The following is a 144,179-nucleotide window of genomic DNA, read 5'->3' on the forward strand; positions in this document are numbered from 1 at the left end:
ATGATCACTTATTTGAATAAGCAATCATACCCAATGAAATTCTGTATTTCTGAGTATTTTTATAGTCATTTTGTTCTTGTGTGAATTTTAATGCTATCTCTATGTTAATCCTAATATTTTGAAATCATATAAAATATAAGAAAAAATGTAGTGTTATATATTTCCTCCTAATTTCAGATTCCTGGTCAAAATTACTGAATATCTTGAATGTAATTTATTGCAAAGTTCAAGTAATGTGTAAATGTGACTAGGATATTGTGTTTTTCACAACTAAGAAATGTTATGTGGAAATAAATATTTATCCTAATTAATTTCCTTGCACATTTTAAATTGTGATGCAAAGTGTCTTGTCTTTTTTCTCCTTAGTGTTAATCAGTAAATCAATGTAGAACATTTTGACTGAACATATTTGAATTTAAACACCCCTGCTAAGAAAATTTGGTGTTGTAGACATTTCAAGAGTATTCAGACAATTTGGACTTTATGAAAAGAATATTATGGAAACTATAGTAGGATATATCTCTTCATTTTTCCAGAAAGCAGTGACTTGGGTGCAAATGGCATTGCTCCCAAGACTAGTAAAATCTTCCAAGGTCATTAGTAGGATTTTCCATAAGTAGAACTCCTTAGACTTCTGTTTTCAGCCCCACCCCACCCCCCACCCACCATGGGAAAAGCATTTCCTAAAATTTCTCTCCTCCCTTTTTGTTACTATGGGTCACATGGGACCATTATTCTTTTGTAGCCATCTGGCAGTATGTTGTGGAGGTATTACATTCAGAACTCTAATGTACAGGTTAGTATTTTTCTTTTGACTCGTAAGTTTACTTTATAATTCCTACCATTTAACAGCCTTTGATATTGGGAAGTTTTTTCCTAAATTTAATCTGAATATCTCCTTCGTATAGTTTAAATCCACAGCTTAATAGAAACCCTCCACTGACAATTCACAAGCCACTTGTATTTCAACACTATCCCTGGATCTTTCAGGATTTTTCTTGGCTCTTAAAAGTGTGGCTCATTCTTTCTTTTTTTTTTTTTTTCTATCTGCAGCACTCTACCTCTATTCTTTTTTAACTTTAGCTGTTCACTCCTGGTCATTTGACTATTTTACGATTATGTCAAGATTGCAACCCAAATGTAATAATAAGTATCTTGTATATTCATTCATTGAAATGAAATGAGATTTACAAGCACTTGAAAATTTGATGAGAGTAATTTGGATATGATGGTTCTCTAAATATCTATTTGGAAAGGCTACTTGCAATCAGTTCCCTTGAAGAAGCCCCATATTCAAGGATTACTGGTAATACTTGATTTTCCAGATCTCCTGGGGTGTTTTCCTCAGAAAGCTGCAGTTTACTGATACAACCGTCACTCCGCTTCAGTTCTTTTGGTGTATGGGCCACTACTTTTCAAGCTGGAACGTTGAAAATAGAACTGTGGTCCTTGCTTTTAAGGTCCTTGCTTCTGAGGCTAAGTAGACACATAGCTGTAACACAATGTGATTTGTCCTGAGTTGGCTGTATAATGAAAGCAGGGCGGAGTTTGAGGAAAATGTTATAGAAGAGGTAGCCTGTGAATTAGGATGGAAATGGGGAAGGAAACCTACTCCAAGAGCTGCAAAGATTCTCAAACACATGCCAGTATTGAAATAAAAAAGTAAAGATATATGGTGTAACCGGAGCCTGACATATTTGATGTATGGCATGTTTGGCACCAAGGAAACAGCCCAGTGTGGTGGAGTGTTAGGAGAGCAGTGAAGACCTGTAAGAAAAGGTAGAAATACAAGCTGATCACAGTATAAATGATGTTAAATTCTATATTAAGATATTTGAACTTTATCCATTAAAAGTTTTGAGTAATGGAGAGGCATGAATTTTTGGAAAGAGTAGTCTAGCAGCACAGTGGAGTATATAGTGGGGAAAAAGTGGAATCATTTCCTTGGGGATCCTGTACCAGGATGACTCTGAGGCTCAAACCAAACTCTCTGTGAGTGGTCTATAAACTTTAATTGTGATTGAAACCAAATAGGCTTAAGCATGCTCCTTAGGTACTTAAGTAACTCCAGACACAATAGCTTTATTATAAATCATTTCGTGTAGAACAAGATGGATAGATAGATGATAGATAGATATAGGTATATATAGGTATATAAATGATACGTTTTGGGTTGTATTTGAAAAAAAAATGTTCTGAAAAGCATGGTATCAACAGTAATCCTGAGACTATTAAAGAAATCTAAGTGTAGTATAAAATTCAGCCAATGGCAGCACATATGAATCCAGAAACCACCTTCCCCTACCCAACTTTTCACCCTATTCATCTCATCGTTCTTACCATAGACTTAGCTTTATGTCTAGGTACTCTTGCCTTCTGCTGTGTGTAGTGATAGATTTCTGCCATGTGACTTATTTCTTCCATTTGTTTATATGCTTCTTAAAGATAGAAATAGTGTTGTTTTTTTTTTTTAAGATTTTATTTATTTATTTGAGAGAGAGAGAATGAGAGACAGAGAGCACGAGAGGGAAGGGGATCAGAGGGAGAAGCAGACCCCCGCCGAGCAGGGAGCCCGATGCGGGACTCGATCCCGGGACTCCAGGATCATGACCTGAGCTGAAGGCAGTCGCTTAACCAACTGAGCCACCCAGGCGCCCTAGAAATAGTGTTTTATCCCTTCTTTGTAATTCTCCAGAGCCTAGGGCTCGGCTCTTTATCCAGCTGGGAGAGGCTGTGGACAGAACCTTAAGTAAAGTATATAACAAGATCCTGCTGTTCAGGTTATTAAGAATGATGAAAGATCCAAAAAGGATTCTCACTGGCATGTCAGCATGGAAAGAGAAGCAGATGTTTATTGAGCACCTTCATGTGCCCATCATCTGGAGGTAGATGCAGACACCTAAGGTTGGGACCTGAGCATACTATGGAGTCATCAATGGAGTCATCAAACCAGGATAAAAAGCTAAAGCTGTGAATAGGGGGAGGGAAAGGGAGAGAGGAAGGTACCGAGCATGGATACGATGCCGGCAGAGTATATACACAAATCTTCACAGCAATGGCACAATTCTGTGAAGTAGGTGCTTTTGTACTTCTTTCAAATTAAGAAACTGAGGCTCAAAGAGGCTAAGTAACGTTCTTTAAAATGTTTCTTACTATGAGTGGTGATGCTGATTCTAACCCACGTCCCCTTATCTAGGGTGCAGTGCACTGAGTCTCCAACAGGAGGTGAAGTGTGACTGGCTTCCTCCTTAACAGGCTCCTCATTCTGGGTCACGCAACCAGAATCAAGTTACGATGAATAATATTTCTTCCCAGGATGTTACATTTTCTTTGTGACTCATATTTCTGTGATCAAGATTGGAAACCCGACTTAGCCAAGGAAATACTTTGCTCACAAGTCACAAGTATCCTGACTTTGGATAGGAGAGACTTCATGAAATAATCAGGGTTTTGGTCATTTGATGGGTCACTCTTCTCACCAAATACGTGTTTTAAATAATCTGACAAACTTGGTACATATTGTTCAGATGAAAGATTATGAACTTAACTGAGTTGGTTGAAATTTAAAGTCTGTAACACCAGAAAAGATACTCCTCTTGCTTTAGCAGTAAGGAAATGACCTTTTTATTAATTCAAATTTTCAAGTACAAATGTTAATATTGTCACAGAAAGGTGACATACAGAAAGATGATAAGTTTCTACTGAGCACCTTCTGATGGGCTCTGAGCTTTTCTGATGGGCAGTGACGTTATGCTTTATTACTCATGTTCAATTCTCATTCTCAATCACCTGGATCCCTCAGTCATCCTGAATACACACGTCAGATCATTCAGGATGTACGTAAGAAGGTTCTTGGACACTGCTGGAAGAACTGTCGCAAAATTGGCAGAACAAAATTCTTTTACTCTATGAAAAAAGCCATCCTGGTATTTTGGTATGTTTTTCATTTAGAACTTACTGAATCTTAAGTATTGTACAAATCTAGTTTTATAAATTGGAATTCTCACATCAACTTAAGAGCAAAATGCCATGTAGTAGAACTGATAGCTTCGGTGACCACCTTGTGAATAAGAACGAAAAGACCCAGAATGACACACAGCCTGATGTGATCATTGATCTTTATGGTGGTGGCTTTGAGTCATTAAGGATGCACTGAATTATGTTCTATGCCTTCTATTTAAGGAAACATGGAGGTATGGAATTATTTTTAGCAAGATTTCCAACAAAAATGTTCAAAAATAATTTTTAAAGTGATTTTCTAAAAACCTTGAGCAAAACTTAAACTCTGTATCCACAGAAGAGATGTGAACATCGTTCCTTTGGCGTGTGCTCACCCCAGGCACGGCGCGCCCCACAGGTTGTGTCTGATAGGAATCTTAGCGTCCCTGTGCTTGCTGAGGCTGCAGCTGTCAATGGCAGGCAAGTCTGCACATCTTAGTGCCAGGATTAGTCCCTGTGTGTTTCCAGCTTAGCCTCAGACTAAGTTTCTCTCAAAGTTGTTAAATGTCTTTACCTTCCTTTTCCAATCAGCCAATTACAAACTCTTATTGGAGAGTAAAATGTGTCCTGTGAGGGTTGAATGAAATCTACTTTAACTTCAATCACATCATTACCATTTGTAACCCTCATTATGTGAAAAATATGTGCTAGGATTTTTTTTACCACCTCTGGGCTCCAGAGAAAATAACATGTTTAGAAACTAAAGGAACAGTGAATTGCATGGTTTTGATATTGTACAACTATTGTACAATACAGATATTATGCGATGGTCTTAATATCTGTGTAGTATCTGATGTGCAATATCCACTATTGTACAATGGTCGTACTGATATCTGTGAAATATCTGCTATTGGGCAATATCTGCTATTGTTAACATCTGATATTGCCAAATGGTTTTAATATCTGTACAGCATCTGATATTGCACACTATCTGGTTCCAATTAAAATAAAAGAAGAATTTCTATTTAATTTGCTCTTATGACTATTAATTCGGTCCAGGTTGTGAACATATGATCTATGACTACTTTCCTGGATATAGAACTCTGCAAAGATCGGTCCAGTTACTTACAATGACTGAACTCTATTAAGAAATAGAATTATGGGGGCGCCTGGGTGGCTCAGTCGTTAAGCGTCTGCCTTCGGCTCAGGTCATGATCCCAGGGTCCTGGGATCGAGCCCCGCATCGGGCTCCCTGCTCCGCGGGAAGCCTGCTTCTCCCTCTCCCACTCCCCCTGCTTGTGCTCTCTCTCTCTCGCTGTGTCTCTCTCTGTCAAATAAATAAATAAAATCTTTAAAAAAAAAAAAAGAAAAGAAATAGAATTATGACAAGAGCCCTACAGGTTTGCAGGTCAATTTATAGCTCTAATGGATGAGTGGGATTTGGGATGTAAGGTGAAGCTACTCAGTGGCATGCTCCCAAAGTACAATCGAAGCTGAATTTCACAACCCTCTGTCCATTCCTATGCATGACTCACCAGTCTTATGTTGTAATTGATAGTTTTTTTCCATTTTTCCTATTTTTAGATTTTTATGCTGGAGCTCACTCTGAGATAACTTTTTCCAATAAATGGTCTGAAGCTAAGTTCGAGTTCATAAAATCAATTTTTAAAAAAATTAGGCCATTTTGCCAACGATTGAAAAAAAAAATCCTGTTTCCTCAATTATCTGCTAGACTAAACTCAGCATCTGAAATCTATGCTTCCATTAATATAGATATGCCAGCCAAAAATAGTCAAACACTTAAGTAACTGACTTTTTTTCTTAACTTACACTGAGATGATATTGTTGATGTTATTTGTTCTTATAACATGAGCCTCATCACAGTTTCCTGGAATAAAATTATAAATTATGTATTACATCAAAAATAAAAACTATTTGGGTCTTTCAAAAGCTATATATGTGTGTGATAGCAAATTGTGTATGTATTACATAAAAACCCTACGAACTGCTTAATTTAACACATTTTTATGTATCTTTTTTTTTTTTTTTTTTTTTACAAAAGCTGAACTCTCTCCATGTTTACAAGGCAGTCTGGGATAACAAGCAAAATAAACAAGAGCCTTTCTGGATAAGCGTGTCCATATGCCAATGTGGTTTAGGTCTCATTCAAGACACAAAACGCGCTACCTCTGAAAAAATGCGGGAACGTTTATTAAATGACCAGGAGAAATTCCACAGTATGTAGAATGGGAATAACAATACATAACTTTGTAGCTTATTTTCGATTTTTAAAGACAAGTCCAAGGACATTAAAATATCCTTTGCATTAAGATGCTCCATGAAATGAACTAAGAAAAACTGATGCAGGGACAAATTCAAGTTCGAATTTGTGATACAAATATTTCCGTCTTTTAGCAGGGCGAGCTGATGTGTTCACATCTCCGTTCCAAGCTGCCCCTTGCCCTGGGAGACACCAGTAGTTTTAAGGCACGTTTACAGCGCCTCCCCACTGCCGTGGGTTTGTAGGACCTACAGCCAGGAGCTCGCACCTGGGGGCCTCGCACTGTTGGCAGATTCCCTCTCTTTTCTTTGGAGTCTGTTCAACTGCTGTGGTTTTACTCAGAAGTCAGTGCTTTGCAGAGATGATTTCCTGAGACTGTTTGAATAGCCTTTCTCAGAAAACCGTGCCAGTCTGCCTGTGAGCAGCTGTTCTCTAAGAGAAGATGCCCGGTCAGGTCATCGTGCTCAGACGTGGGTTCCCAGCCGGGCCTACTAGCTTCCTTCCCTGCCCTCCCCTTTCCCTTCTTACCCCTGCCTCAGTGACGTCACTGCCCGCATCGTGCCATCCCTTTAAAGAAGAGAACGAGATTTGGACTGGTCCAGTTAGAAAAGAATATAATGCTTCCCTGGGAACCTATGCAGAGCTCCCATAAAAACAATTCATATTTGTTGTTTCAGCAACGGATGTGGAAATGATTTTCAATAATAAACAAAACCAGACGGAATAATTCAAACTTCAGTAAGGTAATAATCTGTTGCGAAGACAGAAGTCCCTACTTAGGGTTACAGACGTGAAATTTGGGAACAAAGGTAACCTTGAATTTCTTGATTTGAGTGTACTTTTTAAGATCATCATCTGAACAGTGCAGTTTTGAGAGAGAACAAAAATGGCTTTTAGTAAGGTCGGGCATGCTGTTTGAGGCGCTAGGGTAAAGAGAAGCACTGTTTTATGAAGTGGCTCATGTGGGTATATATATGCTGGTGCGCTGTGCTGCTGGCGATTCCGTGGTCCTCGTCTGTATACCACTGCAGGGAAAGACAAAGGTCAGAAGTAGGAAGTCAGCTGTCTTCTTTTTTAAAAAAATAATTCAAATAAGCTCTCATGAGCATACATAGAATTAAAACATTGTTTTAGGGGGGATATATATATATTCTAATGAAACTATCCAAATCCACTTTCAGATTTGACTCAAAGGACACTTAGAACCACATCATGCACAGGAGAGAATGTTTATCCCATTAAGTACCCTAGTTTTAATTAAGTGTTATCAAGTGTCAGATTTCTCCGACTCTCTGGAAGAGAAACTGTATTAAAATAAAATTTTTAAAAGCACTTTTTCCTAATATATGTTACCAAGGAACTAGAAAAATCTATTCCAATATTTCATATATATGTTTAACATGAGGTCAAAAGGCAAATGTATTATTTGCAAACACTTTGATTTTTCACTAGAATTTTCTATCTGTATGCCTGACATTTATGAAAGAGTTGATGACCTGAGGCAAAAATTTATCAACGCATCCCACATTAAACAAGTGGGAAATCACTACCAGGCAAACATATGTTATGGAGACATAAACTTTTAAAAAATTGCCTAATTGAAGTACCATATCTTTTCTTTGAGTAGTAGAAAAAGAAACCTCAAGCTCTTTTAAGAATCTGACCCCAAAAGACATATACCAGGTTTTTTGTTTTTTGGGTTTTTTTTGGTATCAAATAACTGCCCCACTCTGATTCAGTGGGCATCATTTGAACTGATCACAGAGCAAAGTGAGTGTGTGTGTGTGTGTGTGTGGAGAGTGAGGAAAAGTAGGTTTTCTAGCTAATAGAGGCAAGAAAGCATTTTATACAAAAATATTTAGTGCAACACACACATGGGCATACATATAAAAATACAAACATACATTTATATGTGTTATATATACACACACACAAAAACCATCTTTTTTTCTTTTTTCTTCTTGAACTGAAAAGATCTAGAGCAGAAAATGAATCTGACTTACTACCTAGAAACAGCCTACCGTATAGGCAACAACAGCTCTAGCCATTTCCAACTCTATAAAACAAGCCTAATTGTTTATTGCCTGTGGTCGTTCAACAAAAGATAACGTTGCATTTGCAAAAACTGAAGCATGCCGATTATTAATGACCCACTGTTGTTAGGATGGCTAGTAATACATACTAGACAGAAATGGATTTTCATATTGGAGCTGAGCTATTATCATGCTGGTTTCACTTTAGAATTACTCTACCACACATTTACTGAGTAAGTGATTACTTTTGAATCCAAATAGGGAGAGACTGAACGACCACATGGGTAGGAGAGCACTGTTTTGACTCTCCCAAGATATGCAATATTGTGCTTCTCAACCCCCAAGTCTCTAATAGTTTTGAACATTACTCTGTCTATGGCCTAAGGCTATCACTTCCAACTTCTCATTGAACAAATAAAAACCATTTTAGTTCTGTCCCTGTCTCCCGGGACTGTTGGAGGAGAAGGAGCCAGGAGAGGGGGAAACCAAGACCCCACCAGCAAGTTCTCCCCTTTTGCACCAAGTTTTGCTATACCATTGCTTGGAAATCCACTCCAGCATCCACCAGGGCTTTGGAGATCTGAGCTGACTGCTGAAAGTGAACGTTATCTGCAAGGAGAGAAAGGAAACACAAAGTAACTAATAGCTGCTCCTTTTCTGAGAGGAAGAGTGGGAAAGGCACAAGAAGAAAGGGACTATTTGAAGTTCTAGGCCTTAGCATCCCATTTAGCCCAAGACAAGTGAGTTGTGGAAAGCAACACTGTTTTATTGAAGTAAATGTAACAGTCTTGCCCCTCATGCTTTTGTTTTGTCAGTAGTGAAATTGCAAACCTGTCTGTGATACTAAAAAGTCTAATTAACTGAAACTCACCATCTGCTGTTCCATGAATAAGGAGGTACTCAACTTGTTTAAAATTTTCAGCTCTGCTCATGACTGTTGAATTCTGGAATTGGGAAAAAGAATGTCATTATTCAAAAAAAGATCTGCCATAAACTGATTTTTCACTTCAGTTTACAAAATAAAATGTTTTCAGCTGGGGCCCCCTTTGATACAAAATATAGCAAACCGATATTTAAGCAAATGCTGTCTCCATGCATGGCAGAATGCACAGCATGCCCTGTGCCTGGGAGACAGGACTGGAAAGGGAGGATGCCACATCTTCCTTGCACATGCAGGCGGAGGGCACCTGCCACCAGGGCTGCACGCAAAGCCCCTTGAGTCCCAGATCCCAGATTGGCTGTGTCCTATGCATTAGCACAGGGCAGAGTCTCATATTAGCAATGTATGTTCCATGGGCTTATGCTGTAGTTCAGCCAAAAAGTGTATTGCCATGGCAACCGTGTGTCACATGGTGCCATACATGCTACATTTCAAAGAGCTTGTACATAGCATTTGCAACTAAACATACTCTGCAATATGTCATATGAACTTTGGTCCACATTGCTAGGCAATGAATGAGAAGCAAGTATTACCTCTTTTGGAACAGATGTTTAAAACCTAGGCAAATGTAACATATGGGAGGGGAAAGGGGTGCAAAAGATCAAGCATGGCCTTAGAAAATCAGTGGGTTGTTGTTGTCTGCCTCATTCTGTATCAGGGAAAATCCTGCTCTTGGATCAAGCCATTCCCAAATCAGCCAGAGAAACGGGGCAAAAAAATGGGGAGGTAAGCTTTTTGAAGACCGACCTCAGTGAGGCAGGACTTCTAGAATGGGGATAGGGCCTTGGATGAGAAATCCTTTGAAAGCACAGAACTGGCCATCTGATCTTGATTTGGGGATGTTTACAAAGTTGGGATGAAGGCAAAAGTGTCACAGAGGCATCATAGTGCCTTTGGGAAGGGGCGAGCTGGACTCCGCTTCTCTTGTCTCCTTATGGGTTGGGGAGAGGGAGGGCCAGTGGTTTCCCTATAGGTTTAAAAATCATCCAGCTATTCCTTCAGCACCTTGGTAAATCAAAGTCAACTTTATGAGTGCCAAGTTTATGTATTTTACAGATTTCTTTGTAGCTAACACCAGCTCCGTATTTTTTTTTTTTAAAGATTTTATTTATTTATTTGACCAAGACAGAGATAGCGAGAGCAGGAACACAAGCAGCGGGAGGGGGAGAGGGAGAAGCAGGCTTCCCCCCGAGGAGGGAGCCCGATGTGGGACTCGATCCCAGGACCCTGGGATCATGACCTGAGCTGAAGGCAGACGCTTAACGACTGAGCCACCCAGGCGCCCCACCAGCTCCGTATTTTTTGATGGGAACCCTGATGGTCTGTCAGGAAGGGGATAGGGCTAAGGTGTTGGATTTGGATTCTAGCCCCAGCTTCGACATCAGTGAGCTGTGTGCCTGGAGACATGCTGCACTCTGAGTCTCGTCTTCTGTAAAATGGGCATATTTGTAGGAAGCACTGCTCTATTTAATCCTGCCAACATTCCTCTGAGATAGGTCTACAGTGATCCTGCTTTCTCCATGGAGACCCCAAGACTCAGAAATAAGCAACTCGCACTAGGTTCCATCTGTATGAAGTGTCGGAGCTGGACACAAAGTCTGACGGCCGAACCTCTTTTTCTTCCTATGCTGCCCGAGGCCACTAAAATTCCAAGTTGCTCATGATGTGGTCTTCCCGCAAAGGAACAGTGAGAAATAAGTTAACTGTCCCGGAATTTGTACCGCGCAAGCACCCTGGGTATCCCTCCGGCCACGGGCTTCCCGTGCCTTCTCAGACTGAACTAATCAAAAGAGAGCCGGTCTGCCGGGCCCTGTGAGATTTGGAAGGCATGTTTTCTGACCGTGCAGCTGCCACAGAGCCCAATGTAGCAGCAGAACCCTGAGCAATCGCTGCTCTCCGGAGAGGAAAGGGTCAAAATCAGTCTCCCTAAAGGAGGGTAGGATTCAGAGCTTGAGCTGCCAGACGCTGGGGCTCCCACACCGCTGCGAACATCCATAATGTGAGCCGCAGGCCCCAGCGCTCCCTGTTAGCGCACCGCCCCCCCCCCCCTCCTTGCGGCCAGAAAGCTCACAGCCTTGCCCAGCCACTGCCACTCGCTCGGCCTCGGTCCTCCCCACACCGAACCTAGTGCTCTGCTCCCCCAACACACGCAACTGCCGCACCGGAGACCTGACCCACGCAGGCAGTTCTGTCACTTCGCCTCACCTCCAGAAGCCCCACGGGCCTTCCTGGCTTGGCAGCTTGAACAGCAAAAGCTGCTCCTACAACCTCCACGAGCCATAAAACTGAGAAATGTCATTGAAACATAGAGTAATAGTTAGGAGACATATAAATACGCAGGACAGTTAGCAAGGAATGTGATAACTACTGGAGTTTGGACCAAAACAGTTTCTGGCTGCCTTTTTTTTTTCTTAAATGGAGTGAATACAGGCTGAAAGAAGACAATTTTTATAAACAAGTAAAACCCTGAGCCTAAGATAAATGTTGTGATGTACACACTGTAGCTGTGATGAACTAGACATGGTGAGAAATGCAACATACTGAGAAAAAGACGAAAACTGTGATAAAAGTGTCATGATGCAAATTGTTTTACATTAACAATATTACACTACAAAGAAAGAAAGACAAATACTTTAATGCAGCACGAGAAAAATAAAACAAAAGCCTCCCCTGCAACGGTGAGCTAGGTGTGCCCTTTCCATGCACGCTTCCCCCTGCTCCCTGGGAGAAGTCTCCAGAGGGGCCTCCCGGCTCGAGGTGGACCGGCAGGCCGGCAGCCTGGAGGCACACACCCGCTCTCAGGCTCTCAGGCGGCAGAGAGCATTCCCCCCCCCCCCAGCCCCCAAAGATGCAGCCGTGGCACCCTGCCTCTGGCACCACCCATCATTCCCTACTGGACCAAGAATCCTGGCTTCTCCATCAAGAGAGACCCTTGGCGGTCCACCGTGCAGAAGGCCACCCCCCGAAGCCAGAGAAAGAGATGCACGCATTAACTGAAGATGTTGGTTAATAATCGGAAATAATACCATCGTGCTATTTTAACCCACTAAAATAGGATAATCCCCATTTGCCTATCGATGGAAACAGAAATAGAAAAGGAAATGGATGACTAAGTTAGAAGCCGAATAGTCTATCACCAGCTACTAAAAAGGAAGCTCAGAGTGATAAATGGGCAAGGATGCAATGGTGTGCAGTTGGCACCCTCCCGAGGCTAGAAACTTCCGGAGAGCCCCGCTGTCAGCAACAGTCTGGCAAAACGAAGTGGGAAGGATTGGTCCAGTGGCAGTGCCGATTCCACAGCATCTCTGTGAGGAGCTTTTCCTTCAAGCCCTAAGAAGAACCATCTGTAGCTGCTTGTTGGATCATGCTGGTTCCTCAGTTACCTTCCAGCAAATAAATCTTTGTATTTTTGAAATAAAGAGAGAGCTGATAAGAGCGGGGAAGTACTGTAAGAAACAGAAGTTCTAACAATTTTTAAGCCACCCCTTGTGCCATCGAGGAACCATAAGGACAACTGGCTTCCTGAGGACGATGATGGCGGCAGGTGCCATGTTTCGAAAGCTTCCCTCAGGGCAGGCACAGGTGTCCCATTTAAGCCTTTTGGTAACCCTGTGAGGTAGGCTTGATGATCCCCATTATCCAGATGAGGGAACTGAGGTCCAGAGAGCTTAACGAACCTCTCCGAGCTCACGCTGCTAGGAAATGGTGGAAACCAAATTTGAGTAGAGGTCTAACTCCAAAGTCCGTTCCCCTTAACCTTATGACCTAGTGTCCCTTCACATCCCAGCCAACCACTAACTCATCACCATTTCCAGGCTTTTGTGGAGAGGGCAAATGGCCACTGGTCTAATGGACAACCCAGCACATCAGCGATCTATTACGGGGGCACTGATTTCCTCTTTGCATTGTCCTGCTTGCAACCCAAAGCTCGTAAATAGCATTAAGTAATGCTATGCGGGGAAGCACCATTAATGCTACAGAAAACAGAGGCCAGAGAACATTTTTAAGAAAAAATTATTTCGACCCACTATATCGGATGCTTTACTTGTTTACATCTATCAAACAACTGTATCCGTGAGATGCCAAAGAAGAGAGCCCGTCAACCCGACAGGGGGCTCTACCTCAGTCCTCACCAAGCAACACTGGCTTCTTTAAAGATCACACAGCAGTCAACATTTTATCAGCACTCAACAAACAAGTTAAGGTTTGGCTTAAATCTGAAGGTCTCTCTCCCTTTGGCATATTCTGGGATAATAGAACAAATGTCAAATCAGTACAAGATGGCATATTTACAAAATTGCACCCTGTTTTGCATAACCTAACGATGCAGCAGTTCTTAAGGATTGAACATTTCAAATCTGCTAGCAGAAGACTGCCAAATCTATGACTGTTTCCTACACTTGCCAAAAGCCTATCAAATTTTGAGCAAAATGCAAAATAAATCTCCTCTACAAGTTAAATCAGTCCCTTCTGTGTGTTCCAGGCTGGCCTCTTCCCTTGGCAACAAGGCTCAGGACTTGGGCCCCATTTCTCTTGCCCTTGATCTTCTGCTTCTCTGCGGATTCATAAATTCATTCCAACCCCAGTCTCTGTCCTGCCTTCTAGGCCACCATTTGGCCTGCTCTTCCCACAGCCCTGCTTCCATGTTATCCGTCGGTTCATCCAACCTGCTTCACAAATCCCCTGAAAACCAGCTGTACCTGCTACTCATATGTGGTTGTGCTCTGCCTCGTTCCTCTCTGCAACCCACGGAGAGTGTCTCTGCTCTCCCTCTTTATCTCCTAAGTCTTTCTTTATTGGCTTCACGCAAGTGCCCCTCCCTCGCCTACCCCTCAGCATCTACATGTTATGTAACATTTTTGTGCCTCAGTTTCAGTGTCAATAAAATGAAGATAATTAGAACACTTATCTCAGAGAATCTGAGGGAGAACTGAACCTAATAAACCATCTAAAGAGCTTAGGATGTGTCTGCCCATAGAAGCAAGCACTTAACGAATAAATGAAAAAAATGAATGAAGTAAATGAAACTGGATTCTCCGCCCCCTCAGTTGAGAGGAGCTGGGGGTGTGGGGAGGGGGGAGGTGAAACCCCAATTTCTTGGCCACTTCTCTTCCCTGCCCTACATGCTCTGAAGGTACAAAATCCCTGGGGCCTGTCACAATTAGGGAACCACTTCTCTTTCCATACATAGGGGGCACTCTGTCATATTTGAGTTCATGCTCTATTACCTACTCTCCTTTATTTCTCTTTGATAATTTTGTGTTCACGTCTTTGCTCACCAACAAGGTAATAAACTTTTGAACAATTAAAATACCAGGCACTTTGCATGGGTGAGTGAAAGTTCACCATTATGTTAATTTTTTAAATAGGTTTAACTAAAAGACCTGTGATTGACCATATGAAAGACCACTTGTCAATGTTAGTGAGCAACACACTCCTCAAGGTGTGGTTGCAGTTGCTATTTGCTTTTTGCTATTGGGGTGAGGGTTTTCTCATTGCCTATCTGATTCCTTTGCTCAAATCTGCCGCCATTTTGGTCTGCTGTGGACTGAGACTCACTGCAAAAAAGATGTTTCCATACTGCCTTTTAGAGTGCTCCTGCCTTGCCACTTGGCAGCAGGTGGGTGACTATCTACAAAGAGTCCCATGGGATCACTGCTCATGTACCTGCATTGGGTCTGAGCCTTAGTCCAGGGTCTGCTAATCTATACGGCGGCTTTGTAAGAATAGGAAAAGGCATTCCTTCTGGTTGGATGCAGCCCCAGAGGTTCATGTCTTGGTGAATGAAGCGTGGACTAGTTTTCAGCAGTGCACAAGCTGAACAACTATACATGGCATCCCTACCTGTTCCATTTGTGTGTACGTATGGTTTCTGGAATTTCCTTTCCTAAATCATAAGTAGGGCCTTTATTTCATAAAATGTGCTTCTCTTGGTGATGTGGGTTTCTCGAAATTCTTCCAAATCTGGATCATCAATGACCTAATAACGAATCTTTTTTCTCATGCATTTTTTTAAATTAAAGATTGTCTTCTCTTATAAAGGCTATAATCCTGGCTACTCTATTGATGATTCATTAGCTGCAAATGTAGACAAAGATCAGGGCCTTGCTTATTCCATGCTTTGGTCCTTCGTGACCCGGATGTCCTGCAGAGAGTCAGTGGGCCAGATGAAATGGGAATCGTTTTCAAAATATTTCCTTCTGACCCACAGATAGGCACCGGGTACTGAAAGCCTCTAAGGAATCGTCTTCTTTGTCTTTTCCAAAAGGGTGGGAGGAGGGAGGGAGGGAGAGAAGGAGAGAGAGAAATAAAAACAACCTGGGAAAGAAAAGTAAAAGATGGGGTCCAGAGGGGCAGCTGGGGCCTCGAGGAAAATAGAATCTTTGAATGTATTCTTGCCAGAGACAAAAGCACAGGCTTATTTAAAAAACAAAGGAGGGCAGCTTTATTCTAAAGCCTGCTGTGCACCAAATATAGGCACTGAGATTCAGCTCTCCACACTCTGAGGAAGCAACTTACCAGGGTGGAAACAATTCAGTGAGCGGGTCGCCTCCCTTTCCCTACACACCTTAACTCTCGCCCGCCCAAATCATTCCTCCGAGTAACACATTGGGAACCTTTAGCTCCCTGGTACTGGCAGTTTTAATGTGTCCATTGCCAGCACTGAATTTTGTGCCAAGAAAACTCGACTCCTGGCGTGGAAGGATTAAACAGTCCTCGGGTACCATCTGTGCAGTGAAGTGCAAGAGTGACTTGGTGCACCCAGTGTGCGCCTGTTGCCGTTGGCAGGGCGAAGTGACTTCTATTTACATGACTACCTCCTGCGGAGAACACCTAAGGGGAGAGACGGACATGGCCACCTCAGGGCTGGTTGGGATGGGGAAGCGGGGGATCGATGTGGGAATGACGAGCCGCTGGGAGAATCTGGAAAAAGATGCAGGATGAAAGGGTAGATTAGAACGAATCATCCTATAAAGGGGAGGGCCGGCTGAAGAGGAAAGACCCTGTTGGCTGTCGGCTGACGTTCACGGAGAGCAGTAGGGCAGGTGCCGTGGACTTCCCTAGGTGTCGGGGTTTGGACTTGACCCTGTGCCTCTAGGTTCAAGGACTTTTCAGAATGGGATTTTAAAAATGAACTTTTGACTTAACATCCCCCGGGTTCTAGAGTCAGGGTTGGGGTCCTGGACTGTAAGTACATCTCTGTTTCAGGAGTTTTAGTACTTGGAATATTTGAGAAAGCCCTTCAGCAACTCGGCAAATACGGCATGCCACCGGAGGGATGGCTTTCAAAGGTCAGCATCCTGGTCAGGTTAGGGACAAGAAAATTCCAGATGTAAAATGAGCGAAGTGATGGAGACAGGCAATTTTTACAACAGTGTTTCCCTTCAAAAATTCTTAAATCAGGAAAGGTTTTAAGGTTTATACTTCATACTGGGTCATCTAAAGAATATAGTGTTGAGTAGAGATGTGAACAGTTAATAATATTGCAGGGAAGAAATGGGTGTACAAAATAACCATGAGTTCAAGATAGAGAAACTGAAGATTAAGAGATATACAAGAAAATGTCATGAGAGTCCAAAGGGGATGCTAGCCTGCCGGGAGAGCAGTACAAATTTCCTACTAAGTGGTGATATAGGGGAAATGACATTCCAAGCAAAAGGCACGGAAGACAAGGGCATAAAAGGGAAAGGCCCAGAAATATTCAGAGAACAGTGGCTATTACAAGCGAACTGGACCATTGTAAGAAGGATGTTAAACACCTGGTTAAAGAATGAGGGCTGGACTCAGTTGAGTCACACGAAAGATCCGTGAAAGTGTTGTATGTGGGGCTGTGGGGATTCATCTCATGCCCCGTTGTGGTAAAGACAGGAGCAGAGAAAGACAAGCCAAGGGGACACCAACCGGCTTATTATTAGAAAAGCAGATAGTCACGTGACAGCAGCAATGTCACGACTGACGAAGAAGGGAAAGGATGTTTAAGGCAGCTTATTGGATGTGGAGGAGAAAGAATGGGAAGAACTGAGTCCCCAGAGTCTTATGGGGGACAACTGGCAGAAATGGGGACAACCTGATTACAGGACTGCTTGGTAGTGGAAGATGATCAGTGCATCTCCCTGGACAGGCTGTCGCTTTTCCATCTTGGCTGGAAAACACACACGCAGGCGCCGACTTAGCCACATACTTCTCCCTGCGCCCCGTCCACCTAAGCCTTCCTAAATAAAGCTGACATAAAACGGAACTGTGTATCCTTACGTTGCAAAACTAGAAACTTTATTTGAGTTTCACTGGGTTTTGATCACATGGCTTCAGAATCTATAGGAATGGTGGCATCTTATAAAAATGTACACATACTGCTCGGAGCGATGCATTCTTATGAAGCCCATGGAGTGAGAGTTGCGGCCCCGATGAGAAAGTGTGTTAACTTATTCTTGGTTTTGTGTTCCTTGCTTTTTGATTCATTGTCCTGAAAAGCGTTTTGAATTTCCTCTGCAAAATGTAACCATGAGATGACTGACCTTGTCATCGGCAAGTTTTGGGGTTTTCGGCAAACAGGGCAGATCGACTCAGGAAAGTTCTGGAAGGGCCCGAGGGCTACAAAGGTCTCTAGGGGTGAGGCTAGCACTCCCGGCTACCTCAGTGGGGCACCAGAGAGAGTGCCCTGGCCCGGCCGCACTAGGACACGTGGCTGCCAATGGTGGTGGCTTCCAGGCCGTATTCCAGAAGCTGTGGACTGTCTGAGAGCAACCCTCCACATGTCCCCCCAGCAGCCAACCCTGCTGGAGGCTATGCAGTCAGTGTGGCTGCCAGGGCTCTTCAGGGCACTGCCCAACCGCACTCTTCACCTGCTTTACTCCAATCTTGTTTGGGCAAACTGTACCTAGCTGGCTGCGAATAGGAAAGTTATAGGCTTGTACATACATCTTCATTATAATACCAGAGGCATTTTAATATACAGCTCAAGGTTTAGAGAGTCTTCTGGGCTTTAAAGGAATATGTCGAATTTGACATGTTTTCTAAATGAAATTTTTATAATTAAAGTAATTATCTGGTGTTGCTTTGTATTTCCAAATGAATGCATATTGTGACCTATGTAGCATACGATAAAGACTGTAATTAATGCAGAATATAGTAGGGGAAGCTAGTGGAGTACCTCTAAACCACCTGTGGTATTTCTTTTTAACAAGAATTTTGTTGGAAATAAAAAATATATATTTTCTAGAATAGATACACGTAAAAATGTTCTTAAACAACTTATAAATAGGTTATAAAATGGATCTAGTTTCTCATCGCTTACCCTGTAATGGTCAAGGTTGTCTTCTGGAGTTGGGAGACCCATGTAACGTTCTGTATACACTGAGTCTGCGACGAAAAAAACATTTAAAAATAGTTAATTCATACAATAAACTTTTCTTTTTCTTATTGGGTTACTTTATGTGCTTTCATATGTCGTAACTTGTGCGTGGGTCTGTAGCATCCCCCTCAGGAGTGTCTCTTCGAGACCATTTTTGTTTGGCTTGTTAATGTAGCCAGACACCTGCTCAGACTCACGCCTTTCCATACTCAGCTGGAACCAGTGAGGGTAGAGGGAGATCAAACTAGATGATCTAAACCCAGTCAATAACCCATCTACAGAGGGCGCCTGGGTGGCTCAGTTGGTTAAGCATCTGCCTTTGGCTCAGGTCGTGATCCTGGGATCCTGGGATCAAGCCCCACATCTGGCTCCCTGCTCAGCAGAGAGTCCGCTTCTCCCTCCACCTCTGCTCTGCCCCTCCCCCGTCCCCTCCCCTTCCCCCCGTCCCCCCCCTCCCCTTCCCGTTCCCTCCCCCTCTCCTCTTCCCCCTCTTCCCCTCTCCTGTGCTTGTGCTCTCACTTGTGCTTTCTCAAATAAATAAATCTTTGAAAAAAAGATCCATCTGCAGAAATATCAAATGTTACGTGCTGAAAAGTAAGGGCTCTTAACATTATCATTTGATCCTTTCAAAGGATTTAATTAGGAAGTCACTTAATGCCTCAACTGTCTTGAATTTTTGGTCCTGACACAAGCATATGCCCTAATTTTCTTTTGGAAACCCCTTATAATGTTCAATTACTAGCTGCTTACTTAAATCATATTTTTTTGGCAGCTTAAAATTCACTATAACGAAAACAAAGAATTAAGTTATCATTTATTAGCCGTATATCCCCATACTAGCTCAGCTACTCCATCACAATGCAAGGTAAACATTTGGTTTTGTTCATTCTGTGGCAAGCCCTCAATTGTGGCATGATAACAGTTGTGTATTGTGAAATAGATCACATCAATCTCTGCTGAAATGACGTAAGCTTTTTTATCTATAAATATGGCTGAAAACAGGATACATAACTGGTTTGGTTATTTTGGATAATTAAACATATTTTTGCCCTATTTTTAAAAATTTTATAGATATATCCTAAAATATACATGAGAAAATTTACAATTTACTGTGGCTACATTCCAAAATAACTTAGTAATTGCTTTGAAAGATGCCCCCTCCAGTGACCAGATTATAGTAAATAGAGAAGTATAGAGTAATATGCTGTCATTGTGCTATTTAGGTTAATGGTTTGAATTTCACTGCAAATTGTACATGTAGTTCAATACTAATCTCATTAATTCTTTAAATGAATATATCATCTAAACAACAACCTTAAGCAACATTCTAACCCTTTTTGAATGACTGGCATCATTAAAAACTACATTGATAATGAGTGTTAGTTATTCCACATGTGTTCTTTATGCCTGTTCTATGGAAATCAAAATACTGTCTTTCAAAATGAATAACAGCAATATTTTAACCTTCTGATTAAAAGGAATATAGACTATATGTAATTTTATGTATCTAGAGGACACTGATATAGAAAATATAATATTTTAAAGGACATTTAAAAATACAAGATCTTCATAAAATGTTCATATCTTTTAACATTTAAAAATGAATAATTTAGGTTGGACATGTGAGAGGAGGTTTGAAAATAGCATTTAAGGGCAAAATAAATTTTTCCTGAAATGGCAGCAGACTTCAACTCTTCTTGCCCTAGAACATAATACCCCTTTCTTATTATGTTAATCAGGTTTACATTTGTGAGAAGATCTGAAATTCATTTTTTCTTTTTTAGAGAGAGAGAGTGTGTATGAGAGTGTGTAGGAGCAGGGGGAGGGGAGGAGGGGCGGAGAGAGAAGGAAAGAGAGAATCTTAAGCAGGCTCCATGCCCAGCGCAGGGCTAGATCTTACAACCCTAAACTGAAATCAAATGCCTAATGGCTGAGCCACCCAGACACCCCTGAAATTTTAGTAATAGGATTTTAAAAAATGCATAATACAGGTGTTGTAAACTTTTACAAATGCACCTTTGAAATACCATTTATGTATTCCTTCTATGTGACCTTTGAGTAAAACTGTTCAAATTAATACATATGTAAGAACTCTAGAAAGTGCCTATGTCTAGAAAATTGAGTTGGTCCAAATATATTTAATGAATTCTCTTATCATTACACTTCTAAACTCACAAAGATTGCTTCTATTATTTTATTGACCACCAGAGGTCTCCAAAAACAAGCTATCCAACGGAACAATTAGTATAAGCAGGAAAGTATCTTATGAAAACAAATCCACTGTGTGCGGACTAAGTCAGAAGTATGCTTTCCAGCTTTTTTTTTTTTTTTAACAGAAAGAGCAATATTTATTTATTTATTTATTATTTTTTACATTGGCTTCTCTTGACTTAGCCTTTAAAAAAGGGTTTCCTACAAGATTGGTACTACCATACATTAGGGCATAAAATATGTAATGAGCATATTTGTTTCAATGAGTCTATCGCAGAAAGGACTTGAGATGGGGTCTGAAAAGGTACAGGAAAATAATTCATCCTCTCACCACCTCTCTTTCCCCCTACTAGTGTTCCAATGCTCACTCTCTCCCCCTGGGGAATTACAGTCTTACACATGTATGATGCCTTATAGAATTATTTCTCAATGACGAAGAAGAGATCCTAGAGTGGCTTTCACTAACTTAGAGACAGTGGGGAAAAAAACCACAAACAACCCAGGAATTCCCCCATCCTTACTGTTGTCTTTCCACCCAAAGCCCTACTTTATTTGACCTTTACTGGAAGAAAAAGAAATACATGCTTCTTTTATTCTGCTAATATGTGAAGCCCAAAAACTCAAACTAAAATAAGGGTTTATCTGCAGAAATGTAGCATTAGGGATGCTCTGAAATTTAGAAAACAGAATTTGTTGATAACTAAACGTACAGACAACAATACCACAGAGCCTTTCGCAACAGCAGAATAAGTGAGATCATTCGATTATAGGTGTCTGTAAAGCGCATCTACAGTGAATCAGCTTATTTCCTGTAGAAGCACTGCAACTCAAAAAGGAATGGTTTTGCCATTGGAGCTTTAAGGTCAACGCTCTGTATCTTTTTGTACCTGAAAGTAATTACATACCATAGTACTCCCACCGTGAGACAGGTGCCACGGCTATCCCGCACTTGAACACGCCACTGCCGGCTCCCAGGACCATTGAGGTTACGTACCCTCCATATGACTAAGGAGTGGAAATGGTTATTTTTATGGAGGTAAAGGAATTCAGGACATATGGTAAGCGAGTCGCAGTTTCCATATTTCTCACATCTTTATATACTGTGCCTCTTTAGAGACAGAAAGCATGGTAGAGAAGGGCTTAAATTGGCCTTAATTGGACAATATCTCAAGACTATACTTTCAGAGCCCTGATCCCTTTCCTTGATAGGTCTAAGGGGGAAAAGCATCAAAAATTTGCCTGGTAGTACTTAAAGAAAAAAAGATCAATAAACACTAGATCTTTACTGACTTTGACTCATGAGAAAAATCACCCTCCTTCCTTCTCTCCTGCTCTCCTTCCCCACCCCCTCGCTCTTTCTCTCCCTTCCTTACCTCCCTCACCTCCCTCCTTAATCATAGTAAGCGAAGATGTACGCCTGACTAGCAGGGACTCACCGCCTAGAGATCTAAGACATCTTATCAGGGTCTTCTTAGGTTAAAGATATGTGATTTTCATCTCCAAATATTCACATGCCAAAGATAAATTATCGCGTTCTGAATTATATTCACTAACTATATGGACACAGATTCATAGCCAAACAACTACTCACCCAGCCCCAAATTGCAATCCGCTTGTCATCCACAAATCCCATTTTTGAAAATTGTCTAAAACACATGGAAGAAGTCCATGAATTAGTATTGCACTGTGTATAGAAAACTAGGATAAGTACATAAGTACACAAATGTGAAACCCTGCCATTTGCTCTCTATTTCCTCCTGTTGGAATCTAAGATTAATTACGGCCAGCAATCAGATAAACACCTGAGATGGATGTATATCTTTTTTTTTTTTTTTAACTTAAGAGCCAGATGAACAAGGTTTACTTTTGTTGGAGTCCATAAAAATTTTGTCTGTGTGTTTGTGTGAGTGTGTGTGTGTGTGTGTGTGTGTGTGTGTGTGTGTGTGTATGATTCACAGAAAACAAATCCTGGCAGTTTTTTTTCACAGCTTTATATAAAAATTTGCAGCCCAGATGCACTTTTCTTTACATAATTGAATTTAAATCTCTCCAGATGTTTTTCAGTTGAAGACAGGCTGCCCCCACAATGGAGAAATAGAGGCGCATCTGGGTAGGGCTTCGGAAGGTCTCTGGGCCCCTTACCTGAGAACTTAAACACCATTCTCTAAATAAAACCCTTATTTTGCTGGGTGTTGATTAGTTAGCTCAGCACCATTAAGTAGGAAGCGATTTTTCCTTGATGGATTAAGAAGTCTTTTTGCCACAAAATTGGGCCCAGGATTCGTATCCAGTTAAAGAAATGAGAAAAATGTTTTATGCACCCACTTTTTAATCTCAGCCTTACATCAAAAGGTAATTTGTTTGCTCTAAGAAGCAATCTAGCATATGGGGCTCTTTAACTTGTAGTATTGATGGGGGGGGCGGTGGGGACCCTTGCATTGACCTATACATGACTTTGGGAATTTTTGTGTTTTCCATTATAGATATATGCTTTAGGCAGCTCTGAGTTAAGCAATATTAGAAAAAAATTGAGTCGTTTTCAACTCATTATCTTCTCCCTGTAAACTTTTAAAACAGAATGCATATATATATAGACATGTGCACCAAATAATGAGTGAACAAGTTGATAAACTTTACAGAATGAGTATATCCTTGGACTGAGATAAGAGTGTATTACTACGCCCCAGAAACCTCTAGGTCATTTCCCCTTGCAAAAGGAAAAAATGAAATGTTTTCCTTTTATAAGATTCCAATTTGTGCCTGGTTTTGGACTTTATATAAAACGGGTCATGCAGGAGATACACTTTTGTGCCTGGCTTCTCTCATTCAACAGCCTGTGAGAGTCATCTACGCTGCTGTATATAGTTCTTTTTAGTTGCTGAATTAGTATCCTATTGCATAAATACACTACATGTGTAGTGTATTTATGTGTAGTGACATTAACTTTTTAAACTGGAGATGTATATTGTGGATACCCAATTCTATAATTTTGGATCTGAGAAGCCCTGGACACTCTGCCTTCTCTCACAGAGGATCAGTCTGGATAAACAAAATTTTAGTTTTAAAATATCACAGCCCTGGGTGCCTGGGTGGCTCAGTTGGTTAAGCGACTGCCTTCAGCTCAGGTCATGATCCTGGAGTCCCAGGATCGAGTCCCGCATCAGGCTCCCTGCTCGGCGGGGAGTCTGCTTCTCCCTCTGACCCTCCCCTGTCTCATGCTCTCTCTCTATCTCATTCTCTCTCTCAAATAAATAAATAAAATCTTTAAAAAAAATAAATAAAAAATAAATAAAATATCACAGCCCTACTCCTGAACCAGTTTATCCTCTGTCTCTAATCTAAACTTCTCCTTCTCTCTACTTTACTTTAAAGGAAAATAGCTAATCGTTAACTTTGGTGTAAGAGACTTAGGGATACTTAGTAAATTGTCCTCTTTTCTTCTCTTTGGTTGTTTCTTGTTTTTAAAGGCATTTTCCTCCACCCATTTCATCATTCACCATTCTTCTGCATTTCCTAGTTTATGATTTCATAACATTATTTTAAATTGACCACTTGTTATGCTTCCCTAGACATCCAGGCAGTTGGCTATAGAAACTCAAAGACTGCATTTCCCATTTACCAGTTGAGTGCAGTTGAATTGGAGCATGCATTTGAGACTCCAATTAAGTTGGAGACCTCGATTCAGATTCTGACTTCCCCTGGCAAATTACCTAACCTAAGAGCCTGCATTTTTTACCTGAAGCATGGGGTACAGATCCCCACCTCATAGGGGTGCTGTGCAGTTCCCATGACAATTCGGGTAAAACATTGCCCATTATGTGATAACCATTACCTATCAATAACATCTCTCTTAAGCCAGACCACATCTACCTGTGGACTCATGACTGGAAAGCACAAGAATGAGATGTGATTCATACTTAATGAAACCCTTATAATTGTGAGTGAAGATGGCTGTGCTCCACAATTCTCCCCAAATGGCAGAGTAACCCTCATCCAGACTGTAGGAGCCACTCCTAGGACTTGATAGCTATCCCATGTAACGTACAGCCTCCTACGCTGGAAAGGAACACTGGACTCCTTCGCTTAACCTTGACTACAGGGATGGTCCACTTGTCTAGTTACATGTTTACTCGGGGGTGCATTTATCCCTTAGTCTGTCCACGTGTTTGATGAATTTAGAGTCTCTGTTCATGGAAGGAGGCAGGTAACACATATACCAACTCCCTTTCCAGAGTCACAGAGAGGAATTTAAGAAATATGTCTTTTTTAACCTTTATATACGTCTCTAATGACATACATTTTTATCTAAGTGTGGTATCTTCACTAAAAATGTACCCCAAAGATAAAAGATTCATCCTAGGACACTTTGCATTCTTTCCACTTTACAACTTTAAAAATATAAATCGAGAGGGAAAAATCAGATGACCTTCAGATTCATCTCCTACTCACTCACCTGGCTGCTTCAATTTGATCTTCAACTTCAAATGTTCCCAGTCTTCTGTTGACTGCGTGCATGATCTTATCTCCTTGGTAACCACTTCCTCTGCCATCAAAGCTAGCTACGATAACGTTTTCTGTGCTTGCAAGGTAAGTAGCCCAGTTGAGTCTGAAGACAGCGTCTGCTTTTTGACTACACGGGCCTGCATATCTGTGAAAAATCCCAATTGTTAGCCGTTGTGGTTTTTCTGAATCAAATGAGGAGTGCCTGTATTTCTACTCCCTGTGGACAAGGAGTGTGCGTCTTTCCCGACCACGAGCCTGAAATTGTGCCAGCCACCGGGGCGTCCACCATGGTTCCTCTAAAACTTGGCAACGTGGCTACAACGGCTGTGTGTTTCCTTCAAAGATGCCCATCGGTTTTACCTTTGAAGACTGGTATCAAACACAGACTTCAGAGGCCAACATTTTCTAAGTCATATATTTCTTGGAAATCAAAGAAATAAATACTTAAGAGTTGGGACAGGGACGTTGTGTTATGAAAAATTAATGAGGATGACAATCAATGCAGCTTTGAATATATCCTTCCCCCATGGCTTGCAAGCACTCCTACTCTACGTGTGCATTTCCTAGGCTGGAACTTCCTAAAGGGTGGCTTGACTGCTGTGTAATCTGCACCCCCTCTCCCCAGCCCCGCACAGGATGCCACACTCAGGCTCCACAAGTCACTGTGGAGTGGGCCAAGGTATGCTTGACCACTATTCCTTAAAACTTCAAAGGAAAAAGAAGTGGATGGTCTTGAAAAACATGTATGTTTTTATTCCGCATTCTATTCATTAACGAGCTTAACTCCCTGCTATCTGCAATCTTTACAGGCTAGACCCCACTCCCACGCAGCTGGATGCCCACTCTCCATCAAGCCCTCTCATTTCCATTTTTTAATCAAGGCAAGTTCCCTATAGCTCCTTGCATCTCACTTAAATATGTCATCTTTGCACGATCTACGGGACTCCTGGACCCAGACCTGGTCCAGTACCTCTCCCTCCCAGCCCATCCCTCCTACTGGTCTGCTCACTGTCCCCTCCACTTAACATGCCTTTGCTCTTCCTACGGATGGAAGTCAAAAGAACTTTGGTTTTAAACAAACATTGTATTACTTTCATTTATAACATTCTAACTTTAAAAAGAAGAAGGCATTCATGCATTTCTTGGGCGAGTAAACATTTTTTTAACAATATGTGAAATGCCTTGGTCCTTTCAATGATTTTAGATTTCAGAGGGTAATAGCTTCCCTTAATATTAGTTATGTATCAAGTTACCCTACCCCCTAAGATTAAACAACACTATTTTTAAAAATAGAAAACAAAGACTTAGACATCTAAGGGTGGGAAGAGGAAAACAACTAAAAAGAAAAGGGCAGTAAATTTACCATGTGTTTTTAAACTTTCCTAAATAAAGGGGAGGTCTAGCCATTCCTCACCGGGGAGTTGAAGAGGATAAAAGTCTCACTCTTTTCTAAAACATCTGTTTCCCGTATTGGGGCTAAAGCCTAAAGCAAATTAATGTCACTGTAGTCAAAGTTAGGCTTACTGAAAATTAAACAGCACATCTGGAAGTCTGAAATACCTTTTTCTCTTTCTTTGAGCTTTTATGGTTTGTTTATATGGAACTGTAAATACCGTGCCACAAGGCTGTGTTGGATGCTAACACCCCCTCTTTTGTGGGTGGTGGTGGTGGTTACAACAGAAAAGTGATGTTCTTGAGTCTCAGTTTCCTTTTCTGTATAATGGGCCCAACAGAACTCCTCATATGGGTTTGCAAATTACCTGGCAGGTAGCAGGCACCCGGCACATTTTTTGGTTTGTTTCTGTCTTATTTTTAAGAGTCTCATGCTCTACCGACTGAGCTAGCCGGGCGCCTTGTTTCTGTCTTATTTTTAATCAAGGAAATGAGACAATGTAGGACAGGAGGAGTGGCATTGTGCCATTATGTGTGAGTTCAGGGCAATTTTAGAAGGATTAAAGTAAAATGTATTCCCAGTCATTATCAAAAATATTTTACAAAGATGCCACGTTTAGAATTCGCATGAGTTTACATTTACTGTTCAAAGATGTGTGATTTCAGAACTTTCTCTGAGACTTGAAAAAGTCTGGATTATAATGAATAATTTCCTATATCACATCTTCTCTTCACCAGAGAGGGGAATGAAAAGTACCAGGCAGTGGTATTTCAGGAACTAAAGGAAGAGAAACCTGATGTACTGATGCATCAAAGGTCACTAATGGTGATGTTTGGGCAAGTTTGGGGGTAAGGAAGTTGTGAAGACTATTAATACCCATCTCTTGCATGTTAAAAGGTCTATGCGGTAAGGATAAAACTCGTGACCTGAAAATTCCTTTGGAATTCCCTTGTAGTTCAGAGAAACAAATCAAAACTAAAGGACCATATGCCATTATGACAGAAAGGTGTCTATTTTCTCCATTTGAAAGATGGTAGAAAACAAAGGTTTGGGTTTGTGATTGCAAAATGGAAGAAGGAAATAGTAAAATTCTTCACAATGATTCAGGAAGAGACAGAGGATACATTCAGCTCTAATTTTCTGTAAGCTGCACTAGGTAAAAAATGTCCAATGGTTAACTTTTAATTTGTTCCCTCCTCTTGAATACTTACACATCTATTAGTAGAGGATATTTCTTGGATGTATCAAAATGAGGAGGCAAGATCATCTGATACCAGAATTCTAAACAAACAGAAAGACTGATCAGTAAATTAAGAGTAATTATTAGCACACGATCTAGGTTTCTTTGCAGTGATAAATCATAGTTAGCATTCAACAATTTGTTAAATTATAATAGAAAAAGAAAATGAACTGCTTGGATTCAGTATGCTTTTAAGATAAAAAAACATTCTCTTTCAGGTTAGAATACTAGTTAAGATTAAAGCAATAAAGTTGTTTTTAATATATCTATTAAATATATTGGTGCCTTGTAAAATAAAAGTGCATCTTAGAATTGCTAATGTTTTGTTTTTATGATTCTGTTCTTTGGCATCTGATCTACTTATCTAGTTTGTTTATGGCTTATGTTCTAAGTTTTCCTCCAAAATGTTTTCCTCTTCTTGAATTTCCTTGAAGATGTTTAGGATTTTTAGTTGGCCCTAACTCTATTTTAAAATTCTGATTTAATAACATTTTTGTAATTCTTATTGCCATCCCAGACCGCGAAGCTGAGTTCCCATTTTCAGCTCTGTGTTTCACAGAATGAAATCAGGTTTACATGCAGCAGACTGTTGTGTACGTTCTATATGATCTGCAGATCTGTTTAATTCTCTGTGCTTGACTTAGCATCAGTTTAATAAAATTTGTCCCTAAATAATGAATTGGTTTCCTTTGCTCCCAAAATCAAGAAGATGAGTTAGATTAATAAATCTTAAAGAGAGAGAGAGATTGAGAGATTTTCTATATTTTAAGCAGATTATTTCCAGCTTCAGTAGATTTAACCTATAGGGAAAAAAATCCGTATCTCTAGAGCTGCTGTTTCTTTATGTTTATCTTTCTTTTCTTCCTTTTTTTTTGTTGTTAAAATTATTTTAGTTGAGGAAAAAAGAAAGGTTCAAGAGTAAGTCTCTATATAGATAGATTTCCCTTCAATTTGTGTTTGTATTTTAAATATATGCCTTCTGACTAAATGTGCTTATAAGAATAAAAATTTAAGTCTTTATTATTTTTCAATAGAATGTCAAACTATGTGTTGATCATGATGTTTTTAATAAATATGCCAAACCCACCATTTGATCTCTCCTTTGTTTGAATTTGTACTAGTGGATTAGAAGTGTTTTAGTTCCATCTTTCTGAAGATGCCATTTTTTCTTTGGGTGGGGGGGGGGTGCTTTGTAATCCCCAGTCCCACCTCCTACTGACCCTCCTCCTCGACGCCCCCACTACCCCACTTCCCTGGAGTTTGAATGTACAACCACCTCCCAGCTGGACTCTCCAGTTCTGGCAGATCCAGGCTCAGTCTCCTCCCTACCAGGTTGCCCATCCAGTCCTGTGGTTTCCCTGAGCCAAAAACTTTCAGGGTCCCCCACTCTTTGTCAAATCTCAGGATGCAGTGCCTTCCGCACCAGCAGCCCAGGTAGCTCTCCGGAACTCTAAGTCCTTGCCCATTATGCCAGCAGCACCAGCAGCACCTAAGAACCAAGTACAAACTCTGAACCCTGGGCTCACCCTGCCTTGCTGGATCACAAAACTACCGTTAACAAGGTGCCAGGTGATTCATACGCACATTCAGTTTCAGTAGCCCTGCTCTAAGCTCTTCTTCACAAGCACCCTCTACTCCCCAGCGCTTTTCCTGCCATTTAAAATTGGATGGATCTTTTCTACTGGATCTTACTGAATCTTTTCCATTATTATCCTATATTTAAAAAAAACTTAAATCAGTCCTGATGGATTTCCCCCATCCCCCATGAGTAATTAGCTCTTAATGGGAAAAACAGCAAACAAATACAAATGAACAAACTACAAAATTTCCTACTCAAAGAACACTCTCTCCACCCCAGTTCTCAGTGGTTCCTGCACATCATCCCTGCTCAGGCTCCCAGCACAGGGACCAGGCTAACTATGGCAAGGAGAAGGTTAGGAAAAATTCAAGATTTCTCTCCCGAGATTGAAGTTTTAACATTTTACAGCCAACCCTAATTTTTTTATACAATCACCTCAGATATTTTTTATCTCTTTGGGTTAAAGGTAGAATATATCAGGATATCATTAAGTTAAACACTCAAATAATACTTTATAGTAGAACAGAGTTACTAACAGAACGAAACAGAAGCAGCAATAGTGTGTTTTTTCCCAAATGCCTTCATTTTAACAGAATAACTTTTACATAGAGTGGTATTGTATTTTAAAACAAAAAAAAATGTAAAACTAGCAGTTCTCATGACAGAATATTTCATAGAAAAAATAACCTTAAATTAGATTACATATAATAAAATGTGTATTTTCAGATCAGGTTACCACGTTTAGTTATATTTTTTATTGGTGTTTCCAGGAGCAGTTGTTCCTAAGGAGATTTAACTTACTTGTTTCATTCAAAATAATGAAATCCAGTTTTTTTGAGGGCATCTGGACATCCTGCAGCATTTTACCCAAAGCTGAATTGTCTTCCAGGACTCTCAGTTCTAAGCAAATAAGTGCAGACGGCAGCAATTCGTTACAATGTGAAGAATTCAGATTGTGCAAAGTGCTAACAAACAAGTAGCAATTCACTGATGGGACTATACATAACTTTGGATTATAAACCTTGAGTTCAAATCATTTTTTTAAACACTCTAAGGCCAAAAAAAAAAAAAATCCCACTATGCTAAGTACATGTTGATCCTATTCACACACTTTTCTAAAAAGCAAAGGAAAGGTGAAATGCTAGAAAATACCTTTATCGTCGCTGCTACTATGCAGAGTATAGAGGGGCAGACCAGGGCCTGTTAACAGGAAAAATGTTTTAGGTGAGGCTTTTTAAGAAAAGAAGAGAGCATATTTTTCAAAAATGGCCATTTGATACCATTTAACTTTGATACGATTTTAATACCATTTAGCTCTGATAGAATAAGAATCATGGTAGATAAGGTGCTTACTAAGTGTTAGCTGTTTTTCCTTTTCCTTGAAATAGGTGCAATTTGAGATTAAGAAGTATTACCGGAAAGGCACAGGGCTCAGTACAATGAAGCAGAAAATGAACCTCTGGCCCCGTTGAGTGCCTTGGGCATGCTGCCTCCAATTTCCTCAACTGTGAACTAAACCCACGAACCACTGACACGGCTATCTTTCCTTCCCAGCCCTAAATCCACAATCCAGCGATGACCACTCCGGCTCTCAGGCCCCGCCCCCTTAGGGCGGAGCTCTGGAGCCAGCCTGGGGGTGGGGGCGGACTTCCCTCCCGCTGCCCCCGCCCCACTGAGTCCTGAGCCAGGGGGCACATCTGCACACTGCCTGACTTGGATAAGCGATTCCTTTCTGGCATGCAAAAGTGTTTTTCTCGCATGAACATATCTTCACTATTTATCCCAACTGGTAGTTGCAGACTAGAAGGTAATGTATAGAAAAGCTATTTGGTGAGCTATTTAATTTTGATGCATTTAGATAATATTAATGTTTTACTCTTGATCAGAACCACAGTGAAGGCATTATAAAGACCTGGGTTTGAATTCTGGCTTCCCTGCTGTGTGACAACATATCTATGTTCCATCTCTTTACATATAAAAGGAGAACAGTATCACTTTATAGAGTTTTCTTAAGAATCAAATAAGACTACAAATATAAAACTTTCAGCACAGTTCCTAGTATGAAATGTGTGCCCAAGAAATGGTGACTAAAAACAGTCACAGAAAAAAAAAAAGAAAGAAAGAAAGAGAGAGAGAGAGAGAAAGATGTAATAATAAAGAAAATGTGCTAGTAAATAAAGATTCAGATAGCTGGTTTGGAGATCTCTTTCCGGAGAGGGACAGTTCTTTTTCAGAATATCCAGATTCTTTCATTTTGAGAAGTAATCTAGCATAGGGCTTATTGGCGGGCTCAGGAGGGCTCAGGAGATGGAGCCCTGTGTTTGAATCCTGTTGTGCGTCTTATTAGCTGTGTGACCCGTGCAAGTCACGTTGCCTGTCCTTTCCAAGTTTCTTCATTTATAATAAAGAAAACAATAATAAAATAGCAACAGAAGATGGAGCAGTGAGCAGGTTGGGTGACAGACACTACCCACATACATTTTCTCATCTAAAGGGGCAAATGCATAAAATAATAATTAAAAAATCTACAATAAAAAAACTATAATAAAATATCTATATGTATATATGCACATAGATATAATATATATAATATATGTATAAAATCAAGTGCCTCTGCTATACGTAGTCTCCAGTGTATGTGTATATTTGTTGTGCGTTCAGTCAAAAGCAAGCCATGCAACTCTCTTGGTTAGAAGGGGAGGAAAGGTGGTTAACTTACCACTTAGATGTGCTTGAAGAGAAGGGGACTTAGGTGATTTCAAGGGCTCCTCAGATTCAAGAGGAGAAAACTAAGCATGGCAGAAAGAATGTTTCCCAGACTGGACACAGAAAGGGATAGATGGGCAGAATGAGCCAGGACGGGGACACCTGGGTGGCTCAGTCCGTTGAGCGTCTGCCTTTGGCTCAGGTCATGATCCCAGGGTCCTGGGATCCAGTCCCACAGTGGGATCCCTGCTCAGCGGGGAGCCTGCTTCTCCCTCTGCCTGCAACTCCCCCTGCTTGTGTGCTCTCTCTCTCTCTGATAAATAAATAAATAAATAAATAAATAAATAAATAAATAATAATCTTTAAAAAAAGAGAGAACGAGCCAGGAGGGTGGTAAGAATATTGTCTGAAGAGCAGAAGGAACAAAGTCAGCTGGTGAGTGGAAGGCAGGAATGGAAGGAGCCACTTCAGATAGACAGACATGATGTTCTGCCTCCCCTTGGCAGTTCACACTTACCTGAACACCTCAGTTGATAGTACTTTGCCTCTTTACTAAATGATACAGAATAGTACTGACACCTTTCTGGATTCAGCTCACAACTCAGGCATGTCACCTTTGTGTAGTTACTCAGTTGGATTCTGTAAACCAATGGTGGAAATTAAGTGCTTAATGAAAGAATAAATGAAAAGACAGAATTGAATAATGCCATATTTTAGTTTCAAAGGTATCAGAATGCCAAAACACTGCTCAAAAACTTTTTTTTAATGTGCAACAAATACATGGATTAATTCATAGTAACCTCAAACCTCCCATTGTTTGGGAATAACACAAAACATTTAATAAAGTCATTCTCTGCTGTTGATACCTGGGTTTTAATTTATAAGGGAATGAAAGTGCTCAATTACAATTCCAGTTAGTTAAAATACAGAAAAACAAAACCAAACCCAGAAATTTTTCTTCAGCTAAAAAGACTCAAGTCAATAATTTGATTTAGCTCTTACTTATAAAGATTTCTTCCTCCTGGCATTCCTTTATATTCATTACTAATGTAGTATCTGGGAAGAAAACAAATTAAATATATGTTGATTATGTTTTTAAAGAAAGTCAAGTACACTCTATTTAACTCAACACCAAACATTCATGCTGGCCCTTCTCGTATCATTCTTCCCTGCCCCTCTCCCCGCTGTCATCTCTAAATAGGAGATTAGGAGATCCTATTTTTTAAAGTAGACTAAAATATCTGAATGCAGGGATTGTTCCCTTCACTAAAGTGACAAGTGAAAACTCAAAAAAAAAGTCTTTTGTGAGAAAAGTACCACCGGACAACCAGCCTGAAGTTGAGAGCCCACGTACCTATATTGTTTTCCATATTTTCTATTTTATAGCACAAACTACTAGATGGCAGGAGCCCCATCTTTCTGAGAGCAGCTGAGCCACTTCTAAAGAGGCCCTTCAAAAACTGCTTTGGGCAGTGGCAAAAATCCTCCGTGTGAGACCCAATAATGAATTATAGAAGTGCCTCAGATTCTAATGAAAAATAACACTCCTTTTCCACCAACTCGTGCATGCATGGTAGTTGACAGCCTCTGCTAAGCTTTCCATTTTCCAGAGTAAGGCCGAGATACGGACAGATAAAATAGCCTCTCCGAGCCTTCCAAAAATTTGGTGCCAGTTAAAATTTAACAAAATGCCCCTGATTCTAGTTCCGTGTTCCAAGACGTTTTAAGAAAAAGAGGCTACAGCTCTTCTAATGTAAAGCAGGTAAGAGCAAGAGGTAGAGCTGCTTGGTGGCATGGTATCAAATCTGCTAAGCATATGTGAAAATCATTAAGGCTTCCGTATGCTAAAAAGAAAAAAGTACTGAACACATTCCAAATAGACTATTCTTTATTTGTAGGAGATTTTCCCCTACTTCTGGGCAAAGAGGGTGTGATTACAACGAGTATGTTTACATCCTATCAATTATTAGAATACTCACAGGTAATCACTGGTAAGAGCTTCTATCCCGATGACTTCCCAAGCTCCTTTTGTAATAAATGTGCAACCCTAATGGGATTTTTTAAAAAGACGTTTATTAAACTCTCTAATCGAAGTGGAGGGTTGAATCTTTTATAGCAGCAATTTAGATAATCTTAGGTCTTCTTGGGTTTCCCCTCCCTATCCCATCATCCTCCAGATACCACTTTGGAATTTGAATTAGCCGGATTATTAGTACATACTGATTGACTTTACCATATGTTTCTACTTCAAGTCAGTCTCATTAAAAAAGAGATCAACCTGAAATAAATTATGTAAGAATACTTACTTGCTTATCTATTTGGAATAGGCAAATGTGTTTGTAGCCATCTTGGTTGCTGATGATCTTATAGAAGCTCTTCCCGTCGGAGGTAAAATGAGGTTCTGAAGGCCTAAACTACAGAATAATAGAAAACAAAAAAACAGATTAGAGCACATCAGTCTCATCTCAGTACCAACTTTAATTTTTCCAAGTCCTCTCAACACCTCTGCCCAAAACCCATGCTTCATTTACTTGCCAAGTGAAACCAGAGTGTCTCAAAAGAAAATTCTCCTTCTAGAAAATGCAGACAAAAAGATCTTTCTCAGGGAATTTTTTGTGCAGAGTAAATGAGAGAAAGCACATAAAAAGGCTTACGCAGGACTCTCAACACATATCAGTGATATTGTTATCTCTGGACATTTCTCTGTGGAGGATAACTCTATGACTTCTGGCTATAAATGTGCAAAAATTAGCATTCATCTTCCAGTTTTAAGAAGTAAATTTCCTCAGTGTCACAGATGTGCTTTCTTGAAACAGACTATTATTATTGTTATTATAACCGGGAGTTTGTACATCTTAATCCCCTTCACCTATTTTGCCCATCCCCCACACGGCTTTCCCCCCTGGCATCCGTGAGTGATTGCTTTCTGTTTGGTTGGTTGGTTTGTTTGAAACAGACTATTATTTTTACTGTTTCAGATAAGAAGTGGTTTTCAATTTGAGGGCTTTGTTCCCTCCTTTTTAAATACTTATTTCTTTTTGAAAGCCAGAAAGTGTTTAACCATTTCTGGACTGGATACTATAAGGAATGTCTGTCGTACATTTCACATGGAAACATTCTTATAGTTACCATTTTTATTGTAAGTCTTTTCATTTTGCTAAATAGGATCAACAATTTACCAAAAAAGTAGTTGTATGGAAATATAGTATAAAATTTCCATTTTTCACAGTTCAATAAAAGATAGTTCTCAGAACATAATGTAGTTTAAGCAGAAGAATATCTATCCCAGCCTGAAGGGAATATGTCGCTTTACGACTTCGATTTCCTTCCTACATTTGAGAGCAGGTAGGAGATGGTCTTTTAAAAATTGTTGGTTCACTTTACCCTCGATGTTTCCTCTCTTATCAGCTCCCATTTTGGGAAGGAAGAAAAACGCTTCCCTCTTCTCTTTAGTGATTCAAAGTGGATTCATTTATGGAGCAAGCTGAGGCGTGCAGTACACTTGGTGTTCTCATTACAGCTCTCTGAAACACATTCCCCTCTCTAGACCTGTGTTCACAGCCTTATCTTTTTAATACATTTCCCTGTTTCCCCTGGATGGAGTTGTGCCTAGTAGAAATGTGTGAAAAGTGGCATCTGTCTGGTTAAATACAGAGAGGAAAAAACATATTTTTTTCAAAGAGTCGTGAGGAAGTGTAGCGTGTCTCTTGCCATGGAGGAAACCACTTTTCATGTTGGCAAACCTCTCCCCTCTGCCCAATCAATGCCTGAAGAAAAGGGACGTGTGAATGCTATCGGAGCTCTGAGCCCAGCTGGATGGGGTCTTGTTTCTGGACCAGGGGCCTCCCCTCTATGCCCCAAGAGATGTGAATGAAATCTTTACTTTTTTTTTTTTTTTTGGTCCCTTTGTTTCTCTCTTAAAGGAGGCTTAACAGAAGTGATCATAAAAATTAGGTGAGATTTGTTCATCATCTTTCTATGGGATGCCACAATGGCTGGAGATCCTCCGCTAACTTGCTTCAGCCCATGGTCCGGTAGCCACACGGTTGGTGATTCTGCCCAAGGCATCGTGCAGCGGGAGAGAGAAGCGTGACTAGTCTCTGCGGGTCACCGTGCTTTCTTGGATAAAACTGCGTCTGGGGCCTAGTAAAGCGTGAAGCCACACGAGTATGATTTCCTCCAAAGGAGGTGCACAGCAGTGTTGCTGGATGGCTACAGTCGCTGCCGAGTTGCTGCTGGATACAGCCGCATCTCCTTACCCATTTGTGTAGGCGGTGGATGGAAGCCATGTTTTCTGCCTCCAAAGCACAGGACTTCAAAGATGAGGTCAATGAGCATATTCTGCATCTTAGCTGCTTTTCAGCAGCAGTCGCTTTTTAACTTTTCAGGAGCTACGGTTTGCCTAGAGAATGTCTTTTGTTTGGTCTGCTCTCAAGTTTTCACTTGTCCTGTTCCTTTTTCCAACTGAGCATGTTCTATATTCCCCATGAAAAGCTATCTCTGCAGGGAGCATTGAAATATTTTGAGAAATAGGTCAAGTAATCTCTCTATTAATAGCAAATAACATAGGGCCCACCTTTGGTATATCTGCCAAATATCAAATAGCTCTGAGTATCTGATCCATACCACAAAAACCCTGTTAACTCTTCAGCACTTACTCTTCCAACCCAGCCAGTGGTGCTCATTTCAGTGTGTTCTTGTGCCTAGGGAGGGAAAAATACAAGGCAGTGTTTCAGAGAGAAGTAAGATATTAATTCTATTCTTTATCTGCAACTCGTGGTAATAGAAGCAAAACTGTACTTAAAATAATTGAAAACTATCACCATTTATACAGTTGTATTTATGCTCAGATTGTTTATATGATTGCATTAGAACAGTTACCTCTCTTGCCTAGAGCTCTGTCTTCCATATGTGGCCCTGGAAGCTCCCCCAGCATTTTCAACTCAACACGTACAGAACAGAAGATGATGTCGTTTATCTTGCCTCCATCCCTACCGGCTTGTTCTGACGCCTTCATTCTTCTGCTTCGTGCCACCACTCACCCAAGCCAGAGACTTGGGAGTCACTGTGGATGCCTCCTCTCCTTACAGCCGCCTCCTCGGCCCTTGCCTCCTGGTTCTCTGATTCCTCTCGTCCTTCTCCACCGTTACTGCCTTAGCTTCTGTTCTCGTCAGGTTTCGCTTGGCCCATTGCCCTGACCTCCCGGTTGGAGACCCTCCTGCTCTTCTCCTCTTCCACCCTGCTCAACCCCCGCTGACCTCATTTGGCAACAGACAGTTCTATCCCATTACGATCCTCTCTTATTTAATACCTAGAAATAGCTCCCCGTGTCTTACAAGTAAGTCCAAACTCCTCAGAACGGCACCTGAGCCTCAGCCTACCTCCACCCTCGGTTCTCACCATGGTGCCTCTCCCCAACCCCTCGTCCTCTGGAGCCCCAGACCCTGGCGCTCCCAGCCATTCACTGGATGCCTTTGCACAGCCTCTGCTCCCAGAGTCTTTGTGCCCTTCTCTGCCCTGGGTGCTCTAGGCCTCCCTTGTCATCTCCCGTTGCCTGTCCTCAGTTGAGTGGATCGTCGTCTTTGGTCCTACATTCCCTCTGTACTTTTCTTATACCCTTTTAGGGCACAATATCCTGATAGTAGGATGACAGAATTGGCAGGAAGCAAAGAGCTTAGGTTTTCTAGTTTGGATTCCGGCTGTCATGTGACCTAAGCAAGCTCCTTAACCTCACAGAACCTCTGTCTCCACAGTGTCTGGCTACTGTGAGTGTTCAAGAAACCGTAACTGTTATTATTGATTATCCTAATGGTATTCTCTACTAAAACATACACATTTTGGGGACCGGCATGTTGTCTAATTTGTTTGTTTTTGTTTGTTTTAAATCCAGAGCTATGCACAGCATAACATAGTAGGTAGTAGGTAGGGACATAGTCAGTGTTTGCTGTATAAATAAACGAATGGGCAAATCAAGATATGGTGTGCCCAAGCTTTCGGAGGCAAGAATCGGCACTGTGCCCAACCAGGCTGGGAAGTGTGTGTGTGTGTGTGTGTGGAGGGGGAGCGGGTAGTATGTAGGCACAGAGCCTATTACCAGAAAAGGGCTTGGAGTGGTGTCCTTCACATATGCGGGTAAACCTTCCCTGGACGTCGCCCCTCCTGAGGTTGCTGGTTCCCACAGGGGCTCTAATTCTGATTCACCAGCTTGGCTGAACCTTGTGGTTTCTTCTGGGGAATGCCCTGCCCCCCAGCACCTCGAGGCTGAATTAACACTTGCCTTTGTCTTAATGTTGCCACCCCCTCCGCCTGGTAGTTATCTATTGATGTTCTAAAGCTCTTGACTGCTGAAAGATAGTCACAGGGTGGTAAGAGATTTGTGGCCTTTTGATACGTGTTTTGTTTCACATATTCTCAGCCAGTCATTCTCCACTCCCCATATTTTGTCTATTGAAACACACTCTGTTGACCTTGCAGCTGCTGGCCTTCTTGGGCTTTCTGAATTTTGACATCAAATTCTATCTTCTGGGTTTCCAGTCACCACCCCCTCCCCAAGTGATACTATCCATAACTAAAACAGTATGACTGATGAGGAGAGACCTGAAATGGAAGTACCACCAGATACCAGATTCTCTAAAAGTTAGTCAAAACTTACCCACTGTTTCAGGATCTGACATAGAGTCAGAAAGAAAAGAAACTCAAACTTTATTTCCTGATTCCTAACCATTCACTCTCCCTGGGTTTATATAGTCCTTGGATCACATGTAGCTTTAGTAGCAGAACATCCCCATTAAACCTTACCACTGGACTTGTCCAACTGTTGGTGGAATTATCATAGTCACAAATACCCATGAGTGAATAGTTCTGAATCCTTTGGAGCCACTGCAAGGAAATCCTTTCTTCATTTACCCATGTCACATCACACAAGTAGTAATCCCTGGAAGGAAGGAAGACAGGAAGGAAGGAAGGAAGGAAGGAAGGGGAGAGAGAGAGAGAAAGAAAAAGAGAGAGAGAATAACTATTTCCAGACCTTGGTACAGATAGACATTTTACTCAATGAAATCAATCTTAAGAGGCATATAATTTTAAATGGTTGTCAAAACAACTTAATACCACAATATTTTACCTTTTCTGAAAGCTTAAAGTGTAATTTAGTTTTGAATGGAAATTAAAATATATCTGACAGGAAAAACAGCAGCTGACATCATAACAGTGGCTTAGCGAACGTGACTCACACCACAGCTCAGGATTTTTCAAGTCCTCAACTTGGCCTTTAGTAGTGCCAGGAAGTCAAGGGTGATATTTTCCCATCTCTTCTCTGCTGTCTTGAGAGAACATTACAGTGAGGCCAGAGACACTGGCTGAGATTCGAATATTTTCTGGTAATCTGACGCATGCTTCTCCAGAAAATTCTTACTTTTAGGGTGAAATTATAACTGACCCTTTTCTCAAGTTCGTTTTCAAAGGGGAAAAAAAATTGACTCACATCTCTACAAACGTTGAAAATCAAATAATTATATTGTAAAAATCTTTTCTCAAAAGTCAAAGCATGAACCATGTGAAAAAAATCAAGGAACCGTAACTTAAAATTTATATGAATGGAGATGTCGCTAGCAATGCATCCTCCTCCAACACATACCTCAAACGTTTTTGGAACTACCTTTTGATTTATAGTGAGATGCGTGGAATTCTCAATTTACTTTTCTGTTAGCTTACTTAAATATTTGTTCTGGATTGTTCATTTTATTTGCTCCTCCTAGCACCCAGTGTGATTCTGAACGACCATTCTTAAATCATTGGTTTCCACTGTCTGATCAAAGCCTTGTTCCCTTTTGTCAGAAAAATTCCAAGAGAATCTTTTCTTCCCCCTTCTTCCTGACTGGCCCTGGCCCCATGGCCATATCCTCCTCATCACCCCGGATGCTCTAAAATGCTCCTTTGCTCTTCCCTTCACAGGCTGTGGCCACCCCCTCCTTCTGTCTCTTTGCTCTCTTTGCCTGACCACAAGCTCTCGGAGGCACGGCCACAGCTTTCTTGTTCGCAGGGTGTCCCCAGGCCCCGGTGGAATGAATACCTGGCACAAAACAGACACTCGCTGAAGTTCTGCGGAATGCAGCACTGACGAAGGGGAAGGTCCTATCGTGTTCTTTGTGGCCTCAATAGGTCTGTCCTTCCTCAGAATTCACAGGTCATGTCCTGTCTCCACTCCCTTCACAGACACGAAAGCGAACAGCCAATACCTAGGAGCACTTAGGATGGATCACCACTTCATTATCCCCCCTCTATAGCTGGGGACACTTCCTGTGTTAATGTCCCCAGGGGCACCTCCCGGCTGTCCCCGCTGCAAGCTGCAAGTACTGAAAGAAGATCAAACCCCTTCACCCAGCAGCAAAGCACCACCTTCCCACCAACAGGGACTCTTCTCCGCTTCAGCCCTTTCTCTTGCTTATTAAGAACCTATGCACCATCCAGTCTGCATGGCTGGTATTCCATGAACACCTTCTGAGATTTCCCAGCTGCCCCCCGCCTTTGTTCAACCTGCCCTCAGTCTGAAACCTCTGCCATGCTCTGACTTCTTTAGGTCTTCCTCAAATACCCACTGTGCCTTCTTGGAAAGCCCCTCAGTCTGCACAGGTATCAGCAGTCTTAAGGGGCTCATCACTAATGACTGCCAGGCTGCAGGGTCTGAGAGTGTGCGCACCTCCTTGCACGCACGGGACCAAGGGCACCTCATGGAGTCCAACTCTTCTGCCCTGTGCCCAGCCCACAGGCATTAAATGAGAAATTGGAAAGGCAAATAAATCCTGCTGGGGATAGGGACTAAATCATTGCAAAGGGGATGGAACAATGACATGCAAGGGAGAAAGTAAAACTTTCTCAGATTAACTTTCTAGACTAGGGGTCTGAAGACTTTTTCAGTAAAGAGCCAGACAGTAAATATTTTAAGTTTTGCAGGTCATGTGAGCTCTGTCACACTGACTTATTTCTGCCTTTGCAGGACAAAAGCAGCCACAGACGAACACATGTAGAGGAGTTGCAGTGAAACCCTGAGATCTGAAGGTCATATAATTTTCACATGTCATGAAATATTCTTCTTCTTGTGATTTTCCTTCCCAACCATTCAAAATTGTAAAACCCTTTCTTACTTGCAGATCATGCAAAAACAGGTATGGGGCTGGATTTGCCAGTGGGCCCTAATAATCCCTCCTCTATGCCCGTGGTTCTCAATCACAGATCAAATCCCTTTGTAAATCAGATGAAAATCATGTGCCTCTCTCTAGGGGCAGTGGCGGTGGGGGGCGGAAATCTCTTCACATACATGCACATATTGCCCAGGGCTCCATGGGCGTCGATTAGGATCATAGGCTCCAGAAACAGGCTTCTGTTTTCTAAAGTGTGCCAGTTGGGGGAAAGGGCGGGCGAGGGGGGAAGAAAACTCTAACATGATTAGCGGGTCACCTTTACTAAGTGCTTTATCTACTAAAAACCATAGATCGTACTCCAGGTTCAGAAATCAGCAGTAGAAAAGTAACTTTTCCCCATTCGAAATCGGAGTAATGGAATTTGGGAAGGAAGTCTGCCAGGAAACTCGTATGCATCTGGCACCTTCCTTGCCCATTTCTAGATCAAAGGTTCATGACCCTGTATCTTCCACTCTCTCTGTCACTCTTGGGTAGCCCAAGGTGTACTCTGCACCTTCTGATGCTTCCAGAAGGGCCGTTGGCCAGCCAGCAGATGGGACATTTTGAATCCTCATGGAAATATACTTCTGTTTAATCACAGCTTCTCTTTCGGATTTGGAATTAAGGGGAGACAGAACGACGCTGCATACCCTGCCCTGAGCCAAGATCGTGCCAAGATCAAGTCTGAGATGTCAGTGAGTCATTAAAAATGTATAAGGGAACCAATGGCCCAACTGTACTTTTTATTGAAAGGTTTAAGTCCCACTTAGGACCAGAAAAATCCAAAGAGCAGGAATATCAACTATAAATTACATTACATGCTGATTTTTCTTAAAGATTTATTTATTTATTTTGAGAAAGTCCGCATGCATGTGCAAGTGGGGGAGGGGCAGAAGGCGAGGAAGAGAGAAGCTCAAGCAGGCAAACTCCCTGCCCAGCCTGGAGCCCCAGCTGGGGCTGGATCTCATGACCCTGAGATCATGACCTGAGCTACCCAGGTGCCCCTAGATGCTGATTTTATTCTGTAAAAGCAGAGAGGCGTCTACTGAATAGATTGCTTATGTAATGGTGGGAAGGGACAGAAGAGGGACCGTCAGGCAACCTGGACTTCCCTTGAGCCAGAGACCGCCTATCCTGTCAGACATAGTGATTCAATTTCAAAGCTCTTCTAACTTCTGGGACAATGTTATTCTAAGGAGAGTATGGTTGACTTTAATACTAAAGCAATGGAGTAATTTCTGGATATAATAATAGGAGTTCACACCCATGAGCAGTTTACTCTGTGCTAGGAACCATTCCAAGTGCTCCAAGTTTATGGCACCCTATGCGCTAGGAAGGCTAAGGTTCATGTTTTGCAGACAAGGAAAAGGAGGTGGAGAAAGGTTAAGTAACTCGCCCAAGGTCACACAGTGGGAAGTGTTGGAGCCACGATTCAGATTTTCTGTTCCCAGGAGCTCCCTCTATAGAACCTCCACCCATCCCTCTGGTAAATACTGTTGGATAACTTCACCCTCTTGCTTTTTTTCAGGATAAAATTCCTCACTCTATGAGTGAGGTCTCTACAGAGTGTGTGTAAACTAAATAGCTGAATTTTATAAAGCAAATTATATTTGAATGTACTGGGACAGACCTGCTTTTGAAGGTCATACTACAGAGTAGCCCTTTGTAAAGTGACCATAGAGTAGGAGTTTAATAAATGTCTGTTGAGTTGCATTAATTCCCCTAATGTGTGTACGTGGTTTTCTTGGTATGCTAAGGATACTTAACATCAGGTAGGCATTACTAACCGGAAAGAATGTTGGAGAGAAATTGCTCCTAAGTGCAACTGCAGACAGTGGAGTGATTAACTTGGCGAATCACCCAAGGAAGCGGGCGTTCTGCCAGTGCTGGCCCCAGGCTCCATGCCACCCTCTGTTCTGAGGGGGATGCCAGCCGTCCTGGGGCTGCTGACAGATCGCTAAGAGAAGGACAGGTGGGGTGAGGGGGAGCCCATCACAGAGGGCAGCACCCACAGCAGGCGAGCTCCTGATCCACCTCCTGTCTCAAGGTGTTGCTAGCTTCCAGCCACTTCTGTCCAGTTCATTTATCTCCTGTGTGACAACCCCAGACCCTGATATCGCTACTTTATAGATCAAGGATTCTCAACTGTTCAGAGGAGGCATTTATCTATTACATCACTCAGGAGCAGAAAAAACAGGGTGGGGCAGGTCAGGACTGGGTGTGATGGGTCCCCGGAGCCATTCAGCAGATGTCGGGTGGGGTCACCTCAGTGGAACATGCCCTTCCCAATCCTCTAGCTCAGGCCACACGATTTGCAGATGGCTGGGAGGAGGCAGAAAGGAGGGACTGCTAGGCAGGGTCACTTGGAGGGTCATCTTCGGTGCTGGTTGTGTAAACCATTCCACACACATGAAGTCACACGTATAACATAACTCATTCATCCACGCAGAAGCTTATTCATTTATTCTACAAATGTTCGTTGGGCACTTGCTGGGTCTCAGTCCCCCACCCTCCACCCCCGAGAGGCACTGGAGATACTACTGTAAGATGGGCCTCTACCTATAGAACTTTCTTATTTCAGTCCAACAACATGAAGCCAGGCTCTAAATAAAGCAGGTGCGGGGGGGGGGGGGCGGTTATGATTTTACAGTATATGTTGTTTTCTCTCAAAGATTTTGAACTTGCAAATTCCCAATATGAGTCATCAATACAAATGAGCAGCCTAATGAATCTAATCCACTTGACCTCTAACTCAATGAGGGCAACTGGGAGGCTCCCTGCCTCTGGTAGGATTTCACCTGCGGGAAGATCTGTGGTGCAAGGACATGGTCTCAGGGGAAAGCGAGTGATGGGTGCCTGGACAGAGGACGGAAGAAACACGCCCACCCTCACAGGGCTCCAGGCGATCTACACTCTGGGAGCTAGCGGATGTCTAGGAAACACAGCCGAGGGTGCTGGGCAGTTTCCGAAGAGGCACAACTTGCCGGGATTCACCTGGCCCTGTTGGATGTTTGCATGAGGCCAGAAAGTGGGGTATCACCGCCTGCTAGAACATTTTCTGCAGAGAGGACCTCGCGCCTGGTTTTACATAAACTGCAGCATCACTGGTGTTAATAGAGACCAGAGCTGGATTTATAATTCCCTATATAACACATTCCTGAGGCATTTCCAGAAATGATTCCTCAGTAAAATACATCTCACGCATAATATCCCCAGTGAGTGAGGCAGTCCTCACCAGGAATGCAGCATAAAGCACCGCAAACAATTACTTAAAGGCTCATTCGTACGGGGCAAAAACTAAGTCCTTGGACTTGCGCACGTTTCCTGAGCTCAGCTTATGGAATGAGGTTTCTAAGGGGGCAGGGGAGACCCCACAGAGGAGGACCTATGAAATGGCCATGACAAAGACACGGTAGGCAGTGTGTCAAGTGAGATGTGAGCGGGGCATCAAGCATAGTCCCCGCCCACAGGAAACACTCTATGCATTGAAACTCCATTATTCAGTGAGCCTATTAACCAGCAGGTGCAGGCCTGTGTCCTCTTCCCAGCTCCCATGCTAACTTGCTGTGTGACCTTGAGCAAAAGAGTTTCCCTCTGTAAGCCTCAGTTAGCTCATCTGTGTCCCACAGCGTTGTTCTCAGTGTGTTCTGGAAGCCCGCAGGTTCGAATATCCCGACTCCTGGCGGAAGCAGAAGGAACAAGACCTGTGCCTGCAACCTGAGCAATAATCGTCTGGTTGGTTTCTGGACCTGCACTCCTGTGTTCTATCTCACCTGAAAAAAAGGCTTCAGGTCCTTAAAACAGTTTGTAAACCATGAGTGAGGTCTAAAGCCCCTCCCAGATCTAAGATTCTTCAGAGCAGGGGCTTGTGGCTCATCCTCAGCAGACAGATGTTGGTCGTAGGCCAAGAGGTCACACCAGGCCCTGCCCTTTCCATGGACATCCCTGCACTTCCCCACGCATGGGTTACCTTCCCCTTCGGTGCCATCCCCTCAGCTGTGCCCTGTGGAATCCTTCCTGCTCAATCCACACATTGCCCAGGATGCTTTCTTTGATCCCTGGGGTCCTGGAAAACCCATCTCCCCCTCCTCAGAATGTCTCTGGCCTTCTGTCTATGCCTCTGGAGTATGTGCTTTTGGAGTCGTTTATGGGAATATATTCTATCCTCTGCTTGGTCGAAAGTGCTAGAAAGACAGTAGCTGAGCCCTATGGACATTTGTTACGTAAATAGTGGGTGCTCAATCAATATTGATAGAAGAGATGACTGGATGGGGCCGCACAGCAGATTTTAGGACCTCCAGGTAAATTTTTATACCTTTGGACAAACTCAGGAAAGACAGTTTTTTAAATTTGTTGGTAATTGATTTTTTCCTCCAAACGAATGGGTTAATATAGATATTTCTAATCAAGTCAATGAATTAATAACTACAGAGCAGAGCCTACAGCATGCCTGATGTGGTAAATTTAACCCTGAGAAGGATGCTTCCATGTTGCTTTGATGATAACTTCAGGAAGCTGAGGGCAGGGGTTGAATTCACACAGAGGGAGGCCCCTAGCAGAGCACTTGTAAGCTCTTTCTTCTAAGTCAGAGAGACAGGTTTGAATACAGACTCCTACCATTTTCTTAGCTTCTAGGCCTCATTCCCTTATATGTAAAAGAGGCATATAATTATAGTTGTTGGAAAGAGTTACTTTAAAGATTAATACAAGAAAGCCTGTGATCATGCCCTGTGTCTGGCACACAGTGAGTGCTCAGTATATACTAGTTATTATTTAAAAGCAACAAGAAAACCAAGATAATGAACAGAAATGAGTAGAAAGCAACTTACAGCCATAAATTGCATGCAATGCCGTGTTTATCTCTACAGGAAAAGCACAGGGGGCTGAGGGTATGTGGTGGCAGAATTTCAAACCACCAGCGATTATTTAAGCAAGTGACATCCTGAGGCATGTTGGTGTCACGAGGAGCCCTACATTTCTCCAGTTCTCATGAAGACCTACACAGCCCTCGTGTTCTGACCTCACTCCTATCACTCACCTCTCCACTCGCACTGCAATGGTCACTTGGCCTCCTCACAGGGTCCTCTCAGGCACCAGCCACATCCTCTCTGTGGGGTCTTTGCACCTGCTCTCCCTCTGCCTGGATACTGAACCCCCAGCTACTCAGGGGGCTAGCTGGCCCTCTGTCTCACGTCACGGCTCGCGGGTCATCTCGTGAGAGAGGGCTTCCCTGACCTCCCCCCACCATCACCATCACCTTGCCCTGCTTTGATGGTCTTCACAACAATATTCTGTCTACCTGGGTTGTTGTCTGCCTCCCCCACCTTGAGTGTAGGCTCCATCATACCCGGGACTCTGGTTGCTCTACTCACTGTGTGGACCCCATCACCGGAACCATGCTCAGCATGAAGACATGAGGTGACGGCTTGACAAAGCATGGCTGATGAATGGTTTCCGGCCCCAGGGGGACACCATGGGATGCTACCCCTGATTCTGCCATTCATTTTTAAAAGGTTCTCCCCGAGATCTGTGAAACTCTGTACAACCCACACATTCTGATCAAGACTCTTACCCCATTGCTGAAATAGCAGCAGGAGTTGAGATTTCTTTTGGAGTTGCGTTGGTGTTTGGGTCGAAATTGTCGGTTTTGACAACAAAGAACTTTACGGTTGGATTTACAGCTCCTGCCTAGGAAAACACAATAACAGAATTGATATGGAAAAAAAAATATCACATCATTGCACAGGTTTAAAACTGTACAAAAATGTCCACAGGAGAGCGATAAAATTATAATCATGAGACACGTTAAAAAATTTAATATAGACAGACCTAATACAGATAGAATGAACATAAAAGAGAGTCATGAAGTGCAACTTTTTCATGTTCAGGCAGAAACATATATATTGACAGCTCCAAGCACTCCGTTTAAATCATGAACGTTCATAATTTAATGTGTTTTGTGCAAACAAGGATAAACTTTTTAAAAATCAATTCTATTATTTTGCAAATATACTCTGACTCCAGAAGACAAGAAGTCTAATGGCTGACAACTAGGAAGAATACCTTGGGTTCAGCCAAAGACACAACCCACCAGGAAAATGAGTTTACCTGAGCCGAGAGCCAAAAACGGCTAATTGGAAAGACACCATTTGCACTCCAAATTCAAGCTCACCATGTTCAAACTTTACAATCGATATGATGACAGAAATCTACAAAACTTTTTTATATATACACATAGATCTTCAATTGACAAATTAATTAGAAATAATATATTTTTAGTGAGAGCACTTTATGGTTTTTTTTTTTTTTTTTGCTTTTTGCCAGTTTCACTCATCAAAAAATAACATTCCACTGAAAATACATCTCTATATTTAGTCTCGGATCTTTTTTCTTTTAACTTCTTCTGTCTTCCTAAAATGGCAGCTCTTCATGAAGCAAATTGAGTGAGTTAGTAAAAATAAAAATCCCTTTTCCCAAGTTGCTTACAGCAAAAACATTTACTATTAGATTTTCCTATAGATGATCCTGTGGCCATTAATATTATGACACTAGTGAAGAATCCTGGTTCCCTTCTAAATCCCCCTCTTCCTCGGCTTACACTGCTTAACAAAGCTGTTCAATTTTCATAAATATGCATCCCGGAGGAGGAGAACAGCCTTGCAAACCAAGATGTGAGACCATTATTCCAAACGCAGGACGTGTGAAATTCACATTAGTGCCAAATCTATACCAGAACCACTGAAACTAGTCATGTATCGGTTAATTAGCAATACAACCTGATATATAACTGAGCTTTTCAACTTCATCCAGGGCATATTCCAACTTCTACAAATAAGATGAGCTTGTGATTCAATGACAGCCTCTCTTTTCCTCCCTTGAAACATTTTCATTCCCCCTACTTCTTTCAAAAGCATTTTCCCCATCTTTTTCGGCTTGTCATTCCTCAAAGTTTTTGGAGAAATTACAAAACCTTAAATCACACTCTTTCCTGGGATAATAAAAATACTTTAAAATTGCCAGATGCTGTTGACTTCAGCAAGAGTAATCACAGCAAGCTGTTGAAGAGAGACTGACAATATTTTCATTAGCAGGAAAGGATTAAATGAAACCATTCTCTTCCCATCAAATCACGGAACCACTATGTGAATAGGAGCACAGACCTTTGGATATGGAATCCGCACAGTCTTTGGGTACTGCAGTGACTCGTCAGAGTAGAAGGAGTATTCAATAAGCGGGACTTCTGTGTCGTTAAATTGGGCATATGCTAAAAAAGTGCCTTTTGGAGACCACCACAGAGCAGAGTAGGCACTGAAGATTTCCTCTGAAAAAAGACATAAATTGTTCTGTTACAAGAAGTAGCTGATAAATTGGCTTTGGCATTCAAAATATTGTTCTCATTAGCTTTAGTAATTACAGTAGAGTTCAACTAATGAACCATTTTGCATTTGCTGGGCTTCCAAATTCAGAGTAATACAAATGAATAAAAATAAAATCTTCAAGGATAGATCTGGATTGTAAAAATAAGTAACCCGTTGGACCATTTTAGAATATTTTAGCACACAATATTTAATATAAGCTCTACTTTTTTTTTTTTTATCTTATAATCCTCTAAATTTATGCCACAAAACATACTAAAAGTAAATTTCACACAAGGGGCTGATTCTCCTTTCTAATTTTCAAACAGTCAACATGCCAGCATACTCCTCCCAACTGGGCTCAGTTTGTACTGTGCCCACAGGGTACTGGTGGGTGGTGGGTGGCTCCAGACTATCAAACTAATATGGTGCCCACAGTTTACTACTCTTGGCACAAACAGGGTGTGGGAAGGATGAATTTAGAATGACAAGGAGCTCCGTGAGACCCCTATTGAGAAACACCTCCTTCACTTAGCCTAGAAACTAAAGACTCCGGTGGATTAGCACGCCCTTCTGAGGCATACAGTGATGGTAAGAGAACAGGGTCGAAGAGAGAGGCAAGTGAAAGGAAAGGTCTTGCTCTCCAGAACGTTGTTGGACTCATTCTCTGGCAAATGTAGTTCTTTCCTATGTTCATTGTGGAGTCTATTCATGGGACTTCCAATCTCTGGCTCTTAAAATGCCAAAACCTTTTTGATGGAGGGTTCAGGTAGACTAGAGGGAGACTCCCAGTCCTTTATGCAGATTTAACCTACAAATCTCATGTTCTGCTACCGGTGTAAAGGCAAAAGCAAAAGCATAGAAACTTGAGTCTTAGAGTTCGGAAATCATCTGTCCCCATCACTTTTCTGATTCCCGAGGCCTCTTTACGGGTGTCTTCCAAATGCTTCAATAATAATAATCATGGTAATAGTAGTGGCAGTAACAGTAACAGCAATAAAATATTAACAAAATATAATTATCATGATGAGCAACTAACATTTAAAGAGTGCTAACCATGATCTAGACTTGATAGGCAACCAACATCTATGATCTCCGGTAATCCTCACACAGTAGCTCATTGTGCAGGTGAGAAAGGAGCAGGCAGGCTTAAAGAGAAGAAGTCATCGCCCAGAGTCACATGGCCGGTAATTGAGTGAGTCAAGAATGAATCCAGACTGGTCTGGTCTGAATCCATGCTTCTCACCTCCATGCTCTATGTCCCTCCATGCCTATTTCAGCTCTTCCGGTAACAGAAAACCTACTGGGTAAGGCAACCTGCTCTGGCTTTATCTGTTTTCTATCTATGTCATTAAGTTATGTTTATGTAGCAATTTAGAATTCACAAAACACTTATCTAATTTAGTCTTCACAAAGATCCCCAGGTGAGCCTATTCTATTCATATCCCATTTTACAGAGAAGGCAACTGAGGGGCTTGGAGAGAGAGAATGAATCTCCAGAGACAAGACAAGGACACAGGCCATGCGACTCCGAGTCAAGGAGTTTCTACCGAGAACTTCTTCAGATCCTGAGTTGATGCCTCCTTCCTGTGGCTTCTACCCATTGGTTCTAGTCTAAGACCAAGATGCAATTACATAAAATGAATACAATTACAGCAAGCTTATGGTTTTTAATACTGCTTTTAAGTACAGGTAGCAGGTAGTATCTGTGTTTTGAATTGGTGGGTATTTGTAATACAGAATGTATTGTTCCATACCGTGATGTATTAAAACCATTATTATAAAACTACTTCTGGTCAAACTCAAAGTCCTGAGAATGAATAGTAGGGAGAAGGGAGAATAACAAAGGGGGAACAGATTTCCAGTCCTTCCTGTTACAAAGCTGACTGTGAGCACAAGTGTCTACGGCACCCCCTCCCCGACACTCTGAACCCCCCTCGCCATCCTCTGATACCTCCAGTCCAGCCTCTCTGACCTTCCCTTGGACTTAGTGCCCTCCCCTGAATAGGTCCCTTGATTCACTCTATGACAATTATCCATTAGCATCTTTGTCTCCCTCTCTGGGCTGAATTCCCTGAGAGCAGCAGTTGGATAGCATTTGTCCCCGTGTCTCTAGAACCTGACACAGCACCTCATAGGTAGTTGGCACTCAGTGTGGATTGCCCTGAATTACCCACACCCCCACTGTCAGCATGACTACTATAGGGTAAGGAGTGCCCCATCTTCCAAACTTATTTCTTTCTCTATCCATTTTCATCCTCGCTCTCAAAATTCTCATTCTCACCTCTGGGTTAGGTAAACTATACTCATGCTTAAGAGTGACTGTTGAATCACAGACCTGTACCTCTGAAACAAATAATACATTACATGTTAAAAAAAAAAAAAAAAAGAAGAAGATAGCAGGAAGGGAAAAGTGAAGGGGGGGAATCGGAGGGGGAGACGAACCATGAGAGACTATGGACTCTGAGAAACAAACTGAGGATTCTAGAGGGGAGGGGGGTGGGGGGATGGGTCAGCCCGGTGATGGGTATTAAAGAGGGCACGTACTGCATGGAACACTGGGTGTTATACGCAAACAATGAATCATGGAACACTGCATCAAAAACTATTATGTAATGTAACATAACATAATTAAAAAAATTTGAAAAAGAAAAAAAATAAATCTTATTTGATAAATAAAAAAAAGAAGAGTGAATGTCATGTGATTAACTTCATACTAGGAGATAAAGTATTATTATTTTTACAAAAGAAGGCACTTGTTAACTAAAGTAATAATCAGTTAGAAAATCATGAAAGAAGACAAAGTGAAAACATCGAGACATTGAGAGAGAAAGTCATTTGGGAACCTGGGGTGGGGCAGGGGACACACGTCCCAGACAGTAGGCTGCTCTGTGAGTGTCCCTGCATGATGTGGCACATGGCCCTGTCTGGACCTTGCAGCTTTGTTTCTTCTTTTACTTATGAACCTACGGATTCTCAAAATGTACTCTTTCAGTCCTATACTCAACAAATCTTCATGGCTGCAGTGGAGACACTCCATGGAAGGGTGGATCTCATATATGGAGACACGAGTGTGCCCTTTCCAAGTATGGATCATTCATAAATATATAAAACCAATTATAGGAACTTCCCCATAGGAACCAAAGTCCTGTTTTTTAGAGACAGGCCCACACTGGAACTGGGAAGCCATTCTTCTGTTTGTCATTAACACGCAAACTGAGATCTTTCCAGCTCTTAACTACCTGAGAAAGGACTAATAGTATTAGGTGTGTTCTTATCCTAGAGACACTCAGATGTTTCGAGGAGGGGTCGAGTTGCAGCTTTGGGAAGAGGCGTTATCCAGGTCCCTTTGGGGCTCCTACAGGTTGTGCTGTGCTGTCCAACAAGCGTTAAAGATGTTTTTCAATTGCTAAGTGACGAGCGCTAGTAAATTTCATTATATATTATTTCTGGGCCGTGGGGATTTATCTTTTTTTTTAAAGTGATTTTTGTTGTTGTTGTTGTTACAATATTAGGCCATTTAATTGAACCTGACTTGAACTGGGTAAGAACCAAAATTAAGTCATGAAGAAAAACTTTTTTTTTTTCTTTTAACTATGAGGAAGAAATAAGAGGATGAAATAAGGATGAGTACTTAATAAGCATTAGGCAACCTTGTGAACAGTCTGGAACAGCCTCAAAAATGCCTTTTACTTTGGCAACTATGGACGTGAAAAATGTTTCTCTAATATTTTCTAAGACTCTATCCTAAAGGAGAGAATAATCCTTTTTAATATTTTTAGTTCTGTTTTTTTTTTGTGCTGATTTTTCCCCAGAAGCCTTTCGAATTATTTTTTCCTTCTTTAAAAATAGGAAATTATGATTTGTCCAAGTTCAAATGAACACAAATCCTCTGTAAAACAGATGCTTTCTTCCCCCTCTATTCCCCAACCTCCAGACAATATTTTGTCAGCTCTTGGAATGCTGTGGGAGTATTTAATTTTCCTTAGTAACTCTGGGTTAGGTAGGCCCCGTTAGAGAAACATCTGATGTTAATCCGGAAGCTTTTATGCCCCAGTAAAGCAGAAAAGCTACCTACACAGAAAGGCCCTTTGTAGGAGGAGACAGAAGACAATAGGGGCATTGAGAGACAATGAGGACATAGGTGAAACCAGCTACTGCTAGGAAATCCTTGTTCTGGGAGACACCTGGTATTGTGAGTGCTAAAGAGATTTGATATCATTTTAAAAAATGCAACTTATTTTGAATGCCATTGGATTTCTCCATTTTAAGAGAAATGTTTAGCTACTTAAAAAAAAAAAAAACAACTTATAGATTTTCTAATTTGAAAAAGCTTTAAAGTCTCTACCTTCATAAACCCAGTCAGTTATTCCATTGGATATTACATTTTCTTCCCCCGTCCATGTGATCCTCTGACTTGATGAATTTGGTTCATTTTTAACATAAACATCATTGTTCCAAACATATGCCTAGAAATATTGAAAAACAGATTGGTAAGTAATAACCTGTTATAACATATCTTATCCTGGAGTTAAAAGATATCAATCAACTGTCTTATCCTCATATAATATTGGTATGCAAATGTAATGATTACCTTGGGCTATTCAATTTGAGCAAGATAAAGTCGTTTACTAGCCCCCTCACATTATTTATTTATATATTTTAAAGATTTTATTTATTTATTGGAGAGCGAGAGCACAAGCAAGGGGAGGAGTAGGAGAGAAGGAGAGGGAGAAGCAGGCTCCCCACCGAGCAGGTAGTCTAATGGTGGGGGGGGGGGGTGTGCTCAATCCCAGGACTCCAGCCAGGATCATGACCTGAGCCAAAGGCAGACGCTTAACAGAATGAGCCACCCAGGCGCCCCACCCCTCACATTTTTAAAATTATAAGTGTACAAGCTATAACTTCCAAATAATTCTAAAGACACTCAATATATTAAAAAGAAGCGGCTCACAAACAGCACTATTTGAATGCTAGAGTGCCTGCAAAGACCCAGGAGTCTGACCATTTCTACAGAATTAATGTGTGCTTCCCATTGCTTTCTGGGGGCGGTGAGTTGAGGGAGTGCTTTCGAGGTCAGGAGGGAGAATTCCATCTACAAATGAACATCCCGTCTTCCTGTTCAGATTCTTTTGGACTTCTGACAGTCTCTCAGCACTAAGAACATGAAGGAAGAACACGAAGGTATATCTACAGGGACACAGAGATCACAGAACTAGCAGGAAGCAGATACGCCCCCCCCAAACAAACAAACAAACAAGCAAAAACACCAAACTGAATACAACAGAAATTAGAATTTAGGAGTTAAATGGGCATTTTTCCAGTAAATAAAGAATTCCCCAGTAGTAGTTCAGAAACTTTCAGGAATCCTATTTACTGTGTTAGACTAGTAAAATGTTATTTTAGGCAATAACGCTATCTCTGATGGTGAAGTATTTGCTTCCTAAGTGTCTGCTCTGTATCAGGGTATGTAGCTTCTGCATGTGATAGCGTTGAGCCATTATTTTTTTCTGACAACAGAAGAGACTCACTAACCAATTTATGACCCTCTGGTGACCATGTGATCCACTGTGTGTTGTTTGGAATTTTCTCTTCTGTAACCAGCCTCCTGAAAAAAAGATAAAAGGAAACATTACCAAATTAATAAATCACAGTAGGATTTCTTTTAAAAAAATGTTATTACACTAAAGAAGCTTAATAGATTTTATAAGGAAGTCACTGACCTTTTAGCTAAGTCATAGATGTCATATGAAGCTGTGTAAGAATGTCTCCATTGCTATAAAAGAAAACAGACATCTCAGACTTCTGTGATTCTTGATAGTTTGGCCACTTGCTATAGGAGCACAAGATGAGATGTAAAGTAATATGACATTGTATAATTCTCACATCTTATCATGTCTTGTAATTCCTATCCCAATCCTTAGAATTCTGGAATTAGGGAGAGATTCTTAGAGACCATCTAGTACCAAGTCCTCTGGACCTCATCTGTAACCTCGCTCTGGCATCACCCCTGCCAAGGAAACTTCTCAGGGTCACAGTGGGCTGATGTGTTTGCTTCATGGCAAACATCGCTCCTAGCATTTACCATAGCATGGGAAATCCACCTGTCTAAGAAAATACAAATTTTATTTATGTATTTATTTATTTTTTTAAAGTTTTTTTAAATTTATTTGACAGAGAGAGACACAGCAAGAGCGGGAACACAAGCAGCGGGGAGCAGGGGAGGGAGAAGCAGGCTTCCCGCTGAGCAGGGAGCCCGATGCGGGGCTCGATCCCAGGACCTTGGGACCATGACCTGAGCTGAAGGCAGACGCTTAACAACTGAGCCACCCAGGCGCCCCGAAAATACAAATTTTATACTTTTCAACCATCCTACTGACAAAATCTTTAAAGGATCTATAATTCTATTGCTGGTGGTGATGTGGAGAAATACTTACTTTCCTACTTTGATCATGAAAATATAAAGCGCTACAGATTTTTTGAAAGTCACCTGCCAAACAAACAAACAAACAAAAACACCCAAAAAAAAACAAAAAACAAAAAACCCCCCTGACAATATATATTAACACTGAAATATATATATATATATATGCCATTGATATTCTCAAGAATCTAAAAAATGAAAAGCAAACCAAATCCAAATAAATGAGAAGAAATAATAAAAGTAAAACTAGTAATCAAATAGAAAATGTACAATAAAGAAAAATCAACAAAGCCCCAAACTGGTTCTTTGAAAATTGCTAATGCAGTAAGAGGGAGGGGGGAAAAGTATGAATGACCAATAACAGAAACGAAAAATGGGATTAAAATGGGATTAAAAGGTTTTAAGACTCTATTATAAACATTGTTTTGCCAATAAATTTAAAAGTTTAAAAAGGGACAAATTCCTTGGAAAACAATTTATCAAAACTCAGACAAGAAAAAATGGAAAATCTGTATAGTCTTATATCTAAAAAACATATTGAATCAATAAATAAAAGCATTTGCACGAAGGAAACTCCAAACCCAAACAACTTTATCAGCAAACTCCTTGTTATTTAACCAAATGAACTAAAAACTTAAACATATACAAAAACCCTCTACACAAATTTTTAGTTTTATTCATAATTGCCAAAACTTAGAAGAACCAAGATGTCCTTCAATAGGTGATGGGTAAACAAACTGTGGTCCATCCAGACATTGGAATATTACTTAGCAATAAAAAGAAATGAGCTATTACATCACAAAAAGCCGTGGAGGAACCTCACATGCATATTTCCACATGAGAGAAGCCAATCTGAAAAGGCTATATATTGTATGATTCCAACCATATGACATTTTGGAAAAGGCAAAATTACGGAGACAGTCAAAAGATCAGTTGTTGCTAGGGGTTTGGAAGAAGGGAGGGATGAAGAGCTGGAGTGAAAATATACTGCATGATACTGGAATGGTGGATACATGTCATTATACATTATAGATTTGCCAAAACCCATAGAATGTATGACAACATTAGGATTGTTGGAGACAACAACCTAATGAGAACTATGGACTTTAGTTGGATATAACGTATCAATAATGGCTCATCAATTGTAACGAATGTACCCTACTAATGCAAAATGTTAATGATAGGGGAAACTGGAACAGAAGTGGGGGGGGGATGATGAGGGAGTATGTGGGAACTCTGTATTTTCCACTTATATTCTGTAAATCTAAAGCTGTTCTAAAAAGAATTAAGTCTATTAATTTAGAAATAAATGAATTCGAGCTATGCCAGATAACTTGGAAGAAGTTCCACACGGAATCATTGAGAAATGCAAATTACGGAAAAGTATGGAAAATAGGATTTTATTTTTTATAGAATAAGCAATGACTAAAAGAATATCTTCATAGAATTATTTGAATAAGGGGGAAAATTTAAAATATGGAGAGATATATACTAGGTTCTTAACATGTGATACTTAGGGAAAAGGGGGGTGGTGAGGAGTAGAGAGCCAGGCATAAGAGGGAAAAAAGATAAGACTGAAGATTATATATATATATATATGTACATATATATACACATACAGATTTGCATTTATGAAAAATTATGTTTATATGTGGATGCATTTATACATTAAAGATATTTTAAGAGAAATGACATGTCTTCATGTCTGTCTTCCCTACCATAATCCTAGATGTAAGAAATTGTGTCTTTAAATCTATGAAGTCTTGTCTAGAGTAAGCCACATAGTCTCTGTTCAAGAAATAAACCAAACTAACATAAAAAATAAATTTTACCTATGAAAATGAAGTAGATGAAATGGGTAGCCAAGGTACCCAGCTTGTGTATGACAGAGCTGAGACACAAGCCAGAGGTTCTAACCTTGAAGAGTATTTCCCACTTGTCATTTATCATCCTCTTATTCTCTCATGTCAATAATTATGTATTAAAGCCTTACTTTTTGCAAGTCATACATTTTTTTTTTTAAATCCTGGATTATTTTCACACAATCCATGCTTGTTTCTGGGAAACCTCTGAATGCTCTACTTGTAAGAGCCAAAAGGTGTGCTACAGGCTAAAAATATTAAGATGTTTGAGAAGGTTTGAGATCACTCAGGACAACAGATCCATCATGAGTTACAAAAGGATGTTTGGTATGTTCACTTCATCTTTTGAAACAGACTCATCCATCTATTTAGGTTAGAAACTCTGGCAACTATCCTCTGTCAGGCATTACTGGATAAGACAGGCTCACTCTCACTCTCTTTGAGGAGCTCATAGTTGAATGGGGATATGGGCAAGTAGATACAAGAAAAGAATCACAAGACATATAACAAAGGTAAGTGGGGAGAGGCAGGAATCATAAATGAGGCCTTGGGGAGGGAGAAAGGTCTACAGAAAAGCTGATTGTTAGACTGAGTCTCAAAGCAGAGAACTGCCACATGGGGAAGGGGTTAAAAAAGCATAGCAGAGAGACACTGAAGCACAAAGTTGGGAAAGATTATGTTTAAGAGCCCAAGCTTTGGAGTCTTCTAACCTGGATTCAAGTCTGGCTATACACTGAATGTATGCTGCCCGCCCTCCACCATTCATATGTTGAAATCCTAACCCCCCAATGTGATGGTATTAGAGGTAGAGCCTTTGGGAGGTAACTAGCTCATGAGGGTGGGGCTCTCATGAATGGGATTAGTTCCTTTATAAAAGAGACTCCAAAAATACTCCACACCCCTTCCTCCATTTGAGGACATGGAGAAGAAGGTTCAACTATGTTCCATGAAGCAGGATGTCACCAGACACTGAATCTGCTAGCACTTTGATCTTGGATTTCTTTCTTAGCCTCCAGAACTCTGAGAAATAAATGTGTTAGTAACCCACCCAGTCTATGGGACTCTGTTGTAGCACCTTAAATAGACCAAGACAAGTCTTCACTGTGTTAATATCAGGCAAGTTTCTTTCTAAGCTTTAATTTTCTTTCTAGGAAAATGGGCTAATGTCAGCAACGGTCTCATGAGAGGTTCATGAGAATATATGTGAATTACTAAGGAGGGCCCTAGAATATTGTCCACATGTCACAGTTGATGCAACCATTATCTCTGGGGCATTCAGCAGTGAATGGACGTGCTGGGTGAACATCCATACTAGGCTGTAGGGTCCTTATTTATGTTTTCACTCACGTGCTCACTTACTTGTTTGTAGCCACAACGTATAAGTAATATTGCTCTTTCTGAATGCACTAACTCTGTCATGGAAAAGCCATGGAGTAGAATCTAAAGAACTTTGCACAGTAGACCTCCAAGGAAATAGAATAAGACTAGACTTTTCTTTGTTCTGGATAGGTTTATTGAGAATTGATAAGTCAACTGGAATATTGTAAGCATGTGAAAGATGATGCAACTATGATTAATGCTGGAGCATTAGGCAATGAGTAGAAATTATTGTAAGTTGCACATGTATGTTGTACAGAAAATCCTCTAAGAAGTAAAATAGAAGAAAATAGAAGATTGTCTGCAATCAAAGATATGAAGAGTAAAATAAACTAATGTGATAGAGAGTGAATGGTGGCGTGTGGGAGAACAGAGTGGCAGGGTGCAAAGTTAGGTAAAGCAATCTGAGAAAGCTTATACCTGAATTCCTAAAAAGCGAACCTGTTAGATAAACAGGGGAAGAAGGTTCCAGGAGGAAGCAATAACAAACACTTTGGCCCTCAGATGGGAATGAACGATGCTTGAGAAAACTAAAGCGTGGTGCCCCTAGAGATTCTTGGATCACTGAATCACCTGGGAGTCCTTAAATCATGGGGGGAGCCCATGCCTGCCCCCGCCCCCCCATCACTGCACTGAACTAGTTGGTGTGGGGTAGGCTGCAGGCATCTGCATTTTTAAAAACCTCCATAGGTAACTGCAAGGTTCAGGCAGGGGTGAGAAGCACTGGCCAAGCACGGTGAGTCCAGAGAGGGTAATAGATGATGGGTTAGCAAGGGCGGACTGAGGTCCAATCACACAGGCTTCTGACGATGCTGTGGTTAGAGTCTGTGTTTTATTCTGAAAGTGATGGGGAACCACTGATCATGAGGGGTTAGGCATAGGCACGATACAACCTAACTTAAGTTTTAAAAGGAGCACTATGGGTACTGTCTGAAAAGCATGGACGGCGGTGGGATGACGGAATAGCACGAAAACAGCAAAAGCAGTTAAATGTGCATGGAAACTCCAGTGACACCACAAATACAAATTACCAATGATGGCTGTCCAACTACGGTCTACCAGTGAAATCATCCATTAGTAAACATCATATGACACCTACTGAACTTGGCCAAAGAGTAAATTGAGCTGGTATTTACCTTTCTGTTTCTACCTTAACCTCATCGTCTTTCTAAGTTTGTCCTGAACATGGGAAATTATTATTCAGTGGTTCTCAACCCGGGTTGGTCATTCAAATAATTACCCATTAAAAAAAAAAATGATGTCAGCCTCACTCCAGAGGCTATAATTTATTAATCTGGGGATTGGACCTGGCCACTGGGAATTTTTAAAAGCTAATCAAGTGATTTTAATCTCGAGACAGCAATAAAAACCACTGAATTAAATAGACAATCCATTAATTGGGAACAGATGTGTTAAAGTTGGCCTAGGATTCGGACTGGCTCCTAGCTGATAGGTTTAGTAGAATAGAGTCAGAGAGTCTTCGTGTCCAGGAAATGGAGCTAGACACAGTGAATCCAGGGTAAATATTATGATTGAAAGTCACCACATTGAAACGGGAAATGGAGTAGGAGATGGTTTGCTTGGCCTGAGTATAGAAGTGTTGGGGTGCGAGATAAGGCCCCTCAGCATTTATTATTTACTCTAGAATAAAAAGGCAGAGGTGGGGATCCCCAGCTTTATAGTTTGTGTTCAATGCAGAATATCCCTACAGGGTTTTAACGTTTCCTACAAGTCTCAAAACTTCCTATACTTGACAACTGTTGTCAAATCCAGGAATAATTAAAAAGCTACAGTTAAAGCTCCTGGCGCTTTGCAGCCAGCCTAACCATGAAGAGGATATGTGATTAAGCTTTCCTGAGGTGTGAGAATCTGATGTTGGGCTGAGGGTCCCCCTTGAGAATGGTTTGTATATGGTAGGACCCAAAGGTTGTGAGGTGGTCTGAGTCACCTTGCAGAGTCTCTTCTGGAGGATAAGAAGTGTAACTCTTTTTAAGGCAAATACTTATTGAGAGTTTTATTTTATGTGAAGCTGAGACAAAGGAAATAAGGGGTTCTATTACTGACTGTGCAAGTCAGACATGTAAGCTTGCTTTTAAATTGTAAGTTTTCTTTTATTAACTTATGCTTTTAGTATCTATATTACTTACACTTTTTAGCATTTGAAAACACTAAAAATGAATTTCTTTTAAAACGGTTGTTGGACCTACCTTTTATGAATGAGAATGGCTATTTCTTCTTTTGATGCTGAATTAATGAGTTTTTAGTGCCTATTATATTACCTAGGTGTCAATTTTTTTTTTTTTTTTTTTAATTTAAATTCTGTTAGTTAGCATATAGTGCAATATTGGTTCCTGGAGTAGAATTTAGGGATTCGTCACCTACATACAGCACTCAGTGCTCATCACAAGTGCCCTCCTTCATGCCCATCCCCCATCTAACCCGTCTCCCACCCACTTCCCTCCATCAACCCTCAGTTTGTTGTTAAGAGTCACTTGTACTTAGGTGTCAATGTTAAATATTTGTGGACTTGAAATCAGTTATAAAGTAACTCATAGGATTCTTTAAATGTCACAGTAAGATAGCATTTCTTTTACCTTCACATAGTTGTACTCTAAGAGAATAAACTGTCCATCAGGAGATACCGAATAATCATTTATAGAGTGTTCAAATTCCTCCTGTCAAGCAAGTAGAAAAAAGAACAATTGAACAATTTCATTTAACGGTCATTATTGAGCACTTACTGTGTAGAGGGTATGGCTCTAGACAGACAGGTGGCTCATGCCTTGGGAGCTGCCAGAAATGTCACATTCCCCCACACAAATGACCATGATGCAAGGTGTATGGTGATCAGGGTTAGAGAACCAGGGAGGGAAGAATTAAATCTAAGCAAGGAAAGATGGCCATGAGGGTAGGGATCAGGAAGAGAGAGAGGGGGAAGAGCATGAGCGAAAAACCAGATGTAGGAAAGGGCACGTGTATCCAGAGGTTTGGCATAACCTGAGTACAATATAGGGTACATCAGACAGCATATAAAAGAGGACGTAAAAATTAGAAAAATAGCTGGGACTGCAATATGAGAAGTGGAACTTTAATCCACTTTTTGAACATGGATGTGATAGAATCTTATCTGTCTTTACAAAGATGCTCTGGGACATGGTGGCAGACGTGAGATGAGAGGGGTTGCATCAGCCCTGGACCTGGGCAACCCAGTGGTCTCCTCTACAGAATGGAGATAGGGACCCAAGTACTAGAGTACTAACACAGATTAAAAAGGCCTTGAACCAGGACTCTACAGCGGAAATAGAAATCCGAGGGACACAACATTACAGAGGGAGAAGTGATAGGGTTTGTTGAATAACTAAATATGAGGGATAGCAGAGGAATCAAGGAGTAGAATTTCACTTTTTAGCCTAAGTGACTTGGAGGGGAGCATACTTTACCAAGATTGGGAACTCAGAAAGAGGAATGGGGTGCTTTCAGTTTGCTAGGAGAGCAAAGGGGAAATAACTAGCTGGGCTTGGGATACTGAGTTTAAAATACCGGCAGGCCATGGGTGGGCCAGGAGCAAGCAAGCTATTAGAAAGAGATTTTGATCTTGGCAGGAGGTTAGTGTTGAAAGTGTGCATTTGAGAATCAAGGCCAGACAGGAGAGCCCTGTTGCTGTGAGTGCATGAAATTCACTGAAGGAGAACAGGCAAACTGCGGAGAGAAGCCAGCAAGGGAAGACAGAGCCCTGAGGGGCACTTACGCTTAGGAGTATGGGCAGAGGAGGAGGAATCGTCAAGGGAGACTAAAAGGTAGCCAAGGTAGGGAGCATTCCAAGAAGGAGAGAAAGATCCACTGTGTCATATGCTGCAGAGAGAGTTCAACAGGATGAGAAATGATAGTACTCATGATTTGAAAGGTTATGAATAAAAATCCTCAGCATTTCCTTAGCATATACATGAATTATGCAATCAAACATACAAATGTACTGTTTTCCAGGAAAATGGAGCTGTTTCCGTATTCAGCATTGAATAGCAAGATATTATTTTCTTGTTTGTAGAGGTATTCCTGATCTAAAGAAAGAAAATGGCTGGATCAGTATTTCAAGTTGTGATTAAAAGTCTTCATCAGCTAAAAATGATACAGAAAAAAACTTAAGGTTTAAGCTCACACAAGTACTAAATAAGCATTTCTAAGTTGGAAAAACATTAAGTGATGAATATTACATTAGTATGCATTCATTTTCCCATCATTATTGTCAAAGTTTCAATTCACTTTTAACTTTTTATAATCCGCAACAAAGAAATACTAAGGTTTATTTTCCTTTGTACCTGTAAGTAGAGAAAAATACTTTCCCATATGATTTAACAAAACAAAGGTGCCCCACAACCTAACTAGAAGGAGCACAAGCATAAAAATCTGTCCCCTCCCCAAAAAAGTCCTTACCTGAAATCCAACGCAGGGAGTAGAATTTCACCCTAAAAGTATTTTTTAAATAATCACTTAGAGTGTAAGTTCTGCGGCTGTCAGCTGCACCATCATCTGTTGATTAAAAAACAGCCAAATGTTCAGTAAGATGGAATAACTTAAGTTTGGGATAAAATAAACAAATGGATCACTGCAATATACACTGGTCACAAACTATAGGAATTACACTCACAAAATGCAAAACACATTCTAAAAGATTTCAGGCTGAACTGTTAAAGCATATGTGAGTGGTGCGTCTCCCTGAGCTATATCAGTGCCTGAATTAGTGAGCTTCCTTACGAAGGTCTAGATCCGCAAAATCCAATGGAAATATTAATGTGAGTCCATTTTCTAGTAGCCATATTTAAAGATTTGTAAGGTGAAAACAATTTTAGTAGCATATTTTATTTAGCCCAATATATTCAAAATATTATCATTTCAACATGGAATCAATATTTAAATTCTATTAATGAGATCTTTCACATTCTTTGTTTTTATACTACTTCTTTGAAATCCAGTATGTCGTCTATGATTACAGCATGTCCCAATTTGACTAGGCACACTCCCGGTCAGTAGCTATAGGTGGTCATGTAGTAGACGGCACAAGGCTAGGCTGTCCTGCTTTGAGGCCTGAAGGTTCCTTTCCAAGCTCTCTTGCTTTGCACGGACCTTTAAGACAGGGTGATCGCCTAATTCATTGATCTTTGTTTCTATGGTGACTTTTCCTTGAACTTGGGGGAGGTTTTTATGAAACCCTCCCATGGATTCAGTGACACCTCACTTCTCCTCCTAACCTCTGACCATTCATTTTCCATCTCCTTCTTTGACTTCATTTTTCTCTATTGTCCTCCAAGGCAGAAATGCCCTGATAGTCAATCTTCAGCTTTTTGCTCTTTTCTCTCTCCATTTTTCCTTCTACAGGACTCCAGAGAATGTGACTTCCTGGGCTTCAGGCATATTTTCCATTTAAATACATGAGAAAATGTATACTGATTACCTTAGCCTTCCACACCCCAAACTCACATTTCTAGTGCTGTGTTGGGCCTTCTTAGTTGGCTTGTCCCATACTAACTCTAGACTTACCTTGTCTAAAATAATCGTCTTCCTTCCCAAATAATTTTCCCTAGGCAATTTGTGTGGTTTTAGATTCTGTCACTGGAAACCCATATTCAAAGTCTGAAAATCATTTTTGATGTCTCCCTCTCTCTTACTCCCACCTGCATCTAGTTAACCCTGTTGATTCTTCCTGTGAAATCGTTCTCCCGGGTATCCTGCCCTTAGTCTCTCCCCAGTCCAATGCCCCCACTGTACCACCCCTGGAATGAGTTTTCCAAAATGCCACTTTCATCCCGGTGACCTTTTCCTCAAAAGCCTCCCTGGATTCGCCATTGCCTACGGAAAGATTCCAACTCCTTAGTGTGGCACTCATGGGCTCCACAGTCTGGCATGAGCCTCTCCAGCCTCATTTCCACTCACTCCATGCATGAACCCTCTAACCCACTCACACTGATTGCCTACGGGACCCAGTAAGCCTTCTTTGGCTTTCTTTTTTTTTTAAGATTTTATTTATTTATTTGACAGAGAGAGACACAGCGAGAGAGGGAACACAAGCAGGGGGAGTGGGAGAGGGAGAGGGAGAAGCAGGCTTCCCGTGGAGCAGGGAGCCCGATGCGGGGCTCGATCCCAGGACGCTGGGATCATGACCTGAGCCAAAGGCAGACGCTTAACGACTGAGCCACCCAGGCGCCCCTTCTTTGGCTTTTCTGTCTTGCGGTTTGTCCCAAGCCTCTTCTCTGCAGTGTCTCCAACCGCTTCCCGGACTGTCAGAGTCCTCCACAGTCCTGCCAACTCCCTCCTCTCTCATCTAGACTTCAGTGTTGCCTCCTCTGATTTTTGCCCCCACACTACTCATTTGGCTTTCGTAATTAATAACTTCTGGGCAGTAACTATTTTTCCATGCCTACCAGTGTGGTGGACTGAGCTAGGCCAAATACTCATTGATGAAAGGGCCTTGGGTTGTTTGTTTATCTTTCATCAATTTAGTACCTAGCACAGATCTATGTCATAGTAGGTATGACGCAGGATAGCATTCTACGAGCCTAATGAAGTCATTGTGATTCCCCAACCACAGACCCTCCGCTGATGACAAACAGCCTAAAGAGTTCTTCCATACACTCTATTCTTTCCACATACTTGCAAGCATACACTCATAAAATCAGGCACCATCCTAACTTTTCTATAACTGTTCTTACTCTTCTGGGGATTGAAAAGCCAGTAGCAGGTTCTCTTGTTAATTTTTTACAGTCTGTGGAAAGAGAATTCTCTCACAGGAAATGCTCTTTCAAAAGATGTTCTCAAGATTTTATTTCTCTGGATCTTATCTTATAACATAGCCTTGTGTCTGCCTACAAAACTTTCAGTTTCAATAGATAAAACTGTTACACTTTATTACTTTATTGATTTTGTTTAAGCCTAGTTTGCTAAAGAAGTTAAAGATTAAAAAACAAAACAAAACCATTTGTTTTTTCAATTTGGGCCTGCATTTCACCCTGGAAAATTAGCAAGATATTTGTATTTGTTAGCAGAGATAGAGCAAATGGGTAAAACCAGCCCTTGAACTTGCCAACTTTCCCCAAACAAGAAGTAAAGCCCTGTGCTACAGAAAATATTTGAAACGCTACAGATCTGTAAATTTATTCACTAAATACCCTCAATTGTTTGTATTCATCCAATTGTTCTTTGATACATCAAATAGCTATAAAGTAAGTACTATTTGAAAAATACTGTTGAGGAGATATACCCTGCTATCAAGAGCTATTAGCCTAAAATGGACACAAAAGACATTCTAAAATTAGTACAACTCAAGGTATAAATGGTTATAGACCTTCAGAGTCCTATATTACCTGCTGATATAGATGTCTAGATAGACCATTGTATATGAACAATGTATACATACACACGCACACACACTTACATTGCAATGAACTAAATGTTTCTGTCCTCCTACAATTCGTATGTTGAAATCCTAATCCCCAGTGTGATGGCATTAGGAGATGGGGCTTTTGGGAGGTGATTAGGACATGGGGGTAGAGCTCTCATGAGTACCCTTATAACTTAGTGCCCAGAGGACTCTCTTGTCCCTTCCATGTGAGGACACAGGAAACAGGCCCTCACTAGACACTAGACACATAATCTGCCAGTGCCTGAGTCTTCCCAGCCTCCACAACTGTGAGAAATAGACACTTGTTGTTTGAGCCGCCCTGTCTATGGTGTTTTTGTTAATGCAGCCTGAACAACCTAAAACGTATATATCTAATAAAACAGTCATATCTTTCACTGCCTCTTGATTTTGTAAGGAGAGAATTAACCGAATACTTATAACAGATGACGCGTACAGTGTTCTCTCATTTAAATGTTATCCCAGGGCGCCTGGGTGGCTCAGTCGGTTAAGCGACTGCCTTCGGCTCAGGTCATGATCCTGGAGTCCCGGGATCGAGTCCCGCATCGGGCTCCCTGCTCGGCGGGGAGTCTGCTTCTCCCTCTGACCCTCCTCCCTCTCATGCTCTCTGTCTCTCATTCTCTCTGTCTCAAATAAATAAATTAAAAAAAAAAAAGAAAAAAGAAAATTAAAATAAATAAATAAATAAATGTTATCCCATGTAAGGGTATTTGCCCTGGTGTTTTAGGATAACACACTTAAATCTGGAATATTAAAATAATTGAGGCAAAATTCCCGTGATGTCACCCGCTGCCCAGGGCGCCACCCTTCACATTTCATGATGCATGGCTCACTGAGCACTTAACCTCTCCCCTGTCTCAGACAATGCTGAACTCATTCTCTCCTCAGGCCATAGCGTTCCTAGACCCATCATGTCTACCATGTTTGGGCTCCTATCATGTTTGCTCATAATGGGCCCAGGATAATTTTAATCCATCTGCTGATGTCCCAGATATCAACCCTGATGCCACACTCCTGCTATGGCCCAGGACATCTGTGAAGGCCCGGGCCGCCTCTGGTTTGTGTCAGGCTCGCTCAGCCACTTAAAGATGACCCCGCAAGCTGCTTTCCACCTCCTGGCTACCCAGGGCCAGAACAAATTGGAGCAAATCAAGCAACAAATGTTCCCTGGTTTTTTGCCTTGCCATTTGATAAGCAGTGCACATTGGAAGATACATCTGAAACATCTAGATAAGTGAGTTCTGTAAAACGTGAGTGCCAAGTCCAGGTTTTGACCTTTAGCAAGTTCCTAGTTTGCTGCCAAGTTACAACCTATTCTGTCAAACACTTACAGGACACGCTCATGTTTCTTTCCCCTTGTCTCCTTGCTCACTGACAGGGCACTGCTGTGGCAACAGATAAAGGTCTTTGGCTGCTTGTGTGGTTTTCCTGGTGGGCCTGGGACATGTAGTTCATTTGACTTATCGGTTCAAAGCATTATGCTAGCCAAGTAAAGCAGTTAATCATACGTTACCCATCTTTTATAGAAACTCTTAGATTCATGTCTTCTTGAATTTCAAAATCAAAAAAAAAAGGTTAACAACTTTAGATTTTACTTTTTTGGTGAGAAGAGCTATTGGGTTGGACCATATGAAAATGTCATTTTTATCAGTCAAAAATTGTAGAATAGCAGTATTTAAAATGACTCAACCTAATAAGAAATTCTTATCAAAGTGAATGGTATCTCAATGCATTTTTTTTTTTTTTAAGATTTTGCTTATTTATTTGACAGAGACAGAGCAAGAGAGTGAACACAAGCAGGGGGAGTGGGAAAGGGAGAAGCAGGCTCCCCGCGGAGCAGGGAGCCTGGTGTGGAGCTCGATCCCAGGACCCCAGAACCATGACCTGAGCCGAAAGCAGACACTTAACGACTGAGGCATCCAGGCGCCCCTCTCAATGCATCCTTGTTGTAGGACCAAATCATTTCTGAATAAAAGTATTTCCAAAATTATAAGATCCAAGTAAGGATGTAGTGTGGTTCCATGGAATCGTCTTGCCTTGACCACTTGTTACTTTATGATTACAGAATAATTTGAATATTTTGTATACATTAATAATAAACTTTTTTGTCTGTATTGGGCTATGATATATAATATTTCTACTTCACAAAGATAAATTGTTTTGGTAAAAAAATGGCTAATGAAATGCAACTAAAAAGAAATGTGCTCTTTAAGCTCATAAACTTATTAAGTTGTTAAACACAGGGAAAAGATATCTGGTTATAGAGCTCTTGGGTTCCATATGGTAATCAGTTAACATTTTGTATTGATGCTAAAGAAATGAAACGAGTGTTGCTTCAGAATTTGCCACAGCAAAATAGCAGCCTTGACATAGGGACAGAGGAAGCAAAATCAAGAAGGCAGAAGGAGAAATTGATTGGAAGGCACTTCATACCCTGTATTATCCAGTAGCATATGCAGGCAGGCTACCACCCATCTGAACTGATCCAACAGATACCAATAAAGTGTTGGGTCCTCGGTGGCTTTGAAATCGGAGAGCCTGGATTTCAACCTAGGTCTAATTCTTGCACTGAGGCCTTGGGAAAATTTCCGAATCTTTCCAAACCTCAGCTTTTTAATCCATAAAACCAGAATATAGCATTACGTAGCCCATGGGGACTTGCCATGGTTAAGTGGGATAATGGACGTAAAATGCTTAGCTTGGGACGTAGAATTTAGGAAGCTCTCCAGATATGTTACACTATTTATTGTTATTTTGTTCCAAGCGTGTGCTAGGCAGTCAGGATACAAACATGAATAGAGGAGTCTCTCCTCTCAAGGACTGAGCAGTGGTGCTGAGATTAGGACTTTACCTGCAATAAAATAATGTTTAAAATAATAAGTTTCATGATGTTCATATCCCAGATGATCCGAATAAGACAGCATAAGAGCAACATATCGAGAAAGCATCTAGGATAACAACCTAGTCATTCGCTAAGTGCTAATGAGCCGCTCTTTCGCCCTTCTACTGGTCTCATGACCTCCCTCCCGTCCAGAGCTGGAGTCAGCAGTTTGTAGCATGGAGGGAAAACATGGAATTTGGTGGACTTAGAGGATTTGTGAAGAGCGACATTTTTCCGATTACTGACACAGGAGGTGTTAGACTATACTCACAATTGCCAGATTCACCTCAAGAAGAGAAACATCCCAGGTACACCAAGTGACATCCGATAAATGCCCGACCACGGAGCCAGAGCCTAGGGAACCTGGGACTGCATCCTCCATGCATTTACTTGTAAGATCAGAGCGGCAGATGACCAAACTTTGGTTGGAGATGGAATCACTGTATTTTCAAAAGTCTACTCTGAAAGGCCAACCAAGTGGTACAAAGCATTATCTCCCAGAATAGCAACAGTTTGGGATAAAGGGAACAACTTAGTGGGAGGCTGGCTGTCATGACTCCAGCCTCACCTCCTCCTCCTCCCCTCGTATCACTCCTCTCTATCCGCAATGGCCTCCTGGCTGTTCACTAGACACACTCTGCCCACTGCCGCCTCAGGGACTTTGAACTTGCTGTACTCTCCTCCTGGAATGTTCTTGACCTCGAATATACCCAAGGCTTGCTTTCCTTACCTCCTCCAGATATTTTTTTAAGACCTGATCTCCCCATGGCATTCTCTATTGCCCTTCTTGCTTTATTGTTTTTTCCTTAACAGTTATACCATCTATCATACCATATATCTTACTTCTTTATCTTGTTTACTGTTTGCCTCCTTTGATTGAATGTAAACTCCATAGGGGCACTGATTTTGTTGTGTTTGGTTTCGTTTACTGCTATATCACCACAGCCTAGAACAGTGCTCAGCATATAAAAACAGTCCCTGAGTATTTGTTGAATGAAAAAATAAAAGCCAGATAATACTAACAGAGGAACACAAACAGGAACACGGTTCCAAATACAAGCATTGTGAACTCCAAGTGATGGTGGTAATACAAAGAGCAATGCACTGGTCAGATGGGTCTAGTTAGAGGATTGGCCAGTAGGAGAAGAAGAAGAACTTTCTTTTTCTGGCTGATCCCATGAGCGTGTGCCCAGAAGTAGTACCTGGCCCAACCTCTGGGTCCCCTGGAATGCCCAAACCTGCCTTGTCATGCTTCCCAGCGGTGTCAGAAGCAGCTGGGTGCCTCATACCCTTCAGTTTTGAGCCCAGATCTTCTGTGTCCTTCTTCTTCCCTTTGTTCCTAACCCCAAACGTAAACCATTCCTGCAGCTTCTCTCTCTGGGTTACTTTAGAATTTCTCTTTTGCTCTTTAGTCCGTGCAACCAATTTTTAGAGTAAATCCCTCTTCTGAAACACCGGGTGTGATTTCCGTATTTGTCACACCACTATACTTTGACAGTATAAAGACTTGCACACTTTGCCTATAAAATAAGGTCATTTTAGGCTCTAAGCATCCAATATCTAGACCTGGGGTTGGCAACCTCTTCTTAAGGGGCCAGACTGTAAATGTTTCAGGTTTTGTGGTCATGCATCTTTGTTGCGACTACTCCAGTCTGCCTGTAGCTTGAAAGTAGCCACAGACAACATTGTAATTTTAATGGCTGTGTTCCAATAAAACTTTATTTAGAAAAACAAGTGGCCAGACTTAGCTTTTCTTTGATGACACCATGTAGACATTCCTCAGAATTGTAAGCAACAACAATAACAACAACAAAAAACCACAACAAAAACACAACTGCTCCCAAGATTGGTTTTGAAAGATTGAGGTTGAAACTCTAATTGCTTTGAAACAATAAGAATATCAACATAAGACTCCAATATATATGCAGAAAAGCGAAAGTGGGCAGAATATTCATGCCTCAAAATTCAGGTCAAGATGAAGATAACTACAACTACTGGCAAAGCAGTGCAAGGCCAGAGGGACTTCCTGATCTAAACCCAGTTTACATTGCCCTACTCACTCTGCCTTGACCTCAGGAATGAGTCAGGAAGTGTAGCCTGCACAGGAAGTCTGCACCCAACAGGGTATCAGGGCTGCTTTATTCCTCTTTGAAATGGAAAGTGCTTTATTCATTCATTCATTCATTCATTCATTCATTCATTCTATTATAGTTTTCCTCTCCCCTTGTTAGGACTCTTCTGGGAATAAATAAGACTGGTACAATAATGGCCGACATTCATATTTGTAAGGCTTTTATGCCCCATGACATTGACTGACATTAAACCAGTGTAATCTCAGGTGACGAGAAACAGCTGAGAGGTGGAAACATATGAACTATGTGCATAAATGACCCACAGGCCCATGAAACGTTCAGCCATTTCAGTAAAGGGCCCTTTTCTCTTGAAAAATACTCAGAAGTAGTTGTAGTGACATGAAGCGAAGGTGTTACCATGCAAGCTAAGAATGATTAGTTTGTGTTAGAAAGAAACACTGATTAGAGGACATCAGCCTTTGGTGACCATGAAAGTTCTAATACTGAATCGCTGAAGAACTTTCCAGAAAGATTTATAGGCATAATCAATAAGGCTACTCTGTGATAAGTGTTTGTCTTCCAGGATACAAGGAAAGATGATCATCGGAAAACAAAACTGCCATAAAAATTGCCCTTCCCAGAGTTCTCCAGGCAAAACTTTCAAGAGTGTGAGACAAGCGTTATTACAGTACCTGCCTCTGGGACTATTAAAAAAATAAAAAAGTTAAAAATACATAAAGAATCATAACTACAAATACAGAATTATTCCAGTGTGCTGGGCCTTTCCAGGAGTTGTACATTTAATAAGTTATTCTCATCTCAATTTTACAGGTAAGGAAACTGAGGTGCAGGCAGGCATAGAGAGTAAGTGGACTCAAGTCCCTTGACTACTAAGCACCGAAGCTACACTTGAAGTAGACAGCGTGGCTCCAAAACCTGTGGTTATAATCACTCTTCTGAACAACCTGAGTATCTGGGAGGGGGATTACACATGGTAGATGCTACGCTGGCAGTTTTTGTGAATTGCTATAGATACATTAGACATTATGGAAGTGTTCAAATTCAATGCAGTGAATCCAGGCAGATAGGTTGGTAATATCATTTGGACTTGTGCAATTGGTAGGTTGCCTCAGAACATAATTTGTCCTAGTGCTGCAAAATCAAAAGGGTACCAATTTTTTTTAGAAAACCTCAGAATTTTCTCTCCAGAGTGTTGTTAAAAATGGCAACTTTGTGAGGTGCCTGGGGCGCTCAGTGGGTTAAGCATCTGACTCTTTTTTTTTTTTTTTTTTTAAGATTTTATTTATTTGACAGAGAGAGCACAAGCAGAGGGAGAGAGAGGGAGAAGCAGGCTCCCTGCCGAGCGAGGAGCCCGATGCAGGACTCGATCCCAGGGCCCTGGGACCATGACCCGGGCCGAAGGCAGCCGCTTAACCGACTGAGCCACCCAGGCGTCCCAAGCATCTGACTCTTGATTTAGCCTCAGGTCACAATCTCAGGGTCCTTGGATGGAGCCCTGCATTGGGTTCCACGCTCGGCAGGGAGTTTACTTGAGGATTCTCTGTCCCTCTCCCTTTACCCCTCCCCACCCCTCCAAAATAAATAAATAAATCTTAAAAAAAAAAAAAAAGCCAGCTTTGTGACTTCTTGGAAAGGAGGTTGTACCATCCTCATTCTCTCTTCCGCGGTGCATCCAGAAACTCATCATCTATTCCCCGAACTCCTAAAAAGGAGTCATTAAAGTAAGAACTTGTAAGTTTCTTTTCTTTTCTTTCCATGCTTCCTAGATGTAAAACATAACACAACCCTGAATAACTCAGGCCCTGCAGTACCCATTTTCACAGGAGTATGAAGTCACCCAATAAAAAGATACAGTGATTCTTCCTCTATAGCAAAACCACCCTAAGGGGCTTTCCCCTCACCATGCTTCCCACTTCTGGGTTATGCCTTTCCCACCACGCTTCCACCCTTTCCTCAAAACTTGGAGGAAGAAACAGGCCCGACCCGTGTCTCCAATCTTTGTCTTCTTTATCCTAAGGGACATGTTTTCATCTCTCCTCCCTCAGCATCCAGTGTCTTTTCACTGCTCACTTCTGCCCTGTCCTTAAGCACGCACAGGGAGTAGCTATCATAAAAAATATTTACCTGACCCTGCACCTCATTTCTCTGCCTCTCTTTATTAGCAAACATCTCAAATCACCAATCCACATCTGTGGTCTCTATCTTCTCGCCGTCCCTCCTCATGCTTCTGGGTCTACCCCTCACTACTTACACCACGAAGTGGGTGCACTTCTCCGACCTGGTCTTCTTCAGGGTTTATTTTCTGTACCATATGTTTGGCCAAGTAATCAAGTACTTTCAGATCATTATTTGAATATTTAATCTGGACAGTCTTGTCCTAACCCGACAAGTTATAAGTAAGCTGGAAGGATGACTTGTCTTCATCAGACCGCTGCTAGCACTGTGCTCTACAAAGGGATGTGCTCTACACTGGGCGACGTGACTCCCTATTCGTGAATGTAAGTATTGTAATCGGAATTACAGCAACATTAAAATGTTAGCCAAAAAATATCCTTGGGCTCTAGAGACATAAAACATGAAAAACATGAACAAAACAAGAAAAACTTTTACTGCCAGGAAGCTTACATTTCCTACAAAAACTTTCACTCCTACAAAAACTTTCACTCCCAGGAAGGAACAGTAAGTACATAAAGCAGTATGTTAGGTAGCTATCGGTGCCGTGGAGAAAATAAAGCCGGGAAGGGGGAAAGGAGTGTCAGGTCTGGGGAGAGTGCTGTGTTCAGTCATTTGCTGAGAGGAGGCCCCAAGGATAAGGTGGTATTTTGCCAGAGACCCGAAGGAGGTAAGGGGACAAGCAACAGTTAGTCCCAGGGAAGAGGGATCCTGGCAAAAAGATGTGCAGGTATGGAACCTGTGAGGCAGGATGGGTGAAGGATAATGAGGAGGGAGCAGGGGAGGATCTCAGAGGGGCAGTGAGGCTCGGGTCACACGGGCCTTGTGAGTCATTGTAAGGATTGTGGTGTTTACTCTGAAAGATGGGGAGTCAGAGAAGAATGTGATCAGACCTCTGTTTCAAAATGGTCACTGTATCAGTTTTCTGTTGCTGCCTAACAAACGACACAAACACAGTGGTTTAATACAGCACTTTGTATTAGCCCAGGGTTCTGTGGGTGGGAATTCCAGCCTAGCATGGCTGGAGTCCCTGCCCAGGGTCTCAGAAATCCAGGCATTGGCCACACTGAGCCCTCACCCTCATTCGGAGGCTCTGGGGGTGGGGGTGGCTGTGGGGAGGGTATAGTAGGGGGGAAGCTGCTTCCCAGCTCATGCGGGTTGTTGGCAGAATTCAGTTTTGCACGGTTGTAGGAGTGATGTCACCGTTCCCTTGCTGGCTACCAGCCAAGGACTACTCTCACTTCCGAGAGGCCTCTCACATCCCTTGTCACGTGGGCCCCGCCAAATCAGCAACGGTGTGAAAAATCTTTTTTTGTGCCTCAAATCTCTGACTACCCCTTCTGTGAGCAGCCAGAAAAACTCTGCTTTTTTTTTTTTTTTAAAGGGCTCATGTGATCAGGTCAGGCCCAGCTGGGTAATCTCCCTTTCTTGAAGTGGATTGTGGCACAGAACACAACTTAATCACCAGAATTAAATCCATCATATTCACGACCTCAGAGATTGTACATGGGGGAAGGGAGGAAATTTGGGGAGTCATTTTATTTTATTTTAAAGATTTTATTTATTTGAGAGAGAGAGAGAGAGAAAGCATGATCGGGGGGAGGGGCAGAGGGAGAGGGACAAGCAGACTCCCTGTAAAGTCCAGTGTGGGGCTTGATCCCAGGACCCTGAGATCATGATGAGCTGAAGTCAGATGCTTAACCACTTAATCAACTGAACCCACCCAGGCGTCCCTGGGGAGTCATTTTAGAATTCTGGTTCCTGTTGTGATGAGAAAAGTTAAAGAAATAGGGAGATTTTTTGCAAGAATTCAGGTGAAAGGTGATGGGCATCCGGGACTGGGGGTAGCAGTGGAGGTGGTGAGATATGGTCAAATTTTAAAAGAACATGAAAGTAGAAGTGATAGGATTTTGCTGACGACCTAGATGTTGAGTATAAACGAGTCTGTGGAGTTGAGAAGAGCTGCATGGATCTTGGGCTCAGAGACTAGAGAAATGGAATTGCTATATGCTGAGACAAGGTGCTCTAAGGGAGGAATAGGTTTGGCAGGACTTTGGGGAGATGTTGCTTTGAGATGCCAGTAACATCCAAATGGAGATGCCTACTCAAATATACATGTAGAATTTCGGAAAGAGGTCTGGTCTGACGACTGAGGCACTGTCACGTTATAGATAGTGTTTAAGGCCATGGGAGCGCGTGAAATCACCCAGTGGAATGAAGAAAGAAGGAAGGAAGAAGTTCCAGAATGGAGCCCTGGTGGTTTCAAGGTTAGAAGTCAGACATGAAGAGAAACTTCTTAAGGAGAATGGAGGGGGCATGTGGTGAGGTAGAAGGAACACCGGGAGAAGAGCAGAGACCCAGGGGGAGGTGGCAAAGAAGAAAGACCAACTGACAGGACAGTGAGACTCAAATGGAGAACTGGGCTTTGGATTTAGTAACACACAGGTCAGGGACCTTGAGGAGAACTGAGCTGTTTCAGTGGCCGGTGGGGGTAAGCCTTATTCCAGTGGGTTTAAGAAAGAATGGGGAGAGGAACTGTAGACAGAGATAAGACAAAGTTCTTTGAGGAGTTTTGTGGTAAAGAGAGCAGGGAGAAGGACTGGGAGGTTGGCAGGGATGTGGGATCCAGGGAGGATTTTCCTCTCCACCCCTCCCCCTCTTTTCCTTTCCTTTCGTGAGAGGTTACAGCACAATTAGATAGAGAGGAGAAAATGATGATGCAGAGGGCAGGACAAATAGCTGGAGCCTTATTTCTATGCAAAGCAAAAGGGGTGGAATCAGCGCCCACAGGAGGATCTGGCTTCCAGCAGGTGCCAGAAAAGTTCACCTAGCGCCCTGGGAGGGGCAAATGCAGGTGAGTGCCCAGAGGGGCTGGTGGGAATGGAGGATAGTCTCTTCTGAGGGCCTCTCTTTTGTCATTAAAATAGGAAGCCAGCTCATCAGCTGAGGGGATGCTGGGGGCTTGGGGAAGGGAGACACATGACAGAGTCTACCAGCAGCGTCAGTAAGGAAGCGGGTGGGGAATGTGGGATTGCCAGGCTTACAAAACGCCACTGATACTGGGTTCTAGATTTTCTTTTCAGTACAGTCAAACCACTTTCATCTTCAGAAAATCATTACCGCATAGATTAATTTCCCCCCCTGGAGATTTAACAACAAAGATTTGAGTCATCAGGGCGCCTGGGTGGCTCAGTCGTTAAGCATCTGCCTTCGGCTCAGGTCATGATCCCAGGGGCCTGGGCTCGAGCCCCGCATCGGGCTCCTTGCTCAGCAGGAAGCCTGCTTCTCCCTCTTCCTCTCCCACTCTCCCTGCTTGTGTTCCCTCTCTTGCTGTGTCTCTCTCTGTCAAATAAATAAAATCTTTAAAAAAAGGGGCGCCTGGGTGGCTCAGTCATTAAGCGTCTGCCTTCGGCTCAGGTCATGATCCCAGGGTCCTGGGATCGAGCCCCGCACAGGGCTCCCTGCTCGGTGGGAAGCCTGCTTCTCCCTCTCCCCCTCCCGCTGCTTGTGTTCCTGCTCTCGCTATCTCTGTCTCTGTCAAATAAATAAATAAAATCTTAAAAAAAAAAAAAAAAGATTTGAGTCATCAATTACAGACACCATGAAGTTATTTTGTTTGCTTTTATTTACTGATTGTATTTTGTTTTTCTAGCCATTAGTTATTTCAAATCCTACTTTCCTGGGTCAACTTTTGCAGATCTAATGTTTACCATGTATTTCAAAAAGTTGCTCTTTTTATTTTCTGTTGACTGTTTCTACTACCTTTTCGCATTATTAATTGGATAAAATATGACAATTTATATGGGCTTTTAATGAAAAAATTGAGAGTAATTCCCCTCATGTTTCTGACCTGCTCTACTGTCTCAGATTTGTATCTTAAATATTTCAAATTCAATTCCTCCCCATTCTTAATCATGTTAGATGGCAAGCCAAAGCAGGTACTGGGCCCCAAATGCCTTTCTCATAAAAAGCACATCATCGAAGCACCATGCTGTGCAATAAATTTAGGTGGTTAGGAAAGCAAGTGAGAAGAGGGGAAGGAGAGTTATATGATCAGGTTCTTCAGAGATCAGAGCTGGCTTGACATCTATTTTCTTTTGTTAGCAAATTAAATCTTTCAGTGTAATGAAAAGAAAGCAAAGATAAAATATATGATATGCCTACATAGAGCACCCCCCCCCCCCCCCCCGCTGCCCGCATTTCTTTCTTTTGGAATTCCCAGTTCAACTTAGGTAATTTCCCTTCCCCTTCCATGTGTTAAGGAAGGAGTTTCCTCTGCGTCCCAGGAAGGTGAGTCTTGATAATCTAGTCCAAAAGAAAATCCAGAACCCAACATTCATTCCCCATGCCCGTGATTAGATTAGAATGGACCAGTGACACAAATCTGGCCAATGAGATGTGAGGGAAAGTCTGCCTTGGGCCGAGGGACTTCTGGAAAAGCTTTCCCTCCCTGAGAGAACAGATTATGAATGAGGAACAGCATCATCTTCTGCCCTGCGAAATAGCTGTGTGAGCAAATGATGTGCTTCTCAGGCACCCATGCTCGACCCCAAGGGGACAAGCTTGAGAACATAAGCCAACAGTCTGAGGGGGGATGCAGCTGAACAGATGGAAGGTGCCAGGCCCTTGAGGATGTTGTTGGATCACTGCATCAACAAACTCTAGAACTGCCTCACTTCTACGCCTCCAGTGATGTAAAAGGCTAATGATAGGACAATAGTAATACTCTATAGTTCACATTTTTTAAAAAAAGATTTTGAGAGAGAGCCAGAATGAGTTAGGGGGGCAGGGAGGCATATGGAGAGGGAGAAGCAGGCTCCCCACTGAGCAGAGAGCCAGCTGGAGGTGGGGCTCCATTCCAGGACCCTGAGATTACGACCTGAGCTGAAGGCAGACACTGACGGTGCCACCCAGGCGCCCGGTAACACTTTATAGTTTAAACAACTTTTGGGCAGGTACTCTGTTACTTGCAGCCCGAAACATTCTGTTTGACACAGTCCTCCTACAGAATCTGGAGCCGTAATAGTTGAGGACGAAACAGGAAGGTGAACTGCATGCCTGGGAGGCAGTCTGGTGGCTCCACTATTGGAAGGATTGTATTCGGATCCATTAATTATTAATCCTTTATGCCTGGTTGGTTTCTGTACAGACTTCCCTGGACAGCATTTATCATTGCCCTTTAGTGCTTCCATAGCACTTCGATCATTTACTAGAAGGACACTTAGCCCTTTTTACTATAGTTAATGTTTATGTTTCCTTTAATATTGGGAACTGTTTGAGGATAAGGGCTGTGTATATCATTTTTATATCTCTCATGGGTAACAAAGTGCCTGGCATGTATAAAATGTTCCATAAATATTTGCTGAACTGGGGAATTACCATCTTTTGACAGGTATGTGCTAGGTGCACAATGGAGAAGGCCTCCCTGAGTCCTGCCTCTTGATCCCTGAAGCATATGCAGCAGAACAAAGGAATTAGTTCAAAGGAAGCGGTGTAGATTAGCTCTCGTGGGCAAGACAGAGCCCTGAGAGCACGAGAAAGTTCTCCACTTGGACTATGCAGACGGCTGTTCAAGGAGTCATCCTCGTCAGTGCTCCTTCCCTCACTTTTCACTTCTTTGCTCTCCGCCACACACTGTTTACCTCCAAAGTACATCCTGTTTTATCTCTCTTTTTTTTTACATTTCCAATACTATCACCCTGTCCAATCTGCCATCGTCTCTCACAAATACCCCCCACCTGCCTCTATTATGTACGAAGGAGTCAGAGACATAGTTTAAAAATGGAATTGAGATCATCCACATTCATGCTTGGAATAAAAAGAAACTCCTTTCTGTGTCCCTCTGCCTTTTCTTTTTTTTCTTTTCTTTTTTTTTTTAAAGATCTTATTTATTTATTTGACAGAGAGACACAGTGAGAGAGGGAACACAAGCAGGGGGAGTGGGAGAGGGAGAAGCAGGCTCCCCGCTGAGCAGGGAGCCCAATGCGGGGCTCGATCCCAGGACCCTGGGATCACGACCCGAGCCGAAGGCAGACGCCTAACGACTGAGCCACCCAGGTGCCCCCCCCCTGCCTTTTCTATCACCCTTAATTTTGTCCCAGCATTATTCCTGTCTGAAATGACTCAAGTGCTTTCCTCTTCCTTGCCTGCCCCATGGACGGTAAAGGTCCATGGGAGCAGGCACCTCATCTCTACTGTTTAGGGTCAGCTCCCCTAGACCCACAATAACACCTGACACGCAGTGACTGTTCCAGACGTGTTGGTGAGCTAACAAATCCTGAATCTGGCCATCACAGGACCACAGCTCTGAAGAGGTTGTAAGTCTTATAGTACAAGTTTCCTGCCTGAAATAAAAGAAAAAAGGAAAATAACAGGGGAATAGAGCCATCCGTGAAACTCATGACCTGAGCTTGAGCAGGTCAGGCTTTAAAAAAAACTGAGGAAAATAAAAAGAGGTGGTCTCAGCCCCACAGGGATGGTGTTAAGGTCACTGGGGCCACCCAACTGGTTTTGAGGACCCAGTGCAAGGTCAGGGAAGGGGTATGTGGTAGTCCCCAGCTGATACCCCTACTGCTCCCTCTTCCTTTATTATACAACATGAGCCACCGTAGTCCTCAGGGTGTCAGGAACAAAGTTCCGGCAGGCTTTGGCTCTGCCTGGAATTACCGTGCTTCCTGGGCCTTGGATGCTGAAATATATGTCCCAAGCTCATGAGTCTACTTGCTTCCCCAGTGAACGAAATAATGAAGAAATGTGCACATAAATGTATATGGGTAACTAAAGTCAATGGTTTATCATTAAGTTTAAAAAACTTCCTAGGAAGTTAGAATTTTGAAGAAAATATAAAGTTGAAAATACAGTACTTGGCAAAAATAAAACAGCTAACTCAGAAGTTTTGATTTTGTAGTTTTAGTTTACTCTCAGATTGAGACACACCCTCCTTTGGAGGTCATAATGGAGCTATGAAGACTAAAGGTAAAAATATTTACAAGATAATTGGTTTACAACAATGAAAGAGTTAGCATCAAACCATAAAGCCATGATTAATCATTCACTTACAAAAATTCCCACCAAAGCATTTCTTTAAAACAGCTATGGATGGAAATCAGCAGACTCAGGAAAGGCTAAAAGTCAAAAGGTTTGGATTTCCAAGTTCTAGGACTTACTCACAAAGCCCTAAACTTCTATGCCTCAGTTTCTTCAGTGTAACAAGTAAAGATATTAATACCTTAATGGGTTGTTCTGTGAAGTTCAAATAAAATAATATAATATGCATTAGAAACAAAGTAGGTGTAACTGAGCACAAGGAGCAAATCTGGACCTGAGCTGGAAGTCGCTGCCTGTCTACAGCTATTTTTTTATTTTTTAAGATTTTATTTATTTATTTGAGAGAGAGAGAATGAGAGAGAGCACATGAGAGGGGTTAGGGTCAGAGGGAGAAGCAGACTCCCTGCCGAGCAGGGAGAACGATGCGGGACTCGATCCCGGGACTCCAGGATCGTGACCTGAGCGGAAGGCAGTCGCTTAACCAACTGAGCCGCCCAGGCGCCCTGTCTACAGCTTTATATAGGAATGGAGGCAAAAGCAGCAGGAACTTTACTTCAGGACACTTGGCATCCAGGCATTAGCAGCCATGAAATTATAATATAGGCAGATACATGGGAAATTGTAACTTTATGCTTATATGGCCACATGAATTTATACTTGATCAAAACCAGCAGAATGATTTGGAGTTTAAGAGCACCAGCTCTCTAGAGTCACATTGCCTGAGTGTGAATCTCAACTCTGTGGAGCTTTGAGCAAGTTCCTTAACTTCTTGGGTAGCCAGCTTCTATGACGATCCCCGGAGCTCTCTGTGGCTAACACTCTGCCCTTGCGTCATGCCCTTTCACATTGTATCAGGGCTGGCTTGGGTGAGCAATAGAATACAGCAGAAGTGATGGCGTATCGCTTCTGAAGCTAGGTCACAAAAGGCTCTGTGGCTTCCTACTTGGTTGCTCTCTTGGATCCTTCTTTCCATCCCGTGGAAAGGCCCACACGGTGGGGAACTGAGATGTCTAGCTAACAGCTACGTGACGGAGCTTGGACGTGGATCCACCAGCCCTGGTCAAGCTTTCAGATGACATCTTGATTAAGACCTCATGAGAGACCTGGAGCTAGAACCTCCCAGCTAAGCCACCGCCAAATTCCTGACCCACAGAAATTGTGAGATAACAAATGTTCGTCGTTTTAAGTGTTGGGGTAATTCATTATGCAGTAATAAATCACTAAAGCACCTCTCAAAGTAAAATTCACATTTCTGTAAAAATGGAGATGGTAATAGAACCTCTCTCAAAAGGTTGCCCTAAGGATCAAACAAGAAGTACGTTAAAAGCCTTCAGCCCAATACCTGGCACAGAGAGAACACATGATAACTATTATTACAGGTCCGCATGCCTTCTCTTCGGTAAGTGAGGTGGTCCTGCATGTGTTTACAGTCACGTTTCCCATGGGTGTCAGCACTTCGTTAAGTACATTGATCCAGCTCTAGTTAGTCATTTTACATTGTCTTTCTCTATCCATCGACTGGGCAGTCTTCCCTTTTCCTCTCTGATCACTTTTGGAATGAGAGGCAAGATGTGTATGAGAGAAATTTAAGGCACATACTGTGGCTAGGGAACCATAAGTGCTGACCTGAAAAAGACCAACCCACTGACCTCATGAGCACTTGACAAAGGTTGACAACAGTTAGCTGAGCTGGCTGAAGTCAACTCGAGCGGAACTCACTGTTTAGAAATTGTCCTCTGAAATATACAAAGCTTTCATTCAGGCTCACTTATGGGCTTTTAAACCTGGAACAGATCCTGGACTTCCTCGGACAAACTTCATAGTTGTTATCTTTTCTTTCTCTGATTATTCCTGTCTCCTTCACATTTGGGTTTCCTTTTATTACTGATGGATGCGTGAGCAAATTTCCTATGCAATGAAAGAAGATATGGAGGAAATTCACTGCTAAAGCAGTGAAAAGAACAAAAGAAGAACAGGTCTGTTTCTATCCCATAATAAAACTCAATAATAAAACTATTTGACAAATAACTCAACAATAAAACTATTTGATGAGTAACAACTCAATAATAAAACTATTTGACAAATTTTTCTTTCTTTCTTTTTTTTTTAAAGATTTTATTTATTTATTTGAAAGAGAGAGAATGAGAGACAGAGAGCATGAGAGGGAGGAGGGTCAGAGGGAGAAGCAGACTCCCCGCTGAGCAGGGAGCCCGATGCGGGACTCGATCCCGGGACTCCAGGATCATGACCTGAGCCGAAGGCAGTCGCTTAACCAACTGAGCCACCCAGGTGCCCTGACAAATTTTGCAAAAGCATAGTGTATAATATAATGTGAAAGGGGAAGTAAAGGGATCACAAATATTGACTCAGAGGTTTTATTACCAGTAAGCCATGAGGATTTCTATACTTCCATTAAGAGTAAAGTATATTTATCTATTTTACTGATGACTGTGGGAAACTGAATGTTTAAATGTAATATCCTTCTATAATAGGATATCTGAAGGGTTTAAAATAAAAATACAATCTTTTATTATATACACAGAAGGAGGTGAACTTTTAATTTTGCTGGACGAAATGCATAATTCCTGACCTCAGGGAGTTTTTATTCTAAAAAAATACTGTAGTATTAAACTTATGCCTCTCTGCCTCTCTCTCTCTCTCTCTTCTGGGTGTGTTTAGTTCTGCTAAAGTCAGTGTTTCATATGGAAACACTTAACCTTCTCTTAAAACAACCTCTCAGGGGATGAACTTGGTTTTGCTCATTTCATCCTCCTTCCTTTTGGCTGTTTATTTCTTAGCTTTCCACATGATCTAGGACTTTGTTTTTCTATCAAAATCTTCTTCTCTCCCCTTCCCTTCTTTTCTTCCCTCCTTTTCTTTCCATTCATCTTTCCTCTCTCCCACCTCCTATCCTCTTTCCTTCCTAGTACTTTTTTTTTTTTTAACTTTAAACCTAGATTGACAATATGGAGAACATTTCTTGGGTGGTGATTCTGGATTCTTTGTTAAGAATGCTGTCCTTCATTGTGGCACAGTCCAGGAATGAGACTGTTGATTTAGTGCAAATGCCACATTCCTGAGCTTTCATTTATGATAAAGCAGCAGTTGAAACAAGATGATTTCTCTTTTCTCCTGAAATATATATATGTGTGTGTGTGTGTGTGTGTATATGCATATATATATATATATATATACATATATATATATATATACATATATATATATATACATATATATATATATATACATATATACCAATTAAGAAATATGGGAAGAGAAGTACTTGGGTGTTGTTTCTTAAGTGTAAATAAAGCACACAATGAAACCACATATCCACCCAGTTGCCCAAGAGGCATCCTTAGCCACCCTCCCATTCCTTTTACGAAGTCTAATTGTTCACATTTTTGAGTAGCTTGATAGCCTTCAAATTCTGCTCTGCACCATCACTCTTCTGGGACACTTCCCTGTTTCCCCTCTAGCCTTGCTCCACTCAACCCACATTCCCACTGTCAGGCCCAACAGTCCAGGCATGCACAAAATTCTCCAGTAGTTCTCATCATCTGCAGGTTAAAATCAACTCCTTTTGCTTCTGCCCACCCTGCTCTTCTGCTAGGAGTCCTTTTATGATCCAATTAGAGGATGCGATCTTGTGTCTCTGTGACTTGTAAGGCATTTATATTTTCAGGAAAACCTTATCTCCAGACACTGATATTAACTATTCGAGCATCCCTATAGAAGAAACTTCTCCTGAGAAGACTTCCTTGACATTCTAATCCACAGGGAAGTTTGCTCAAGTCTCTCTAAATTATTTTATTGAATCATAATGCTTTGATGGAGACACATGAATCTCTGGAAAAGTCCCATCAAAAGACTGTTCTTGAAATATTTGTCCAAATTTCTTTTGGGGAAGAGACTAGGTGTGGTTTAAGGGAAATGACAAGGCAGCCCCTCCCCAGTCTGCATGCCCCACCCAGCAAAGCAAAATCCCCCATAGTTAACTTGACCAAACCCCCTAGATGGCAGTTGCATGACCCAGGCCCCTAGGCTATTTCACTGCCTATTTCAAGTGGCTTATCAAAGTTCAGTGTTCCTTCCAACTTTCCTTAAGGAAAGTTCTGATAATTACAGTTTTACACCCATCCTTCCAGTGATGCTGTGGTGCCTCAATGATGTTCTGGAGACAAATGGCCTATCCAGGTTACTTTGATTTTTTTGCATATTTGTCTCCCAGTAGATATAAACCTCTTGAGGTCAGAGGTATTTATAAATTTTAATCTTTGTATTTGCAGCAAGTAGCACAATGCCTGGGACATAATGTCAGCCATGTGAATATTTATTGATTGTATGGATGACCCATTTTTTTTTTTGGTAAGATTTTATTTATTTGAGAGAGAGAGAGAAATCACAAGCAGGGGCAGAGCGTAGAGGGAGAAGCAGACTCCCCACTAAGCAGGGAACCTGATGTGGGACTTGATCCCAGGACCCTGAGGTCATGACCTGAGCCAAAGGCAGATGCTTAACCAACTGAGCCACCCAGGCACCCTGAATGACCCGTTCTTACAACTAAGCTTTGTGTGTGTGGTTGTTTAAATATACAAAGTATCACTTTATGAAAACAGTTATATTTTAACACAAAGTCAAACGTAAGGGAACTGATGTCTGCCATTGGATTATCTCAAATGGTGGTAACCATTGCTTTCTTAACTAAAAGTCATTATCAATAGGTCAGCACACTCAGGTATTTAACCTTTGGTACCTTTGCCCTGGCCCTGAAATTGCCAGGCAAACAATTCTTGACAGCTTCACAAACTAATTCTGAACTGTCCCCTTGAAATCTGGAGAAGAGCCCTCAGTGTGTGAGCACTGTCTGCACATTTCCTGGTTGACTAGACCATCCAGAGAGAATGCTTCAGTTGGCTGACTAGAATGTGTAATACTGAAACGAAAGTAAATATTTACTTAAAAGGAAAGTAAGGCCAGAAGAAACCCAAACTAGATGTTCTCACTTGTTTGCATCCAATAATGTGTATCCCATTACATGAACGTTTTATAGTAAGAGCTAGAGTTGAATTGAGTCAGGCAAGCTAAAAAAATGAAGGCGGCTTTAAATGAAAGAATCCACCAAACATCACTGATCCCACCCCCCTCTGAATATTACCATGTACACCAGCTTTATGATTTACTATGACATATTTCTATAAATGGTCAAGTAGTTTTTTCTGCATCTTAACTCTCTGATTAATGCATTTTCATCGTCCCAGAAGGTAAAGAACCTGGGTTCCCCATGTAGTCTTTTCTCAAAACTGTATTTTGGGGCTTTGCCTTCTCTTATTTTTTTTTTCCCTCCTTTTATGACATCCCTACTACTGTTTGAAGTCTTTAAACGCCACATCTTTTCCTTTGAAGGTCCCAGCTACAAAGGTTTTTTTTTTTTTTTAATTTAAATCATACTAAATTTAAACATTTAAACTTGAATTTAAGAAAAAGAAATCCTAAGACTTTTCCTTGATTGCGGGAAGTATGTATTTATGATACAAGGCTCTCGCAGCCTGAACACTGGAGACCCCACCAAGGGCATCTAGCCACTCCCTAGAAGCAGCAACAACCCCAGGGAAGCCTCAGCTACAACCTGGTGCACTGGTCCAAGCCCCCAGCAAGATCCTTAGTTCTCCGTGTGCTTAGTGTGGTAAGACAGAACCCGGTCCTGGTCTCCAATTGTCTTATCTTTTGCAAATGTTTCAAACTTACTACCTTTGTTCAGCAGAACCACGGGCACGGTGATGACGGTGACGAGCGCAGCGAGCCCCAGCAGTCCCAGGAGCACCTTCCACGGCGTCTGCAAGCCGGTCAAATCGTATCCAGTTAGAGCGAGCCCTTTGGCCCCAGTCTGGCAGAGGCAGAGTGTCGGGGCCCGCGCTGCACCCTAGGCGGCGGGATGTGCCCATGGGCGAACATCCAGAAGAGGGGCACAGTGGGCTGAGAGGGTTTGGAGTGCGGAGGTTGCAAGAGCGGTTGCTCTTGAACTTGTGGCATCAGAGCACATTAGCGTTTGCTTCTCTACGGCCTCTTGCACGTCAGAAGCCGAGTGAGGGAGAAGCCAAGTGAGGATTCGAGCGTGCGTTTTATGGGTGGCTCTCTGCGTCCTCCCAGGCTTCGCGCCTGGTACTAGCAGAAACCCCGGGGGGCCGAGCGCCAGGCGGGGGCTCTGGGACGTCCCTTCACCTGTCACAGGGTGGCCCTGGAGCTTCCACCGAATAGGAGCCCGTGGTCCCGTTCCTCGAGCTTCGGGGTCAATTTGGGGGAGAGTCTGGTGAAGAAGCACCTACAACGCGACCCTGGGGTTAGGGAAAGGCGCTACTCAACTCACCTTCATCGTCGGTGTGGGCCCGGAACTGAGTGTTCGGAGCAGGAGCGCAGGCAGAAGTCAGGCGAGCCGCAGAGACCCGCGTCCAGCTCCGCCGCTCGGGACCGCGGAGTCACTCTGCGCTCCCAAGTTTCTGCCCCGAGTTAAACATTAGTGAGTGCCCAGCCCGCTCGGTATAAAGGCCGCGGGCAGGCCGCGGGCAGGATGCCGGCGAAGGAGCGCCGGGCGCCGGGCACTGGCATCCCGGCCGGAGGGCGCCCGAGAGGCGCCTCCCCCGTGTGTAGGGCGCTGGGCGGCAGCCGGGGAGCACAGGGTGCAGGGCCGCCGGGACGCGCGGGCGGGGTTGCGAGAGCCGGAGCCGGGGTGAGCCCGCGTCTGGCACCCGGCGCGCACACGGTGGTCCGCCCTAGCGGAAAGGGACCTTGGCGCTCGGCTCCCATGGGGTCTGCAAACTCGCGGCTTACTGCTGGCAGCCCAACTAAAACCCAGGCCTCTGTTTTTTTGCTAGTGAAAGTCTATTGGGAAGTAGTGGGGTGTTTAAAGCTTCTGGAAGGCAAAGGGAGAGAAAAGGTGATTGTGTCTTTGTGAATGGCTCTTAAAGGCTAAGTATCTGAATTCACCCTCCGTAGGGAATTTCCAGCTTGTCTTGCAGGCTTACCTTCTCATCAAGATGCCAAAAATAACAAAAATACTTATGTGGAACATACTTCTTCCCGGGAGCTGCTCTAAGCATTTACTGTGTTTATTTTACAGGGAGAAAGCCTAGGCACAGAAGGGTTAAGTTACTTGTCCAAGTCGCTCAGCTAGGACGTCCTGGAGCCTGAAATCAGAATCCATGTTCTTAACCATCGCTTCACACGGCTTCTCATCTTTCAGTCTTGCAAAGAGAGTTTAGGAAGGAGAAAAAGGTTGGATGTGGCTTCTCCCTTCCTCAGCTCCCCGCTGTGCCCTGTAGGTTCATTCCTTTCTCCCTCCCTTCCTGCCCAGTAGGTTCCTTTCATCCTTCCTTCCTCCCATCCTCTGTGGCATTTATTACCATTTATTCTGCCCACTCCCCAAATATTTGAGTGGTTGCAAGGTGCCAAACCCTCTTCTGGTTGCTGGAGAGAGAGAAGTGGGACAAGATGAGGTCTGTGCATTTGGCACTTTCAGTATAAAATACTCTGGTAAACATTTGTTCCTTTCTTGAGGATAAGTACTCCCACCCCCTTAAAGGCCTCTCCAGCTTGGGTTCACTGCCGCTGAAAAGCAAAGCCTCAGTGTCCATAGTTAGAGGTAAAAGATGAAACATGCAAAGTCCTGTGGGACATTAACACATGGTTATGAATAAATTCAAGTTTTCATCCTTTATCTCAAGTGCTGACTTTCCTTCTAAGCTCTGGACCCCTGGTTGCTCTTGATACCTGCATATGTTCACCCACACCCCCCTCCAGGGGCTCAAACTGAACTCTTCACCTCCTTTGTCAGTTTCTCCCTGCCCTTCTCTGATCATCTCTGTCTTCATTAAAAGTGTTCCTGTTCAACATTCACAAAAACTGAAAACTTCGGTCATCTCAGGTTTTCTTCTCCATTCTCCTACTATATTCACTTGGCCATCAGTTCCTCTCAAATCTGCCTTTACAAGTGTATCTCAAATCCATCCACTCCTCCCTTTCCCACCTGCTCAGAAGGTGAGTCAGTAGGGCTACTGGAGCCTGTGAGCTGGGGCTGTGAAAAGAGCCATCCAACAAGACTACAGGAAATGGTGCCATGCTGGGGGCTCAGTGTTCGCCTCTGCTGGGGGAGGGAAGCCACAAGTCACATCGGCCTTGGGGAGGGAAGGCAATACGGCTGAGCCCATGCTTAACCTCCATGCCTGTATCAGGGCACTGTACATTCAGCAAGGGGAAGCTGGAGGGAGGTTGGCTGATATCCACGGGATGGATGATCCTGTTCTCTGGAGGGTATTCCATGAGACACAAATAACCTTCCCACTCTTCCCACGTCAAGATACTCCTTCCCAAATCGCCCCTATCCCAACTTCTTTATCACCAGTCTTTCAGTCTTGTTTTTTTTCCGAGTCCCTAAGGAACCAGCTGGCCAACACATTAGCCACCTCCTATGAGTCAGTGTTGATCTTGTATCAGGCCGTCTGTCTTTCCAGACAAAATGGAAAAACAGCTGTAATAAGAGTTCTATCCCTTAGGAAGATTTCTCTTCTTACCGTATTTCAGGGTATCCCTGAGCGGGTCTGTGACCGGGAGGCATCCACTTGGGATTGGTGCCGGCTCACTTTGCATATACGGCTGGCTCTTCCCTCCTGTTGCCTGGCTCTCCAGAACTTTCTGTGGAGCTGCAGGTGTGTGCTCAGCGAGAGACATGGAAGCGTTGAGGAAGCCATCATGAAGCCTAAGCTCTCTGCTCATGTGCTTTTCTTGTGCCTGCTCGACCATTTAGGCTCTTCGGCCGTATCTTAAAAATACCATTTTCACTTCACGGGATGCCGCTCCTCCAGAAAAGACATGTTGGAGTCCTAATCCCCAGTATTTCAGAAAGTGACCTTATTTGGAAATAGGGTCTTTACAGAAGTAATCGGGTTAAAGAGAAGTACTTAGGGTGGGCTCTTATCTAACATGACTGGTTTTAAGAAGGGGGAAGTTGGACACAGAGACAGACATGCACACAGAGAAGATGAGGTAAAAAAAAACACAAGTTGATGATCATCTCCAAGTCAAGGAGAGAAACTTGGAACAGGTGCTTCTATCACAGGCTCAGGAGGGGCCAACCCTGCTGATCCCTCGATCTGGGACTTCCAGCCTCCAAAGCTGTGAGATAATATATGGCTGTTGTGTAAGCAGCCAGCTTGTGGTACTTTGGTACAGCAGTCCTAGCAGGCTAATGTGCTTGGCATTCCCTGATCATGCGCTCTGTCTCTACCAGGACCCTCTAGAAAGAGAGGAGTTGATCTTCATGTAGTGAATAATTGTTGACTGCTCTAGCCAAAGTTTAAGATGGGTCCAAAGTTTTGGGGGTGTTTTATTACACATGGATAGATAATTAATAAATTGGCAAAGAGGGCATGACGTGGTTCTAAAAATCCTAGGCATATACTCGGTGATTCTCTTCTTGGGGCTTGCCAGAGGCTTTGTACAGGATCTCTAGCTGCCACCGACATGTCTAATAACTATTGTGTCTGTTAGGTCATTAAGATCCAAATATCAGAGCAGTCTCAACTTGGGAGCCCTCTCTTGCTCCAGGCTCCATTCAAAATAGACTGGCTTAGAGGCTACTGAGCAAATGGGTTGGAGAAGCACATCCAGATGTGGTATATTATTTCTCCCAGATCTGAAGAGTTCTGGCAAACATTGTTCCTCTTCGTGGTGGGCATACAAGGGATAGTGCCTTGTCTTTCACTTTAGAGGGGATAGGCTGACCCACTCCAGACTACTGAATTCCTTGAAACTTCGCACAATTTTCATGGGATTTACCCTCTACTCTGTGGCCATATTCGTCTTACTACAGCACTTAAAGAAATTGCTCCTTATTGTACTTAAGGTCCAATTAACATAATGTTACCCATGTGATGGACCAGTGTGATGTTCCATGGGATATTAAGATGATCAAGGTCCGAGACCATACTATGACAGAGAGCAAGAGAGTTGACGTAACTCTGAAGTAAGATGGCAAAACTACACTGCTGACCCTTCTAAATGAAGGCAAACTCTTTTGGACAGTACTATTAATTAGATCAAGAAAAAAAATATTCTTCAGGTTAATAGCACCCAGATACTAGGACTGTGTTGTTGGACCCAGTAAAATAACACCCTGGAAATGGCAGCTGAGATTGATTATCATTTTCCAGAATTCATCTTACTTTTGCACTGGCTGAACAGGGAAATTTATTGTGTATAGGATAGAGAATAAGCATTCTTGCATTTTTTGGGTTCTTAGGTAATGACATTAATCTCTGTACTCACCCAGGGATGTGGTATTACTTTTGCTTTTACCATTTGGATGTGGAGGAGGGACAGTTCCAGGGGCTTCCTCTTGTTCTTTCTTACTATAATGTCCCTTCATGAGCCAGGGAGTGCAGAGTCTAGAAGCTGAAAAAGAAAGGAATTCTCCCCTGGAGCCTCTAGAAGGAATGCACCTCTGATGATACCTTGACTTTAGCCCAGTAGGACCTCTTTCAGACTCCTGACCTCCAGAACTGTAAGATGACACATTTATGATGGCTCAAGCCCCCAGGTTTGTAGTTTCTTATTATAGCAGCAAGAGGAAACTAAGACACCACTGGACCATAGTGGTGTTTTAACTCCATAGAAATGAGTATAAACCTAGGGCCAGTGTTTAGTAACTCCTGGGAGGTCTGAGCATGTCCCTTTTAACAGGTCATTTTCAAAGTTAACTGTACATCACGTGTCCTCCCAAGGAAGACTTGGAAGAAGACGATGTATTCAGTGTGGCAGCTCTGCAGGCTCCTTCCTCAAAAAGATCTGGCCTTCATTTCAAACATGGCGTTCTGGCCTGAGAATGCACTGGTTTGAATCTGAAAACGTGATGGGAGGCCATGAATTCCTATTGTGGCAACTTAAGGGAGATTTCTGTCCCAGACCTAGAATTTTTCTGACTGCTTAAATCCAGCCCTAGTTTAGAATGCTGCCCATCTCCTTCATTCTTAAGTACCTCATGATAAGTGAACCACCATCATTGCGGGTGAAACACTCTGGTTACCATGTTATCCCTGTGGCTGTTGATGGGAATAACCCCTTTTAAGAACCCTGAGTGTTGGGGGTGGGGTCACCTAGAGAGCGCTATTGCCCTGCAAAGATGCAGCCAACGTCAGATTGCAGCACAGAGTAGATAAAAAGCAGAAGGATTAAATAGTTTGGTCCCTTTCTCCTACTTCTCTTCAATACCTTGCTGATATTGGCTGAACCCAACTAAAGGCAGAGGGCGAAGGAGCCTGGATACTGGGGCAAGCTGTCTGTAGGGGTCAGCTGTATAAGGCAGTGGGCAGGGAAGGTAAGGTTGAGGAATGAATAGGAGGGTCCAAATGAAAAATAACCAAATAAACAGCCCAACACCATTATAGTGTATATTATTTGCTAAATCATCTCTTCATAAAAGTTGGAAATGTTCCATTTATTCTTTTATCATTTTCTTCCATCCTTCATTCTCTAGGGCCTAGGGAAATGCTCAGAACACAACAATAGTCAATGTATTGAAAAAATGAAAACATGAAATGATAAATGAAGAAAAAATATCTCAAATCTCTCTCTGTGTTCTTGGGGGTTGGAACCGGAGGCATGGAAGAAATGGGATCTCACATGTAGAAAGGAAGGAGAGAGGGAAGTTGCTGAAGGCAGAGGGAGTGCTGAGGGAACTGAAGAGATTTTCTTCCTTGGCCTTGGCTCTGGAGGATAAGTAAAGTAAGTACAAAGGTTTTTATTTGTTCTTTTGTTCAGTGGACAACTACCCTCCACATAATCTGCCCCACTTATCTGGGAATGAACTCCTGCTGCCCAAGCCAAATCTCACATCTCACCTCCTTTAAAATCCAGATTAAAACTCACTTTGCAGGTTACCTTTAACATTGACCTCATCTGTTTCTGTCCGATTTTCTGCTTTTCCTAACAACCATAGTTTGGAAGATTATTCTGCTTGTGTTCTAGATGGAACTTACTTACAACAAAATATCTACCAAGAGATACATAAAAGATAGACAGCTAGCTGGGTAATTTTATGGACTTAGATATAAGGAAAGAAGAAATTTTGAGCCAGAGGAATAACTGCACTCAAAGGCTGAATGAGAAAATTGGAGGATCTTCAGGGAATATCTATTAGGTTTAGTTTTACCAGGATATAGGGTGTTTGAGAGTGTTGGGAAATAAAGATCAGTTGTGGAATATTCTTCAGTCTCAAATTCAATATTCAGCACATACTAGGGAGCCACTGCCAAGTTTTTGCCAGAGAAAGGAACCAGGTCATGCTTCAACTTCAGGTGTGAGAATCAGGCAGTAGTATATGCTGGATGGGTAAGAGAGAGAACAACTGGAGAGGGGATGAAGGTCAATAAGCTCCATGTTGCGTAATTCATTGGCCAGGTGCTTCCCTTTGTGAAGCTTGTCATAAAAGAATTTCATCATGTTGATTTGTACTTCACTATAACTCTCTAAAAACTGTTTCTCAGCTGTGGTTTGGGGTGTTTTCCTTGCCCCAGTTAACAATAATACTAAATAAGGGGTTCTTGTCACACTTGGTGGTCAGGAAAGGCCTTTTGCTACCTGTTAGACTAGACACCAGCCTAAGTGGGAGGAGACTTCTATGCTCTTCTGTTACCGGTGTCCTTTGGAGTCTGTGGTTTTGTTGGTTTTGTTTTCTTTTAATTTGGAGAATTTGCTTATTTTAGTCCCTGACTTAAGAAATAATTCTATGGCTTTACGAGCAAATGTGTTTGAGATCCTTAAAACCACATTCTCACAACGTGGCTGTGGCTATGGTGACCTCTCCTCCTTAGTGTTTCCCAGACTTTAAACATGTGGCGGGTGTGCTGCTGGCGACACGTATTTATGAGACTGGAGTTAGTGGTGGGGTGGAGTGGCCGGCGGGGCGGGGGGGGGTGCTGTGGTTGCTATAATGGAAGGGAATAAGTCACAGGACCAGTAGAACATGGCTAAGGGTCCCAAGCTAAACTAAGAAGAGAGATGTCATTGGCCATGGGAGGGACCCCCCCATTCTCTTCTGAGTGGTAAATCACATAATCAGAAAGTCCTACGTCAGAGGGCTTCCTGATTTTGTTGTGTACTGTTTTCTGGATTATAATAATAAGGGGGGAGAAAAGAGTCCGTGCTTGTAATGGACTAGCATGAAAACTAAGTCTGTCATTTCTGTTTTTTCTTTTTTTCTTTTTTTTTTTTTAAGATTTTATTTATTTATTTGACAGGGAGAGAGACAGCGAGAGAGGGAACACAAGCAGGGGGAGTGGGAGAGGGAGAAGCAGGCTCCCCGCTGAGCAGAGAGCCCGATGTGGGGCTCGATCCGGGGACTCGAGGATCATGACCTGAGCCCAAGGCAGATGCTTAATGACTGAGCCACCCAGGCACCCCCATGTTTTTTCTTTTTTTAAAAGATTTTATTTATTTATTTGACAGAGAGACAGCGAGAGAGGGAACACAAGCAGGGGGAGTGGGAGAGGGAGAAGCAGGCTTCCCGCTGAGCAGGGAGCCCTATGCGGGCCTTGATCCCAGGACCCCGGGATCATGACCTGAGCCAAAGGCAGACGCTAAACGACTGGGCCACCCAGGCACCCCAATTTCTATTTTTTTTAATTTGTGGTAAAATATATATAACATAAAATTTATCATCTTAACCATTTTTAGGTGGACAGTCATTTCTTTTTACCTAGAGTAGTTCAAAGTTTATCATGTAATTTTATTTATTTATGTATGTATTTACTTATTTGTTTTAAATATTTTATTTATTTATTGAGAGAGAGAGAGTGCCTGTGCGTGGGTGAGCGGGGGACGGGGTAGAGGGAGAGGGAGAAGCAGACTCCCCGCTGAGAGGGAGCCCAACATGGGGCTGGATCCCAGGACCCTGAGATCATGACCCCATCTGAAATCAAGAGTCGGAGGCTTAACCAATTGAGCCACCTAGGCGCCCCAATTTATTGTGTAATTTTAGCGGGTTAAGCTTAGAATTCTTCATTTATGACTCTCCTTTTTCTTGCCAGGATGGTGGAGTTCAACTTCATTCCTCTCATCATATACTTTCTGGACTGGCATCTGGTTTCTGCTGCTTGAGCGGCTCTTCATAAAGGAGATACGGCATGGAAAAGAGTACTCTGTGGAAAATTGGATCTTCTTAATGATACCACATGGGAGTCTTTGCTATGGGTGTATGCAGAGAGCTTTATTCTGGTGATATTCCCCATGCTTTGAGAGAAGAAAGGACAGTAGTTGTAGTATTTCAAACAGAAACTAAACCAACTGGGAAAAAGTTTGAAGAGCCAGAGATTGCAAGGCAAATGCAGTCTAAGAGGGATGGTCGGATGCTATTTAGCTCGGTGGCTGGAAAGAATAGTTTTAGGTAGAAGCATTTACAAAGGCTCTATAGCATGTCTCTCATTTTTTTTTTTTTTTTTAATTCTCTACCCTTCCCCACTCCAGACCAGTTTTACTATTTTAGATATTTTTTTTCTACCAACTCCCCATGAAACTTAAAGACCGGAGATACAATGTACGTTTCTTTATGTACTATATGTTCCCTATATATCTGTGCTTCATATATAAGAAGAGTAATTTATTTATTTATTTATTTTTGCCCCCAAGAACCACTCCTCCTGATATTGCCCTCATTGAGAATGCTTGCTGTATAGTTAATGCATAGTTCCAACACGAATGTGGCAATTACTCAGGATCAGCAGACTGGTATTACTCCTTTAGAGTGTGGGTTCCAGCATATGATAGCTATACTGAGTTCATTCTGGGAAAGCTCTGAAATCTTAATGCTGAGAAGCTGCATACACACACAGATAATGGCCAGACCATATATGACAATTGGATTCTGACTCACAACCTCTACAGCAACCTGCCCAGAGTGGCCAGGTTTCTAACTTGGAACTAACCAAAAAAAGATCAGTATGCTCTCCAATCCAATCTTGCAAGATATTCCACTTCTAGTTAGCCTGCCTCCTGTTTTCCCATGCCAATAATTTCCAATCAGAACATACTTGAAGTCCCCCTGCTTTTTTCTTTTTTTTTTTAACTTATAAAGCACTCCCACTCCCCTGCCTGCCAATCCATCCAAATGCCAAGTGATGGTGGTTGTTCAAGTTCTGAAAATATAGCCTTTGATTTTTCTTATTTGGGTGGTCTTTGTTTATTTCCATAATATGTAATGAAGGTATAACCTTGGAAGGCCTTATATGTTTAAAAAGACACCATAAATAATAATTCTCTCATTTCTCTATTCCAATATTTCAGCAGCAAGCATACCTTATTCATTGGTATTTGTTTTCTCTGACCTCCCCAAAGGCTGTTATAACATCATTTGTCTAGTCCTTTATCAGCCACAGTTATCTTAATAATTTGAATGACGTGCCCACATTTTGTGGCCATTTGACTGTAGCAGTTATAATATTCAAAGATGCTTGGAAATAGAGGCAAGTGCTAAAAAACATAGGTAAGTCACTCAGTAGGAGTCTTATATAGAAAAATACATGACTACTGAGTTTGTTGAATACTTAATGTTAACTTTGACTTTGATGGTGCCCAGGCAAAGGTTCAGTGCTCAAGTGACTACTTCTTGAGGATTTCATTACAACTGTTTTATCTCTTCAAACAAAAACAAAAAAAACCAAATGTTTATTTCTTTCTAGTTAAGACTTGTCGTCACATCCCCCAGTGTGTTAGCGCTAGTATGCTGGCAGCCAAACTATAAAATAGTTCAAAAGAAACAATGGATTATGAATTTGATTAGAAGTGTTAAAAACAAAATTCAAATGAGTAAAGTGGAAGATCTAATTGGCTTTATTAAATAATTCATCAATCCAACAGCATCTCATCCGGCAGGTAAAAGGAAGCTCAGAGAAGTTGTACATAATGGAAGGTTTTTATAGGAAGGAGGGTGGGACAAGGAAGTTATTAACAAAAGAAAAAGAGAGGATTATTCCAGGTAAGGTAACCTTCCCTTAGGGGGAAGGGCGGGGGAATCTTTTGAGGTGGATTACCTCGTTTTCCTTCTGGGGATGGTGAGTCCATGTGACAGATTACCTGATTGGTGCTTATCAGAAAATTCCCGACTGTCCCATGAAGACTACATATCTGGAGGAGATTGGAACTGCAACTAGATTAGATATTAAGTCTTGGTTTGGTAACTTGGTTTGTGTGGTTCCATTTTGGGTTTGTGGCGTTCTTTTTTTTTTTTTTAAATGTTTTATTTATTTATTCATGAGAGTCAGAGAGGGAGAGAGAGAGGCAGAGGCAGAGGGAGAAGCAGGCTCCCTGCCTAGCAGAGAGCCCGATGCGGGACTCGATCCCAGGACCCCGGGATCATGACCTGAGCCGAAGCCAGACGCTTAACCATCTGAGCCACCCAGGCGCCCTGTGGCGTTCTTTTTAACAGAAGATTGATTCTAAATCAGGTCATGTGGTTATGAGTAACATCACAAAGACCACCCAAAGTCATTTGGATAGAAACTAGGTGATGGCCATGAATATTGCCATCAGAGGTTCCTCAATGGGCAACTCAGGGCTCTGGCTTCTACGAGGAAGACCAAAAAACTTCAACATGGAGGGGCGCCTGGGTGGCTCAGTCGGTTGGGCGGCTGCCTTTGGCTCACGTCATGATCCCCGGGTCCTGGGATCGAGCCCCGTGTCCGGCTCCCTGCTTGGTGGAGAGCCTGCTTCTCCCTCTCTCTCTGCCTGCTGCTCTGCCTACTTGTGCTTTCTCTGTGTCAAATAAATAAATAAAATCTTAAAAAAAAAAAAAACAACTTAAACATGGTAAATCTATTAGCAGATTTACAATATATATTTTAGGAAATATTATTATGCAGATTTACAATGTATATTTTAGGAAAACTTTTTGATATTCTGATATACAGAATACATATATTTTGATAAACATTTAGCTTTAACTCAGCCAAGGTTCATGCTTACTGAAATGTTCCTTTGCCAGCCAGTGTACCGGGAGTCTCACAGTGAACACGTCAGGCCCATCGCGGAGATCACAGTGTTTACAAATGAGTTTACAATTGCTAATCCATCCAAGCTTGCTAGCAAAATCCATGACCAAATTCTGGAGATGACTGGGCTTTACTGGCCCCCCAAAAACATTTTTTTTTTTTTTTTTTTTGCAGGGAGGCTGGGGAAGAATATTAGAACTCCCAGAGGCCATGAGAATGCCACTGAGCTATGGCTCTGATGTTTTGAGTGAGACAGTCCACTAGGAGCCTCTCCTTCTATTTCCTGCCCGGGGATTGCTGTCTTCTCTTTTCATTGTCCCTTCTTTGCCAAGTATCCCCTGGCATAATCTCTCCTCCGAGTGAGTTCCCTCAGGCAAAAGCCTCACCTCTCCACCCCTTTCTCCACTCACAAACTCCATTTAGTCTGATGAGCAGACATGATTGGACCTACACTTTTATCAAGACTTTTGAGGCCGGAGCCCTTCCTGATTCTCCAAAGTGGTGACAAATACACCTCTGTCACTGCCTTTACTATATTATATCGAAATGACCTGTTGTCTTTCTGTCCCTCTTACCCTGCTTTGACGGTGGCAGACATGTTTTATTATTATTTGTATTTCCAGAAACTACAGCAGGTTTGGTCTGGAGTGAACTCAGGAACGTACCAAAACCATGATCACAGAAACAACTGCTTCTTCCAGCCTCTCGACATACCACCCAGAAGGCAGCGAGGAGAAGAGGAAAGAGTGATTTGAAAGTCAGACAGACAAGCCTGGGTCTGTCATCCAATTATTATATGCCCGTGGGTCTTTTTTTTAACCTACTTCACAGAGTTGTGGAGATTTAATGAGATAATAAATGAGTAATTTCAGCTACTCCCAGAAGCTTTCCATGTTGATGATTTCCGCACATCTCTCTTTAGCTGGGATCTCTCTGCTGGATCCTGAGCTCTCGGATGTCCCAGCCTGGCTCACTCAGAAGCCTATCGGAGGCAATGTGGCCAACAGTAAGCTGATCATTCATTATTGCTGGCACCGCCCATACTCACTCCCCAAGGGCCCCCCCAAACACCAAGTTTGCTCCTTCTCCCTCAGGCCTCACCTCCGCGAGAACTATCACCTGCTACGTTGCCCAAACCAGAAACCCAGGTGTCTACTCATTCCTGACCTTACACAGCAGCCTCTTTAATATCTCTGCTATTTGTCCACACCCCTCTAAGCTCAAGACCCTCCCATTAGTTTAGGCCTTCCTCTCTTCCCATCCTAGTCGCTGCAGCGGCCTCCTCTGACGGGCTTCTCCTCTTGTATTTTCAGTCCAGTGCAGCCTCCATCACTTTCCTGTTTACAGTTAATGGCTTCTCCTGCTGACAGATAAAGCCGGAGTTCCTTTTCATGATCTGATCTCTGCTTAACCTTCCTTCTTACCGCTTCTCCCAACCCCCCCACCTACGCTAAGCTAGGGGCACTTCTAAGCATTGCTGCTCTCTCCTTCGCTTCCAAATCTTCAAACACGGTGCTTCCTCTGCCCGGTACTCCATTCCCCGTTTTTTTAATCGGGCTAAATCCTACTCAGCCTTCTGGACTGGGGTGCAAGCTCCTCTGAGAAGCTCTGTCCACCACCCCTCCGAGTGAGGTGCTTTGCCTCTGTGCTCCTAGAGAGCCTCATGCCTCACTTCTTTTAACTAAATGCTCTCACTCCGTAATGTAATTATTGTTAATCTTAAAAAAGCAAAACCAAAAAACCCTGTTGGTTACTTTACCAGCAAAAAATGGGTTTATATGGGAAAAGCAGAGAATTGCCATTGCACCCCAGCTAGCTATGGCAAAACCATAGGCAAGTCTTCAGAACAAAGGAGAGAAACACGCTTTTATAGAGGAAAGGGGGGCGTTGCGAGGGGCTTTCATAAACAAAAAAATCTATTGGAGTAAACTGGGAGTTCGAAGTATAGTGGCCCTTCATTGGCTGAGTTGCACAGTCTCTCATTGTTTGGGCTCCTGAGGGGGTGGCGGGGACTTCTTCGCGCTGCTGGGATAGTAAAGTGGTATCCGTGGAGTGCAAGGTGCGTCTCTTCCTCTTCGTTTGCGGGTGATGAGCAGTTGTGGGGCGTGGAAGCTCCCCCGGCCAGCCTTCCGACTCCAATCTAAACAAGACGTCCTTCTATCAACGTTCACAGTATCTAATGTAATAATAGCTACGGGCCCCATGTTATGTACTAGAGATTCTTCTAAGTTCTTTACTTGCATTAGCTCACCTAATCCTCCCAGCCACCCGATGCCATAGGTACTGTGATCACCCCTACTTTACAGATGACACACAGAGAGGCAGACGTTCCTCCCAGTATCACACAGCCAGCATTTGGACCCAAGAGGCCCGACTCCAGTCCACCTAATTATCTACTATGCATTTTTGTATGCAGTGAGCTCCAAGGATTTTGTCTACGTTGTTCACTGATGTACTCTTCAGGGCCTAGAATAAATTCTGGCATGTAAAAGCTGCTCATAATGTGTTTACAGACTCACTGAATGAATAAATGCTAATTCATTTGTGTCCCTCCCTTCTGAAGGGCCAAGGACTGGGTTTTATTCTGTTTATTTCCAACAGCTGGCCTGGTACCTGGCACATAATAAAATTGTCAAGCTCGTCTTGCTGTGTAGATTCATTGCCACTCTGAGTTCTAAGAGGCTCTTTTGCCCCGTGCTTTTTTGAGACCCTGCATCCACCCTACCACTCCATAACACACTTTGCTGCATGTCAGTTTTCAGTGTATATAAAAAAATCTGGTCAGCTGCCGCTTGACAGCTGGAAAAACAGAGCTGCGCTGGAGCCAAACGATTTTGTGCCTCAGATAAGCAGGGAGGAGAGCCTCCTGCCTCATGCGGGTATGTGGGCAGAGGACTGAATCATCAAGTTCTTTGCGTTCCTTGGAAAAAGATAACTCAAAGGAATATTACACAACATGGAGAAATGGGGACTAAGCAGACACATGGAAATGACTAAAATGGTGGAAAATACAATCCTCGAGGCTAAAAATAGTTGTGAGAGGAAAAAGCTGTGGACCAATATTCCAGTGCCCCGAAGGTCCGTGCGTGAACAGGTTCCATTGTGAAGGATGTTAAACAGATGTTCGCAGGAAGAAAGGAATGTACGTGCCATAATCTTAAACTGCCCTTTGAGGAGCTGAGACAGAGGGGAGAGTACAACTTCTCTAGGGGGAAGACAGCCTGGGCTTCCGCAAACCCTTACAAAAGGATATCCTCAAGTGGCACGTGACCCAGGAAGAAGGCAAGGGGGTCCAGGGTAGTAGGTATATTTGGCAATTTTCCTTTCCTTAGATTTAAAGTCCCAACAGATTTTTTAAAATGCATTGCAGAATTTCTCTAGAAACTTTGAAAACTTTGGGTAGGGTGGGGGCGGGGGCAGGTCAGAATTTTGTGGTCATGCAAATAAACACTCTTTGTCCCAATCTCTGGTTTATGCGGTAGCTAACACGGGACAGACACACACGTTGGTACAGTTGAGAGTGTGGGCGGGCTGCCCACTCAGGCTCTGCCTCATTGTCTTTTTGGAGCAGCACTTTTCAAGCGGTATTTAAAGATTAAAGAGGTATGGGAAATAAGTAAAACATTTCCAAAGAGCACATGGTAGTCTCCACAAATGGGAGTGGAGTTGTCATTAGAATTATTTTTCATCGGACACCTGGGTGGCTCAGTTGGTTAAATGTCTGCCTTCGGCTCAGGTCATGATCCCAGGGTCCTGGGATCGAGTCCTGCATTGGGCTCCCTGCTGAGCAGGGAGCCTGCCGCTCCCCCTGCTTGTGCACTCTCTCTCTCTGACAAATAAATAAATTAATTAAAAAAAAAATTCTTTTCACTAGCATTATTTTAATTTTCCCTCTAGGATTTCTGAGGTATTGCACCACCATGACAAAGTTTAAGGTAGATCCCAAAGCCAGAGGAGCAGATGATTAGAAAGAAGGGACTAGATTGGTTTCCCAGCCGGAGTCACTGGCTAGGAGGGACTGTGAGGAGTCTCGTATTCAGCAGTTTGTCCCGCAGGCAGTGCTCGAGCTCTTGGAAGGGAGGTGCTACGTAAATGTGTTGTAGTGATGAATGCCCTGCGGCAGGAGGACGAGGGTGTACAGAGATGTAATCTCAAACTCTTTGTTGTAGGTTCATCTTTTCTGCCCAAGAATGCACACACCTTATGGGCAGGGACCAGATCTTCTAATTCCTATTTATAACCTTTCTTTTTCTTTCTCAGGGTTTTCAGGAACTAAGAATGCACATATGGACAAAACCCATGCAAAAATTCAAGATACTTATATTGCTAAACATATGCAGAATGTTAGATAAATACAGTTCATAAAAGGATAAGGGCAAGAGTTTCTTTCTACCCAACGATTTTGTGCAACTCCCGATATGCTAGCTCTAGTGGTGAACTGTGACAGCTCTGGGCCCTGCAGAGACCTCCACCTGACAGCCGTAAGCTCCTTCCTGGCTCTCAGAGGCTCAGGAATGCACCGTGTCTGCATCCCTGCCCCCAGAGTCCTGCTGTCCTCTCTAGGCCAGACAGCTGCCTTGAAGGAGGAGTGACCAAGGCATTCTCACTTTTGAGGGGAGTGAAATAAAACCGCCCGGGCAAACCAGGTTTTCCAATTAAAGTCCATGGATCTTCCTGTTTTCCCAAGAAGAGCCTCTGTTTTTTTCCTATACTCTATTGAAAGCATTGCTGGTAGACAATTTTCAGTAACTATCCTCCCTATTGTTTTGAAAGGCGATGCTTAGTAAGTAGGTTGTTTATATTTAGCAATTTCCCTTCTCAGTTTTATTCAAGCACAGAATTTACTAAAAAACAAATGACTCTTTTATTATTTTAGTGGAAATCATGAACTTAATTCAAATATACGTAGGATCAGTTTTCTGAACCTCTTTTCTACCCAGTCATCCCTGTGGGAAGTTAATGCTTACGTTTGGGTGGGTGAAGTACTTTTAACTAGTGGTTAATGGAATATATGCCATATAGATGTTATTTCTCTTAGTCATTCACTTAATGATTGGGCGATGTTTACTAATCCTTCCTGATGCTGCAAGGGATAAGAAAACAAGTATGTAAAGGTTAGATTTGAGCCATGTGGTATTGCTGATCCCTGACTATTTGTGATGTACAGTACAACCCAATATGTCTAAGGTTTATCCATAAAACAGTACGTCCTATACTGTGTCAAATATAAAATTGATATTGGAATAGTAACATTGTGTTATTAAGAAAAACTTAAGAAGGTAAGTTCAAATATTGTTTTAAATACAGCAGCAAAATAGAAACATAATACCATGTTCCATGCTATAATAAACCAGTACTTGATGAGAGAAGACACTATTTTATTTTGTACCCTGTAACTAAACATCAGTCTAATAATTTATAAAAAATAGATTAACTTACTATCAACCCTAATGCCAATAACATTTTATGAAACGACTCTTCACTGTGTTCTTTGAGTCAGAGGTGAATTGTGTTGAAGAGATGTAGGAAATCTTCCTTTATCTCGCTGAAGACTATGTATTTCAATAAGAAATGCTTTACATTTTTTAACTACTCTGTACGAATAAATAGTGCTAACACAAAATTAATAAAAACTGATCAGTAAAAATTTTAATTCACTGTTATAATGAGAATTCCAATAAACATATGAAACATTTTGGCGTTGAAAAAATTCTGACTTATGTGCAAACGTAACCCCCCTCCTTTATATTTTTGTCCCAGTATACAGTAATAATTCACAACTCTAAATTATGCAAAAGAGCTAATGCTCCTTTTCAGTTTGTGTGCATCTAATGGACAGTCTTAATAAAGAAGCTAATGAGCATCTGATAGCATGGTGCAGCGTAAACCTAAGGAGGAAACTAACAGGTTCACTAATCATGGAGCAAATTATTTTCTGTAGAAAGCAAGGAAATGCAAAATCAAAGAATGACTGCATCTTGACTAGAGGGAAAGCATTCCTTCTCTCCTATCAGTTCCAGGAAGTTAGATGAGGACCTCTAATCCCATTAGAGATACATACCTTCAAATGCTTGAGTACTTTATTACCAGAGATTTTCCCTCTGGATGCAGCAGTTTAAGATTTTTAAAGGAATAGTTATACTTTAGAACTCATGAGAAGTCCTTACTTTTTAAAATTAATTTATTTTTTATTCAAGTATAATTATACACAGTGTTATATCAGTTTCAGGTGTGCAATATAATGATTCAACAATTCTATACATTTTTTCAGTGGTCATCAGGATTAGTATACTCCTAATCTCCTTAACCTATTATCCCCTACCCACCTCCCCTCTGGCAACCACCATTTTGTTCTCTACATTTAAGAGACTGTTTTTTTTGTCTCTTTTTTTCCCTTTGTTCATTTGTCTTGTTTCTTAAATTCCACATATGGGTGAAATTATATAGAATTTGTTCTTTGACTGACTTATTTCACTTAGCATTATATCCTCTAGCTCCAATCATGTTGTTGCAAACGGCAAGATCTCATTATTTTTTATGACTACATAATATTTCATAGAAGTCTCTGTTTTCATCAATGGGGAGCATTCAATTATAGTCATTTCCCATGGAGTTTTGTGTGATGGGGTTTGACCTGTGTTAATTGTTTTAGTGCTTTCTCTCAGTATTCTCGAGAAACTGAACAAACCTTTGTGGACAGTCCACAGTGTGCTCTTCCTCCCTCATATCAGTCTCCACACTCAGCCTTCCCACTTCCCGGTCCCCAGAACCACTTGGGAGTGCAGGGCCCCACCACTTCTAGCAGCCTTCTGACTCCTAGTGCCCTCCATGTTCCTTGCCCTCCTCACCCCCACCCCTCGGTTGGGTCTCTATACTCTGCTCAGAGAGATTGTCCTCAAATGCAAGGTCGTCCTATTGTTTCCAATCCTTTGACCATTATCTATAAATTCTTTTGTAACCCCTCCTCCCCTCCCCGCCATCCCTGCGCCCTCTCAGTGTGACCCTGTTCTTCATTCCAGGCCCTTGCTCATTCAGTACCCTCTTCCAGGACCTCTCTTTCCAGCAGCATCCCTGGTTTCCTGCACCCAAACAAACCCTGCTTGCTTGTGAAGTCTCTGCTTGGAGGCTGCTTCCTCCAAGTCACGTTTCCAGATCCCGAAAATCTGAATTCTCTGAGCACCTCAACCTTCCTCTCCCCGTAGTTCTGATCACACTAGATGACCATAATCTCTTTGCTTTTCTGAAGCCCTCTATAGTTTGTAAGCTCCTCGAGGACAGGGCCTCTTGTTTGTCTTGTTCAGCATTGTATTCTCAGGGCCTAGCACTGAGCCTGGCTCAGAGTAGACCCTGAACATACGCTTGTTGAATGAATGAATACAGACAGACAGGCAGACATATGCACAATGGCGCTTTGGGCAGAGTTCCTATCTTTGAAGAGCTTATAGTCTGCTTTACTTTCTGTACATTGGAAGACTATGTGGGATAATAATAAAAAACAAAACAAAACAGACCTTTTAATTAGATCTGGATTTATACCTTTCAATTTCCCAACCCAGTGAATTAGGGTGATTTATCCAACCGTCCTGAGATTTAACATATGAATCAGTATAGGGATAAAAGATGTCTATCTGGTGGGGTTCTTGTAACTTTTAAAATAAGATCAATTAAACGTGCTCTAACAGGCATGTGGTAACATTGGCCTCCTTCCTCTACTGACATGCAACTCTGTTTCCACGTAACACAAATCTCTGCTCACCTTTCTGGTGGACTCAAGGTGCTCTCCCCTCACATATGTGATCACAAGCTCACACAATTTTAAAAAATCATATTGGGAAGACATTAGAGAGTTTATTCATTTATTAAAAATAATAGTCACAAATATAATACTTAAAAACAGATGCATGTATCAAGAATTTATAAGCATTGTATATCAAATACCCTATCTTATTGTATAGGATAAGTAAAATTTTTTTTCAAGATTTTATTTATTTATTTGTCAGAGGGAGAGAGAGAGCCTACAAGCAGGGGGAGTGGCAGTCAGAGGGAGAAGGAGAAGCAGGCTCCCCGCTGAGCAGGGAGGCCCATGAGGGACTTGATCCCAGGACCCCGGGATCATGACCTGAGCCAAAGGCAGATGCTTAACCATCTGAGCCACCCAGGCTTCCCTAGGATAAGTAAATTTAAAATTAGATTTCAATGGACAGAACTCTGTTTTATGGTGTGAGGTTCAAATTTAAGGCCACTGTTAAATTTCATTGTGCATTACTGTAAGTATTAATTGTAACGGAGTAAACTTAAAGTTTTAAATTTCGAACGTAAATTTCAAAACACTGGAATTATATGTTTATACTTGGTAATAATAAAATATAAATTGGAGATCAAAATTTTTCTCTAAATAATAATAGTAATTATTCATTTTACTTGACTCTGTAGTGAGTTAAAAGATATGCAGAAAAGAGATCCAAGAACTCCTTCATTACTATTATTTTTTCAGTGAAAGCATGTAGCCTAAACTAGGACACAACGAAGTGAGCTGAGATAGCCTGATTTCCACAAAATTTGCAACGCAAGGGCTAGTCTTACATGTGCTCTTCACCGGCTGGATTGTGGCTGATCATGGCCAAGTGTTTTGATGCTGTTGGTTTGGCTCTTAGATGAAACTGGATCCTGACAACAAAGTTCAAGAATTATTGTCGGCTTCTCTGCATAACTTAGAAGCATCTCCAAAGGCATATGTACTATTGCCCTGGCAGACATATATACACGAGTACGGTGTAACACCTCCATCCTCCATGCTTGGCAAGTTTATGTGAATGTTCATTTTTATAGCCGCTAACTTATTAGCTGTGGATTACGTTGTCACTTTGTGTGTTACATTTCCAAGCATAAGAAGTGTGAGTGAGTTCTAAGACATGTGAAATGAAGGATCAGCTCGCAAAAGCTGGTCTTGAAGGCATCAGAGAGTAGGGATAAAGACTTCATCATGCGGTTCATACAGCCTGCCAATTCTCTGATTGACAGCTCTCTGTATGGCAAGTCTTGAGGGATTGGGTATTTAAATCTTAATTACAAAAAAGTGTTACAGAATACTAAAAATCATTCAAGGAAACTGGAAGGCTTATAATGTAGAATTCCTCTATTAATCTCCTATACAGAATAAAATTTGATTGACAGGATCCATACAAATAGTGTAAAGAAATTTAGGAAATCAGTACAAAACTGAAGGGAATATTTTAAATGATGTGCCATAAATGTGTCCTCTTTTATAAGTTAAATTGCTCTACAATCGTATACACACAAATAAAACAGATTAAAATGAGCTTTATTATAAGATATAATCCTAACTGGCTTGAAGAGCTAAAATCTCAGTAACAATATTCAAATAAACGAAAATACAATACAAATAGCTGCTTTGCTCAGGGGGAAAAAAAACACACACACAAGAACTGTATTACAGAAAAAAAGGGGAGGGTGTATTCCAAAAGACAGAAATAAAACAACTGTAGAGAAAGAATTTAAAAATAAAAATTGAAAAACATTCAAGAGCACCAGTTATGCTCTTGCTGTCCTCATCTATGTCATTCCCTTATCAATTTATTAATTCAATAAACACTAAGAGACTCCTCTGTCCACACCCTTTTCCAAGTGCAGAGACTATGGAGATAATGATGGCAGGGTCAGAGTCCAGCGGGAAGGCACTCCCGAAAACAGGTGATTGCAATGGGATGTCTGTCATTCACATATAAATAAAGAGCTTGGATAACTTTTGTTCCTCTCTTACCCCATAGCCACCCTCCTTCCTTCTCCACCTTGCTTTTCCCTGGGGAGGCTGATCTGTACAGACTACTGGATCAGTGGGTTTCGTTGCCCTTTGGCTTCTGGTTGGGTTCAGCCAACAGGACCCTGGCAGCAGATCAGAGGAAGGGATGAACATGAGGTCAGGTATTAAATCTCCTGCTCCTTCCACAGTGGGCTGCCTGCATCTGTTGACCCAAAGTCACAGCTTCTTTCAGGTAATGTTTTCAAATTTCAAATTACCCATTTGAATGTGCCACCTGTTTTCCGCCAGGCCTGGGGACAGAAACATTGTGGGAACACAGTAGAAGGAATCCTATGAATCCATAAAGACTTCACAGAGGAAGTGGCAGTTGAACTGAGTCTTTAAGGAAGGGTAGGGGTTTCTGAGGAGATGGGGGAGAGGTTGGCTGGAACACAGGGCAAGTGGATGAAGGGAAGGAAGATTTGAGGTGGATTTTGAAGGGCCTTGTGTTTTCTTACAGAGGGGTTTGGACTTAGGCAACAGGCAATAGGGTATTTTGGTGGGTTTTTAAGCAGAAGGTAGGTGATAACAGTATAAAGCAGTGTTTCTCAAATCAGATTATTACATGCATCCTTATAATGGAAATGATTTTTGAGGGCTTATTCAGGGTTGACCTAAATTACTTTTATTATAATACGAATCCTATATATATCAGCTTCAACTAGTTCTATATCAATTTCTTCTGCTTATAGTTTTTTAAACAACTGGAGAACCAAAATTAATTTACATAATAAATAAAAACAAAACCATAGGGGTTCAAAATTCACACTAACATTAATTTTATGTGAAGGATTATGTTTTGCTGACATAAATTCACGAAAAGAATGAATTTCATTAATCATGAAAGAGTTCCCTAGGCCTATAATACCTCGTGTTTTCAGATGAGTCCGTTCTTCCACTTCTTTTTGCTGCTCAAACAGCTGTGCATCTTTCATCTACACAACATGCTGTGAGGTTATTTGACCTTCATTTAATATGTTAAGTCTCCCTCACAACTTAACTGCTTAAACAGCCCCTTTATTATGCTTTCTGGATTTTGTGAGTCAGGAATTCAGACTGAGCACAGTGGGGAATGGCTTGTCTTCTCCGCGTGAGAGCTGGGGCTCAGCTGGGAAGACTCAAGGGCTGGAGGTAACTCAACATCTTCACTCTGGTAGTGGATGCTGGGTGGCCAACTGGAGCTTCAACATATGTCTTTGCAGGCAGTGTCAGCTTTCTCACAGCTTGGGACCCTCAGGGTAGTCCGGCTGCTGCCATGGCAGCCCAGGGCTGCCGAGTGTCCCGGCTCACAAGGTAGAACCTGCCTCACATTTTCTGACCTAGCTTCAGAAGTCACACAAGGTCATTTCCACTGTATTCTATTGGTTACAGTGAGCCACAAGTCCGCTCCGATTCAGGGGGAGGGGACATGGACCCCATGTCTTGAAGTCTTGTTGAGAAGAATGTCATAGAGGGTTTTTTTTAGCTACTTTTTAAAACTGCCACAGGCTAGAGTAGTTATCTTATTAAACACAAACGCAGACAATGAACACTAACAAAAGCACCTTTTTTTGTTTGTTTGATTATATGGTGGTCATCTGGGTGATCTAGAATATGCTTATTAATAGAATAATAATTGAGATTTTTTTTTCCCCCTCAGGCTCTAAAATTGGCAATTAGGTTCCAAATCTGAGAACAAATGGGATCGTAAGGATCCCCCATTTTAGAGGGTTTCCTGTTAGGCATTTGGGACTAGGTACACCATTTGGGACTTAGGAAATGGCAAAAAGACCTTGCTTTCTCCTTTCCCATGGAATGCAGAGTGCCATAAGGTCCCCAGGAAGAAACATATAAAATGTGTTACTCTGCCGCCATATTGCATGTTATGAATGGCCAAGGTGGCTCTTTGCCGGCTGGGCATGTACTTATCTATTTCCCCAGCCAGTTGCAGACTTTCTATCCTAGACAAAGAGCGAATATGGAACACTGCTAGTGGAGCACTCCAAAAACTCTCCATCCACTTATTCACTGTCTGTTGTGGTGACCCATTTCCACACAGATTTACTAGCTTCCCATAGGTGCAACCCAAGAGCACCTTCCTTGTGACTCTTCAGTGTGCCTCTGGCTTACTGCCCCAGGGCTTCTCAGCTGCCATGGCTTTGGGTTCCTGCAAGAATCAACTTGGCACCTCCACATGCACAACCTGGAGGTGTGGGAAACGAATGCCCATGGAGCAGTTTTTGACTAAGGGGGTGGGAACTGATGGATCAAGCTTGCCATGTTCATCACCTGGAATCATTCTGAATGCATTTGAAAAGGGTCCCCAGAAGGTCCTATGGGATTGAAATTCAGTCGCCCATAATGGTGGCTCTTTTGTATCCCCATCTTTTTATTGATTTTCCCTCATTTTTTGCTTCACTCTTCCAGTTCTTAACCTGGATTCACTCTCCAAATAAGCTATCCACAGGCAAGTCTTTGTTTCAGGCTCTGCTTTCAGAGACCCACACTATGACAGGGTCCATGGAGCTGCTGGATAAATTCATATTGCAGATGTCCAAGGAACACTGCCACAACCCAAGGCCAGTATTGAGGGGGAAGGAGGGATGTCAGAGAAATCAGGCTATGTCTCCTGTGAGCTAAAGGCCCCAATCTCTGTCTTTATGCATGTTGGTCATCTGGCCATTCTCGGCTGATGTACTCTTTAGTGGCATAGAAACTAGGCAAGGGTGACTGCTCTTTTAAGGCATGTATGTGTTCTCTAACTTAGAGTTTCATCACCATCTAAAATACTTGTGTGTGCTAGCCAGCTTCCAAAGTAGACCCTAAGGACTCTTTGCCTTCTCAAATTCATGCCCCACATGCTCCCCTCCCATCTTGGATAGGGCTCATCTGTGTAACCAGTAGGATATTATAGAAATGATGGAGTGTGATATTTGAGGCTAGATCGTGAAAGACACTGTGGCTTCCACTTTGTTCTTTCTTGGATCACTTGCTCTGGGGCGCAACCAGTTACCGTGTCCTGAGGGCATTTAAGAAACTCTATGGAGATGGCCCTATGGTGAGAAAATGAGGCCTTCTGCCAGTAGCCAGCAACAACTTTGAACTGCATTAGTTTCCTATTGCTACTATAACAAGTTATTACAAATGTAGTGGCTTAAAACAATACAGATTTATTATCTTACAGTTACAGAGGTCATAAATCCAAAATCAGTCTCTCTCGACTAAAGTCAAGGTGTTGGCAGGGCTGGCTCCTTCCCGAGGTGCAAAGGGGAAAATCTGTTTCCTTTGGCTTCTCAAGACCACCCACATTCCCTGGCTTATGAGTCCTTTGTTGCATCACTCCAACTTCTTGCTTCTGTCTTCACATCTTGTATTATTTTCTATTACTTATCCTTTTTTTTTTTTTTTTAATAATCTCTATGCCCAATGTGGGCTCGAACTCACAAACTCACAACCCTGAGATCAAGAGCCGTATGCTCTACTGACTGAGCCAGCCAGGTGCCCCTCTACTATTCATCCTAATACTTTTACCTCTATCTTATATGGACTCTGTGATTACACTGGGGCCATGTGGATAATCCAGCATAATCTCCCCATTTTAAGATCTTAACTAAAGCATATCTGCAAAGTCCTTTTCTGCCATGTAAAGTAATATATTCACAAGTCCTGGGTATTAGGACACGGACATCTTTTGGGGGGGCTATTTTCCAACCTACCATAACAGCTATATCAGTGAGCCACCTTGGAAGCAGATCTTCCATCTCCAGTAAAGTCTTCAGATGATCGTAGCCTCTACTCACAACTTGACCTACAACCTCATGGAAGACCTGAGGCAGAAATGCCCACCCAAGCCATTCCTAAATTCTTGATCTGCAAACATCTGAGATTATACATTTTTATTATTGTTGTAAGCTACCAAATTTCGGGGTAATTTGTTACTAAGCAATAGATAATTAACACAAAATGAAAAAGTTCAATAGTATTTAGAAATCCATTCGCATTTGCATAGGAAATATTAATAGATTTGTTAAAGGAAAAATTCCTTTTAGATTTTATATAATTTCAGCTGTTGGAAATATTTTATTAGTTGCTAATAAATGATTTTAAATTTCTTATCATCTACTTCAGTGAGGGAAGTTTTTGTTGATGTCAAATTCCAAAAATGTGAAGAGAAAATCATTTAAAAATCTTATTCAGGACTGAAGAGGAATGAGGAAGAATAGAGGGTAATGCTAATTCTTGGTGGGGTAATGAAGATGTTATAAAATTAGACTGTGGTTATGGTTGCATAATTCATAAATATACAGTCTAGAGCAGTATACATTTTGGAAAGAGACATTATCCTTATTATAATTGACAGTAATAAACCTGCCCTTTTCTCTGCACAAACACTGGGAGGGAGACAGTGTCTTTAGCTTTCCAAAGTTGTTCACAACACAAACATCTTTGAAAAGGTAGTGATCAAAGGTAGTTGTTGCCTGTGCTGGCCAGGCATGCAGAAACACGAGAGGCTCATGGAGAATTGTCTCCCAACAGTGGAGGGGGGATCTCTAAAGTTCTCTGAGACCTTTACATGGTGGGGGGGAGTCAATAAAGCCAAAACATTTATAGTTATATTAAGACATTATTTGCCTTTTCCGTTCTTATTCTTTCATGAATATACCAGTGGAGATTTCTAGAGGCTACATGAAATGAGATGATGTCATCACTCTAGAGCTAATAGAATGTGTGCTTCTGTATTTATGTGTTTTAACATTCCTCCACTTTAATTTCTAATACAGTCATTTCAATAGACATAACCCATAAAAAAAAGCTCTTTGGGGTCCGCCGTATTTTTTAAGAGAGTAAAAGTGTCCTAAGATAGAAAGTTTGAGGACTGCTGCCCCAGAAAATCATTAGGGAGTGCTGTTTATATGAGATGTTAGTCCTTCCGCTTCTCCAATGGGAAGGCACTCCAAGAGAACTGCTTCCAGACATTGTGAATGCTCCAAGAATGGAAGATGGGTATGTCTTTCCTGAGCTGTATGCCTGCTTAGGCAGTTGCTTACTCAGACTGCTACTCTCCTAGTTTGAGCGGAAAGAGCAGAGCTTTGGAGGGAGATGATGAGGAAGAGTGAACATCCAGCCTTTGCAAATGTTGGCACTCGTACCCTTTGGTGTGGCAAGGGTGCATGATCTTCCTCTGACTGACGTGAACAGCGTGCGGTATCAGGCTTCAGCCATTTTGTCAGTCCCCTGCCCAAAAGGACTGGGATGAAGAAGTTCTAGAAGCAAGAGGCTTTGGAGTAGATTACTGGGGAGAGAAGAAAGCTGTGGACATTCTAGTAAATACCAGTAAATGTTTAACAACTGGCTTTTCATAGAAAAACCTAGAACAGATTTGTAGTTTTCACCAATTTGTGTGAATTCTCCCACCAGAGCTGATTTCAAGCTACCAATGGATTAATAAGCAGCTCACAAAATTTCAGAAAATTTAACGATTAGCCAGTATGAGTTGGCTTGAGAATCTAACTGAGTAAAGAGATCGGAATACATTGAGCTGGATCAGAGTTCCTATACCCAGGACTAAATGGTGAGATGAGCCCTCCCTCAAGAACACAGTGTGCCCAGAAGTTGAACATACATTGTGCCCCCCCAAAAAGGCAATAACTGGACTGCTGCCATGTTGAGGGAGTGGGTAATTAATATAGTCAAGGGAAAACCACAACGGCACCCTTTAAGTAGGACCCAATCGTATCTTTTCATAACCCAATTCCCCCACCCACCTACTCTCACCGAAGTAGTGGAGATACTCAAAGAAAGGTGAGGACCCCACCTCTTGTGCCCTACAGGTTTCAGGCCATGGGTCAAGCTGCATGAGCTGGGGGGAAGGAGAGTAGGGAACTTTATGAGAATGAAGTTTTAACTGGATAGAAATGGACTGGACTGGAAGCAATTTGAAAGTAACTGAAAAGGAGGGTTCATCCTAGCACAAATGTGGCAACTGGAGATCAAAATAAAAATGTCAAGTTTGAACTCCCGCCAATTTCAGACTGTTTGATAAATCAGTTATGCTCATATTAAATTAACTTGAAATATATTGAAAAAAAAGCAAAAAAATTAATCTTTTGGACAACTCACAGAAAAACTATGAATGGACTGAAATGGGGAGTGGGTTAGGAAACTACAAAATATCTAGAATTCAAAGCTGAAGAGCTGATCTAAGGAGGTGGGAGATGGGAAACTGGGAGGAGATTGGGGCCAGATTGTAAGAGGCAAAGTTACCTGACTGAGTGATCGGTTTTATATGGTGGGCAAGAAACAAAAGATGTCAAGATTGACTCCTATTTTCCAACTTGGAAGGTTAAATAGAGTTTTGTATTTGGGGAACTAAGATTGTTTAAAATTGGCATGAATTTAGAAGACATTGTTTTACATATACATTGAAGTTCGAAGAGTCCTACCTGAATAGTAAGCTAAGATAAAGATGATGAGTATGTCTCAGAGTGTTAACAGTTATTAAGATTCATGCTAATAACATTGTTTTGCTTGTTTTAGAGCTTTATATAAATGGTATTATATTCTGTTTGGTCTTCTGGGACTTAATTATTCTACTCATTATGTTTCTAAGATTTATCCATGCTCAGTTGTGTATAACTGTAGTTCACTGATTTCCACTGAGGAGTGTTCTATTGGGTGAATATATCAGAGTTCATTTATCTGTTCTTTGATGGGTATTTGTGTTGTTTTCAGTTTTGTGTTAAAATGATGCGTACTACTACGGACATTCTTCTAGTGCACACACCGGGAATATGACAAGGAAGACAACGGGGTATTTAAAATGTTCTAAATTCTTATGTTGTGATAAACAACATGGGTATTTATTCTGTTAGTGTGATTTGTAATTTACAAATATATATATTCTTTTGTATGCGTGATATATTTCACTTTAAAAGAATAAAATAGTGCTACCAAGAAAATAAATGGAAAGGGAGAATAGGGGATGTCGGTTTAGAGAGGAAAGCACTGCACTCTTTTTTTTTTTTTTAAGATTTTATTTATTTGACAGACAGAGACACAGCAAAAGAGGGAACACAAGCAGAGGGAGTGGGAGAAGGAGAAGCAGGCTTCCTGCTGAGCAGGGAGCCCGATGTGGGGCTCAATCCCAGGACCCTGGGATCATGACCTGAGCTGAAGGCAGACGCTTAACGACTGAGCCACCCAGGCGCCCCGAAAGCACTGCACTTTTAGATGGGGGGGTAGAGAAAGCTCAATGAGAAGGTGACATTTGGGCAAGACCTGAGGGAGGTGAGGGAGTGGCCATGAGGAGGTCAGGGGAGAGAGTAAAAAATATAGATGTCATATAAACAAGTGAAAAAGAAGACTTGAACAGCTAGTAAAAGGAATCTGCTGGGAGAGGTGAGGGGCATAGTATCAGTTTTAACAGCTGTTCCCATTCTTCCTTTTGAGTCTCCCCCCTCTGTTTGTCCACTTGGAACAACTGTTGCCTGTGGGATTTATGGCCCCTAGAAACAGATCTCTTCTGTTAGCTTCACCAGTGTGAGGAAAATCCCCTTTCCTCTTAGCTTTTGGGAAACAGGCGCACACACACAAACATACATAGGACTTTCCCAGAATGTTTGTACATAGAAGTGGATCCATTTACAAGACATATTTGATTTGTTCTGAAGACAACAAAATACAGCCCTAATTGACCTTGGCATCACTTCTGAACTGTTAGTCAAACCTATCTGGCAAAGTGGATTTGAAAGTTCTTCCTTGAAGTCTCTGGGTAATTCCCTGTGCTGATTTGTGTTCCTCCTCATTTTCTCTCAGGCCTCACCCACCTTCTGAAGTCGGTTTGGGGCAGACAAAATGCTGGGTCTTCTGCTTATGTGCACAGGTACTTAGTGAGTTTGCAAATACCTTTCTGGGGAAGGGATTCTTGTCCACAAAATAATATCTCCACATTTCCCCACATTTTCTTGCATCATCTGCCCTGTGGTAAAGAGATTTTTTTCCACTCAGTTCATAATAAGCCTTAGAGGAAATGAGATTTTAAATAAACTTTAAAGATGGTTACTAAAACCATATTGGCTCAAAAAAAAAAATCCGAAGGATAAGTAATTTTCCTTAAAAAAGGACTATAACCAGTATAGTTTTGTTTCCTTGTAGATGTTTAAAACTTCCCCATTATTCTCTCAAAGCCGCTAACAATGCTACTATTGATCACAAGATATGGGAAAACTCACACAGCTTCAAGTCATCACAAGTCGTTGTACCCATGTATTTGTTGGTGGTGGAAGAATACTTTTGCAAAAAAGCACCTGCTATGAAAAATACAATCAGAGTATGATGCAAATTTCTCAGGCCACACCAGCCTTGAAGAGGATGAGCAAATTGTGTTCCACCCAGTGGATTTCCGGGACACCCAAGTTCCTGTCACGTAGTTTCTGGGCTGATTGCTAACCTTGCCATGAAATCTGGGGAACTCGGGGTTTCCTTGGCAGCCATGGCAGCCACTGTTGGTGTCCTGGTACAGCTCTGGCCTGCCTGTTAGCTTTCTCTGTGGTGGTTGCTGTCCTGCTTGGACCTTGACAAGATAACTGTTACCTCCTTTTTTTAATGCAGCTGAGCTACAAGTAGCCTGTTTCTGGTGGCTTGTTAAAAGCCTTCTGCCTTAGAACTCCAGTGACCACCCCCCCAACTAATTTCAAAGCTTTTTTTTCTCTTACAAAGCTGAGGGGTTCGAACAGGGAAGAGGGGAAGGAGGGAAGTGTCCGGGGACGTTCTCCTAGCGCGTTTGGCCATCTGTGGAGTCAGAAGCTGGGGTTTGGTGACAGAGTGAGAGTCCACTGGTGGGCAGAGAAGCCACTGTCCAGCTGAGGCCTGCAGCAGCAGGGCCCCAGGGACACTGGGCACCAGTCAAGAACAGGGCTGTGTGTTGAATTGTACTACAATCGCCTGACGGCAGGACCTTTGAGAAACATCAATACGGGCCTAGGATAAAATAGGTTGCCGGGTTCCAGTACGTTGAAGAAATTCCCACCACGGGAGAGGGAGGCTGCAGTTGGGAGTGGAGAGTTGCCTGCCACTCCCTCAGCTCTTTAGATTGTGCCGAAATGCCGGGGAGTACTAAGCAAATGCTGCCTGGAGTGGCCTGAGCTTTCAGCTCCAGGCTTTCCATTCACTGATTTGTGCATCAGTCACCTCAGTCTAAATTCTATGACAGGAATAAATAAACACAGTGGTATTTCTTGGTCAGATAAAGTGTCCACTAGAGGTGGCTCAACTCTTCATAGTTTTTCAATGACCCAGCTTCTACCCAGGCAGGCAGGTCTCATGGCAAGGAAAAGAAGGTAGAAGAATCACTCTTAAAGACTGTATCTGGAATTGACACTGGACCTCTATTCACATTTCATTGGCCCAAGCAAGTCAACGTTGCCAAGCCCGCTGTCAAAGATGTGACAGGGTCTAATTATACCATGGTGTGGGACAGGCAATATTTGAGAACAGTAACACAGTTTGATATATTATGTGAACTTGAGCAAGGCATTTGGCCTCTCTGAGTCTCAGCTTTCTCCTACGTATGGAGGACGACAACAGTATTTACCCTTCAGGGTTGTTTAGAAGGCAAAATGAAGTGATGCGTTTAAATGCCATGCAAGTGTGAGAGCCAAAATAATTAAAATGCTGCCCAAGAATTGCCCTTTCTCAAATATTATTACCTCAAAGAGCAGTGTAATTTTTCTCTTTTCAGTTTTTTTATTCAATATAAGAAAAATAGGCATTTTCTATAAAGCTGTTTGCACATGTGAAAAGGTATCTTTTCAACATTGAAACTTTCTGTAATTATTTCACTTCCCCAAAAGTTGTGTGATACAGTAAGAGTTAGTGATGTGTGACTCTCCCCACAACTCCCTAACCCCTTCCGTAAGAAAGATTAGGCTATGATTGCTTATTTTCTTCTCTCCACTTCCAAAGAGGCCCTGCCATTGCCACCGGTCTTGTGGGATGTAGGGTGCAGGATTTGAGAATGAGGACAGGTAGCTGGAGCCTGAGTCAGGAGGATGAATGAACGGATGGAATGACAAGAGCCCGGTCACTGGGGAGGTGAGATGTTCTTCTCCTGGGAAAGGAGAGAAAAGCCCGTTGGGACTGGGATCCTGGAGACTGCAAGAAGGGAGCAGTTGTTCTAGGGCATTTTAGAAAAGGAGAGTTTAGAGATATGAAATCTAAGGGATTTGACTTTAGGTCAGTTAAGATTACAGTTAGCTGCAAACAACAGAAAATTCTCTGAAGCTTACCTAGGACAGAAGATTGCTCCTCTTCCTCAGTCATTTAAAAAAGTCCAAATGTAGGTAATTCGTCACCGTCATGGAGGTTCCATGAACATCAAGGACTCAGGGTCTTTCTCTCTTCTCGTTCCATTGTCTTTAGCATGCTCTCCCATGGTGCAAAATAGGAGTCTCAGTTCTAGTCACATCATCTGTATTATTGCCAGCCTAAAGGAGGAAGGAAGAGACAAGGCCTGCTGACACCCTTTGAGGAGATTTCTCAGGAGTTGCATTCAACGCTTGCACTTAAACTCATTGCCCAGAACTTAGTCATGTGGCAGCACCTGGGAGATGTTTTTATTTTATTTGAGGTGTCCAGCCAAATCACAGGATCTACTTCTAAGGAAGAAAAGGAAAATGGACATTGGGGCAGATGACTAGCAAACAACCCATTGAGGGGTAAGAAAATTTTAGGGTAGTGTTGTAAACTATGTACTTCAGTATTTTTAACAGTCCTTGAGAAATGAAGAACTTGAGTTATTTTAAAATAAAACCTTGGTTTCTGCTCTATATTTCATTGCCTGTGACATAGATTTGAGGCTGAGCCATATGAGCTATAGCTTAGTGCTCAACCAGCCACCGTATGACCACTAAGTTCTCATTTCTGCTTACCACTCGTGGGCTCCTCCCCCTGAAATGTCTTCCTGTTCCTCTCCCTGTAACTATATAACCTTCCTGTGAGATAGAAAAGGACTTTCTTCCCACCGTCATTCCAATTTATTGGATTCCACAATGGATGGCCTTGGTGGATGGCCTCATACACTGTGGAGACATACATATATATTCAATTATATTTATTCCTCCACCTTTTTAAAAAATTCTTACTCTCTTTTTTGGAAACTTGGAAACTAGGTCAAATGGCATCACACAAGTATCATGGTCAAAAGCACTTTTTTCTTAAGAACCTCAGCGTTCGAGGACAGAACCCAGGGACCTCAGACTCTTTCCTATGTCAAGATGTGGTTGCTGCTCTTAGGAGACTTAAGAAATACTCTGTTGCCTGACTCATCTTCTATAAAGTTGTTAATGTTGAAGTCCTATGAACCTCACCCCAGCCACCCTGAAGTCTTTGCTTTACTTTTATCAAGTATCATATTAAGATTCAGTGCTAATTTGCCAACTTCTTACAGTTATCTTGGGAAGCCCAGGTTCCAGAAATAAGCATAAAGACTAATTGTTCAGTTTCCTTTCTCTTCAGGATGTTAGTTATAAATATACTATATTATAACTTAGTTTTTGTTTTAGAAGCAATAGACGTTCATTGTGGAAATTTAGAAAAGTATGAAGAAAGAAAAAACAAACACTTATATCCTAACCATCTTAAACATGTTCATGGGAGGGGCCCCTGGATGGCTCAGTGGGTCAAGCATCTGCCTTTGGCTCTGGTCATGATCCATGGTGCTGGGATCGAACCTGAGGTCAGGCTCCCTGCTCAGCGGGGAGTCTGCTTCTCCCTCTCCCTCTGCCCGTTCCCCTGCTCACTCACACACATGCATTCTCTCTCTCTCTCTGGAAATAAAAATCTTTAAAATAAATAAATAAATAAATAAATAAATAAATAAAGTGATAAACTTGAAAATTAAAAATCTTTTTTTTAAAATTTTTTTTATTTATTTGACAGAGAGAGACACAGCGAGAGAGGGAACACAAGCAGGCGGAGTGGGAGAGGGAGAACAGGCTTCCCGAGGAGCGGGGAGCCTGATGCAGGGCTCGATCCCAGGACCCTAGGATCATGACCTGAGCCGAAGGGAGATGCTTAAAGACTGAGCCACCCAGGCGCCCCCCAAATTAAAAATCTTTAAAAAAGCCATGTTCATGTGATTCTTTCTAGTCTTGTCTCCATGAGTTTATATGTGTATGTGTATACATGTGTGTTTTAAGCAAAATTAGAAATAGTCTACAAATATACACTGTTTATGTGTTCTGCTTTCCACGTGAGCAATATCCACAAATATTCTTTGAAAGCATGATTTGTTAATTGCTACATAGTACTTAGTTCTGTACACCATTAAGAATCCATTTCAGTAGGGGTTGTTTTTTGTTGTTTCATTTTTAAAGATTAAAATACTTTGACAACCACATGGCAAAGCCAAAATTGATACTCAGGGCTTAAAACTCTTAGTTCAGTGTTTATTTAGTTACTATTAGCTTCTTGGGGTTAGGGACCATGCTTGTTTATCTTGGCTTGTTGCTAAAGATGGCCCCCCCACCAAATCACACCTCCCTGCATTCATGCCTTGGGTAGTTTTTGCCCACAGTGAATCTAGGCTTTTCTTGTGCAGGCAATAGAATTTAGTGGCAATGAAGCTGATAACTCCTGAAGCTAGGCCATGAGAGGCTTGGCAATGTCTGCCTTGGTCTCTTTGTGTTCTGGAGGAATTCATAAGTGTGACTGCTGTGGGCTGCCTGGCTCTAAGGAAGCGTAATTTGGCTTTGTGCATGGACTACATGGGGAGAGAGACAGAGGGAGAATGAGATTGACAGAGAGGGAGGGCCAGCAAGTTCCAGTTGTTCCAGCCATCCCAGTTGTGAAAGAAGCTAACTTGGCTGTCCTGACCAGTCAAGCCTTCAAATGACTCCAGCCCCAACCACCATCTGATTATTACTACATTAGCGACCCTGAGTGAGAACAGCCCAGCTGAGCCCAGTCAACCCACTGAACTATGAGAGGACATAATGAATTACAGTGTTATTTTTTTTTTACTTTTTATTTTTCTTTACATAACATAAAATTTATTATTTTGACCATTTGTAAGTATACAGTTTGCTGACATTAAGAACATTCACATTATTACGCAGTTGTTACCACTACCTGATTGTAGTGTTAAGGCATTAAGCTTTGGGATGGTTTGTTATATAGTGATAGATATAATGTAACAGTGATAGCACTGTTATATTAACTCCTACATCTTCAGCACCTAGCAAGAGCTGACATGCATAGTATTGTAGATGATTGGGAAACATTTGTTAAACAAGTATATACACCTACAAGATTACTCTCTCTCACACACGTATGTGTGTAATTGTGGAATTTCCTTATAATTACAGTGCTAAAAAAAGAGTCACTTTTAACTTTGTTATTACATGTTTTTTTCAGTCTCATTTCTCACTGGACTAGGTCAGTGAAGACCAACTTGGTGTTTGTAAAACAGAGTAAAGCCAAACATCATAAATGGCTGATTAGAAAATTTCCTTTCAAAATCATTTATTTGGTTTGGGAACCTTGCTTTATTATTATTATTTTTTTTAAATTTTATTTTATGATGTTATGTTAATCACCATACATTACATCTTTAGTTTTTGATGTAGTGTTCCATGATTCATTGTTTGTGCATAACACCCAGAGCTCCATACAGAACGTGCCCTCCTCAATACCCACCACCAGGCTAACCCATCCTCCCACCCCCCTCCCCTCTAGAACCCTCAGTTTGTTTCTCAGAGTCCATCGTCTCTCATTGGGAACCTTGCTTTTTAATAAGTGCAATTTGGTTTTGCTCTGAAACTCCAAAACTAAAAAAAAAAAAAAAAAAAGAATTGAGCCTCCACAAACTTGTGGAAGTGGTGTTGCATCTTTGCTCGTGTTCCCATCGCGCCACAGGTAGGACAGGTGAGAGGTGACGGGGGAGGTGTCATGCAGCCAGTGTGACCGTGGCAGGTGCTCAGGTGGGTACATTGCATATGGGGAAAAGTATGATTTTACATGGTTTCTGGGACTCGGAATGAGAAGAACTAGAATTGTTTTCAAACACTCTTTGCCTCACCCTCTTCTTTGCCCTCTTCTGGCAAAAGATGTGTCTTAGAAGAGCCAAGAAAATAAGGGCGCGGGGGGATCGATGTAGAAAGAGGAGGAACAGGACACTCTCATGCAGTTCGTACTTCCTGCAAGGAAGAGAGAATTACAGCTGTTCCATGAGAAGCAGAGACCTGTTTCCTCTGTTCCTCTTTTCCGCCACTCCCTCCCTCCCTCCATCACCCAAGTACGAAGTACAAAGTACACTTCACGTGAAGTTCGGCAGAATGAGAAAGGACATTAGCTCTTCTCAAAAGTTGTGGAAAGAACTGGGATGTTGGCTGACGGGCAGACGTGTGTTCCTGCTGGGTCTTGAGCCAGGTGCCGTGGTGGGGGCAACTCTACAGGCGTGGCAATCGAGGTTTGGGTCCTTCAGAATCTCTGCTAGGATAGGGAAAAATTAATGTGAAGAGGCCAGCACGGAGTGAACCATTAGCCTGGCTGCTCTGACTGCAGCATGCAGGAGCCTGGGCGCCAACGTCGTCAAGCCGCATGGTGTCCAGGGGGTGACGTGCAAGGGTGAAGTATCAGCCCCGCTAAGGAGCATTCTGTGCTACTGAAAATCAAAACCCTTAGAGCAGAGAGCCCTGAGCTGGGCCCTGTCACGTGGTAGAGGGCATCCCTTCCGCCCTCAACTCCTGCTGTCTTGCTCCAAACATGTCGAACCGCCGCAAGCAGAAACAAACCTCAGAACTCCTACAAAGTATTCCAGGAGGGCAAGTTTCATCCTGAGGGAAAACTGTAGTAGAGATTACCAGCACACATTTGAGACTTCCACAAAAATGGTATGAAACATGCGCAAAAAGGTGGGACTACTGAGGTTGTTGCCAAGTTTCTAAACTCACAAAGGGGTGTGCTTTTCTCAAGGTCGTTCCTGAGGTCCGGCTGCTTGCTGTGCACAATTGAAGAGGCTCCTTCCCACTTTGAATTTTTTTCTGGCTAACTTAATTCTGATTTCAGCTTTCAGCATCGTGCTGCTCGGATTACCCACTTTATTTATTTTTATTTTTATTTTTTTAAAGATTTATTTATTTATTTGAGAGAGAGAGAATGAGAGACAGAGAGAGAGAGAGAGTACGTGAGAGGGGAGAGGGCCAGAGGGAGAAGCAGACTCTCTGCCGAGCAGGGAGCCCGATGTGGGACCCAATCCCGGGACTCCAGGATCATGACCCGAGCTGAAGGCAGTCGCTTAACCAACTGAGCCACCCAGGAGCCCCTCGGATTACCCACTTTAAACAGTCAACCTCCTGGCTCTCTTTGTTCTCCCGGGACCTGCTGGCTGACTTGCCGAGGCCCGCGCTACCTGGTCTCACCCTGGAGCAGAGATGTTTTGCCTTGTGCAACTTCAAAAAGCTCCTTTGATAACTTGATTTTGGTTTCTTGCTTAAAAGTTGAACAATTCAGCTTATTATCACTTCTAGTCTGTCTTTTAAATGAATTTGTTTTTTTATCACACCCACTAAATTCATCCAAAGAATGTCCGATGTCTTCTTAAGCAAGAAAAGAGTATGAGCAACAGGAAGGCTGAGAATTGTGGTATGATGCAACGTTTAACATTTGTCCTCTCTGTCCTGGGGTCTGTGCCTTCACCCTACCAGGTCAGAAGATTCAGCTGTAAGACCAGCACTGAGGTCTTGTTGCATAAATGAGCCAGATTATGTCAGACTAACTCTGACTGCTCAAACTCAGCAAGCTCATCGGTGAAACAGTGGGCTGGCTGAAATTATTTACAGTGAATGAAGTGCTAGCTAAAGCACAGAACAGGTCTTGCTAACTGGGATATTCAGTCACCCACAGAACATCTATTGATATTAAGCCAAGTACTAGTGTTCCTTCAAGCACAGTTTGAGAAGTGCTGAGTTAGACAACGTGCATTAAGAAAGTTTCATTAGATCATCGCTACGTTAGGATGCTACTAAGTATTACCTCCTCTGGGGAGTCCTGCCTGACCCCCAAAAGTTTACCTCTGTCACACCACATACTCCATAATGCGACGTCTGAGTCACAGGTCTCCGTTCCCCACTGGGCTGGGTAGTCTTCAAATGTATTAACCACAAGTTTGGCTTTGGAGAGTAAATGAACCAACAAATGAGAAGACGAATGACTGACGGCAGTGTCAGATGTGTAATACTGGAAGAGCCCTGCATGCCGCGAGGAGCTGTATACTCCCCAGATGTGCCCTGTGTCACGGAGACAGTCTTACCCATCTTGCACGGTTGTTGACGAGAGAAAAACGAGATCAACTCTCTTATTTTATTTAACAAGTTTATCACTGAGTGTCTACTTGGAGTTAAATACTGTGAAAACATTCCAAAGTGCTTAAAAAATGATATTGTTTCCATTTATTTCGGAACAGAATTTGGTTGGCCGATTGCTCTCACTGTACATACACCGCTAGGCAGGGAAGCTTTCCATTGTTCTCCAACATCCTGTTTTTGGATTTTCAGCTAGGAATTCACATTTCCTCCTAGTTTACTGCTATTTCAACTTTGTAGTACTATAGCAATATGAATGGTCCCGGAGGAAACCTGAACTGCCTATTTTGATAACCTTTCTTTATGATCTGGCTTGGTTTAATTTGGATGTAGCTCAGGAAAAAGAAAAGAAAACAGAAAAAAAAAAAACTTCACAGATTTGTTTCTTAATAATTAAATGTGATCCCTTAAGGATACAATGCCATTTTATTTTAATTTTTTCTTTAATTTTTGTTATGCTTGGTGAGTTCCAAATAGTCAGAATGTAGTTTGGGTATGGAAAACAAGTTTGATAAATATCTGAATTTAAGTCTGTGTGGTAACTGGTAACTAACCAAAAATAAATGTAAGAAATATTATCAAGATTTGAGAATATTTCAATTTTTAAATTTTTTTTCAAATTTTTATTTTAGAAAAAGAGCAAGCAAGCACATGAGCATGTGTGTGCACAGGGGCAGAGAGGGAGGGAGAGGAAGAGGGAGAGAGAATCTGAAGCAGACTCCATGCTGAGCATGGAGCCCGATGTGGGTCTCAGGACCTCAAGATCACAACCTGAGCCGAAATCAAGAGTCGGATGCTCAGCTGACTGAGCCACCCAGGTGCCCCAAGAGAATATTTAGATTTTTAAAAAGTGTGTATTATGTAAGTTAATTGTTTACATGGTTTTGAAATGGTACATGCATTCATATATGACTGAAAGGAAAAGTCAGAAAAAACATCTTTGCTTAGGAACAGCTAAATTTGGGAACTAACAAGAGTAGAGCAGATAGATAATTTAGTAAGTTGTTGCATGGAATAAATTTACTATAGTAAAAACCCCATTTACTTTGAGAACATTCCTATATTTTTCAAAATAACTCATAACATCATTTTGTATAATGGATGAGTTGCTTTCGGTGGTCATGGTTTCATAATTTGTAAAACCTAAAAAATGTCTAACCTTCTAGTTAGAGTTTTTGTTTTTGTATTTCTTTTCTCGAATGGTATGGCATATTAAATTGCTTTGGGTTGAGTGTTTTAAATTCCAAGAGATAATGGCTCCCAAAGGCACTCAAATCAGCAGGCAGAAAGACAGAGCCATCGGCCTCTTGTAGCTATTTCAGGCAAATGGATTGTACATGATTACAGACTCGATTGTGGTTCTTAACAAATGAAAAGGTTGAGTTTCAGAACTTTGAGGTTTGGGTCTCAGACCCTCATTTTCATAGAAATCTTGATGTAGGGCGCCTGGGTGGCTCAGTCGTTAAGCGTCTGCCTTCGGCTCAGGTCATGATCCCAGGGTCCTGGGATCGAGTCCCGCGTTGGGCTCCCTGCTCTGTGGGGAGCCTGCTTCTCCCTCTCCCACTCCCCCTGCTTGTGTTCCCGCTCTCGCTGTGTCTCTCTCTGTCAAATAAATAAATAAAATCTTTAAAAAAAAAAAAAAGAAATCCTGATGTAAATGATGCAGAAGTTTTGTTTTGTTTTTGTTTTTAAAGATGTTATTTATTTATTTGACAGAGAGAGACACAGCGAGAGAGGGAACACAAGCAGGGGGAGTGGGAGAGGGAGAAGCAGGCATCCCGTGGAGCAGGGAGCCCAACGTGGGGCTCGATCCCAGGACCCTGGGACCATGACCTGAGCCGAAGGCAGACGCTTAACGACTGAGCCACCCAGGTGCCCCATGATGCAGAAGTTCTGAGGCCACTCCATCAGATAAATTTAATGTGCAAAGTTGCTGGAAGAGTAACCCTAAATCTGAATTCGGAGTGGGGGAGGGTCTGTCTCATCGGTGAGTGTCCCGAGAGGGTTGCCCGTGGTATCAGAGCTGCATGGTCTCGAAGGTCCTGAGGCAGAAGCCCTGGAGGGAGCCCTAGAATCTTCTGTGGAGGATGGTTCAGGTTTGACTCTGGCTAGGGTACCAAAGGCAGGGGCTGCTTCTGGCCAGCACTCGGTGCAGAGGGGGGTGGATTTGGGCTTCTGTCATTACGGTGTTATATCGGTTGCAGCCCAGAACATTGGAACGTTTTCAGCCAACACTGGGGAGGACTCTGGTGTCTGAGGGTACAGTGATGGTCAAGTATGATTGTACCTTTCCTAAGTTGTGTCTGTAACCCATGCTGTTGTAGTTAAGAGGGCTGTGTAACAAACAACTCCAAAACATAATGGCATAAAGGAACCTTTTATTATGTACATGGACTGTTTGAACAGGGCACAATGAAAGCAGCTTATTTCTACAAGGTCTGGGGGCCTCATCCAGAAGACTGGAAAGCTTGAGTGCTGGAGTGATCTGAATCCTTGCTCACTCACACGTCTTCTGGTCGATTTGGCTCTTGGCTGGGGGTCTTCCTAGGGCTGTCACTGGAAGAGTTACATGTGGCTCCTCCATGTAGCCTGGGCTTCCTCTCAATATGGTGGCTGGCATTCAAGGGTAAGCATCTTCAGCGGGGCTGGCTTCCTGGGCTTGTGATCTCTGCCGTCACACTAAGCCCCACCACACTCAAAAGGACCCCATGCTTGGTTTATTGCTCACCACTATTGTCTTGAAATTTTAAATTTTGGAATAAAAGGCTGCACACTTTCATTTTGTACTGGGTCCCACAAATTATATAGCTAGTCCCGCTTGAGAGAGAGAACAGAGCAGTGGGGGGCAGGGGGTGGAGAAGGAAAGAGAAAACTAGCTAGAAGCTATATTACCCTTTTGGATCTAATCTAGGAAGTCAGACTTTTACTACATTGTATTTGTTAGAAGCAAGTCACTGGAGTGTCCCATATTTGGACAGGAAAGAATAGGTTCCACTGCTTGATGGAAGGATGTCAAGGTTCTGGGAGAGTATGTGGGAACATAAACATTGCTATGGCAATTTTTGGAAAATACAATCTGCTACAAATGCTCTGCATGTATTTCTGTAGGTGCCACCTACTGGATAGAGGTGGTTTGTGTGTGTGTATGTGTGTGTGTTTATAGTCTTGTGCAAAAAAAGTGTTAAAGTTAGAGATTGAGACACCAAGATAGACTTGATCTGATATTATATAGCCAATTCACAATATGCAACATTTACACTCCATGACACGAATCCCCTCAACCCACTTTCAAGTTCCCAGAGTTGATACGAAGAATTTTGTAGTGATACCTTTGGAAAAAGAAGTTGCTGCATCCTAGGGAATGGTGTGGGTATTACCTCTTTTGCTCCAACTTTAGTAAGAGGAGACCTCTGTGGGTTCATTTGGAGTGTTTTAAACTATGTTTCTTGCAGTTGGGATTCTCAGAGGATTCGTGCCCAACTTATACCTTAGAAAACCAAATAGGGGAAGGGGCATCCAGTTTTGAAATGAATAAATCTTAGGAATAAAAGGCACAGCCTAGGGAATATAGTCAATGGTATTGTAATAGCATTATATGGAGACAGATGGTAGCTACATTTGGGGTGAGCACAGCATAAAGTACAGACTTGTTGAATCACTACGTTGTACACCTCTAACTAATGTAACACCGTGCGTCAACTACAATAAAAAAAGAAAGATAAAGGGGCGCCTGGGTGGCTCAGTCGTTAAGCGTCTGCCTTCAGCTCGGATCATGAGCCGGGGTCCTGGGATTGAGCCCTGCATCGGGCTCCCTGCTCTGCAGGAGGCCTGCTTCTCCCTCTCCCACTCCCCCTGCTTGTGTTCTCTCTCTCGCTGTGTCTCTGTCAAATAAATAAATAAAATCTTAAAAAAGAAAAAAAGAAAGAAAGGAAAAACAAAGAAAGCCTAACAGGCCAGTGGCAACATAAGTGCTATCTTTATTTTTTAATCTAATTTTATTAAAATTTATTACTTACTACTTTTATTTTATTTCAAGTAAGTTTTATTTTATTTATTATTTTATTAAAATTATTACTTTTTTAAGGTGACTTAATTAATAATGTCTTTATTTTTCCACCTCATAGAGTAGACAAGGTAGATGGCTCTAGGTCAGGGTTATTTATGGGCTCACGATTCACATCATAGGGGTTACAGGCAGACTTGACCACACCCATGAGGAACATGTATCTTTCCAAGGAGAAGCCCAAACTGGACAACCCCTGAGGTCCGCTGGGTGTCACCAAATCCTCGCAGACATGATGGGAAGGAATCTATTCTAATGGGACCAAGGTACACTTGATTTTCTCCATGAAAGGGGAAGGGAGGTGCAGGGAGCTTCTTCCCCTGTGCTTTGGAGATGATTGCTGCAAATACTTGGATTCAGTCAGGATGTAGAGTTTATAGCTCCAGATTCCAAAGGAGCAAAGGAAGATTCTCTGTGGACTAGGCCTGAGGGTCACTTGGGTGAGTCAATGTGAATTTATCATTGGCTTTGTCTAATAGTGCCCTAGAGGGGTGAAGGACCAGAAGCCAGAAGTTGAAGTTGATAACAGATTAAATAAGGGTGATAGAAGCATGACTAGGGTGATCCAACTTCTGGTTTACTAGGAAGGAGGGGTTTCCCAGGACATGGGACTTCCAATGCTAAAGCAGGGATACACCCTGACAAACTGAGATGGCTGGTCACCCGAAACTTGACAACCGGTAATAGGATGCATCTGTCCAGGACAAGGGAACTGCAGAGGAGGGGTCCAGGACAGACCCTGCGGGATACTTACAACAATGTTCATAAAAGAAAGACTCATTTGTAAACATTTAAAACATTTAAGCAAAACCAGTTCATGAAGGACATTGCCTATCTATCCCCTTACAATTTCTCTTTCTTGTCCTAGCTCCAACCTAGAAACTGGCTAGTAAGCTGCAGGGAGAACATCGGGAAGGAAGAGGAAAAGCAGAAGGTGAAGAAATCATGAATAACCATCCACAGAGAAGCAGCCCAAGCAAAGGGGCAGGAGGTTTGGTGTTAAATCAGATCCGGTTTCGGATTATATAAGATATTCTAATTAGCGGATTTAAGTATTTTTGCTACTAAAGTGACTGTGGGATACCCTTGTCCTGACGTAGATATCTGAGAGTGTCTACAAAAGTCATGGGATATGCCTGAGTGTTCATCCAAGGGCAAGGGAAGTTTAACTCCACAGAACCCGTGTGTAGTGGTTGTGGAGCGTAAAAACAGGTGCTGTGATTTCATCACGGGTCACACTTGTTCAATACACTGTTACACTTGAAATTTCAACACTCCTGTTCTAAGAAGTGACAAATTGCATGCCAGAAAAATAATTTGTCAATTTTCTCTTATTCCACTTTTTAAGGATTATGCATTTTCCATGAGCTATTGAAAATCCTTTGGATGATGATCTAGTTAAATATAGGGACAAATTCCACCCTTTCTACCCCTTGCTCAGCCTTTAGTAACACCCAGTGGCCATCCCACTAGATGCCAAATATTTGCTTCTCCTTAGGCAGATGCCAGATGATTCCAGGAAATAAACATGAGATCTTCCACAGAAAACTGTTGGTTTATTTATTCTCTGGGATGATTGTCAGAAATGACTCAGCTTTGTACACCTCCACCGCACTCTCTTAGTCAGGCAAACACACCTGCTCCTTTTACCTGCGCTCAGCTCAGTTTGTCAGCTTGCACTTGAATTCTGGCACACGGGAAGTACCCATTCCTGCTGGCTTGTCAGTATTGCTACTCATTCCCACCCCATCCCTACACCCACCCGTATGTGGCACCCAGTCTTAAGATCTGATGTTGATTCCCGGGTCTTTCTGGACCCCACAATTGGAAGCTGTGACTCTCTTGCCCAGAATTTCTGTGTTTAGGGCACTCGTTGCTGGTGCCTGGGCACCATTTCTTGGTTTTCTTGGATCTGAATTCTGGTCTCAACTCTGTTAATAACTCTCAGTATAATTTTACACAATTGTTTTAACCTGTATGAAACCTCAGCTTAACCTCGGTTTCTTCATCCATACAGTTGGGGTAAAAAGTAGCTGTGTTGCTTGGAGATAACAATAGCCATGAAAGAAACAATGTAGAGAAACAATAGCCATGAAAGCACTTTGTATGAGTTAGGTAGTAAAGGTATGAACAGTATTATTATCAGTACAATCTGGTTACCAGGCTGGAGTTGGGGTTTCCAATATTATACCTTATCTCTACCCTTATCTCTCATTACTGCATCCCTTGGCCATTTGCCTGGATCTCTGATGGCCTGATGTCCTGAATGCCCATATCTACCTGACCACCTGGACCATCCTTCTAGGGTCAGAGGTGGAGGGGCTCTTCTGATCGCATTTGTTTTCTTAGTTGCATCATGCAAGGGTCAGTTACTCCTCCTCCTTCAAACCCAGGTGAGGCTCCTGAGCTTTCTCTATTTGACTATTCTCTCTAACCCAATCTCCTAATGACTACAGAGGCTTGTACAATTCAGTTCAAACAACACTCCCTTCTGCCCTTATAGCAGTCCTATGGAGGAAAACCAGATGAGCAAAGTGTTCTGGAAGCCAGGTGAAAAAGTGTTGTAAAAAGGAAGGATTGTAAAAGTCTGTCAAATGCTAATAATCAAGAGAGATGAGGCCCGAGAATTGATCATTGGATTAGCAATGTGTAAAGTACCAATGAGCTTGATAAGCAAACGGTAATAAGGGTTTGATTAGAGTAGGTTCAACAGAGAGCAGGAGAAGCTAAATTGAAAAGGCAAGTATAGGAAGCTCTTTCAAGGAGTTTGTTGTTGTTAAGGGAAGGAGAAGAATGGGAAATAGTTGAAGAGAGATATAGGATGAAGAGTTTTAATCAATGAATACAGAAATGAAAGCATGTTGGTAGGCTGATGGGCTAGACCCAGTAGAGAGGAATAAATTGGACAGGAGAGAGAGGGAAAATTTCTGGAGCAATGGCTTGAGTAGGTTTGAGGCGATGAGATCTAGTGCACTGTTGGAGGAGTTGGTCTTTAGGAATATGGATGACTCAACCTTAGCGCAAGAAGGGAAGCAGAGCATGAGCACACGTGCAGGTGGGTGGGTAGATGTGGAGGGGCTCTTCTGATCGCATTTTCTTAGTTGCATAGGAGTCAGAGTGATCATCTGAGAATGAGGTTGGAGGCGGCGTTGGATTTTGAAGAGAAAGAATGTAAGACACCGTCACTTAGAAGAGTAAATGATCTAGGGAAATACAATGTAATTGCTGGACAGGGTTAATCACCCACATAATGTTGGCGATCATGAATCTACATTGATGTCATCGGTGGATTTTTTTCTAGATATGTTCATCTGTGTGGGTGTAGGCACAGAGTAGGCAGAAGGTTGAATTTAACCAGGGTTGGGTTTTATCCAAGGAAGTTTGATGAAGCAAGAACAAAGCAAAGAAGTTGGGGACAAATTTAAAGGAGTGATTATAATAAGTGACCAAGGAATTTAAACTGGATAATGGGGGAAGTGCGTGAAAATATAAGGAGAACCAGTGAAAATGTAAGATCAGTGGATTGGAGGTGTTTGTGGGATTTGGGGTTGTTGGAATTGGGGTTTAGGAAGTGAGCTGGAAAGAAAGGTAGTTATTGGCCTACAGTAGACTGTATAATGAGTAAACAAGTGGTGGGGCTAGTGGTGAGGCAGAGTTAGATGACTTCAACAAATCCAGTAATCTCTAGAATGGCATACTGGTGTGGCTTACAGTGTTCTCCCAGTTGTTTCATGGAGGCAAGTGGATAATGAGGGACCATTATTTTATGCTAGCGTTCTTATTCTCGTTATCATTATTTTTCAGTTTCAGTTGAGTACATGAGTATTAAAATAGAGTTAGGAAAGGGTGTGGAGTAATGATAGTTTATGATAATTAGTCATGATAATAGCTTAAGCCAGCTATGTAATTAATCTCATAGTGTGGGTTGGAGCCCCCTGGGGTTCGCAAGACCTTTTTCAGGTCACAACTATTTGCATAATAAAAATAAGATGTCATTTTCCCATTTTTGATTTTTGTCTTGTGAATGTATGGTGGCTTTTCACAGAGGCTACGTGACGTATGATAGCACAACAGATTGAGTGAAGAAGCAGACATGAAAATCCAGCTGTCTTCTATTAAGCTAGAAATTAAGGAAATTTCAAAAAGATGTAAGACAATGCCAAGTTTTTGCTGTTTCTTTTTTCTGTTTTGGAAAATATAATTTTTTTTTTCCATAAAAATTGTTATTTATGTTGACTTGTAACGGGTTTGTTTGTTTTTAAATCCACCCATTTATTAAACTTACTGAGTGTCTACTATAATAGATGTTGAAGATTCGGAGATAATTTATCCAGTTCATGGATGATGGTGAAAACAGACACAGAAATAAATAAGACACAAGTTATAATGGTATGCTAATATTTTCTGTCTGTGGGTAGAGCTACATTTCCCACTTTCTGTTCCTTTTTCCCAGAATGCTCCTCACCTCCATTCCCCATCTTCTCACAGCTGGTTCCTTCTCTTTTGAGGCTTTTTCTCACTATATCAGACAAATTATCTGAAGTTTTCTATAGCCAGCCCCTTCCATATACACATCTGAAGACGCTGACCAATAGAATATGGCAAATGTGATGGGATATATGTGATTAGTAATTCTCTTACAAAAGAATGTAGTGCTCAATTTGCTGGAGTTGTTTGCTGTCTCTTTCCTGGCTCTGAGGAGGTAAGTAGCCATGTTGGGGAACTCTATGTGGCAAGGAACTACAGGCGGCCTCAAGGAACTAAGGGTGACTTCCAACCCATAGCCCGCAAGAAACCAAATCCCTCAGTCCTACCACTACAAGAAACAGTTCTGCCAACAGCCCGAGTGAGATTGGAAGCACATCTTTCCCCAGAAGAACCTCAAATAAGGCTGAAGTCTCAGACAAAATCTTTCTTTTTCAGCTTTATTGAGGCATAATTGACAAAACGGTAAGTCTACAACATGACGATTTGATATCCATATCCATCGTGAAAGGACTCCCCCATGAAGTTAATTAACATATATAACCACACATACGACTTTTGTGTGTGAGAATATTTAAGTTCTCTTCTCCTAGCAAATTTCAGTTATACAATCCAGTGTTATCAGCTATAGTCACCATATTATTTATACATTAGATCCTCGGACCTTATTCATCTTATAACTGGAACTCTATTTTCCAATCTCTCCCTATTTTGCCCACTCCCCAGCCCCTGGCAACCACTTCTCTACTCCATTTCTAAGAATTTGACCTTTTTTCTTCTTTTTTAATTCCACATAAAAGTGATAGTATGCAGTATTTGTCTTTCTATGTCTGGCTTATTTCACTTCTCATGATGTCCTCCAGGGTCATCCACATTGCAAATAACAGAAATTCCTTTTTTAAAAGGTTGAATTATATATATATATTATGTTATATATGTATTATATATAATATATATTATGTTATATATATATATTATATATATATTATATATATATATAATATATATATATGCCATAATTTCTTGATCCACCCATCCCTTGATGGACACTTAGATTGCGTCCATAACTTACTTGGCTATTGTGACCAAAGCTTGAATGAGCATGGGACTACAGATATCTCTTTGAGGTATGATTTTGTTTACTTTGGATATATAACCAGAAGTGGAATTTGTGGATCACATGGAAATTCCACTTAAAATTTTTAGGGGAACCTCCTTAGTGTTTTCCATGACAGTTTACATTTCCATGAACAGCGTAAAGAGGTTCCTTTTCCTCCACATCCTTGCCAACATTTGTGATCTCTTGTCTATTTAATAATAGCCATCCTAACAGGTGTGAGGTGATATCTCATTGTGATTTTGATTTGCATTTCCCTGGTGATTAATGATATTTAGCATCTCTTCCTGTACCTGTTGTCCATTTGTACTTCTTCTTTGGAAAAATGTCTCTTCAGTTCTTTTGCCCAATTTTTAACTGGGTTATTTGGGTTTTTTTTGCTATAGGTTGTATGAGTTAATATATTAACGATATTAACCCCTTATTGGATATGTGGTTTGCAAATATTTTTTCCCATCCCATAGACTGTTTTTTTTTTTCATTTTGTTGATGGTTTCTCCTACTGATCAGAAGCCTTTTAGTTTGATATAGCCCCACCTTATTTTTGCTTAAGTTACCTTTGCTTGTGGTATCAAATCCAAAAAATCATTGCCAAGACCAATGTCAAGGAGCATTCTGAGTTTTTTCTAGGAGTTTTACTGTTTCAGGTCTTACATTCAAGTTTTTAATCCATTTTGAGTTGATTTTGGTGTATAGTGCAAGATAAGGGTCCAGTTTCACTCTTGGCATGTGACAGTACAGTTCTCCCAACACCTTTATTAAAGAGACTATTCCTTCTCCATTTTATATTCTTGACTCCTTTTTCAAAAATTAATTGGCCATATATGCATGGGTTTATTTCTGGGCTCCCTATTCTGTTCCATTGACCTATGTATCTATTGCTATGTCAATATCATACTGTTTTGATTACAATAGCTTTGTAATACACTTTGAGGTCAGGAAGCATGATGCCTCCAGCTGTGTTCTTTCTCAAGATGCTTTTAGCTATTCAATGTCTCTTATGGTTCTATATGAATTGTAGGATTACTTTTTAAAAATATCTGTGGAAAATACCATTGTCATTTATAGGTATTGCATTAAGTCTGTAGATTACTTTGGATAGTATAGACATTTTATTTTTTTTAATTTTTTTATTTTTTTAAAAGATTTTATTTATTTATTTATTTGAGAGAGAGAAAGAGCACAATAGGGGGGAGCAGGAGAGGGAGAAGCAGACTCCCTGCTGAGCAGGGAGCCCGATGCGGGACTCGATCCCGGGACTCCAGGATCATGACCTGAGCCGAAGGCAGTCGCTTAACCAACTGAGCCACCCAGGCGCCCGAGTATAGACATTTTAACAATATCAATTCTTCCAATCTATAAGCACAAAATATCTTTCCATTTGTTTGTGTTTTCTTCAATTTCTTTTATTAGTATCTTATAGCTTCAGTGTATAGCTCTTTTACCTCCTTGATTACATTTATTCCTAAGTATCCTATTCCTTTTGATGCTATTATAAATGGGATTGTTATCTTAGTTTCTCTTTCTGATAATTTGTTGTTAGTGTATAGAAATGTGACAAATTTTCATATATTGATTTCTGTATCCTGCAATTTTACTGAATTTCTTTACTAGTTCTAACAGTTTTTTTTTTTTTTTTTTTTTTGGTGGAGTCTTTAGGATTTTCTATATATAATATCATGTCATCTGCAAATAGAGACAATTTTACTTCTTCCTATCCAATTTGGATGACTTTTATTTCTTTTTCTTGCATAATTGCTCTGGCTAGGACTTCCAGTACTATGTTGAATAAAAGTGAGAGTGGGCATCCTCTGGAGAAGAACACAGTCAGCCCTTAGATGTATGTTAAATTAGAAGACTGATCCACAGCTTTCAAAGTTTACAGATGGACCCATTTAGGGAAAGACTGGGAGATGGGCAGTTTTCCTTGCTCCCTCTGTGCTGAGCCCTATGGAGATAGCTGCAGTGAATGCTTGCACTCCTCTTAAGAACTGTTACTTTGTTTGCTGTAGTCTTGAGAGTCTCATGGATGCAAACCTCATTGGCTTTCAGAGCTAGGTGTTTAGAGGCCCATCTCTCAAGTGGGAGTCTTAACAGTTGGAGCACTCAATGTGGGGTCCAAACCCTTCACTCCTCAGGGAGAAACTAAGAGTTGGGCCTACCCTCCTGACTGCATGCATTGTACCAAGGGTGGGCTAACAGCAAGGGTGTATCTCAGACATTTCTACCTGTTCCAGTGTAGGGATTTTCTTGCTCACCTGATGCGTAAGAGTTGCTCAGCTACTTTCTGGATTTCCTTCGGGTGTAATTTCCTTGTAGGTAACTGTACATTCTTTGTGTCCTTGGGAGGAAGGGAGTTCAGAAATCCATTTTGGTCAGCCCCTCCTTGTCCTTTTATTTTAAATGAATTAAATAGATATTTAGAAATGTCTCTTTTAATTTAAAATATTAATACCAATATTTTAAATACTCATAAATATTAATGAGTATCAATAAACATTAATAAGTGATATTACTAAATATTAATAAGTATGACCTAAATTAACAAAAGTCTTTGGGGTAGTCAATAAATTTTTAGAGGATAAAAGGCCCCTGAGACCAAAAAGTTTGAGACCCACTGATTTTTATTACTTACCGGAAGATGAAGACTTGGTCTCAGGAAAAATCTGAGAGGTACAAAAGAAGCGAAGATGGAGAGTCTTGACACAACAAGGTTTCTGGCGACTGTGACTTACAACTTGAGATAGGTCACAGCATCTTTCTGAGGCAATAGCAGGGTACATATGTAGAAAAAGTATCAGAAATGTACTTTTTGAGCTATGGGAGACTCTCTGATTTTGACTATTACAAAAGTACTTATTTAATAAGTAATTTTTCTAAAAAATTGAGCAATAACTATATGCATAGGTATACCTATATATAAGAAAATGGTTTATCTTTGCAATCTCCATGAAGCTTGCTTGTTTTAAAGGTTTAGAAGTTTGTTTTGTTTTTCTGATTATGAAAGCAATACATGTTCACTGTAGAAAATATAGAAAATTCTAAAAATTGTTAAGAAAACATGAATTAGTTGCAATGCTGCTCCCAGTGAGAATGAGTTAGCATTTGCCTATTTCCTTCTGTCTCTATTTTTAAACAAAACTGTTATCATATTGTGTATATATTTACACATACTATATCTACTTGACCTTTTATTATGAGCATTTTCTCATTTGACAATCATTCGAAATCACTATATGTTATGGAGCAGTATTCTGTTATATTGCCATTCGGCTATAGTTGGACGTGAGAAGTTCTCCCAATTTTCCCTCTTTTATAAGGAATATTTGACTGTCCCATGCTATGTACTTATTTATTCTGTACATGTGCACACACACACTCATGCACATGCCAAGAATTCTGCACATGTTCTTGTCCACATCACTGGTTCAAATGCATTCCTCCTACTGAAGGAAATGAATATTGCAAAGATGTAACTTCCCCCCAAATTAACTGGTAAATTTATTCCTAAATTTATTGACAATTTCAATGAAAGTGCCAGTGGGTATTTTTTAAGATGATAAAATGACCCTAAATTTCATGTGGATAAATAAATTAAGGGGTAAGAAAGATTTTGAAATTGAAGAAACAATTGAGGAGAAATGATGGTGATAGAAGATATTAAAGTGTATTGTAAAACTAAAATAATTAAAACAGCATGGTTTTGTCATAAGGATTGACAGATAAAATGATAAAATTGCCTGGAAACACGGTGTAGCATATATAGAAATTTAGTATATGATTAAAGGTAGTACCACAAATAAGTAGTGACACTGATGACTATTCAGTAAATGGTGCAAAAATACCATTAACTCTTTGGAAAACAATGAAAACAAAAAAGCAAATCCCATGTCTGAAAAAGCGAGTTTGAGATAAAATTAGAAGGAAAGATGTATGGTGCCATCTAGTGGTTAAACAGGTAACTGCATACATATTGCTGAACGTAGCATCTGCCGGCCAAAATTTAAAACGGATGGAGACTCGAGGGAGGTAAATTATTCATTAATAAAAAGGTTTATACCTCACACTTCACAAATTTAAGGAAGATTTTATTAATACTGATAAGATGATTTTATTGTTTAAGAGGCTATTATAAACGGTAGCCTATATAATGATCCCAAATTAACATGTAAAAAATTACGGTTGCAGACATTCACATAAACAAGCGTGCCAACCTGTCATACTTTTTTTAGTAACACGATGAAACAAAAGAACAATTTGAGTAAAAGCACGCTGGTTGGAAATTCATATAGCAGAGTAGAACTTGCCAGTAGTTACAGTTTTGAATAAGAACACATTCCCAGAAACCTGTTCTCTGGATTGTGGAGTCTAATGGAGGTCCAGAGCTTGCCCTGGGCGCGTGGCTGGTGTGCCTGCGTCGATCGCGGGCTTCATGGAGGCTTCAGCTCTCCTCATTGAGCCCAGGTATAGGCTCCATACACACAACCATCTCCACAGTGGCTCTACCTCCAAGCTTTTCATCAATTCAAGTTGCAACAAGGACGCACCGGCAAATCTGCAAAGCAGCCCTTCCATTTCTGGGAAGGAGCCCTCCTGTCCCAGCGGAGTTGCTGTTCCAAGGCTGCCCTGTTATGTACCTCTGCTCCCTGGCATGGCTCTTCAGTCAAGAAATGAGCTCCTAGACTGAAGCAGGACCTGGACGTCCCTTCCCCTGGCATTTTGGATTTCAGAATGAGAGAACTGGACCAAGTCTGTTTCTGAGTTGTCAGGACTGAGAGCTTAAAATTCAGAAGCCTATGGTGACCATGAATGTAACTGGAGAAACAGAAAGAGCGAGGAAGGGGTGAAGCACAAAGGAGTAGCAATGGAAGATGAATGAGGTACCACGATGCTCCTGTGCCTGGCTCAGTAGCTGCCAACACATATCGTGGCCCTTCATTCAGCTTGGACGTTCAGGTCTTACTCTGATTCCTTATATTCTTAATATCCTCCTGATAAACTTCTCTTACTGAAACAAACACAAATGTTCTTCTTTCCCTTGCATTCAAATTTGTACTACTATATCTTTGGAAAGGACAAACCCGATCTCTATCTTTCAGTGGCTGCTCATGATCCTCACACCGAGTCCAAATTCTTCAGCAAGACTATGAGGCCTCTCGTGATCTCTCAATCCTCATTTCTAACTGTCCCGTGGTCTCTTCTCTCTCCCACCCACCTTTCACCCTTCTCTGCCTGCCCTTGCATGCTCCCTCCATACTCACAGACAGTCACTTCCCATACCATGCATTCCCCCAGCCTCTCAACCAGGTTGTTCCCTCTCCACGAAATACCCTACCACCCTCCTTCCCCTGCGGTGTCCATTCATCCTTGAGACCCGAGCTTAGGCATCACTTCCTCCAGAAATCCTCTTGGGTCCCCTATAGCTGGGTTGGTTGCTCCTCCAAGTTAGCACCGTGTCCCTCGCTTTACTGCAGTTTTTACGGCTCTGCATCAAAATGCCCTGTTTATTTGTTGGTCTCCCCCTGTTGACTCTGAGCTCTACGAGGGAAGGGTAGAGTCTGACTCACGGTTGCATCCCAGTGCTTTGTACATAATCGCGAATGCAGTCAGCACTCAAATATTTGTTCAGTGAACAAATGAATGTACACGGAGAACTGTATCTGTCATCTAAGTGAGAAGCTCGAAGGCCCAAGTGAGCTGTGAATCTTCTCAAAGCAAAATGCCCGATTGGCCTCATTTCTGCTTTGACTAGGGTCTGGAAATTTCTAATGACATTTTTGAGACGTACTGCCTGGGATTTCAAAACGAGACAAATATTTCTAACGCGTGCAACTTTCTCCTATGCTAAATTGAAGCTAAATGCACATGAATCGGGATAAGGATTATCTGTATTTTGTGGACATGGGTGGTCCAGACACCCACGAGGAGATAAATAAATGTTTGAGGTGGGTCCTTCAATGATTTTTACAACCGATGCCAATTTGGCAAGCTTGACCGGGCTCTACCAGTGTGAGGAACCATGATTTTGGTATGATGTTGGGGAATTTGTGGCTTCCATCTGCTGGTTATCTCACAAAATGTGGAGCTGAGAAAAATCACATACTGATTAAATCATAGAATCCCACACTTGGAAGGGACTTCATGAGATGATCTGGGCCCGCCTCCTGAAGGTCAATGCATAAATCATCTTGTGCAGATGGCTGTTTATACTATTTTTAAAGCTCTTTAAGGATGGAGATTACACAGCTTCCCTTGGTAGTCTGATCTTCATGGTCAAGAACTTCCTTTTTTAAAAACCCAGCTTCTCACTGCAGTTTGGCCCATTTCCTCTTTTTACAGCTCTCTGTGACTATGGAAAGGACAAGATCAATCTTTCCCGCTAATTATCTCTGGCCCACATTCCACATTCTTGCAATGAATTATTAAGACTTATGCTATTCCCCTCCCCCACCCCACGCTACACTTGCAATTCCTTTATTTTTCAGAAGACTCTTTTTTTTTTTTCCCCTCTACAATAATTTTTGTAATTTAAAATGTTTCTCTTTGGAGTCTATTCCACAGCTCACTATATAACACTGGTAATAGCATTTCTGCTCAAGTCCTAATCAGCCATCAATAAACAGCAGTATTTTCTTCTTATCTTACCCAGGTAGCGTATTAATTGTTTAAATTAATAGCATTTCATTTTTGTTTCTGGCATAGATGATGTCCCACAATCAATCTCAAGACTTTTACTGTAAAACTGATATTTTCTATCTGTCGTATCTGTGTAATATGTCTTGGGTTTCGTGTCAGACTAGGTAATGGTGCCTCAGAAACGTCCACATCCAGATCCCCAGACGTGTGAGGATGTTGCCTTCCATGGAAAAGGGGGGCTTTGTAGATGTGGTTAAGTTCAAGATTTTGAGATGGGGAGATTGTCCTGGGCTAGCCAGGTGGACCCAATGTTATCGCCAATGTCCTTGGAGGGAGACAGGAGGATAGGGTGAGAGAGAAAAGGGGTCTGAAGCTGGGAGCTGAGACTGGAGAGGTATACTGGGAAGATAAGGGAAGAGGCCACAAGCCGAGAAATGCAGGCAGCCTCCAAGAAGTCGGAAAATGCAAGAGGACAAATTCTTTCATAGAGCCCTGGAGAGAGGGTGGCCCTGCCAACACTTTCATTTCACCTCACTGAAACTCATTTTGGGTTTCTGACCTGCAGAAAGGCAAGGTAATACATTTGTGTTGTTTTAAGCAACTAAGTTTGTGGTGATTTGTCACAGTAGCAATAAGGAACTACTAGAGCCTTATTCATGAAAATATCTGTGCTCGTCTTGAACTTCATGGCTTTATTTAACAGACCGCTTTTGGATTTATAATGATGATTGAGTATTATGTTCCCATCGTCAAAGCCACAACAATACTAGTGTGTATTTACTAGACAATTGGTAACATTAACTCCTCATCATTGGTTTTAAAATAATTCATGTAATAGAGGATTCCACTTATCTAAAGTGTTCTATGTGCCAGGTACTGCTCCATGAGCCTGGAAGGTGCTCTCTCACTTACATACCACAACAAAACCATAAGGTAGGGATCATTATCCCTATTTTACTGGGGTTTGGAGAGGCAAGACAGACTAAATGAGGCAAGACTAAAATGTGAGGGTCACAGTGACTGCTCTAAAACACATGTGGAAGCATCCTCCTAAACACTTTCCATCTCTCAGAACATTCTGGTATAATTGAGCAGGAGTAGATGAACACAATGAAAGTTGCTGAGGTGACAAGGGGAGCTGAGTTGGTAGAAATGTAACCAGAATCACCAGCCATGGCTACAAAATAATGTATTATTATTATTATTATTATTATTCATTATTATCACCATTTTTGTCTCCATGGGTATTTTATTGGGAATTTAGAACACACCAGCTTTTCCTTCTCATTCTCTTATCTTCACTTCATTTATAATTTATTACGAATAAATTTAAGACATTTAAGAAATAAAAAAGATATAAAGAACAATTAAATGAACACCCATTAACTCACCACCTATCTTAAAACAGAAAATTCCAAACACCACAGAAGTTGAAGCACTCGTCCAGTCCCCCTTCTTCTCATCTTGACTCCCAGCCAGAGGTAACCCACTATTCTGAAGTCGGGGTTCTTCCATTCCAATGTATATTTAATTTTAATGACAAAATTACAACAGCTCTCACTCACCTAACATCACGTCTCAGCTGCACTGCCCAATTGCTGAAGACAGAAACTTAGCAATAACGCTTGATACATCACATTGCCTCATCCTATGGGATGATGGTGTGCTGTGCATTCGCATACTGGGGAGAGGCTATAGTGCACATTTCTTCCCAAATCTGTGTTCAGTGTGAGATTGGTCATGGGGAGAATGCTCACACCATGAACATTGGCAAAAACTACAAATTGAGTGTCTTTCCTCACTCCCCAACCCAGTCCTCTAGAGAATGGGTCCTCAAACACTTACCAAGATGCTACTGCTCATCTCCCACGTTCAATTACTTCTATTAGTTCTCCTTTTAGACTATATTTCAGATCTGCCAGTGGATCCCAGATCCATTGCTACCTCCCTAGCCAAATCTCTTATGTTTCTTCTTTTTATTATAAGAATTTTCAAACACAAGAAAAGTAGAAAGAATGGCATAAGAAACCTGTCACACAACCTCAAGAATTATCCATATTTTGCCAGTGTTGTTGTACCTATCCCCCTCCCTATTTTTGGTCATTTGTTTTCAGTGAGGAAAGGCTAGAGTTAACCCCATTATCATTCACCCATAAATTCTCAATATGCATATCTAAAGATGCATATATATATATATATATATAATTTAGATATACATACATTATCATGCCATTATACATGCCATTATCAGTTCCCCCAATTAACAACTATTCCTTAATATTATTTAACACCCAAAAATATTTTCAAATTTTCCCAATTTTATCAAAACGTATTTCTATTATTTGAATCAAGATCCAAGTGAGAACCACAACTGCATTTGATGGCTATGTCTTGGGGGACACATGTCTTTATTAGGTAGGTCTTGTTAAAATTCTGTAACAGATCCGTTTCTTTTTTTTTTTTTTTAAACAATTATCTGATAGAGACGCCGAATAATTTGTCCTATAGAATGTTTCACATTTTGCATTTAACGCACAGCTTCCCCCATATTTCTTAGTAACTGGTATTTAGATTAAGAGGTTTCATAGATTCAGGCTCAGGTTCTAGTTAAGACTAATTCAGGGTGGTTCTTTCTACTACATCAGATATTGTCAGCCTGATCCGTGCACTACACAGTTCTTCATCATATTTTCAGTTAATGGTTTTAGTATCTTTAGATGATGATTGTTGTCTGGATCTGCTATTTGATTAAAGACTGCAAAATGGTTAAATTTCGAACTCTGTAATTTCTTTTTTATTTTTTAACTAGAATTCTATAAAAAATATTTCATCAACTGTTTAGTTACTCTGAAGAACGACCTGTGCAGGAAAAGTATAACAGATCCCTGCTTCTTCCCTTACATTTATCATTTTTTTTGAGTAATGGTGATATCCTAGCAATCTTCACTGGTAATAAATATTTAAAAAATCTTTTACATAGAAAAAACATTCAACCTACAAAACAGTTGAAACAATAGCCGAATGAACACTCATATACTCTTCCCTTTCTAGGTACACTGACTGGTAACATTTTATCACGTTCATACCCCTCTTCCCTCAGCCTTTGAGCGTTTCCTTATTTTCAGGCACAAGCTCGTCTTGCACATTACATCTCTCAGGGGAACCAAGCATTTCTCCAAGGAGCTCTTGATTTTTTGGTGGGAAATGGTATTTGAAATCCTCTGTGTGTGTGTGTTGTGGCTTTGTTTTTTTTTTTTTTTTTAAAGATTTTATTTATTTATTTGAGACAGAGAGAATGAGAGAGACAGAGAGCACATGAGAGGGGGGAGGGTCAGAGGGAGAAGCAGGCTCCCTGCCGAGCAGGAAGCCCGATGCGGGACTCGATCCCGGGACTCCAGGATCATGACCTGAGCCGAAGGCAGTCGCTTAACCAACTGAGCCACCCAGGCGCCGTGTTGTGGCTTTGTTAAATTAACATTTGTTAAGTAAAAACCCTGCGGTGTGGAATGGGGACCCAAGGTTCAAGAAAAGACCACAAAAGAAAGTGAAATAGAGAAGTTTATCACTCACAGGTCCCAGAGGAGGGGTAAACCACATGCCTTGGAGAGGGCCACACAGGAAGTCAATGCAGGGTGCAGGCAGATGGAGAGCATGAGGACCTGGGACTCAAACCTTTGTTAGGGTTTGAGGGTGGAGTGCTTTGGGGTTGTTGAATGATCAATTCAAACCAAAAGAGCAGGGTTTTGGTAAGCCTCATGGGGGTCTTATTTCGGTGGTGCACAGGGGGGAAAGCCCTGGGCAGTGGGGAGAATGTTTATCAAGAGAACTTTTAAAGTACACATAGCAGGGATTTATATTTACTTGTAACTCTGCAGCTGCTATCTGGGCATGCACTCCAGGGAGGGCCTAGTGTATTATGTAGTTTAGCCAAACTCTCAGCAAATATATACATACATGTACACTTACATCTCATTCATGCACACACATATACTCATGCACACTAATACCTCCAAGTCCTCCTAGTACTTGTTCACCTTTCTGATTCCGTAGTTGTTTCTCCTTTCTCATGCATGGAGAACCAGATTCCTAACAGTTTCAGAATTATTACACTAATAATACTACTAAAGACAAGCCTATCTTTTTTTTTTATTCTTATGTTAATCCCCATACATTACATCATTAGTTTTAGATGTAGTGTTCCATGATTCATTGTTTGTGCATAACACCCAGTGCTCCATGCAGAATGTGCCCTCCTCAATACCCACCACCAGGCTAACCCATCCTCCCAGCCCCCTCCCCTCTAGAACCCTCAGTTTGTTTTTCAGAGTCCATCGTCTCTCATGGTTCGTCTACCCCTCCGATTTCCCCTGCTTCATTCTTCCCCTCCTGCTACCTTCTTCTTCTTCTTTTTTTTTTTCTTAACATATATTGCATTATTTGTTTCAGAGGTACAGATCTGAGATTCAACAGTCTTGCACAATTCACAGCGCTTACCAGAGCACATACCCTCCCCAGTGTCTATCACCCAGTCACCCCATCCCTCCCACCCCACCCCCCACTCCAGCAACCCTCAGTTTGTTTCCTGAGATTAAGAATTCCTCATATCAGTGAGATCATATGATACAAGGACAAGCCTATCTTAATGAACTAAAATTCTTTCTTTTTTAAAATGACTATATTGTTCCCTACTTCATGGCTGTATCTTGA

The 144,179-nt window shown here is 41.8% G+C and overlaps 1 protein-coding gene and 1 pseudogene across 1 annotated transcript; one reads left to right on the plus strand and one right to left on the minus strand.

Annotated features, from left to right (window-relative positions):
- Window positions 1–6,130: 6,130 nt before the first annotated feature.
- DPP4 (dipeptidyl peptidase 4) lies at window positions 6,131–86,402 on the minus strand. The gene is made up of 26 exons (XM_021702790.1): window positions 86,346–86,402; window positions 85,727–85,814; window positions 62,806–62,901; window positions 62,341–62,432; window positions 60,969–61,049; window positions 54,435–54,487; window positions 54,247–54,319; window positions 53,060–53,180; window positions 48,517–48,677; window positions 46,929–47,044; window positions 38,976–39,111; window positions 36,836–36,880; window positions 34,484–34,591; window positions 34,157–34,224; window positions 33,180–33,233; window positions 32,695–32,816; window positions 30,624–30,671; window positions 30,273–30,371; window positions 27,864–27,933; window positions 25,210–25,404; window positions 22,348–22,402; window positions 21,662–21,761; window positions 18,489–18,553; window positions 9,125–9,197; window positions 8,789–8,862; window positions 6,131–7,245 (listed from the first exon to the last, which is right to left on the minus strand). Exons 1-26 carry the CDS (start codon window positions 86,349–86,351, stop codon window positions 7,144–7,146), a joined length of 2,301 nt encoding a protein of 766 aa, XP_021558465.1. The 5' UTR covers window positions 86,352–86,402; the 3' UTR covers window positions 6,131–7,143.
- A 7,798-nt stretch (window positions 86,403–94,200) lies between these two features.
- On the plus strand, window positions 94,201–95,865 carry LOC110592122 (annotated as a pseudogene).
- The last annotated feature ends 48,314 nt before the right edge of the window (window positions 95,866–144,179 follow it).

Source organism: Neomonachus schauinslandi, chromosome 3 (genome assembly GCF_002201575.2).
Source record: "Neomonachus schauinslandi chromosome 3, ASM220157v2, whole genome shotgun sequence".
Lineage (NCBI taxonomy): Eukaryota > Metazoa > Chordata > Mammalia > Carnivora > Phocidae > Neomonachus > Neomonachus schauinslandi.

Excerpts from the sequence above, each read along its gene's own strand:
- DPP4 (XM_021702790.1), bottom strand. Across the intron at positions 22,403-25,209 it reads GATCAAATTGAAGCAGCCAG|ACAATTTTCAAAAATGGGAT; the intron begins GTGAGTGAGTAG and ends CATGTGTTTTAG. Across the intron at positions 21,762-22,347 it reads GGATTGCAATTTGGGGCTGG|TCATATGGAGGGTACGTAAC; the intron begins GTGAGTAGTTGT and ends TCCACTCCTTAG.